At 44.4% G+C, this 108,055-nt stretch overlaps 1 protein-coding gene and 1 pseudogene across 2 annotated transcripts; one reads left to right on the top strand and one right to left on the bottom strand.

Moving 5' to 3' along the window:
• Positions 1-10,815: 10,815 nt before the first annotated feature.
• On the bottom strand, positions 10,816-12,525 carry LOC105738884 (annotated as a pseudogene).
• Positions 12,526-15,458: 2,933 nt separating this feature from the next.
• On the top strand, positions 15,459-99,827 carry SCUBE2 (signal peptide, CUB domain and EGF like domain containing 2). Of its 2 annotated transcripts, XM_030828673.1 has the most exons (23): positions 15,459-15,646; positions 17,195-17,317; positions 27,776-27,901; positions 32,678-32,812; positions 37,787-37,912; positions 40,453-40,569; positions 41,286-41,375; positions 46,716-46,832; positions 47,814-47,936; positions 51,309-51,425; positions 53,673-53,795; positions 54,218-54,334; positions 54,601-54,687; positions 56,694-56,798; positions 59,317-59,472; positions 59,852-60,058; positions 82,451-82,621; positions 85,319-85,486; positions 86,196-86,357; positions 88,697-88,894; positions 90,728-90,880; positions 97,369-97,448; positions 98,128-99,827. In XM_030828673.1, the coding sequence occupies exons 1-23, from the start codon at positions 15,523-15,525 to the stop codon at positions 98,278-98,280; spliced, it is 3,078 nt and encodes a 1,025-aa protein (XP_030684533.1). In that variant the 5' UTR covers positions 15,459-15,522; the 3' UTR covers positions 98,281-99,827. The 2 variants fall into 2 exon arrangements, with proteins under 2 accessions (XP_030684533.1, XP_030684534.1); XM_030828674.1 differs by lacking the exon at positions 54,601-54,687.
• Positions 99,828-108,055: the final 8,228 nt, after the last annotated feature.

Raw genomic sequence — 108,055 nt, 5'->3', positions numbered from 1 at the left:
TGATCTTATATGGCTTCTGGATTGTGGGTGATAGAAGGCTTTCCTTACTACGAGATGAAAGGGATTTTTCCATTTTTCTTTTAGCATTTGTGAGCTTTTTTAAAAAAAGTTAAATTTTTTACACATTTGAAGTTAACCTAGAGAGCCATGAAGAGTGGATTCAACTTTATTTTTGTCTAAGTGGCTGCTTATTTGTCCCAGTACTACTTATTTAGTGGTCCGTAATTTCTCCAGTGACTTGAGATGTCAGCTTTATGATACTGTATCCATATATGATTTTGAGACTATTTCTGAATGTGATGTTCTCCTCCATTAGCCTCTATCTGTCTGCAACTTACAGGCCAGCACTACATTGTTGTGATGACTGAGGCTTCATAACATCCTTTTATATCTAGGAGTGCTGACCCACCTCTCCCTTGCTCCTTACTCTTCTTTACATTTTTTATTGCTACTCTTGCTTCTTTCTTTTTCTATATGAACTTTTAGACTCAAATTTTTTAGCCAAAAAAGCCTATTTGTATGTTTGTTGGATTACATTAAAATTTTTAAATTAACCGATGGAGAATATACAGCTTTATGATGTTGAGGATTTCTATCCAAGAGCGTGTTATATTTCCATTTGTTTAAATTTTTTGAGGGGGGTTATGTTTAGTAGCATGTTATAAATTTTCCTCACACGGGCCTTGACTATTTCTTGCTAAGTTTGTTGCCAGGTATTGAATTTTTGTTTGTTTCTAATAGAAATAAGGTCTTTTCTTGCATCATGTTACTTATACTGATAAAACTTGATGTTTGTAAATTAATTTTGTTCCCGACTAATTTTGTTGTATTTTCTTTTTGTTGTAGTAGATTTTTAGCATATTTCCTTGGGTTTTCAAGATACACAATTATATTTCCTGCAATAATTCCTCTCTTCTAATTTTTATACCATTAGTTTATTTTAATCTAGTTGATTCACCTAACACACCCAGTAAAGTATTAAATAGCATTGACATGACCATCTTTGTTTTGTTGTTTCAGAATTTAATGGAGACACTTCTAGTGTTTCCCCGTTAAGTTTGATGTTGGTACTGGGTCGAGATAATTTTTTTTTTTCATGTTAAGAAGGTATCTTTCTCTACCTTATTGAATGTTTTGATCAAGAATATTGTTTCAAATGCCTTTAGTGTCTATGGAGGTGATCATATGATTTCCCTCTCAAATCTATAATATTCAAATTTATTGTGATTAATTATGTAAGTAGATTTCATAATATTAAACCATACTTGCACCCTGAAATATATCCCACTTGGTTATGATGTTGAAATCTGATTGATAATTCTTATTGAGGGTTTTTAACTGATGGTCATAAGTGATACTGATCTATAGCTTGCTTTTTTGTGTACAGTATTAAGTTTTGGTATCAATAGTATACTTGCTTCATATAAAGAATTTGAAAGCTTTTTGTCAATGCTTTGAACAATTAAAAAAACATTGGAATATTTACATTTTAAAAGTTTGTTCAAATCTCCCTTGTGAAATTGCCTGGGCCTGCTGCTTTTTTCAGGGGTAGGGTAACTCTTTTGACAGTCTTTTCTATCTCTTCCATCTAAATTGGCCTCCATCATTTCTTTGTCTTGAGGTCAGTTTTGTGTACATGGCTCTTCTGCTATTTAGGAATCTGGATTTTTCTTCTTGTAGTTGCCTTTATAATTATAACCTTCTATGATGTCCTTTACTCTCCATTTCTTTTTTTTTTTTTTTTTTTGAGATGGAGTCTTGCTCTTTCACCCAGGCTGGAGTGCAGTGGCACAATCTTGGCTCACTGTAACCTCTGCCTCCTGGGTTCAAGTGATTCTCCTGCCTCAGCCTCCCGAGCAGCTGGGACTACAGGTGTGTGCCACCACGTCCGGCTAATTTTTTTTGTATTTTTAGTAGAGACGGGGTTTCACCGTGTTAGCCAGGATGGTCTTGATCTTCTGACCTCATGATCTGCCTGCCTCTGCCTCCCAAAGTGCTGGGATTATAGGCGTGAGCCACCGTGCCCAGCCTACTGTCCGTTTCTTTAGGTAGTGTCTATGACTTCCCGGTTACGAGAATAATAAAACAAGCTCAAATCCTAATACTTTATTCTTGAGAACCTGTATCTACTCTTTCAACAAACCTTTTCTGAGTGTCTGCTGTGTTCCAGACCTAGCTGAGCCTGGAAAATGCAGAGGTGAATCATAGACACCACATGCCCTTATGGGGCTCGAAGTCCATAACCTGGGAAGGCAGCCATGGACTTTGACGGCTATGACTGTATGTTGGATGCTATGATTAGGATTTGTGCAGCAGACTGCGGGGACACAGAAGAGAAGTGCCCGCCCGAGGCCAGGAGGGGATTTGTTAGGAAAGGCTCTGGGAAGGTGATACTACAGCAAGTCTCAAAGGATGAGCTATGGCCAGGAAGAATGTTCGAGGTAGAGGGGCTGGACAAAGGCTTGGAGTTGTGGAGCAGTTTGGGAGGGCTGGAAATGGGGTGCACTTGTGTGAGAGATGGGGCCTCACAAGGCTTGGATGAAAGACAAAAGGCAGATTATAAGGGCTCTTGATGGCCAGGCGCAGTCACGCCTGTAATCCTGGCACTTTGGGAGGCCGAGGTGGGCAGATCACTTGAGGTCGGGAGTTCGAGACCAGCCTGGCCAACATGGTGAAACCCTGTCTCTACTAAAAATAGAAAAATTAGCCAGGCGTGGTGTAGTCCCAGTTACTCGGAAGGCTGAGGCAGGAGAATTGCTTGAACCTGGGAGGTAGAGGTTGCAGTGAGCCAAGATAGCGCCATTGCACTCCAGTCTGGGCAACAAAAGGGAAACTCCATCTCAAAAAAAAAAAAAAAGGAGGGGGGAGGGTTCTCGAATGCCATATCCATGAGTGTGGCTGGCTTTAAGAGTGTGCAACCTGTACAGCCAGACAGATAGGCCCTGTTCTCAGAAGGGCCCCATGTTTGGTGTTATGCCTTGCTGTTACCATCTTGAAATTTCTAAATTTAATCTTTCAACTTGTGTTTTGTAACTAAAGTCTGGTGGGACAATGGTACATGCACATGAGTAGTGGAGACACACCAGGTGACAGCACTAGCACACACAGGGACAGGCCTGGCTGCTGGCTGCACGTGTGTATGTTTCAGGAGAAGTCCACAGCACTGTAGGGCTCCAAGCCAGCTGAGGTGGGCCCCGGGCCCATCACATCAGCTAAGACCGTGGCAGCAGCCACAGTGGCCACAGAAGAAAGCGGGTCTCTGCATGGGGACAGTGCATGGGAAACTGCTTGCCTGTTCACTCCCAGACTGTGTTCCTTTGATAGCTACACAAATATTAACTCTCTGGCCTGAGCACTGGAACAGGAATTGCTGGTACTCACGCAGTAAACTTAGTCAGTAAATTATTACAAAATAAAAGCAAACACAAGGATATTGCAATAAAGCATAGCAGCATGTATCAGAATTTTTTGAAGAGTTTAGAGTCTCTGGTTTTTATTTATTTTATTTTTTTTAGAGACAAGGTCTCCCTCTGTCACCAAGGCTGGAGTGCAGTGGCTTGAGCTGTCCTCCCGCCTTGGTCTCCCAAGTAGCTGAGACTACAGGCATGCACTACTGTACCCAGCTAATGTTTTTATTCTGTAGAGACAGAGGTCTTGCTATGTTACCCGAGTTAGTCTCAAACTCTTGGGTTCAAGTGATTCTCTTGCCTTGGCTTCCCAAAGTGTTGGGATTACAGGCATGAGCTACCATGCCCAGCCTCTGATTTTTAAAACTGCTGCAACATAACAAAGCAAATATCTGAAGGCTTAGAGACAGAAACCGAATATAAAAATCATTGCATTTGATTGAAAAGAGCCCTATTTTCATAGGAAGTTTCAGATTAAGCAATTAGTAACAAGGAAGACAATTTTAAAATAAATTTTTCCTTGTAATTGAAGATACAGAAATATATACATAAATAGGACTTCTGAATTACATACAAATCATGAAGCCACTTTCAGCTTCTTATTTAACCACCACGTTACAAGAAATGTCAAAGAAAACATTAAAATGACATTGTATAAGTATACATTAAAATTAAATTCAGATTTACACAAAAATGACTTGTATGAAGAGTTAAATCTTTTTAGAAAAATAATTCCACAAGAATTATCAGTTCTAGATGTACTAAAACAGATCCAGTAACAGGTAGATCCAATAAGAGATCCACTAGAAATTACATCCCTAGAAAGATCCTTCTGAAAATTAAAAATTATAAAAAATTGTCACCTTTAATTTGCCAAGAACAATTGATATCCCTTCAATTATACTGACTAAAAGTGAAGATCCTAAAAGTATACATTTTGACGACCTCTTTGATTTTTGCAGAAAATGATTTGTGGAAATGATTTTGTGGAAAAATGAGCCAGAAAAATCTTATGATGAATCAAGATACCACATGAATGGAGCATTTTTTTTTTTTTTTCGAGATAAGCTCTTGCTCTGTCCCCCAGGCTGGAATGCAGTGGTGCAATCATAGCTCACTGTTACCTCGATTTCCCTGGCTCAAGCGATCCTCCTGCCTCAGCCTTCCAAGTAGCTAGGACTACAGGTGGGTACCACCACACCCAGTTAATTTTTTTATCTTTTGGAGAGACAAGGTCTCACTGTATTGCCCAGGCTGGTCTCAGACTCCAGGGCTCAACTATCCTCCTGCCTTGGCCTCCCAAAGTGCTGGGATTACAGGTGTGAGCCACCCCTCTTGGCCTAATGGAGCATTCTTATTTGTTGTATTGCATAACATTATGACACCAAAATACTACCTTTTTGCAGTTTGTAAATTTATGTTTTTACTCATGTTACCCCTATTATGTTTTACAAGTAATGTTTTTAAAGGAAAAAACTATTTTTAGTGCTCTTAATAGCATCTTCCCCCTGCATTTTGGTTAAGGCACCTTGCATTTTAATTTTGCACGGGGCCCTGCAAATTATGCAGCTGCTCCTGCCCCTTAGGTTGGTCTACGATACAGGTAATGTAGGTGAAGGGGCTTTAAGGAGTTTTAAACCGACACTGCCATATTCATATTTTGGAAGAGGTGTGGAAGATGAACACCCATTATGTCTCACCTTTTTTGCTGGACTGTAAGCTCTGAGAGAGCAGAGTTTGCCTCTAATCTTTGTGTCTCCCATAGGGCCTAGCACAATGCCTGGAACACGATGGGCTGTAGAGCGCATTGGTTAGGCAGGGGGATCGGAAGCCACGCTTCTTGGCATTGAGTCCTGGTCTGCCACTTACTAATGAATTACCTAACCTCTCTTCCCTTCACTGTCCATATCCGTAAAATACAGAGTGTGATAGTTCTATTTCGCAGAGTTTTTAGGAAGACTAAATAAATACATGTGAAGTATTTAGAATAGTATCTGATATTTAGTATTCATACAAATGTTAACTATTACCATTTTAAGTAAATATTTATTGGAAGGATTTTTAAACTTCTGTAAGCAAAAGTGAATGTGAGTGCAGTTTTAGAAGCATTGAAGAAATAGAGGGTCCTGGCATGTATGCCGAGATTGCATCAACTTTTGTGACTAAAATAATAATTTATTATTTCAGCCCCTGAGAGGATTCAATCCTACACAATTACCTTTCTCCCACCTTATGGAGAAGATTGCCTGATGTAGGCATGTATGGAACTAAATAGGAATACTTTTTTGGCTAAAACAATAGGAAACTCAATTAAAAAAACTCACAATGAAATACCACTTCATGTCTGTTAGGATGGCTATTATTGGAAAATTGGGAAATTACAAGTGTTGGTAAGGATGTGGAGAAATTGGAATCCTTATGCCCTGCTGGTGGGAATATGAAATGGTGTAGTTGGTAAGGTAAACGTTATGGTAGTTCTCCCCAAAATTAAAAAGAATTACCATCTGATCCAGCAATTCCATTCCTGGGTATATACTGAAAAAAAAAATTGAAAGCAGGGACATGGACAGATATTTGCACACCCATATTCATAGCAGCATTATTTACAATGGCCCAAAGGGAGAAGCAACCCAAGTGTCTGTGGACAGATGAATGGATAAACAAAATGTGATACATACATGCAATCAAATCTTATTTAGCCTTAGAAAGGAAGGATATTCTGACACATGCTCAACACAGGAGAACCTTGAAGCCATTATGCCAAGTTAAGTAAGCCAATCATGAATACTTTGTTATTCCACTCATACGAAATACTTAAAGTAGTCAAATTCATAGGAACAGAAAGTAGAATGGTGGTTGTCAGGTGGAGTGGGATGGGGAGTTATTGTTTAATAGGTAGAGTTTCAGTTTTGCAGGATGAAGGAAGTTCTGGGGATGGCTGGGCACGGTGGCTCACGCCTGTAATCCCAGCACTTTGGTAGGCCAAGGCGAGCGGATCATCTGAGGTCAGGAGTTCGAAACTAGTCTGGCCAAAATAGCAAAACCCCGTCTCTACTGAAAATACCAAAAAAAGAAAAAAAAAATTAGCTGGGCATGGTGGCGGGCGCCTATAATCCCAGCTACTCGGAGGCTGAGGCAGGAACATGGCTTGAACCCAGGAGGCGGAGCTTGCAGTGAGCCGAGATCTCGCCACTGCACTCCAGCCTGGGTGACAGAGCGAGACTCTGTCTCAAAAAAAAAAAAAAGTTCTGGAGATGGATGGCCGCGATGGTTACAAAGCAGTGTGAATGTATTTAATGATAATAAGCTGTGCACTTAAAAATTGTTAAAATGGTAAATTTTATGTTATGTATGTTTTACCACAATTTTAAAAATCAAAATAAACCCACCAATACAAACAATAAGGAAGCATATTGGCACATATAACTGGAGGTCCTGAGGTAGGGAATGTTTCCTGATTGGCTTCTCAGGGTTTCTCTGGACTTAACCTCTTTTGGGGAGGGGAAGGAGGTATCAAGATGGCTGCCACAGTTTCTCATTCACCACAACCACATCCCAAAAAGGAAAAGTCTTTCTATTCCAGCCTTTCAAGCAAAGGGCCTGAGATTCACTCTGATTGGAAAGCTGTCACGTGCTTATCCTTGAACCAATGACTGTTGGAATAATAGGTATTATTGTCTTAAGCCAACTCCAGAGCCTGCAGTTAGAGATGGGACAGCTTCCCTCCTAGGGACACAGGCTGCCTGCGAGAGGGGTGAGTATCTGTTAGGAAGGAGGGAAAGAACAGATGGGGATGGGTAAGCCACCAGAAAGATTCACTACCTCATAGCCAGCTCAGACATATTGAAAAGGTTTTTCCAGGAGATATGCAAGCCATTCATGGGGAGAAATTAATGTGTGTGCAAGAGCAGATAGTTTTCCTTTATTTATTAGTTCTCAGTGCCTGCTAATCTGAAGACTCAATTTTTTTGTTTGTTTTTTTTGTTTGTTTGTTTGAGATGGAGTCTCACTCTGTCACCTGGGCTGGAGTGCAGTGGTGCGATCTTGGCTCACTGCAACCTCCGCCTCCCGAGTTCAAGCGATTCTCCTGCCTCAGCCTCCCGAGTAGCTGGGACTACAAGCGCCCGCCACTAAGCCCGCTAATTTTTTGTATTTTTGTATTTTTAGTAGAGACAGGGTTTCACCATGTTGGCCAGCCTGGTCTTGAACTCCTGCCTGGACCATTCACCTGCCTTGTGATTCACCTGCCTCGGCCTCCCAAAATGCTGGGATTACAGGCGTGAGCCACTGTGCCCAGCCAACTCAAATTTTTTCATGCATGCCTCATTGCTTTTTGGGAGGACATCTCAGCAAATGTATTTTTCCTTGGAGTATAGTGATATTTATTAATCAAGATGTTGTTGCATTATATTTTTTCAAATATTTTTTGAGACCCACTTCCTCATGTCTTTCAGGCAGAGGGAACAGTGTCAGCAAAAGAAGATATGTATAAGGAGAAAAATGACAAACTACTAGTATGTGAAGTTTGATGTCACTGGAGCATAGTCTGCGGGTAAAGGAGTGGTAGGAGAGAAGGCTGGAAGGATAGAATGGGATCAGATCATAAAGGTCTTGAGCTAGGCAGTGCTTGCTTCAACTTACTGATGTAAAACATACATACAGTCAAGAGCATGAAGTGCATTAAGCTCAAGCCAACATTCCAGCAGATTTGTACATATGTATAAACCCATAAAATCACCATGCAGATCAAGATCTAGAACATTTCCAGCACTCCAGAATGTTCCTTCACATTCCTTCCCAGATAAACAAAATGTCAGTATACATCCCTGGAGGGAACAGTAGTAGTAATTCTGTCTTCTGTCACTATTAATTAGTTCTGCCTGTTCTCTTTTTTTTCTCTTTCTTTGAGACAGGGTCTTGCTCTGTTGCCCAGGCTGGAGTGCAGTGATGCAATCTCAGCTCACTGCAACCTCCGCCTCCTGGGCTCAAGTGATCCTCCCACCTCAGCCTCTGGAGTAGCTAAGATTACAGGCATGCATCAGCAAACCTGGCTGATTTTTTATTTTTTATTTTTGGAGACAAGGTCTCGCTCTGTTGCCATGACAGGAGTGTAGTGGCGTGATCTCAGCCCACTGCAACCTCTGCCTCCTGGGTTCAAGCTATCCTTCTGCCTCAGCCTTCCAAGTAGCTGGGACTACAGGCTCATGCCACCATGCCTGGCTAATTTTTTGTGTATTTTTAGTAGAGACGGAGTTTCACCATGTAGGCCAGATGGGTCTCGAACTCCTTACTCAGGTGATCAGCCCGCCTCAGTCTCCCAAAGTGCTGGGATTACAGGTTTGAGCCACACTGCCCGGCCCCTGGCTGATTTTTAAAAACTTTTTGGTAGAGATGAGGTCTCGCTGTGTTGCTCAGGCTTGTCTTGAATTCCTGAGCTCAAGTGATCCACCCACCTTGGCCTCCCAAAGTGCTGGGATTACAGGTGTGAGCCACCACACCCAGCAGAACATCGTGGAAGTGAATAGAATTGTTACGGGCGGGTCTTTGTTCTTAGAGCTCCCAAGATGTGGCAGGCTGCTCCCAAGATGGTAGCAAGGCTTTTGTTCTCTGATCTGAAGTTCTTGGCCTCACGGATTCCAAGGAATGGAACCTTGGGCCATGCTGTGAGTGTTACAGCTCTATTAGAAGCCGGGGGTCATGGAAGAGAACCGTGGAACCCAGCAACTAGTGTTCAGCTCGATTAGGACAAACCCTGAACCCTTAGTCATGCAGGAACAATGGCGTGCCTTTAGCCTGATAGGGATCGGCAGTGGGCGCCTCGCTGGATCAGGAGTGCAGCGAACACCCTGCCGGATCTGGAGGGGTGGAAGTCTGTGGCGAGTCTGCAACGGTGGCAAACAGCAGTGATGGACTGCGAGTGAAAGCTCAGCTCGAGCCATAACAAACATGGACCAGAAGAGTGTGCAGTTGCAAGATTTAATGGGGTGAAAACAGAGCTCCCATACAATGGGAAGGGACCCAAAGGGGGTTGCCACTCCCTGCTGGGATGCCTGGGTTTATATCCCAATCATTGTCCTTCCCCCTGTGCTCTCAAGCGATATATGATTTGACTATTTCTTTACCTCCTGCTTTTGGCCTAATTTGTATTTTAGTGAGCCCTCTTTACTTCCTGATTGGTTGGGTGTGAGCTGAGTTACCAGCCCTGTGTTTAAAGGTGGGTACGGTCACCTTCCCCAGGTAGGCTTAGGAATTCTTAGTTGGCCTAGGAAATCCAGCTAGTCCTGTCTCTCAGAATGATACAACTTACAGCCTTTTTAACCTGGCTTCTTTAACTAGGCCTAATGTTCATAAGATGCCTCTGTGTGGTTGCCTGTATCAGAGTTTGTTCATTTTGTTGCTTGGTGTAGTATTCCATTGAACAAATATCCCACAATATCTAGCTGATGGACATGTGGGTGATTTCCAGTTTGGGGCTAGTGTAAATACAGCCGTTATGAATGTTCTCGTGTATGAATTTGGTGAACATGTACACTCATTTCTCTTGGGTATATTCTGAGAAGTGGGCATGCATGATCCATATTAGTGTATACTGCCCGACAGTTCTCCAGAGTGATTGTACCAAGGGAGCTTGGATGTTAGCCTGAGGAAGACTAGGAGTGATATGATGAAACTTACATTTAACTCTGGCAGCCACTGTGTTGGATGTACTGAATTGGGATGAGATTCTAGACAGAGAGACCTGTAAGAAATTGCAGACTGGGTGTAACCAGAGTGTCTCCTGGTTGGCTTCTCAGGGTTTCTCTGGACTTACCCTCTTTTGGGCAAGGGAAGGAGGTACTAAGATGGCTGCCACAGTTTCTCATTTACCACAGCCACATCCCAAAGAGGAAAAGAGAGCCTTTCCATTCCAGCCTTTCAAGCAAAGGGCCTGAGATTTGCTCCGATTGGAAAGCCATCACGTGCTCATCCCTGAACCAATGACTGTTGCAGGGGGAATGGAATGAATGATATTAACTGTCTTAAGTCAATTCCAGAGCCTGAAGTTAGAGATGGGGCAGCTTCCTTCCTAGGGACCCAGGCTGTCTGCAGGAGGAGTATCTGTTAGGAAGGAGGAAAGGGATAGATACGCAGCCCCCAGGGGTGATGAGGGATGGTGAACCCCTGAGCCCAGGCAATGGGCACGGAGGAAGAGAATGGTTTTAAGAGATAATAAGAAGGCAGAATTTTCGTGATTGTTCAGATGTGGTGGGGAGGGAGAAAATGGAGTCCCAGATGACCGCCAAACCTCTGACTTGGTGTTAACAGAATGGTGGTGCCCTTGTCTAAAGGAGAGAGCACTTGAGAAGGAGCAGGTTTGAGGAAGATGAGCTCCATTTTTTTGTTTGTTTGTTTTGGACGGTTGGCAGAGCTAGCTGAGATTTTATTTTGAAAAAAAAAAAAAAAGCAAAAGTTGAATTGTTTTGTAGCTGGAAGCATGGGCCAACGGGGGTGCCCCAGGTAGTAAACTCCCCCAGCAGGTGGGCTGAGGGCTAGGGCTGAGCCTCAGGTGAGTCTCCTGTTCCTGTGCTCCACTGCACAGCAGCTTCCTCCACAGGCCCTGGGGCAGCCGCAGGAGGGGCAGGCTGTTAGGGGCTGCCATGGCCATTCGCTTGGGCAGGACATCAGAGGACTTGGACACTAGCTTGCCATCTCACATTTCCACCTTCTTCACAACTGTGGCCCTGGAGGAGCTGGCGCGGCTGAAGGAGCTGGAGCCTCCAGCAGAGCCAAAGCTGGAGCCCAGGCTGTAGCTGAGGCCTGTTGTAGAGGGCTTGTGAGGTGCCCGTAGGCCAAGCTCAGCCCACCTGAGTAGCCACTGGTGGTCTTCAGATGGACACTCTTGTTCTGTATCCCAGACCCCAGCTAGCTCTCCTTGCCCTCCAGCAGCTTCCTGTAGGTGGCAATCTTGATGTCCAGGGCCAGCTTGACGTTCATCAGCTCCTGGTGCTCCATGGCACAGCTGCTGCACCGTGTCCTGCTTGGCCCGCTGCAGGGCGGCCTCCAGCTCGACAGCTTCGTGTTGGCATCCTTAACAGCCAGCTCCCCACACTGCTCAGCATCTGCGATGGCAGCCTCCAGGGAAACCCTCTGGCCTTTGAGGCCCTCAATCTCAGCTTGGAGCCGGCTGATATTCCTATTAATCTCAGAGATCTCCACCTTTGCATAATGCAGGTCATTCCCGTGCTTCCCAGCCAGTGTCTGCAGCTCCTCATACTTGATCTGGTGCATGCCCTCAGCCTCAGCCCAGCTGCAGTTGGCGATCTCCTTGTACTGCGCCTTGACCTCAGGGATGATGCTGTCCATGTCCAGGGAGCAGCTGTTGTCCATGGACAGCACCACAGATGTGTCCGAGATCTGGGACTGCAGCTCCCAGCTTTCCTCTTCATACAGCTGCCTGAGGAAGTTGATCTCGTCAGTCAGCCCTTCCAGGAGAGACTCCAGCTCTACCTTGTTCATGTTAGCGTCAGCCACATGTTACCTTCTTGATGAGGGCAAATTCATTCTCCATCTCTATACGCTTATTGATCTCATCCTCATACTTGTTCTTGAAGTCCTCCACCAGCCCCTGCATGTTGCCAAGCTTCAGCTTCTCCTGGCCCAGAGTGTCCAGCTGCCACCGAAGTTTGTTGATGTGGCTCTCGAACATGCTGTCTATGTTTCTCCGAGCTGTCTTCTGCTGCTGCAGGAGGCTCCACTTGGTCTCCAGCATCTTGTTCTGCTGCTCCAGGGACCGCACCTTCTTGATGAAGGAGGCAAACTTGTAGAGGGTCTTGATCTGCTCCTTCTCCTGGGTGCGCACAGCCTGGATGTTGGGGTTCACCTCCAGCTTAAGGGGGCTCAGCAGGTTCTGGCTGACCATGATGGCTGTGATGACCCCCATACCACTGGTCCCACCATAGCCTCCACCCAGACCCATGCGGGTGACCAGGCCACCCCGGAAGCTGCTACTGCCGCCCACTCAAGAGAAGCTCCAGGAGCTGATATGGGCACCAGGCCCGCTGGTGTAGGAGCGGCTGCTTAAGGCCTAGGGGCCAGAGGTGGACACCCTGTAGGACTTCTGGGTTACCCTGATGGACATGGTGGAGGCAGTAGTGGAGGTGGGTGGGCTGAACCAGGAAGAGATTCAAGAAAGCAGAGAAGCTTCTTCTAGGTCATGAGCTTCGTTTTTGAACGATTCGTCTGAGCTGGATAGCCATGTTGAACGTTTCAGAGGGATCTAGGGAAGATCAAGTAAGGTGGGATCTAGGGAAGATCAAGGTGGTATCTAGTAGGCAACTGGATACATGGGATTGAACCAAGGGGATGAATCCAGGCTGGAGATTGACATTATGGAATCAAGGGAATGAGCGAACCATCCAGGGAGAGGGTGTAGAAAGAGGACTCCTAGAAGGTGGTGGAGAAGGCATTTCCTGAGAGGTAGGAAGAAAACCAGGAGTTTGCCACGATGACAACCAAGGGTAGGGAGAGTTTCCACCAGGGAGAAGTAGTCCATGTGTCAGAGGCTGCTGGGGGGGAAGAGGGTCAAGAAAGGTGGGCACTGAATGGTGTCCCGTGAGTGCAGAGTGGCACCTACTTATGTGTAGTTCAGGGGCACGCATGGCCGGCCACTACCAGGCTTTCTTCAGCCTCCTCAAAGGCCCACACTAGTGTGACTGGGCTGGCTGGACTGCCTCTCCGTACCCCTGAGGCCTGGTTTATGGCCTCTCTGCCTGTGGAGAGGAGACAGGGAGAGGAAGAGGGAGCTTTAGCCTCAGTCCAGGGACGGTGTCTGAGGCCTTTCTGAGAAGTTTGTGGGGACCTCAGCTGCACAATAGAGGGCAGCCTGCAGCCAGAGTAGAGCCAACCAAGTTCCTCCTGACACCAAGAACATTGACATTTGGACACAGTTTTCCCCTGGAGCCTTCCCCCTGTGGAAATTCCCGGTTGTAAGCCATATTGACTTTAATCTCAAGTGTCAAAAAGGTTGCCCAGGAGTCTGGGAGCTAACAGCTGAAAGCACGTTTGTAAGGATGTCAGGGCAAACAAAATAGGATACAGAACATTTTTTGAGATCTGTGCCAGTGGTGGACTTTTCTGGGAAACATAGCAAAAGCTGACTGTCTTAGGCAAAAAGGCGCTGATTCTTATCATGATTAATTTGTGTCCTTACTGAAAGATCAAGTTAGGGAAAGGTAAAGGGGAAGAACCGCCCATGTGTGATTTCTTTGCCAGGCACAAGGGCGCTGCAGGAGGCTCCCCCTAGAGTTTAATGGGCAGCTTTATGTATTTATATGCTTTGACTGGAGCTAAAGAGGTCTGTGCCACACAATGGGCAGTTTCTAGTTGGATTTTAAAAGAAATAACTTTGATCATTTCAAAAGCAATGAAGCCTGATGCAGCGGAGAGAAAAGAAGGCAGTAATTTATGGCTACCATTAAGGACACAAAGACAAAGGTGGAGAGAACGTTTCACTAACTGAAGATTTACAAATGTGTAAAAACCACCCTTATGACCAGAAATAGCTGAGTGTCTCTCTCAGCACCAAACAAAAGGGAGTGGGAGGGAGGCGCAGACAGAAAGAGGGACGCAACCTGCCTGCCTTCACTGAAAGGGTCAAAAGAAAAACAACTACAGAAAAGTTATTTTCTCAGATAGCTCCATCAAGCAGCTGCACTAGCCACAGCCCAAAGAGGCAGGCCCCCATGGGCATGTTCGGGGGCTGGGGTGGCAGACAATGGGTACTGAGGATGCAGAGGCTGGGAGCTCTGGGCTGTGGATAGGCCCCAAGAAGACATAAGTGTTTTTGTGCATGAGCTAGGTGGGGATTTTTTGGTGACATCTATTTTTTTCTGATCTCCAAAGGAATGGTGTGTGTGTGTGCACGTGCGTGTGCCTGCATATATGCATATGTGTATGTATATATTCGCAGGAGAAAATTGAATAACTACGGAGAAGCTCAGTGAAGAACATTACTGTTCTTCAGTAACGGAGAAGCTCAGTGAAGAACATTAGTGTGATGTTTGGTTGCGTCTGGAAATTGTTACTATATTTGTTCCTGGAGTGATGGTGGGTGTACTGGGCTCCAGCCATCCGTGTCAAGGGTGATATGCAAAGACCCTGTGTACCTGTTCCCTTGCAAGGGCTGTCTTGCATGGAGGGCCAGGTGCTAGGCACTGCCTGTGTTTGAAGCTAGCCAGACCTGATGTTTATGAGTTCAGGTGATCATAAATGCCACCTGTACTCCGGGCAAAGTCGGGGCTGCTGTCTGTTGTCTCTGGTGGCTCACCTTTGACCTCTAGCCCCCTTCCCCTTAGGCTCCCCTGAGATATACATAAGTAGCTTGCAGAGATTCTAGGCCCAGCGTGCCCCACAGTGGGACAAGTGGACCAGTGCCCTCAGGGCTGTGGGATGGAGGATCCGAGAGGGCCTGGGGTGGGCAGTGTGGAGAAGGGTGCAGAGGGTGTGCTGGGGTGGGCAGAGAAGCCAGGGTCACCTTCTCCATTCAAATAGCTGTTTTCCCGAATTGGAAGTCACCCCCACTCACTTCCACTTCCACCTCCCACCTCCCACGTGGAAAGCCCCAAGATAGCTTTGGGGTTTGGGGACTATAGGGAACACTTTCTGGGCGCCATGCCCCCAAATATTTCAATCTAGAAGGGCTGTTTGTCCTCACAAGAGGGCCCAGGTCGAGTTGTAGGACACTGGAACAGGCGCGGCACCGAGGGCTCCGAGCGCTGGAGCGGAGCGGGGCTGCGGGGGGGCAGCGGGCTGGGTGCCTGGGCTGCACGGGGCGCGAGGCACAGTGCTGCCGCCCCGCCAGGCTGACAGCCGCGCTCCGGCCACCGCGGCCGCGCCCCCTCCACCCGGGGCCAGGGAGGGGACGGGAGGAGGCCGGGCGGGGCGGCACTGCCCCCGCCTGCGCCTCCCGCCCCGGCCCGGGAGGGACCGTGTGAAAATGAGGCCGGGGCTCGAGGGGCGGGCGGGGCCGGGCCCGGGGTGGCGGCGGCAGCGGGCAGGGCGTCCGCACACACCTCCCCGCGCCGCCGCCGCCACCGCCCGCATTCCGCCGCCTCTGCCCGCAACCGCTGAGCCATCCATGGGGGTCGCGGGCCGCAACCGTCCCGGGGCGGCCCGGGCGGTGCTGCTGTTGCTGCTGCCACCGCTGCTGCTGGCGGGGGCCGTGCCGCCGGGTCGGGGCCGTGCCGCGGGGCCGCCGGAGGGTGAGTGTCCAGCCGTGGGGGCGCACCTGGCACAGTGGGCAGGGCCGAGAAGGGTGTTTAGGTCCCCGACGGGGTCCAGAGCCGGGCGCGCGGGGCTCGGGGCTGGCGGCTGCAGCTCCGCGGGGGCTTCCGCTCCCTCCGGGACCTCACCCGCCGGCCGGGCCAAGGCGCCACGACCGCTGGGGCCCTGAGTCCTGCGGCCCGGCCTCGGACCCGGAGCTGCTGACAGTTCCCGCCCTGGTCCGGATGCCTCCAGAGCGCCTGCTAGTCAGACCGACGCCGGCGAGCAGGCAGGAGGGTGCTGACCCCGGCCTCGGGGTCCCGCGCCTCGGTGTAGGCGGGGAAACTGAGGGCCGGGCCGGGCACATCCGCGAGGCCGTGGCAGCTTTGCCCTTTCTTTCTTTGGGGACCAGCAAGTTCTGCTGATGGCTTCGGGGTGGGCTCCAGAGAGTTTTCTGTCAGCGGAACAGCGCCTGTTCTGATCTGGGAATTACCCTGAAGCAGCAACAAGCCTAGGTTTTCAGCAGAGAACTTTGGTTTCCAGAGAGGACTCTGGATGTGCTGTGCTTACTGGACTTGCAATACTTTCAAAATGCTTTTGTTTTTAATTAATATCCTGGAGTAGTGTCAACCCAGGAAATACTTCTGCCAAGGCGGGTTTCCAGGTTGAGAGGATGGGCAGGGGTGGGAGTGCAGGGGGCCGGCCATGGGGACACTATGCCCGCTTCGCAGCATCTGAGAGCCCTGGATGACATCTGCTCCGATCCCGGGGCAGGCTTCCCATAAATACTCTAAACCAGCGGGGTGCAATCTTTTGGCTTCCCCGGGCCACAATGGAAGAAGAAGAATTGGGCCACACATAAAATATACTAACACAAACGATAGCTGATGAGCAAAAAAAAAAAAAAAATCTCATAATGTTTTAAGCAAGTTTATGAATTTGCATTAGGCCGCATTCGAAGCTGTCCTGGGCTGCATGTAGCCCACGGGCTGTGTTGGACAAGCTTGCTCTAAGCCCCGAGAAAGCTGACAGACAGCTGCTTGGTGTTCAGGGCTTTTCTGTCCGTTTGGTCCTTTCCTCCTTTAGCGGGCATGTAGGTACTATTGCCTACTCACATGCCAGGTACTGCGCTGGCTTGGCATGAGGGACACAGACGCAGTCTGTTGTCAAGACATTGTCTAGTGGAGAGAGAGGAAGGAAAACAGTAACAACCCTGCCTGATGTGTGCCATGCAAAGCCATACATACGCGGACACTTGGTGAGGGCGACTACACTGGGGGTCATGGCAGGCTTCCTGGAGGAGGTGGATTTGAGCTAAGTCCTGAAGGCCAGTAGGTGATAGTGGGGGTAATTTCACGTAGAGCGCACAGGCTGTTCCTGGGAACAGGGGCCCAGAAACAGTTTGGTTTATCCCAGGGATCCCAAGCAGCTGTAACTTGTGAGGAGAGAAGCGGGGTGGGCTGGTGGGGATGATGCCAGACAGGGCCGAGGCCAGATCACACATGGCCTGGGAACCTGTACCAGGTGTCAGCTGTGCTCTTTTGCAGATGTGGATGAGTGTGCCCAAGGGCTAGATGACTGCCATGCCGACGCCCTGTGTCAGAACACACCCACCTCCTACAAGTGCTCCTGCAAGCCTGGCTACCAAGGGGAAGGCAGGCAGTGTGAGGGTAAGTGCCTTGGGGACCATGTGGGGGGACTGTAGGGAAGCTCCTACCTCCTTAGCTCTTGCAGTGGCCACTTATGTTGGTAAAAGTGCTGCCCCTCCTCTCCCTTTCCCCCAGCCCCTGAATCACATCACCTGCTCTCTGAAATACATTTCAGATCTTGGACTGGAAACATTAGGTCTTCCCTAGAGCTGCTCACACAGTTTTATCTGGCTCTGAAATGTCCTTTTGTCTAGCTTCTGGAAAAGAAAAGAGATGTGTTAGTATCTTTGGGTCCCACTCAGTTTTGGGGCAGAAAGTAAACATGCATGCTGATCAGGAGAGCCATACCTGCCAGAGCAGGGCTGATCCTGCACCTCCCTGGGGCTGTTTGTACCTTTGCCCTGAAGTCTGAGTGCTAGAGTCCTACCCTCCCCTACCAGCTCAGGAGGCTCTATCCTGTCTATGGCTTTGGCCACAATGTTTGGCATTGTGACGTGCCAAGAAGTACACCAAGGACCTTCCTCGTTTGGAGTTACAGGTTCACTCTGGAGAGATGTGTGCAGAGGGGCATTTTAGCCCATAGAGCTGCAGGTCTGAGAACCTGTAGTTTGGACTCTGCCATTTTATAATCTGGACTAGAGTCATGAACTGTGAAGTTCAGAACTGGCCAGAGACTGGACACTCAAGGCTGTTCCTGGAGATGGAAATCATGACACATTGGAGCTGACTGGGCTATTCAGGTAGCTCTGGGCCAATCCTATTACTCATTTTACAGATGGGGACACTGAGGGCCAGAGGACTTGTGGCCATGATCACACAATTCGTCTGCAAGTGAAAGAAAGTCAGGTCTCCACCCCTAGCTCTGTCCCCAACCCCACGTTTCTCATATTTACTCAGCCTGCTGCTGTCCTTCTTTGGATGAGTGAGAAATCCCACTCTCTATAGTCATCCCGTGCAGGAAGAAGTTAGATGAGGAGCACTGAACTCATCTCTGAGTATCCCTCCTTGCTCCTGGACCCAACCTTGACAAGTATGTTGGTGGCCCCTTCCTCTTTGAGAGGTTTTAAACCCTTTAGAACTTGGGCTTAACTCCCATGGGAATTGATCGTCTGAATACTTGCAGGATCTAAAGCTACACAGTGAGTAAGAAAGTCCCTTCCAAGTCTCTTTCCATTTTGAAAAACATATTAACTTCTTTAGATGAGGAGGAAAACTTTTTTGAGACAGAGCTTTGCTCTTGTCGCCCAGGCTGGAGTGCAATGGTGCAATCTCGGCTCACTGAAGCCTCCTCATCCCCGGCCAGGAGTGTGAGACCAAGCGATTCTCCTGCCTCAGCCTCCCAAGTAGCTGGGATTACAGGCGCCTGCCACCACGTCCAGCTAATTTTTGTATTTTTAGGACAGATGGGATTTCACCATGTTGGCCAGGCTGGTCTCAAACTCCTGACCTCAGGTGATCCACTGGCCTCGGCCTCCCAAAGTGCTGGGATTACAGGCATGAGCCACTATGCCCACCCAGAGGAGGAAAACTTTTAATGAGTGTCTATTCTGGTGCCATTTAATGGCCTAGTGTTCAGACCCTGATGTTTCAAACCAATCTGTTTCATACTGTGGCCTCTGAGTAATAAAGATTCTAAATATTGGAACAGTATATAATGCTCAGCAGTGCCTGGTACGTGATAGACACTCAGTAGACATCCTTATTTTTGAATAAGTGATTGTGTAAGATGGGCTCAGTCTACTAGCACCTTGACACAAAATCTTTTCCAACAAATAGACAAATCCGCAAATGAAATATCTAGATACAGAATATACAGATGACCAAGTAGGTAAGTGATTGTCAGATGCTTTTGCAGTGTTGTAGCAATGACCTGATCCTCCCTATCCACCCATCTCCTTGTCTTAGCATAGCTGAGACAAGAAATGGGATCTTTAAAATGAACTTTGTTACAAAGGAAGGGAAGATCAAAAGAAAATATAGATAGCAAATATGAATAACAGATGGGATTATGACGGGCAAGTTTGGATCTGGTGACACCCCTTGGGAAATCATTCAGGGAGCTCCCCTTTGTGCACGTGGAGTGAGGCTCCCACTGCTCCCATTGGAGAAGGTGTGCTCCTGGTCAGGTGCATAGCAAGTGGGGTTGGTGATCCACCCATGACGTAGCTCGCTCTCTCTCTTTCTCTCTTTCTTTCTCTCTCTCTTCCCCCCTCCCCCCACCATGTCATGGAAGGCCAAAAGGCTATCTCTCCCCAAAACATTTATCTGCTGATTCCTCCATACCACACACTTTCGGTATTAAATATTCTATTTGCTGTACTGGAATTCACACATGTTGGTACCCTGCTTTGGAAAAAAATGTTCACTTCTTTACTATGTGGATAACTCACGTCCTCTAGTTGCTGTGTGCTCTCTGGTGGCACAAAACCATTCCACTGACTTTATTTAGATAAAGTACACTTTTAGTAAATAATGTTAAATGACAATTGGCAAGAGTTTCCTTATTCTTGGCTTTTGCATTTGGTATATTTCAAATGAAATTGAATTGCTAACAGTTTATAGTTGATTGTTAAAAGTCTATTATTTAGTTTAAAATAACTAATGATTGGCATTGTGCCGTATATATAGATATATAAATTTATTTTAAAATGATATGTGATTGTTATAAAAAGTCAAATAATACAAAATGTGTAAAATCAAAAATTAAAGACCCTCCCATCCATTTATCCACAGATAGTCATTGTTAACAGTGAGCATACATCCTTTGTACTGTCATTTTGAACTCAAACCCTAGAAGAATTTGATCTTTTGAATATTTGTAGTATTTACAATACTAGTAAGTAAGGATGTCCCTCTTTTCTTTTTTTTTTTTTGAGATGGAGTCTTGCTCTGTCACCCAGGCTGGAGTGCAGTGGTGCAATCTTGGCTCACTGCAATGTCCGCCTCCCGGGTTCAAGCAATTCTCCTGCTTCAACCTCCCTAGTAGCTGGAATTATAGGTGTGCACCACCACGCCCGGTTAATTTTTGTATTTTTAGTAGAGATGGGGTTTCACCATGTTGGCCAGGCTGGTCTCGAACTCCTGACCTCAGATGATCCACCCACCTCGGCCTACCAAAGTGCTGGGATTACAGGCGTGAGCCACCATGCCTGGCCAGGATGTCCCTCTTAGTTTGGATTTCTTGGTGTAGGAGTACAGAAATGGAAATTTTCTCCCAAAAAGGAAAAGAAGAGGAAATGAGGATTGTAAGGATTCAAAGATGTAGATATACAAAGATATAACTCCTTTATCCATTTCTTGGCCTATTAATTTTTAAGCCTCTTGGGACTAACCTGTGGTATCATTTGGGTTGTGATTATTGCCAGCTTCACTACTTATATTTAAGTTCAGGGATGAGGACCAGGTTTACTCAGAGTAACTACAATTTTATCCTCCATAAAGTTTTCTTCTGCCAAAATGTTGGAGAAATGGGTGAGCCCTGAATAAGTGGGTTTAAAAATAATGTGATTCAGATGTTGCTTTAGATAATCTTTTATTCTAAATGATCTTTGCTTATTTGCTTATTTATTGTATGGTTCTTACTTCTCAGTTTGAGGAATTGAATTGGCTCACGCCTGTAATCCTAGCACTTTGGGCAGCTGAGGCAGGAGGATACCTTGAGCTCAAGAGTTTGAGACCAGCCTGGGCAACATAGTGAGACCTTCTCTCTACTAAAGGTCAAAATAATTAGCTGGATGTAGTGGTGCGTGCCTGTAGTACCAGCTACTCCAGAGGCTGAGGTGGGAGGATCACTTGAGCCCAGGAGGTGGAGGTTGCAGTGAGCTGTGATTGCGCCACTGCACTCCAGCCTGGTCAACAGAGCAAGACACTCTGTCTTAAAAAAAAAAAAAAAAAAACTAAAGAGATTGAATCAAGTTTAACAGGGATGAATCTAAAGTTGGCCTTTGTACAAGATGCTATATTTTTCTTTTCTTTTCTTTTTTAATTTTTTTATTTTTGAGACAGAGTCTCGCTTTGTCACCCAGGCTGGAGTGCAGTGGCGTGATCTTGGCTCACTGCAACCTCTGCCTCCCAGGTTCAAGTTGTTCTCCTGCCTCAGCCTCCCAAGTAGCTGGGACTACAGGTGTGTGCCACCACGCCGGGCTAATTTTTTGTATTTTTAGTAAAGACGGGGTTTCACCATGTTAGCTAGTATGGTCTCTATCTCCTGACCTCGTGATCCGCCTGCCTTGGCCTCCCAAAGTGCTGGGATTACAGACATGAGCCACTGCGCCCAGCCTATATTTTTCTTTTTAAAAAACTTTTTATTTGGACATAATTTTAGATTTCAGAAAAGTTGCAAAAATAGTGCAGAGTTCATCTGTGTATATATATGCCCTTCATTCATTTTACCCTAATCTTAGCAACTTACATAACTATAGTACAATTATCAAAACCAGGAAATCAACACTGGCACAATGCTATTAAGTAAACTACAAACTTTATTCAAATTTCACCATTTTTCCCTACCATTCTTTTTTTGTTCCAGAATCCAAGTAAAGTCCCGCATTAGATTTAGCAGTTGTGTCTCTTGTCTCCTCCAGTCTGTGACAGTTCCTCAGTCTTTCCTGACATTGAAACTTTTGATGAGTACTGCTCACTTCATTTGTCTTAATGTCATTATAAGAATTGATATGAGGCCAGGTGCAGTGGCTCATGCTTGTAATCTTAATACTTTGAGATGCCAAGGAGGGAGGCTTACATGAGGCCAGGAGTGTGAGACAAGCCTGGGCAACATAGTGAGTTGCCTGTCTCTAAAACAAAACAAAACAAAACAAACAAACAAAAAATTGCTGGTGTGGTGGTGTGTGCCTGTAGTCCCTGCTACTCAGGAGGCTGAGGCAGGAGGATCACTTGAGCCCAGGAGTTTTCAGTGAGCTATGATGGCACCACTGCACTCCAGCCTGGGTGACAAAATGAGACACTGTCTCAAAAAACAATAATTGATATAAGAGAATGTCTTGTGTTTTTTTCATGATAAAATTGAGGTTTGAGTTTTTGGCCAGGCTGCTACAGAGGTGCTGTTGTATCCTTTTCAGTGTAGCACATCATGGGCACATGATGTCAACATGTCCCATTCTTGATGATGTTAACCTTGATTGCCTGAGCAAGATGGGATTTACTGGGTTTCTCTGCTACAAAATTACTATTTTTTTTTTTTTTTTTGCCCTTTGCAATAGATACATTTCTTAGGGGAGATACTTTGAGGCCAATATCCTGTTTCTCCTCAAATCTTCATCCACCGATGTTAGCATCCAATTGTGGATCTTGCCTGCAATAATTATTACTGTGATGTGTGTCTCCTGGTAATTTTGCATTTCTCTAATTCCTTAAACATCTATTAATTGAAGTTTTTCTGTAAGGAAGATCTCTCCCTCTTCCCCACTTATTTATTAATTTATACCACTATGTACTGATGCATATTTACTTTATTACATCTATATTTATTTTTGGCTCAAATTGTTTGCTTTAGCCATTGGAAGCTCCCCACACATTGTCTACTGTGTCATTTTGATGTCACTTTTTTGAGGACTTCCTAACTTTCTGGTACCACAATATGCTCTAGAATCATCTTATAGCTTCTCCTCCCTAGGCCTGGAATGAACTACTTCTCCAAGGAGTTCTGCTTCCTTTTATTGGGAAGTGGTCTATAGAAACCAAGATCTGGATGCTTGGTGTTGTCATTGCTACTAGGGTGTCATCATTCCTACCTGGGAAATACATGTATGCATACTCACCCACACATACACACGTATCTATATTTATTCCTTTTATTTATTCATCTGTATATATATTAAAAACAATTAGTTACACTGATACTTTGAATTCCAAACCAATACCACAAGATTCATTCTAGGCCGGATGCAGTGGCTCACGCCTGTAATCCCAGCACTTTGGGAGGCTGAGGCGGGTGGATCACAAGGTCAGGAGTTCAAGACCAGCCTGGCCAAGATAGTGAAACCCCATCTCTACTAAAAGTACAAAAATTACAGCGCGCCTGTAATCCCAGCTACTCGGGAGGCTGAGGCAGGAGAATCGCTTGAACCTGGGGGGCAGAGGTTGCAGTGAGCCAAGATCGCGCCACTTCACTCCAGCCTGGGTGACAGAGTAAGACTCCATCTCAAAAAAAAAAAAAAAAAAAAGATTCATTCTATTCTCTCTTTGCTTATTCTAACTTTCTCCAACAGTGAGAAATCTGGCGCTCATTATCTGTAATGTGTTTACCTCTTTGTTCAGTCCTAATACACAGGAGAGATATTTACAGAATTACGAGTCCATAACCCTGTGAGTAAAGCAGATTTACTAACTAGAGTACAATATTTACTAGAGTATAGCATACAGCTGTTTTGTTTTTAGCCTTAAAGCATCCAAGCAAGGTGTTGTTTTTCACAGTGTTATTTAGGTCAATATTTTTCTTCCCCATCCCCTTCAGTATGGTTATACTATTAGTTTATAATACGTTAGGTTCATTTGTTTCTTTTTGTATTCCAATTTTATTCACTTCCGTCCCCTCCTTCTATGCATTTCCCTTATTCCTTAAACATGTATTAATTGTATGTATACAATTAATTATATTCATTCTTTCCACCCTTTCCCTGTGCCCTGTGGGTCACCAATCTCTGTAGTTTCTGGTTTTACCTTTCTGTATTTATTTTGCACTAATAAGCAGATAAATGTATGCTTCCTTTTTAACAACTTTACTGAGGTGTAATTAACATACTATAATATTCACCAATTTTAATTTTGCAAGTCAGTGATTTTTAGTTAATCAGCTGAATTGTGCAACCATCACCATAATACAAACATTTTCCTCATCTCAGTAAGATTCCTCATGTTCTTGTACAGCTAATCCTCATTCCCAGTCCCAGCCTCAAGCAACCAGTAATCTACTTTCTGTATCTGTATATTTGCCTTTTCTGGACATTTCACGTAAGTGGAATATGCGGTCTTTTGTGTTAAATTCTTTCACCTAGCAAAATGCTATTGAGGTTTGTCCATGTGGTAGCTTATATCAGCATTTCATTCATTTGTATCACTTAATAGTATTCCATTGTATGAATATACCATGTTTTTTTTGCCCATTTATCAGTTAATAGGCATTTTGATTGTTTCTACTTTGGGGCTATTATAAATAATATTGCTGTGAACACTTGCATGAAAGTCTTTTTTTTTTTTTTTTTTTTTGAGACGGAGTCTCGCTCTGTCACCCAGGCTGGAGTGCAGTGGCGCGATCTTGGCTCATTGCAAGCTCCGCCTCCCGGGTTCACGCCATTCTCCTGCCTCAGCCTCTCCTAGTAGCTGGGACTACAGGCGCCAGCCATCACGTCCGGCTAATTTTTTGTATTTTTAGTAGAGACAGGGTTTCACCATGGTCTCTATCTCCTGACCTCGTGATCCGCCCGCCTCGGCCTCCCAAAGTGCTGGGATTACAAGTGTGAGCCACCGCGCCTGGCCGAAAGTCTTTGTATAGACATAAATTTTCATTTCTTCTGGGTATATACCTAGGAGTGGGATTGCTGGGTCATATGGTGTATTTGTGTTTAACTTTTTAAGAAACTGCCAAGGAGATAATTTCTTGGATATCACACCAAAACCACATACAACAAAAGAAAAAATAGACAAATTGGACTTAATGAAAATTTTAAAATTTTGTACATCAAAAGATAATATCAACAGAATATAAAGGCAACTCACAGAATAGATGAAAATATTTGCAAATCGTATATCTTATAAGGGATTAATATCAAGAATATGTAGAGAACTGTTAATATTCAACACTAAAAATCAAATAACCCAATTAAAAAGTGGGCAAAATATTTGAATAGACATTTCAGCTAAGATGATATGCAAATGGACAATAAGCCCATGAAAAGATGTTCGACATCTCTAATGATTAGGGAAATGCAAATCAAAACTACAAATGGGAGATGCTATTCATATCCATTAGGATGGCTACTATCAAAAAAATAGAAAATAATAAATGTTTGTGAGGATGTGGAAAAATTGGAAGCTTTGTGCACTGTTGGTGGGAATTTAAAATGGTATAGCCACTATGGAAAACAGTGTGGAAGTTCCTCAAAAATTAAAAAAAAAAAATTACCATAGGACCCAGCAATTCCACTTCTGGGTATATACCCAGAAGAGTGGAAAGCAGGGTCTGGAGGAGATATTTGTATGCCCATGCTCATAGCATTATTCACAGTAGCCAAAAGGTGGAAGCAACCCAAGTGTCCATTGACAGATGAGTGGATAAGCAATATGTGTTATGTACAAAATAATATTTTTGTTTTTTTTTTTTTGAGATGGGATCTTGCTATGTTGCTCAGGCTTGTCTCAAATTCCTGGGCTCAAGTGAGCCTCTCACCTCGGCCTCCCAAGTGGCTGAGATTACTGGCATGATATAATGGAATATTAGCCTTAAAAAAGGAAATCCTGTCACATGCTATACAGCATGGTGGAATCTTGAGAACATTATGCTAAGTGAAACAAGCCAGTCACAAAAAGACAAATACTGTTTGGTTCTAAATATATGAGATACTTAGAGTAGTCAAAATCATAGAGTCAGAAAGTAGAATTGTGGTTACCAGGGCTTGAGGGAAGAGAGGGAAGAGGAAATGAGGAGTTACTGTTAAATGGGCATAGAGTTTCAGTTTTACAAGATAAAAAGAGTTAGGGAGATGAATAGTGGTGATGGTTTCACAACATTATGATTGTTTTAATTATATCCAACTGTACATTTACAGAAAGTAAAGAAAAGACACTGCCAAACTCTTGTCCAAAGTGGCTATGCCATTTTACATACCCATCAACATCCTGTCAACAATGCATGTGTTCCCATTTCTCCACATCCTTGTCAACATTTGTTATTGTCTGTCTTTTTAATTATTACCATTCTAGTGAATGTGAAATGGTATCTCATTGTGGTTTTAATTTGCATATCCCTAATAACTAATGGCGTTGAGCATTTTTTCATGTGCTTATTGGTCATTTGCATATCATTGTAGCTGAAATGTCTATTCGAATATTTTGCCCATTTTAAAATTAGGCTGTTTGTCTTCTTACTGAGTTGTAAGAGTTCTTTTTCAGTTCTTTATAAGGTGTGTGATTTGCAAATATTTTCTACCAATCTGTGGCTTGTCTTCATTTTCTTGATACCGTTTGAAGAGCAAAAGTTTTTAATTTTGATAAACTCCAGTTTATTAATTTTAAAAATTGTGATTGTGTATTTGGTATTATATCAAAGAAATTTTAACCTCATCCAATGTCTTAAAGATTTTTCTCTTTTTCTCCTTTTTTTTTTTTTGAGATAGGGTCTTGCTCTGTCACCCAGGCTGGAATGCAGTGGTGCAATCTTGGCTCACTGCGGTCTCAGTGTCCGGCTCAGGCAATCCTCCTGCCTCAGCCTCCCAAGCAGCAGGGACTACAGACGTGCACCACCACACCTGGCTAATTTTGTTTATTTTTTGTAGAGATGGGGGTCTCTCTATGTTGCCCAGGCCAGCGACTCCTGGGCTCAATTGATCCTCCTGGCTTAGGCTCCCAAAGTGCACCCAAAGATCATGCCTAGCCATCCCAATATCTTAAAGATTTTTATCACATATTTTTTCTGAAAAGCTTTATATTGTTAATGCTTACATTTGGATCCCTGATCCATTTTGAGTTGATTTTTGTTATGGGATAAGGGTCTAAAGTCATCTTTTTGAATATGGATATCCAATTAAACCAGTGCCATTTGTTGAAAAGAGAAGCATTTCTCCCAATAGATTACCTTAGCACTTTTGTTTAAAATCAAGTGGCCATAAGTAGAAGGATTTATTTCTGGACTCTCAATTCTGTTCCATTGATCTATACATCTGTCTTTATGCCTGTACCATGCTGTCTTGATAACTGTAGGTTTATAATAAGTTAAAGTCCCCAAAATTTGCTCTCCTTTTTCAAAATTGTTTTTGCTCTTCTGAGTCTTTTGCATTTCCATGTAAATTTTACGATAAGCTTGTCAGTTCTGCAAAAACGTATCCTGAAATTTTGTGTGTGTTTTTATATCTTCTTATTTCTTACATGAAGATAACATATTACAGATACTCTTTTAATTTTGATTTTTTCATTTAATAGTATATCCTAGAAATTACTCCAAATCAGTTCATAGAGATCTTCCTCATTCTCTCTCTTTTTTTAATAGCTGCGTAGTAGTCCATGGAGTAGAGGTACCATAATTTATTAAACTATTTTTCTATGTATGGAAACTTAGGTTGTTTACAGTATTTTGTCATTAGAAACAACACTGCAGTGAGTAACCTTGTGCATATTTGTTTTCCTATTGTTAGAGATGTATTTTCAGGTAGATTCCTAGAAGTGGAATGGCTGGTTAAAAGGTAAGTGCATATGTTTTCACATTAAAGAAATAGCACCTGTCTGGTTTACTTCTGTTTTATTCCTCAGACATCGATGAATGTGGAAATGAGCTCAATGGAGGCTGTGTCCATGACTGTTTGAATATTCCAGGCAATTACCGTTGCACTTGTTTTGATGGCTTCATGTTGGCTCATGACGGTCATAATTGTCTTGGTAAGGAAGGCATTTGGAAATGGCAGTTCTCCTTCACTCTCCCACCCCTTTCTTTCCCTTGGTGAAGACCTCCTCATGAAGACAAAAACAGGCTCAGAGCCTTGTGTTTTCTGCTCCCTTGGAAGTCAGACTCCGTGATAGAAAATGAGGTAAAATGTTTTAGTTTTATGTGATCATTCATAACATAAATCTTCTGTTAGTCCAAGGAGATGGGTGACATCGTCATTACTATTTATTGACTTTCTAGCATTGACTTGTCACCTTTTAAGATCTTTGGTCTTGTGTTGAGAGTCCTGACTTATAACCATTTTTTTTCAATGCTGCAAGTGTTTCTGTTTTAGAATTTAGAAAAACTCCTTGTCCTGAAGACTCCAAATGTGTGCTGGGGTTACAGCCAGCTAGACCCCCCTTTTTTTCTTGAAAAAGAGAGAAACTAAAACAGAAATCTTCCATGAACATCTTCCTAGTATTCCACAAAACAGAAACATCTGTTGGAGTTTTAGTCCCTGAGTTAGAGACTACAAAGAGTGTTGTTTACATTCATTCCTTATGCCAGGAATAAAACAGAACTTAGAAGCAGCTAGCAACTTCATGGGGTTGAGCGTTGGATAGTCTTAGAGGATGCAGCACTCCTGGCAGATAGGTATTTGTGGTTTGCTTTTTAAGGCTGATATTAGTTGTACAGGAGAACATCATGGGAAAATATGGCATCAGCCATATTTGAAAATATGACACTCACGACCCTTCATATGGATAACTTGCCGAGGTCTACTTGGCCAACTAAGGAGCAGCGGAGCCAGGCCCTGGCTCTGTGGGGACAGCCATTCAGACTCCCCCTTATGGTGTGGTAGGAATGGCCCTTTGATTAAATGCTTTGAGATCTGCATAAAAGGAACTAGAAAAAGTCCAGACAGAACTTGTGTGTTGTGTGTTGGGGCTCTGGAGTGGAGGAGAGGTTATTTCCATTTGGGACTTAACCCTCGTATGACCTATATCTCACTTCAGTGTCTCCTGGAGCTCCATCCTGATGGACTCTGTTATTTCCTGTTGGTGCCCTGTGTGAGAGATCAGGCTTTGGGTGACACATCACATGGCTTTCCAAGCCTGCAACTGTCAGTAAGACTTGATTGCAGGTGAGGGAACCAGTAATCTTCTAGGCAGTCAGTACCACAAAAAGGCATATTTGAGAGACAATCCTGAGAGCAGGAATCAACATTAATTAAAAACTCAGACAAATGAAATCATTTTCAGTGTGTGATTTGTTGGGAGGCATACCACATGGGTTGCTCTTTTTTTTTTTTTCCATTTTCAGGGGGAAATTTCCCTTTGACTTGCCAATGAGGGCATTTGGAGGATGCGTATCTGATGGCAGACTTCATCGTTACTGTTGTGCTGTAATCCACAGCCTGGGGTGGCGGGGGGTAGTATAAGGTTCCTAAGAGCAAGAACCATCCAGGGGCTAGGAACCTGGGCCAGGGCTGGTGGGCGGCTCTGAGTATCGGCCTGCTTGGAAACCCTGAAGGCAGAGTCTTTTCTTGCCTTTGCCAATAACGCAGATATTATCAACACAGAGTATCTCCATTTCCCCTCTGTGGGATCTCTTTGTGGACTCAGTAGCAAGGATCTGCCTTGCAGAGAGACCTTGAGCATCTACGGAGTATTTCTGAATGGGGTAAGGACTCTTTAAAAGGAAGGCACAAGAAAATGAAGTACATTTAGAAGAGTAGGACCGGCACACATAGACACTTCCCCAACATTCAGATTTGAAAGGGCTGACCCAGTTTGTGGCAAGAAAGAAGCTCAGAGCCCTGACTTCTCCTGAGTTCTCTGGGATGACCCCTTCAATCTCCTCAGCCTCCTAACCACACATTAGCCACAAATATATTAGCTAGAAGACACAAGGTACAAACACCACTTAGCTTTGGCACTAAACACAGAGCACTTCAAGATCCTGAATGCCTGCAAGTCTGAAAAACGAAAGGCAGCTCTTCTATACAGCTCACCCCATCTGCCTTCGGTTTCTATTTTTGGAGTGTCTGGGAGCTCGTCATAGCTGTTTGGCTTTGTAGCAGTTGTTCTCAACCCTGGCCGCACACTGGAATCACCTGAGAAGCTTAAAAAACACCATCACCTAGACTTCATCCAAGACTGGCTCTGTCAGTATCTCTGGAGGTGGCATCCAGGCTTCAGGGTTCTGACACATAGCCAGGGTTGAGAAACACTGTTTTATGGTCTGGAGAAGCTCACCAGCTTAGTGATAGATATTTGCGTACGTGGATACACACTTTTGTATTTATCCAACCAGACAGCATCAGCTAGCTGAATGACACATTTCTGATTGCCTTGGAGAAAAGAAATTGGGGGTTAAAGGTGGGGTGGGGGTGTGGCAGCTCAGAGGGGAGCACACCTTTACTCGCAGCCAATCCAGGAGTTGGTGTTCAGGGAGACAGACCTCTCCTGCTCACCTTGAGTCTTGCTGTGGAACACCTAGGCCAGGTGTGTTTCAGCACGGCTCATCCTCTGGAATGTGCTTCTTTCACCCTTTGGCATAGACAAGGGCAAGTTTGTTAGGCTTCGGGGGATGGCTTGAGTCCCATCAGTTTAGTCAGGCATCTGCTCAGTAGTGTGGGAGGATAGAGGACTATAAGATCTGAAGCTTGAAACCAGATAACAGATATTTAAATGTGAGGTTTTATTTATTATGATTATTATGGATATGCCCAGGAGCTAGTGATTGGCACATGAGAAATTAGACTGGAGAAAATAAATTGATTTTATATCAGCCTTCTCTTTGAGCCTTTGTTGTCTGAAACTTTTCTGGAAGTTTTTCTTCTTTGGCTCGGGTGAGGCCATCCTCTCCTGCTTGTTTGTTCATGCATTGAATAGTTAATCAGCACCTGCTGTATTCCAGGGCTGTGCTAATTAAAACAAAAATCTCTGTCCTCAAGGAGTTTGCAATCTAGTAGAGGTAGATGAGTAAAGGATTTTGAGGATGCAAGTCAGTAAGTGTAGCAATACAGCTGTGCACAAAGTATCATAGGCAGAGTGGGAGGAAGGTCCCCTAAGGCCGCCCTGACAGTGTGTGGCAGAAGGCTTCCTCCCTCCCTATCTCTCTGCTGGCTCCTTCCCTGGAGGCTCTTGGGACTCCTGCCATCTCCTCTGCCTCCTGCCTGCCCCTGGCAGGGTCTAGGATTCTACCTCTGACTGTCTCCTTTCTGCTCCCTTCCCACACTCCTGCCTTTGGCTCTCTCATTAGCCTCCACCACTTTATCAGGCAACTACAAATAAATGATTTCCAAAGCTGTGCTTACACCAGCAGATTCTCTTCCAAGCTCCCCACTAAGGTTTGCCACTTCCTACTGGACCTAGCCCTACATTTCAGCATTTCAGGCAGATCACCTCCCTGCCTTGGGGGTCAGGGGCAACCATATCTCCATTCCCATTTCTGCACCCAGCACTGGCCTTCCATGTTTCCCTTCCGGAAGGCCTTGGTGTCGACTTTCCATCCTCTAATGATGCCCACCTCATAGCCCACAAGGCTCCCAGCCCTGCAGGCACCTTGTCCACCCAGTCTTCTTCTCTGGCTTGGTTCCCAGCATCCCCGGCAGCCGCAGTGCTGTCCCCACTAGTGCTAGCTGTGGCTGTTGCAGATGCATGTGTGAAGCTGGACTCCCAGACTGCCCATTCTTCCCCTCCCTCTGTCCTGCCCTCAGCTGCTGCCTTGTATTTCTCAAAGTGAAGGGCCAGACTCTCTCCCCTACTCTAGTGGTTCCCAGCTGCTTCCCAAATTAAGTAGGCACTTCATTGCCTGGTATTCAGGATCCTGCAGTGTGACCCCAGTCTGTCCTCCCAGCTGTATCTCCTGTAACCTCCCTCATGTGCCCTATGCTCCAACCAAATGGGCTGACCCACTGGTATCTGAATGTTCTCCATGCCTCCCAGCCTTTGTGCTACTGCTTACGCTCTCTTCCACCTATAATCCCTTCTTTCCTGATTTATAATTGGACAATCCTAAGGGCCCATCTTTTATTAGCTTGTCCTTAATTCATCCTGATATCCTATGACCAGATGTGATTTCTTTCCTTTGTACCACCTTTTATGCCTTATATCAGAATCATTTGTGTATTTGTCTCTTGCTAAAGGGTATGCTCCTAGAGAGAAGGATTTTTTTTTTTTTTTTTTTTAGATAGAGTCTCGCTCTGAGGCCCACGCTGGAGTGCAGTGGCATGATCTCGGCTCACTGCAGCCTCCACCTCCCGAGTTCAAGTGATTTTCCTGCCTCGGTAGCTGGGATTACAGGCATGTGCCACCATGTCTATCTAATTTTTGTGTTTTTAATAGAGGCGGGGTTTCACCATGTCGGCCAGGCTGGTCTTGAATTCCTGACCTCAGGTGATCCGCCTGCCTCAGCCTCCCAAAGTGCTGGGATTACAGGCGTGAGCCACCACACCTGGCCAAGGGAAGGAATTTTATCTTCCTTATCTATATTTTGCTGTCTCCTCTAGCACCATGCTTTGGAAAGAGAAGGTGTTCAACAAATATTTACTGAGCTGATGATCTTGTGTCCATATGGCGATCCTGGCCAAGTGAGCCCCAGACCCATAAGGACTGGGTAATTGTCTGTGGACCTCACTGACTTTGATTCTGAAAGCTTCTGTGGTGCAGGGACATGAAGAGGAACCTCATCTTTGCTTAGCAGGGCCCCTGAGCTGCTGGGTGAGGTGGGGCATTTTGAAACAGTCACCAAAGCAATGGCTAATCCCTCTCTCCTTCCAGATGTGGACGAGTGCCTGGAGAACAACGGCGGCTGCCAGCACACCTGTGTCAACATCATGGGGAGCTATGAGTGCTGCTGCAAGGAGGGGTTTTTCCTGAGTGACAATCAGCACACCTGCATTCACCGCTCGGAAGGTACCTCTGCCCAGCTGTGGATGAGGGCAGAGTCACATCTGAGACCCCCTCCCTTGTGCACGCACACACACACTGACCCTAGAGGGGAAGCACAGGGCACAGAAAGTCTGGAGGCCTGAGGACGAGTCCAGACTCCACTGCCGGGTAACCGTGGGCAAGTTATTTGAACTTCAACTTCCTCACCTGGCAAAATAGGTGCACTGGACTGGGTGAGCTCTGAGGTCCTTTCAAACTCTCACATTCTCTGATTCTAATCTTTACATAGAATACATTTCAAACATGACTAGATGTCTCAGGAGCAATATAGTGGATGATCTGCCAAGTTTTTCAAAAAGGTGCTGAAAACCACAGCACCAGTATGAGCCTGCTCCCTGCTCTGGGTGGGTAGGGAGGAGGCTGGATCCTTCCCATGCAGACTTTCAATGAAGTGCCCTGTTTTCAGCCCCAAGCTAGATCTGGCCCTTCCATGTTTTGCGTTTTTGAGCTCCGAGGGGCAGAAGGGCTCCCTCCCTGGACTCTCCGTGCTGTGGTTTCCTTCACCTATGTCACCATTTATCATTCCTCTGTAAATTTGCCGGAAACTCTTCTCTTCTGATGTCCTTCTTTTCATTCTCTTTGCTTTGAGTTTATACCTTTTTTCATTCCTCTGTTACTTAGTAGATTCTTGAGAGGAAGAGGCATTAAGTACATGTGGCCAATCAGTTATTTTTAACTGAATGTCATACTTTTAACTCTTCCCTGCTCTTTCTTAAGCTAAAGAGTCACATTTTGGTGGCTGTGTTTCTCTTGGAGTTGCATCTGCCTATTTTTAGGGGAAGTGACCTAAATACTAGCCTATTAACCCCTTTGGCCATGTGCTGCTTATTCTTTCCCATTACTTAAGAACGAGGTCATTTTAAGTTCTTCTACTATTTAATCACAAATTTATAGATTGTTTTAATCCTGGTCTTGGTAACTTTTCAAGGGTTTCTTCATGGAAGATGATTTTTGTCTCATTTTCCAAGGATGGCGGCTCACACCTTATACCTAACTAGAATACCTGTTTGGGTACTAAGAAAAATTGTCAGAGGAACCCCCAGGGGCCAATGGGTTTGATGGTTATCATCACTCAGAGCCTGCTCATTCTCAGCGTTGGGGGCGGGGAAGTCACACGCACTGGCTTTGATCAGGCAGATTTCCTATCTTGTGCCAGGTGTGGCCCTTGATAAAGTAGCAGTTGGGTTTCATTTTCCTGCCAGGTTCTCTGGGGTCATTGGTGTGCCCTGCACTCTTGTCCGATGCAGGCCAAATTCGAGGTGGGAATGAATTAGGAGGCCAGTGGCACAGAGTGATCTGAATCTCAGGGCATCTCTCCTTTTGATTGCTCAAAGCTGCTTCCTGGTTAGTCACTTTGGCTTCCTCTGCAGGTGGCTGGGGAGGGATGTGGGAACTGCAGGTTAAAGCCATCGCTTGAGCCCTCCCAGTCTGGGTCCCACCCAGTCACAAAGCAGCTGGTAGCGATTAAGATCACCTCTTCTCCTTGCACTTCCAGAGCCCTGGCTCAGCCCCGCTCTCCCCTCCTGCAAGCCCCCAGACTGATGAGAGACACAGGCTCCTCATAACAGAAGCAAATACAAATGCAGTTCCTTTCTGCAAACTGTGTTTTCTAAATTTTCTACAATTCAGACATTCTTGGATCCCCTAAAGAGTATTTAAAGTGAACATTTTTGTCTGGAACTAAAACCAAAATCCAAGAATTTGAGTTGTGGTCTGGAAGTGCTCTCTGTGATTTTCTGTTGTGTTTCAACCTGATTGCTTGGCAAATTCATGGGAGTGTCAGCCAACAGATTATAGGAATTGGTAACGGAGAACCTTTGCATCCTAGGGTTTTGATTAGAACAGTCTGTAAAAAGTTTTCTTCTAGGATTTCCTCTCTGATGTGCACATTAAACTCTATGAAACTGTAGGCTTAAAAAGTCACAGTGGTGCCAGGTGTGGTGGCTCATGCCTGTAATCTCAGCACTTTGGGAGGCTGAGGCAGGCGGATCACGAGGTCAGGAGATTGAGATCATCCTGGCTAACACGGTGAAACCCCGTCTCTACTAAAAATACAAAAAATTATCCGGGCGTGGTGGCGGGTGCCTGTAGTCCCAGCTACTCAGGAGGCTGAGGCAGGAGAATGGCGTGAACCCAGGAGGTGGAGCTTGCAGTGAGCCGAGATTGCGCCACTGCACTCCAGCCTGGGCGACAGAGCAAGACTCCACCTCAAAAAAAAAACAAAACAAACAAAACAAACCAAAACAAAACGAAACCCACAGCGGATACCTTAAAAGTGATTAAAAGAAGGTAACACAGGAAGCTAGTATTTTCTATTGCTGTTGTTTTTAATAATTATTTACAAAACGTTCTTTAATATAGGGCATCATAATCATTGACTCTGAGGGAAAGCTCAAGATACTGATTTTTTATTTTTTATTTTTTATCCTTATAGACTCCAAAGCTGTGATAAAGAGACTGTGTGTTTTCACCCATATAATGAGGGTAGGCTGGAGAGAAACATATCACCCCCGGCCCGCCTTTGTTCCTATTCATGGGTGCTCAGGCTCTCAGAATGAGCACTCCTCTTTTGTTTTGTGTGTTCTGAGAATATTTAGATGGTGTACTGATGCCTTTTCAGGGCAACGGGGAAGGTGTCAGGGTGGCAAAGTGGAGGCTGTGCTTTCAGCAGGACCTGTTACCCGTTTTATGTCATGTTTTCCTCCCAATTCACAAGGCATATTTTTATTTGGTTTCCAGAAATAATCTTCAGTGGAGCCCTGATCTTGGGGTGCACCAGAGTGGGGGATTTCCAATGTTTCTGAGCTGTTTCCCTTCTGGTGGACAAACCATCCCGGACGTGACAACCAGACCAATTTTGGAAAGAGCTAGGGCCATTTGCTGGGCTGCCTAGTTTGGAACAGATTAATCTGCTCACCCCAGCAGTGGTCTTGCATTAAGTCAGGGTGCTATGAAAGGCTTTGAGGTCACTTCTTGAAAAGCTGTCAGCATTTCCAGAGCAATTTAAGTCTCTATTATGTCTTGGTAACTTCAGGTGTAGCTTGATATGGTAGGACATTAGGTGGTAGGTTCTCTGTGTATCACAATGGCATCTGGCATACAGGCATTCTTACGAAATATTTCCTGTGTAGGTGAATTACTCTGAGGCAGTAAAGGTCACTTTGCAAATGTCTTAACAGTCTTGTAAACAGAGTGAAAAAGTAGCAGTAGCTGGCCTGTTTGGGAGTGTACTTTCCAGGTGTTCCTGCCCCCATTTCTTGGGCACTATTATATTTACCCCCGAGAACTACTTACTTCCCATGCTCTGCTGACCCAAGGACAAACACAACCCTTTCTGGGCCTTCTCAGAAAGACAGGACACTGTTTCTAGAGGCAGCTGTCACCTCCCGTGCCATCTCAGTACTGGGGTGCAAATCACATCTTTGGAATTACCAGCCAGAGCAAGAGAAAGCTTTCCACCAATCCAGTGCAAGTCTCTTTCTGTGTTAATTGACAGCCACCCTTGGCATGGATGAATGAATCCCAGCAACCAGCAGACTGAGTGCTGGAGTGCAGACAGCTCATAACTGTCAGGCAAAAGAGCAAGAGGGTTTTAAGAGAGACTCTGGAAAGTATGGGATATATTAACCCTTGCACTGTCTTTTGGAAGTAATGACATCTGTTTGTGTTAAAACAATTGTTCCAGTTAAGCACAGTTTGACAGCTCTGGAGTGGGAGCTGGAGAGAGAACTTTGACTTCACTAGAACCTGTTGGTTAAGGTTTTAGGGGCACAATATAGAAGGGTGTTGGATTCTAGAGAAGTGAAAGCAACCTTTTTGTACGCGTGTTGAAAACAGTGCCCTACTAGTATTAGAGTGTCTCGTTGGTAGAGAGCCAATGACAACCAAGTCCCTACTCTCAGAGATGTTTTAGAGTTACATTGCACGAATGCAAAGAAGCAACATAGGAACAGGTAATTAATAATAAAGTATAAACTGAGCAGATGTCTTGAAAATATTCTAGGGTATGAAAAGAATTCCTTCAGGATGCTGGCAGGCAGCAGGATCTCAAAGAATTAGTTTTGAGATGAGGCAGAATGCTGGTAAACCACACGGGCAGTTACCTTGCTAGTGCCGCCTCATTTAGATGTGTGCCGAGCCCTGCAGGAGCAGAAGCAGCTGTTCCCCTTCCCACCATCGTACTACAAGGTTGAGCCTAATCAGAATTTACTGTGTACCTCAAAAGAATTGTACAGCAGCTACCACACATGAGCACACTCCCTCCTTCTCTCTCTCTGTCTGTCTCCTCTCTCCCTCGCTCTGTTCTTGTTGCTGTTGCTGTGTGATGCTGTCTGTCAGAGGCTTATGCCCTGAGGGAGGTATCAAGGGAGTGGCTGAAGGTGGTCACAGAAGACAGATCCCTGGGCATGTGGCCCATATGAGGATGCCAAAATGCCACAGTCACACTTACCTCAGAAGGGTGGGATTGGTGGGGGTAGACAGGGGCGTTGAAATGTTTTGAAAATTATCTTCAAGAGTATGTGAAAAAATTGAGAATCTTGATCATTCTATCTACACATTTTCTTAGGAGGATTCTCCTTTTCTCTTTACATTCTTGATCAGCTCTTGGGTAAAGACATGGCAGAGATAAGAGCATGAGTACCAGTTCCTGGGGTCAGCAGGCTCTGATCCTGCATGCAGTAGAGAGCTCCAGTGTATTGGGAAGGCTCCCAACTCGTTAGGAGAGTGGAGACATCATATCTCTTGGGTGACAGAAGAAATTTTTCATGTCTATTAATTGGCCTAGGTTGACTTTAATGACATATACTTTTCAAATGTGGGGCTGATGGAGACCTAGGCAGACAGATCTGTGGGCCACCCCTTAGCCCTTTGCCGCTCTCCCAGGGCTCAGGATTCTGACCATAGCCTAGTCACCTGTTGCACACTGCTGTTTTTCAGAGGGCCTGAGCTGCATGAATAAGGATCACGGCTGTAGTCACATCTGCAAGGAGGCCCCAAGGGGCAGCGTCGCCTGTGAGTGCAGGCCTGGTTTTGAGCTGGCCAAGAACCAGAGAGACTGCATCTGTAAGTATGGGCTAGTGCACACCTGCCATGGGAACTGTCGTATTCCAGAGGCTGCCTTCTGTGGCCCAGCTCAGAAGCACCACCTCATGGCACGGCTGCAGCAGCAGGGAAGGCAGTTAGCATGGGATACCGACCTCTACCAAGTACTTGTTCACTGCAGAAGGGCGGTCTCCCTTAGGGAAGGGAAATGATATTTTAAAAAGGAACTCATCAGGAGAAAATGAAATTCAGGAGTAAGGAGTATGAATGTTGGGGGGCAGTTCTCCGTGTTCCCACAGAATAAAACCAAGTTTCCTCATCTGGCAATCACAGCTCTTTGCCACCAGGCCCTGCTTCCCTTATAAACCTCATCTGCCTCCTTTCCGCAGACACTACTCCCCTTGCCTTTGGAGAACAGCCCAAATTCTTTGATGCCTCCAGGCCTTTCCCAAGCCCTCCTTCCTTCCTGGTGTGGTGGACTCTCACTCAACCTTCAGTATTCTGTTTAACTTCTAATAAGGATAAGTATAATAGCTACCTTTTGGTGGGGAATTTATTTTGTGCAAAGGCTTGTCTCAAGATGTGCCATATCCCATTTAATTCTTACAAGCACCGCCCTGTGAGCTCAGTATTGTTACACTCATTTTCAGTTGTCAAAGTTGTGCAGAAAGTGAAGCAACAAGGTCACACGGAGTGAGTGGCAAATGAGTGTTCAAACCCTGGTCTGTTTAGCGCTAAAGCTGTGCTCTTAATCCCATGCTACCATCCTCTGCTATCAGAAGCCTCCTGGGTGCTTCAGACAGGGCAGCCATTTTGTAGTTTGGCTCCCACAGCACTCTCCTCAGCTGTATAGCTCTGGGTTGACTTGCGTGTTGATGTGTCTGTCTCCCCGGCTATGAACCTCTCCAAGTCAGGGACCTTGTCTCATTTTTCCTCTCAGTCCTCCCCTGGTGCCTGCTATGGGATGTTCTCAGTACACTTGTGTTTAATGAGTGGGTAAATGAGTGGTCTACACCATCGGGCCGCAGCTCCCGCACCACGACTGTAGTAACAAAACTCCACCTGGGAACAGGAAACCACTGGCAAATCATGGTGTTCCTAAACCACGATTTATGCCAGGGGAAGCACTGAGGGGTTCCCTTTAGGAGCCTGCCCAAAGCCATGGACAGAAGACCCCTGCCATTTGGTGGGGATAGTGGTTTATGGTGAGTAGGAGATGAGGGGACAGCTTCACTGGTGAGGGACTTCTCTCCATTGTCTCCCTCACAAAGCAGACTGCCACCCCAAAGCTGTCCAAGCCAAGGCTGTGCCACTATCACACTCAAGCAACAGGTTCTGACATGCTCTTAGGGCCCCTCAAAGTCAGGCTGTCCCTGAGGGCTTCCAGTGAGCTAGCAGAGGGGAGGCCATTTTCCCACCTCCAGATCTTCAAAAGGAAGACCCAGGCCCTCCAAGACTCACCTGTGGGGCGAGACCCTCAACATTCAAAGTCTTTCAGGGGACAGTTGCTGAAGGGGGCGGGGGAGGCACCTGTAAACTTGTTTTTAAAGATTTTAAATGTCTTTAAGATATCACTGCTCAAATAATATTGTTATATATTAACATTTTTTAATTTTAACATTAACATATTTTAACATTAACATTATTAACATTTTTAACATTATAACATTTTTAACATTAACATATATTATTTGAGGAATTAACAAAGAAAAACTACGATCTAGAATCTCACCACATAACCAGCTGTTTCAATTTTTTCATATTCCTATTTAGTTGTTGTTCATATGCATACACAATTTTTACATAGCTATAATCACAGGACACCACAAATATGTAATTAGTTCTTTTGAATTAGAAAAATTACAAAGGGCCTATGTAAAATGCAAACACTCCAAAGCATATAAAGAAAACATGCAGTTCCCCCCTCCCGTTTCCCTTACCAGAGGTAACCACAGTTAACAGTTTGATGAATAGATAGTTTTGTAGTTGGCTTTTTTTTTTTGGCCTATCATCAATACATTCATATATAGTCTTGATAATTACCAGTTAATATCACATTAATTGTGTGCAGAATCATCCTGTGATTATCCTTCCTTCTAACTAATCTAGATTGAATCTGATGAGAGAAATTCTGACATATATGTACAAATTAAATATTGCCTGTTTTATTCCAGCATAAAGTGCTATAGCATTTCCCAAAGCCCCAGTACAGCTGTATTAATAGGTAAACTTCTCTAGATAGAACAAAGCAGTAGTCTAGAATCTCTTGGTATAATTTTGCTTACATAATAAAAATCTCTCCCCCAACTCTCCCATCTCCCTCTTCCTGTATGACTTTGTTTAAACCCATGTTTCAGCATTTCTACAATCTGTATTGTAACTATCTGCCTACACAGACACCACAGGGTCTGACTTCGAGTTATGTCTTTCGTGCACCATGCCTGGCATGCACTAGGTGCTCAAATACTTGCAGAATGAGAATCAGAGTTTCTCTGGAGCAAACACAGCCCCGTGTTTGTGGAAATATCAGTGCTTTATGTATTGATTCATTTTGCTGTCAGTGACCTGTAACCATGGGAACGGTGGGTGCCAGCACTCCTGTGAAGATACAGCTAACGGCCCAGAGTGCAGCTGCCATCCACAGTACAAGATGCACACAGATGGGAGGAGCTGCCTTGGTGAGTGGTAACCCCAACACTGAGTGAGGGTCTGCCCCAGGCTGCCTGTCCCTACCCCTACCCCTTAATGGTGTTTAGCACAGATGCAGGCTGTTTCCCGTGCATTTGCCCCCCTACAGGCCCTGTGCTACTTTGCATGCTGCAGTGGGAGTGGTCTAGGCCTGTGGGGAAGGCCCTTCTCTCCCTGTGTGACCTTGGGAAGCCCTTCCTCCTCTCCTGGACTAGGCTGCTCCTAATGCTAGTATTTCAGAGACTGGCACAACACCTCCCAGGAGGCCAGGGCAGCACGAAGTTAGAGCTGTTTGTAATGATGCGGCACTTCTGACCAGCAGGAGCCAGGGCCGTATATTTCTGGCGGGATGCCTGCCTTGCCCTTCACGGTGTGTCCTTCACTAGCTCCATTTTAGAGGTTTCCAGGCCCAAGACTCTTTGTGTCCTCGACTCAGGGGACTGAAGCTTGCATTCCCTAGTGTCTCTTTGGTCAGTGCAATATACCTCCAAAATCGTTTCCATGTTTAATGTTTGCTAAGGATCTGTGGCCATTTAACGTGCTATGTCTCCCACAGGGCCTCATTACAACACATTTTTATTGCGTGAACAGAGTCACATATCTTTCATTGCTCTTATGTCTGGGATTTCAGCAAACACAGTTGTATAGGGGATGAGCAATCTAACTCATTCAGTCTGAGAACTGTGCTCTTTTGCTTCTCTTGTAGAGCGAGAGGACACTGCCCTGGAGGTGACAGAGAGCAATGCCACATCAGTGGTGGATGGGGATAAACGGGTGAAACGGCGGCTGCTCATGGGTAGGCACCTTCACTCCCTTTCCTTGGCCACTGCAATTGTCCTTTTCCCTCCCCAACTTATTGCATCAGACCTGAACTTGGGAGCCACATGCCCTCAGACCAGCTGGACTGGGGTGAGCAGCTCCTGTGAACCAGGGTGTGTGTCTGTTCTTCACCAGTGCTGTTGCTTAATCACCAACCAAGCAAGACCCCTGGTCTCGTGGCCATCAGAATAATCAGGTTAACGTCCCAATGCAGCCCCCACCTAGCTGTAAGACTTGGCAAACTGCCCTGAGGCTCTGTCTCTTGGTCTTTCTTTGAAATGGATGTAATAAAGTCTACCTCTTAGGGCCAGGGTTTTCGCCCATTTTCATACTGCTATAAAGAACTACCTGAGACTGGGTAATTGATAAAGAAAAGAGGCTTAATTGACTCACAGTTCCACATGGCTGGGGAGGCCTCAGGAAACTTATAATCATGGTGGATGGCAAAGGGAAAGCAAGGTACCTTCTTCACAAGGTGGTAGGATAAATGCAGGAGGAACTACCAAACACTTGTAAAACCACAAGATCTCATGATCTCACTCTATCATGAGAACAGCATGGGAACCGCCCCCAAAATCCAGTCACCTCCACCTGGTCTCTCCCTTGACACGAGGGGATTATGGGGATTATAATTCAGGATGAGATTTGAGTGGGGACATAAAGCCTGACCATATCAGTTGGGATGCTCAATTAAAATAATAATATGGAAAGGTGTCCAGAGTCTAGTGCCTGGGACTGAGTGGGTGGTCATTGAGGTCAGCTCTCTTCCTCTGAAGCAGCCTCTAGCTCAGAATGGTGGCTAGTCTTTTTTTGTGTCCACTGAGTCTTCTATTTCTGACTCAGCTGATGATAATGGTAGAAGAGATGAATGGAGAGGGGCAGCACTTGGCTGTGGGACAAGGGAAGGCCTGCCTGAAGGTCCAGCAGTCAAGCTGGAGATGAGCAGAAATAGAGGTGGTGGCTGTGGGGGTGGGAGTCAGACAGATCCTTTGGCGCGTTACTCCTTCTGGAGAAAGTCTGGCTCAACCTAAACAAAACCCATCTTTTGACAGTTTCTGGATTTAACAGTCAGGCAACATATCATACAGCCATTGGTTACCAAGCAGGTAACCTTTCTGAGCTCTTTTCTGCTCTTTAGAAATTATAATTTTTCATTGTCTTAAGTGAAAATAGTACAAATAAATAACACAGAAACTTAATTACTTCTAGGCTTGTAATGAAACTCATCATTTCCTTGTCTCATAACTTCCCATTTCCTCATCCCTTTTGCCAGAGGCAACAATAGTCAATTCTTCGAGCTGTTTCTTCTTCTGGCTCCTCCTCCCCCATATTTCTGAAAAAATGAAGGGTATGCAGTTATTTTTCTTCTTCTTTCCTTTCTTTTTTCTTTTTTTTTTTTTTTAAGACAGAGTCTCACTCTGTTGCCCCCAGGCTGGGGTGCTGTGGTGTGATCACATCTCACTGCAACCTCCGCCTCCCAGGCTCAAGCGATTCTCTCACCTCAGCTTCCTGAGTAGCTGGACTATAGGCATGTGCCACTGCGCCTGGCTAATATTTGTATTTTTTGTAGAGACAGGGTTTTGCCCTGTTGCCCAGGCTGGTCTCGAACTCCTGGGCTCTAGCCATCTGCCTACCTTGGCCTCCCAAAGTGTTTGTATTACAGGTGTGAGCCTTCATGCCTGGCCCTACAGTTATTTCTTGATGTGTCTGTTTTAGATGGTAGCTTTTAACTTCCTATTATAAAAGACTAGGATTTAGCTCTCACTGCTTCCCCCCCGCCAATACACACACACACACATCTGACCTCTCCCTATACCCTTAATATAGTTTTCTCGCAATTTAAATCAATATTATGTGCTTACATTATTCTGACTTTGAATATCTAAATACGATTCACCTGAGTCATGTAATGTGCTATGATTATATTTTCTTTGTTTGCTTAGTTTTCTAAGTACCTCTTACCAATTCTTCTGCAAATTTCTGACAAAGCTGTAAAACACTTTTCAATGTGTTCAAATACAGTGTAGGTAACTAATCAAATCAATTTTCTTGGTGAAAAAGTTTCCTCGGAGGCTTCCAGCCTGCCCTAGCAGGGCCTGGCTGTCTTGGCTGAGTGCATGTCTCTCATCTGGGCATTCACCATTAGCCTACAATTCCCTTTGCCGCTCTCCTGTTTGGTGGATCCTATGTCTTGTCTCTCATTAGTTTATCCGGTGAATGAGATAGAGGTATTTAAAAATTTGCATGCCTGAAAATGCCTTCATATTCTACCTGCACCCTTTATTGAGAATTTGGCTCAGTGTAGAATTCAGAGTTGGAAAGAATTTTCCATCACTGTTTTGAAGTTAGTGCTCCATTGTTTTCAAGAACGCAGAGTTGTTTTGAGAAGTCTAAAATCATTTTTATTCTTGATCCTTTGTGTGAGACCTGTGAAAGCTTCTCTCTGAAAGCTTCCAGGATCTTCTCCTCCTCCCCAGTGATCTGAAGTTTTACAATAATGTTCTTTATTGTGGGATTTTGCCCACCTATTTTTAGTACTTTTCAATATGAACATTCAAGTGCCTTGGTTCTGAGAAATTTCCTTACATTTTTTTCTTTGATAAATTTCTTTTTCTTTCTTTTTTTTGAGACAGAGTCTTGTTCTGTCGCCCAGGCTGGAGTCCAGTGGTGCAATCTTGGCTCACTGCAACCTCCACCTCCCAGGTTCAAGTGACTTTCCTGCCTCAGCCTCCCCAGTAGCTGAGACTACAGGCACATGCCACCATGCCTGGCTAATTATTTTTTGTATTTTTAGTAGAAAAGGGATTTTGTCATGTTGGCCAGTCTAGTCTCGAACTCCTGGCCTCAGGTGATTCACCTGTCTCGTCCTCCCAAAGTGCTGGGATTACAGGCGTGAGCCACTGCACCTGTCTTCTTTGATAAATTTCTTCACTCCATTTTCTCTGTTCTTTCCCTCCGGAACTCCTGTTAGCTGGCTGTTGTAACTCCTGGATTGACCCTCTAATTTTTTTTTTTTTTCTCCCTTGTATTTTTATTCTTTTTCTTTTCTCTCCTTTGTATTTTTGTTCTACTTTCTAGGAGAGTTTTCATTTTTTTCTTCTAATCTTTCCACAGGATAAAGTTTTTGTTTTCATATTTTAATTTTTCAAGAATTTTACTTTGGCCTTTTGCTTTAGGAACCTGTTCTTATTTCATGGATGCTTTTCTTGTCTCCCTGAGGAAATTTATTATGAGATTTTAACTGCTCTTCTCTTCTCTAAATTATCTTTGTTTCCTCCAGGTTTCTTTTTCCCTGTTGGTTTCATCTGATGTATTTATTCCGTATTAGAGGCTTTCCAGAAATGTCTAGTGATTCTTGACCAATTTTTCATATTTAATAGTAAAATACTAAAAAGCCAATTGTATATTCTATTGATTTGTGGGCTTCATGTTTGGGTGACGAGGCAGTGACTTAGCCATTTCATCTGGAGATCGTCGAATGCTAATATCGTTAGGTCTTTCTGCTTGCGCAGGTCAATTTAGCTGGAGAGGAGTCCTTCAACCACCTGCCTGTAGGCTTGGCTGCTAGCATCCTGGGTTGCAGTGTTGTTTCAACATAGCTTTTTGGAACTTTCAATGGCTGTTATTTTAACATAGCTTTTGGAATTTTCAATGGCTTTAAATCTGCCAGTAGGGAGCTGAAGGAGTTGGGGGAAGAGGGATGAGGGTTAGAGATCTCTTTTTCAGGGTATAGACTTTCACCTGACGGTGCCTCCCTCTCCTCCTCTGCTATTCCTGGTGCCCTTGAGCCTGGTACCTCTCTGGTCCAGACTTCTCTGCTATAGCCAGAATAGGAGAAGGTAGTCACATGACTATGTGGAATTAAGGAGGAGCTCTGAGGTTTACCTCTTTCATATGTAGACTTTCCATAATCTTCCTGTTTTTAACTCTGTCCTCATTTCTGCCTGTAGAATAACTTGATACCTCCAATTCCTGAGTCTTTCTGGGATTCTGGGGCTCACATGAGTTTACCAGCTGTTGGCACTTCCTCTGCAGACCGCTAGGATCTAGCTTTCTTCTACGCCAGACACTGCTCTCCTGCTAACATGTCACTTCCAGAATGTTTGACATCTTTCATCTATTGTCTTTTCTTCTATTTTCTTTGTCCTTAAGGATTTATACTTTAAAAAATCAATTTATTCTCATATTCGTGAGGTTTTGAAAGGAACAGAGATAAACATACATGTACTGTCTGCATATTTATTTAGGATTAAGCTTGTCCCCTTCAGGGTTCCTTTTTTTTTCTTTTCTTTTCTTGAGACAGGGTGTCGCTGTGTTGCTCAGGCTGGAGTGCAGTGGCACAAACATGGCTCACTGCAACCTTGACCTCCTGGGCTCAAGTGATCTTACTGCTTCAGCCTCCTGAGTAGCTGGGACCACAGGTGTGCGTCACCAGGCCTCACTAATTTTTTAAAATTTGTGTAGAGATGGGAGTCTCACCGTATGGCCCAGGCTGGTCTTGAACCCCTGGGCTCAGGCGATCCCTCCTGCCTCAGCCTCCCAAAGTGTTGGGATTACAGGGGTAAGCCACCACCCTCGCCACCACCCCCCACCCCCAACCTTTAAAGTGAGGTAGCTATGGTAGAAAAATCGTGTTTCTGGATGCCTAGATGCTAACAATTCAATGAATGTTGAACAGCACTTGTCTATTACTTGGACTAACTGTATGAGATACAGAACTAGAAGGCTGTTTGCTTATTGTTCCTTATCTCCATAGTTGCAATTTAACAATTGTGGCTTATTTTTCATGTGGTTATGACAGGGCTTTCTCCTTTCAGGGAAAGTGAAACTTCAAATTTGAGTAAATTGGCGGTTGCAAGGATGAAGCCAGTAGTTTACAACAAGGCAGTGGTTGGGGCGGCGATGCTTACCCACTCTTGCTTTGCTCATTACTCATATTGAAAGGAGAAGGCTCAAGATGAAGAAAGGACCATCCCCTTTGCCCTGTTCTGCACTCACCTCTAGCCTGCCAGATGTGGTCCTACTTAGGTTGCTGGCTGCAGATCAGCAGGAACTTTCAGTGGCTTTAAATCTGCCAGTAGGGGGAGTGGCTCTGCAGATTGGGAGACATCTTTATCCCTCTGGTCACCCTGACAATCTTCCTTAGGAACTAGAACTCATTTACATGGGTGGGAGGAGCTGCACCTGCTCTCCCTCTAGCCCATCTGCAGGTAGCAGAGACTTGGGGTATAACCATGCTTCTTGGCTTCCGTGACCTTTGTCAGCTGTATCAGCACTTCTTTGGGAAGCTAATTGTCTTTTCTTACCTCCTTGCCAGAAACGTGTGCTGTCAACAATGGAGGCTGTGACCGCACCTGTAAGGATACTTCGACAGGTGTCCACTGCAGTTGTCCTGTTGGATTCACTCTCCAGTTGGATGGGAAGACGTGTAAAGGTAGCCTTCACCTCCCCAGGGAGGCTGGGTGCCCTGTTATGGAGGGAAGACCCATGCTGCTAACATATGGGGATAAAGGCAACAATACCCTCTATAGCCCACGTGACTCCAGATTTGCTTATGATTCATATCAATGGGAGCTTTTTCCCCCGGGCTAATGGAAGGTTATAATTGAGTAAGCTTAATTAGAACCAACACTTAATTACACTAATTGTTGAGGAGGTCAGCCTCTACAAGCATCAAATAATTCATTTCAGACAGTGGCCTTATTAGAAAAAGGCAGTTAAAGGAAGCATTCATTTGCAGGAGATAATATCAACATATCATACATAATAGCCTAGAGATTATTATGTAAATAACAGTCAAGATGATTATCCAGAGGACTTAATGAATAACTGTACCATTAACTTTTACTGATGAAGAGCGACCCCAGTGACTTGCTCGTATTTCATGGGCAAGAGTACAAAGGATTAGCCCTTTAGCATGATAAAAAGTAGATAACCAATTGCCAGGCGAAACTGGGAAAAGATAAGATTGAGTAACAGGAATCATTTTAAAACACTGAGGCTATTTGATCATTGTGTAATTTGCCAAAACAAATGCTCTAGTCCTTTATAGCTTTAATCATTAAACTTGAATACATAGTGTACTAAAGGGAGCCATCTTACCGTGAGAGAGCAATACAAAGATGAGAATGTAACAGGACATCATCATTCTTTCCCAGAGTTTGTTTCCTTAATGCCAATTAAGGGCATCATAAGTCAGCGTTCTCAAGACGATGAAACACTTGTCTTTCAAAACTGGTTAAGCCAGATAAGAAAACATGTATAAGGTTAAAAACATCAGCAAAGATCCTTAAATGCTTTGTGAGTCTTTTTCTTAATTTCAGAGACTAATCAACACACACAATGGCCCTTCAGGGAGTTGTGGGAAATGAGGCAAGTATTGCTCTCTGATATGCCCAATGCTTTCCTGTTGCAGATATTGATGAGTGCCAGACCCGCAATGGAGGTTGTGATCATTTCTGCAAAAACACTGTGGGCAGTTTTGACTGCAGCTGCAAGAAAGGATTTAAATTATTAACAGATGAGAAGTCTTGCCAAGGTATGTGCTGAAAACATAGCTGTGCTGCGCAATGGTCCACAGGTTGGAGCAGAGAGAACATAGCGCCCTCCTGGCAGAGAGTGGCTTATCAGGCTTCTTGACAGGGCCACTAATCCAATCTCCATCTTAGGCTTCACTCATTTCATCTATTAGGTAGAATAAAAACACTGATGTAGCTCACAGGTGTATTTGGAAATTAAGCTGTTAATGGTTAGAGAACACCTTAAAGAACCCATTGATGTGATGACAGCAGAGCTCACTGCTAGAAATGGAATGGAAAACAGAATGCAAACAGGGTTCCAGTGGGGTGTTGAGATTATGAATAATTTTCCTTTTCTAAAATTTCCTTTAATGTTACTGAATTTATCACAAAAGTTGGTGGCAAAAGTCTGTAGATTTAGTTAACATACCTCCCTAGCAAAAACTTGGAGTTAACCCACGATCAAGATTATGTACCAATTGGTCTCTTTCTTACAGCATTTTTTAAAAATTATTTATTTATTTTGAGACAGAGTCTTACTCTGTTGCCCAGGCTGGAGTGCAGTGGCACCATCTTGGTTCACTGCAACCTCCACCTCCCTTCCTAGGTGCAAGCAATTCTCCTGCCTCAGCCTCCCTAGTAGCTGGGATTACAGGCATCTGCCACCACGCCCAGCTAATTTCTGAAAAATTTTTTTTTTTTTTTGAGACAGAGTCTTGCTCTGTCACCCACGCTGGAGTGCTGTGGAACTATCTTGGCTCACTGCAACCTCCGCCTCCCAGGTTCAAGCGATTCTCCTGCTTCAACCTCCTGAGTATCTGGGACTACAGGTGTGCACCATCACACCCAGCTAATTTTTGCATTTTTAGTAGAGACAGGGTTTCCCTATGTTGGTCAGGCTTATCTTGAACTCCTGACCTCGTGATCTGCCTGCCTCGGCTTCCCAAAATGCTGGGATTACAGGTATGAGCCACCGCGCCTGGCCAATTTCTGAATTTTTAGTAGAGTCAGGGTTTCACTGTGTTGGCCAGGCTGGTCTCAAATTCCTAACCTCAGGTGATCAGCCCTCCTAGGCCTCCCAAAGTGCTGGGATTACAGGCGTGGGCCACCGCACCTGGCCCAGCACTTGTTTTGAATGATCAGCCTTTGATCTTTGAAGAGAGGGAAGGCAGAGAGGGAGGGGGAGGGCTTGTGGGGAGGAGATGCTTGTTGATCCTTAGGATTTCAGACCCCTTCTCAAACACATCCTTCCCATATAAGGGCTGCAGCAAGGAGACTTATCTAGGTAGCAGTTGTTGTTAGTATTAGTAGCTGTTTTGGGTGGGGGAAAGCTGTTTTCTATTTTTAGATGAGCACCTTCCCTTTGATATGCAGAAGAAGTTCTCAGGAAAGATGTGCTGTAATGTATTCTTGCTCCATTTTTGGGAATAAGGACTAATTTGTTTTGTTAGAAATCTCAGAATTAGGCTGGGTGTGGTGGCTCACACTGTAATCTCAGCACTTCGGGAGGCTGAGGCAGGTCTATCACTTGTGGCCAGGAGTTTGAGACCAGTCTGGCCAACACAGCAAACCCCGTCTCTACTAAAAATACAAAAATTAGGTGGGGGCATGGTGGAGGGTGTGGTGGCGGGCACCTGTAATCCCAGCTACTCAGGAGGCTGAGACACAAGAATCGCTTCAACCCAGGAAGCAGAGGTTGCGGTGAGTTGAGATCACGCCCATGCACTCCAGCCTGGGGGACAGAGCAAGACTCCACCTCAAAAAAAAAAAAAAAAAAAAAAAAAATCTCAGAATTAAATAAAAATCAGAATATCAGATTTCATTTTAGATAACAAAGATGTGGCATTCCCTTTTTAAAAAAATATTATGGTGTGATGTTTGTTTTGTTTTTCTCTTGGTTGTTCTTAATACATAATTTGTCAGGCAGTTCAAGTATATTCCCCTTTAAATTCAGTAAGTTAATTCTAGATAATTATTGTGTGGTTTTCTTCAGTTTGTGTTGGAAAGCAAATTTGCTGTTCCACATAATGTTTCCTAGTGTATAGAGCAGGCAATACTGTTGAAGCTGTGTAAACACATTAAAAAGGAATTAGAAAAGTGATCTCATTATTTTTGGCAAAGTAAAAGCTCATACTGAGCAGCCAAAGTCAGCTACTGAACGAGTCCACTTTCTCGACAACTGGCTGATATTAATAACAGATTTCATAAAATGGCATCAATTCCTAGGGAAAAAATTAGGTTTTTCTCATTTTTCACTGATCAGTCTTGGTAGAACAAATATTTGCACAGAACAAATTTACTGAAGAAATGCCAGGATTTCTGGGAAAAGCTAGGGATGAAGAGGTTTTGCAAGAATTTGCCGTTTTTTTTTTGCTTTTTCATTCTTCCTGTTCCTTCTACATTTTTGCTTTTTATTAACATAGTTTCTCATGGCACACTCGGTGTTGAAAAAAGTGGTCTAGCAGTGGTCTAGTTGGCTTCAACTGAGTGCGGCACTGGTCCTGGTTTATCCATTTGGAGACACAAGTCGTAACTCTGTTAAAATCCTCCAAAGAGTTCAGGGAGTGAAGCACTCAAATTCCAGCCTACAAGAAAGAGGCTGAGGGCCAGACCCAGGGAAAAGAGATGATGAGATGGACAAATGCAGCCTCCTGAGGCTGCTGTGCATGACCCCCGCTGCAGCCAAGGCGGCTTCCACACTGAACCAGGAGGCTAGCAGATGCATGGGACTGGCACATAGGAGAGGAGCAAAACCAAGGCATCGGCCAAAAGTATCCAATGTAGAGCTGAACTACCACATTTCAGGGTCTGCAAAGAGAAAATTACTGAGGATATTAGTATTAATGCATTCTTTCAGTGCAGAGGGCATTAAAACCCAGGATTAACTGGCCTCTTGGGGCCAGAAGACTAACTCTGAGAAGATAAGAAAGGGATGGGAACTAGATTTACCTCCAAACCAAGTGTTTTCTCCTTTCAATTTGCCGTAGTTAATAAATTACTATTGCTGTTTTACTAATAGTTATATGACAATAAAAATGCATAGCTAGCACCTGTAGCTTACAAAACCCTTTTTAGGTATGTTATCTCATTTGGCTTCATTTAAACATTTTAAATTAGCCCTGCAAGTATGCATGGGTGAAAGTGACCAACTGAGCTTTGAGGGAAGTGCAGTTTGCAACAGAATGTGGAAATGAGGGCCGCGGCAGTCAGTATACTTCTTGTGGGCTGCTCCACACTTTCTTTAACACAAGTGAGTGAGGAGAATGGATAATGTTTTTTACCCTGTGTGTATTGTTTTTGGTGTTGGTCAGCAACTGGTATTTATCATAAATCTATTCTTCACTCATCCCTCAGAGTGAGTTTCAGCTCCCCTCTCCCTTTGACCATTACAGATGTGGATGAGTGCTCTTTGGATAGGACCTGTGACCACAGCTGCATCAACCACCCTGGCACATTTGCTTGTGCTTGCAACCGAGGGTACACCCTGTATGGCTTCACCCACTGTGGAGGTGAGCAGACTGCCCCTGTCAAGTTGGGAGAGGAATGAGGCTGGGCCTGGAGGGGAGCAGGGCCTACCCCTGAGGTTTGCTTTCCTACATCGGGGGATGAAAGGTACATTGCAGTCCCTGAGCAATAGCGGTGAGTTCATCAACTTGAGAGAAGGATCTGCTAAAGGAAATCTCCTCACATGTATCCCTTTAACACGCCGAGTGTGAAATGGAGCAGAGAGAACTGAGCTCTTCCAGCTGTGAATTCTCTATCGGCTTGATTGACTTGCGGTTGTATTCAGAGAGTGGAAGGATATCTCAGGAGCTGATACCCTATCTGTTGGAACATCCCAGCAGATAGTAAAGTCACAGTCCTCAGAGAGGCTTGGGGGGCACCCACCAATTCCACTGCCCTGCTGTGCATAGGAACTGGCTGCAAAGCCTTGGTTTGAGTCCCACAACTAGGTCTTTGAGCTGGAAGCAGAACTATGAAGTTTCTCTCTCCACTCTGTGCCCATTTTGCAACATGTTCTCATGTCTCATAACCTCATGGTCAAGCAGGCTATGCCATAAACTGGATTTGTTACCAACTGACTCCCCACTCCACTCCCCCAGCCATCAGATTCACCCAGCAATCTTTGAGAATACAGGTTCAGATTCCAATTCAGAATGTCTAGGGCTTCCAAGGTCATCTTCCTGAGGATGTACAGGATTTGGGAACCACTGGCTTAAATACTTCCTGCCCAGTCTTTGGCTCTTGTGCTTTAGAAGAATGGATACGCTGGGCGTGGTGGCTCATGGCTATAATCCCAGCACTTTGGGAGGCCAAGGCGGGCAGATTATCTGAGGTTGGGAGTTCAAGACCAGCCTAACCAACATGGAGAAACCTGGTCTCTACTAAAAATACAAGATTAGCCAGGCGTGGTGGCGCATGCCTGTAATCCCAGTTACTTGGGAGCTGAGGCAGGAAAATCGCTTGAACCCGGGAGGTGGAGGTTGCAGTGAGCCGAGATTGTGTCATTGCATTCCAGCCTGGGCAATAAGAGTGAAACTCCATCTGGGAAAAAAAAAAAAAAAAAAAAAATATATATATATATATATATATATATATATATATATATATATATAAAATACGTATTATAATACATATTTTATATATATAATTTTTATATATAAATATATAATACGTATATATATATGTGCGTATATATATACGTATTACATATACGTGCGTATATATACGTATTATATATATGTGTGTATATATATGTATACACGTATATATATACGTGTATATATGTGTGTGTGTGTATATATATACGTATATATATACTAGTGATTTGCTACTGACGGTTATCTCCCTTCTCCCTTTCAACACATCCTTGGCATGGCCAAAGACATACTCTTCCCAGTCCATCAGGAAACCTTGACAAAATGTACCCTGAATATGGATGTATGTCTGGGTTTAGGTGGAGCCACCTTTTGACCTGGACTCAGTCTCAGGTTGACGGGAATTAGTGCAGTCACTTCCCTTTCTCTGTGCCTCAACTGTGTAAATGGTTAAACAGGGAGTCCCAGTTCTGTCTGCCTCCCTTGCTAGGCAGCTCAGGAGGATGGTAGAGTTTTAAAGTAGAAGTCTGGGCAGTGTCTGAGTTTGGACATCTGAAAGTAGTGTGTGGATCCTTCTCAGTGTTGCTAATGGAGGAATGGATTGGTCAAGAATGGAGCTTGAGGCCAGGTGTGGTGGCTCACACCTGTAATCCCAGCACTTTGGGAGGCCAAGGCAGGTGGATCACCTGAGGCCAGGAGTTCAAGACCAGCCTGGCCAAGATGGTGAAACCCCATCTCTACTAAAAATGCACAAATTAGCCAGGCGTGTTGGCACATGCCCGTAATCCCAGCTACTTGGGAGGCTGAGGCAGGATAATTGCTTGAACCTGGGAGGTGGAGGTTGCAGTGAGCTGAGATCGTGCCACTGCACTCCAGCCTGAGTGACAAGAGCAAAACTTTGTCTCAAAAAAAAAAAAAAAAAAAAAAGAATGGAGCTTGAGAAGGCCCTATTGAGCCTCCTGCCAGGAAATTCGCTGGGTGGGGAGTGGGGTGTGCAGTCAGCCGGTGCTGAGCACTCATGCTAAAGGCATTCAGCATCTTCCTTTGGTTAGTGAGTTTCAACCCTGTGACTCCCCTGCTGCTCCTTCCTCAAGGGAGGGACCATGTCAGCCCATTCAGTGACAGGCTGCTATGACAGGAGAGTGTTTTGTTCCACAGACACCAATGAGTGCAGCGTCAACAACGGAGGCTGTCAGCAGGTCTGTGTGAACACAGTGGGCAGCTACGAATGCCAGTGCCACCCTGGGTACAAGCTCCACTGGAATAAAAAAGACTGTGTGGGTAAGGGGAACCGAGGCACAGACTCAGATAGTGGGCTGGCCACTGGCCCAGAGGCAGTGCAGCTCTGCGTGCTCCCACGTCCCACCTGACCGTCCCTCCACTGACTTCCCCACCAGCTGCAGCAATCATTCTTTAAATAGTTAAAAAACAGGAGATACTTTGCAGGATCTTTGGTGTTTCCTTCTGTGCTTCTGTGTAGGTTGGAACTCACTTCTGTTTTCCTGGTTGCTTTTCTGCATGAAAAAAATGGCATATCAGGGGCTCCTTTCCCTTGGTGGGAATAAGGCCTAGCATCTATGCTCTGTGCCGGGCATCAGCTCTACCTTCTTTCCTTGGGGCCTTTGGTGCATGGGACTCAACCATCCTTGTCACACTTGGAAATGTCCTTCTCTTTCTGTAAGTGTCTGTTTTGTCCTGTGTAGAAGTGAAGGGGCTCCTGCCAACAAGTGTGTCACCCCGTGTGTCCCTGCACTGCGGTAAGAGTGGTGGAGGAGACGGGTGCTTCCTCAGATGTCACTCTGGCATTCACCTCTCTTCAGGTGAGTGGGGCCCAGTTCCCGGGGCAGGTCCTCACGCTGGGGCCAGGCCTCTCTGGCCTCCAGGTGTTAGGTTCCCTCAAAGGGCTTCCAGGTCCTCCACCAGATGCCCCGACCACCATGCTTTGAGAGGTCCATGCTTTGAGACCCCCTATGCTGGGCATTTTTCTAGTGGCCCATGTGGAGTGGGGTGGGGGGAGAGTTTAGCTGCTACCAGGATAGCCTGTGACCTTGTTTATGCATTTGACAATTCACATTCTGTCTATCAGGACTGCAAGGGGCCTACTCTGTCACCTGCGGCTCTTCCTCTCCTCTCAGGAGCAAACAACAAAAATCAAATGACTCTGCTTTTGGGGGTAATTACCAAATCTGCGTGTTCTCTCTGGGGGATCACTGTATTCAAGGGGCTTCATTCATGGGGTGCTGTTCTTGGATGTTGGCTTTGTTTTTTTTTTCTTAATTTCCTTGATGCTGTGAGCATGTTCCAGGGTGTTGTTGCCTGCAGTCCTGGTGCCCAGAATGTGAGTCTCGCATGTAACAGATACTTACTGCATGGCCACTGTGTGTTAGGAGGCTGTGGTCAGCCCTGGTGGGTCATCATCCTGGGCAGAGGCCCACAGAACTCCAGGACCAGTGGGCTGTACTCCAGAGCACCTCAAAGGCCCAGGGAATGTGCCTGGGGCACACGGTGTGGACAGAAATAGGCAAAGCAGGGGCAGCAGGGATTCTGTGCCGAGAAAGGGGCCCAAACCCTTTCCTGTTTGTCAAAAGATGAAGAATGAAATCCAAGGTTTTTAGGAGGCTGTGTCCTCCCAGATATAGACGCCTTTGTCATTATGTCATCAGAACACCTGAATGAGGTTCATACTACATCCTGATGTTCATATTACATATATGAGCAAAGCTAGAGACTCACAGCAAGACAGTACAGCTTGCATGTGTTGACTGAGCAATTCAAATATGCCAACTACCATAGTACACGTATTAACTGACTTAAGCCATACTACAACCTTCTGGGGAAATTTTACTATTATTCTCATTAACCAGATGAAGAAACTGAGGCTCAGAGAGGTGAAATAACTTACTCAAAGTGGTTTAGATAAGAAATAGGGGAGCTAGGATTTGAACCCAGGCAGTCTGGGTCCAGAGTCTCAAGCACTATCCTTCACTGCCCCTTTCAATACACGTTTGGACTCAGCCAGGGCATACATCATGGTCTGTTTCACCAAATCCCTCAGTGACAGTTCCTTGGTGATTTCGGCCACCCCAAGGGTGGGCAAGCAAATAGCTAATAGCTATTCAGTTATTACTATGTACCAGGCAAGGAGCTAAACATTTTCCTTTTTTTAAATGCATTATCTCATTTTATCCTTACAATAGCCTGGTAATATAGGTACTATAATTATGCCTAGTTTACAGATGAGGACACTGAAGCTTAGGGAGATTAAGTAACTTGCTGAAGTTCTCACCACAGCTTAAAAGAGCTATAGGGCATTGACTCTAGAACCTACTGTATGGTTAAGACTGACTGACCCTGGGAGGAGAACAGAATTTTGCACATCAGGCCCTCAAAGTGGGACCCTCACTCCCTCTCAGACCTCAGAGCCTAGCCATGTTTAGTGAGTGCCATCTGTGTCTGGAACGACAGCTCCCTCAGCCCTGTCCTCCCACGACAGGCTTGTTTAGGAAAATCTGCCCTTCACCATTTCGCCAAACGGGCTTATCCAGATTTAAACTGGGGGATTCTGGCCTTCTTTCTCAGGAAGGCACAAAAATGACTTCATGTTTTATTTCACCGTGGAGGCTATTTTTGACCCTCAGTTTTAGTTAGATAGATAGATAGATAGATAGATAGATAGATAGATAGATAGATACATAGATAGATAGATATAAATTTTTTTTTTTTGAAATGGAGTCTCATTCACTCTGTTGCCTAGGCTAAAGTGCAGTAGTGCAATCTCAGCTCACTGCAACCTCCGCCTCCCGGGTTCAAGCAATTCTCCTGCCTCAGCCTCCTGAGTAGCTGGGATTACAGGCTTGTGCCACCATGCTCGGCTAATTTTTGTATTTTTAGTAGAGATGGGATTTCATCATGTTGGCCAGGCTGGCCTCTGTTATATTTGAACACTGGATTTGCCTCTCACATGAGGGGGTAACTGCAATTTCAGGAGGCTCCTGGTGGCCCCAGTCCAGGGCAATGGGCACTCCATGATCCAAGCCACTCTTGGCCTCAGGGTAGGAGAGGGGCTCAGGGTGTGCTGTGTGTGGTGGGAGCCGCCAATGGACAGCTTGCTGCTTCCCATCTGGTGTCTCCATTCCTTTGCCTTTAAAGGTAACATCTCTCACTTGTTTCTTTCTGAAGATGTCGCCAGCATCAGGACAAGTGTAACCTTTAAGCTAAATGAAGGCAAGTGTAGTTTGAAAAAGGCTGAGCTGTTTCCCGAGGGTCTGCGACCAGCACTACCAGGTATGGAATCAGATGGTTGGTGTAGGGAGCTTGCCTGCATGTGGGAAGGGGCCTGCAGCCAGCCAAGCTGGAGGTCCGTGGGGGCCAGGGGCTGTCCAGCCAATCCAAGCACACTGCAGATGGGATTGAACCATCCAGAACCTCCAGGGACTCATCCCAAGAGGAAGAAGAGCATAACCTAGCACGCTTGTGTAGTTCTGGGGTCATACTTCGGGGCTTCCTTTGCATGGTATAGTTGGTGAGGCTCTGGGGAAACCCACGACGAGTTCATAGAAGTCAATAAGGGCTTCAGATGAATTAGCAATTTGTGATCATATTGGGTTAAATTTTCTAGATCTCAGATTTTGCTTGAAATACAAGCCAAAGAAATGAAAAAAAGGTTTGGCTCAGAAAAGATAACTTTGATGAACAAAGATCTAATATCCAGCTTTCCTGCTGGGTCTAGTTTTTGGAAGCGGTGACCCCATTGGCTTCAGCAAAGCAAATACCATCCAAGTAGAACTGGCCTTATTGAGAAGAGCAGAATCTAACATTCCTTTTTCTTTCCCAGCACACATTTCCAGTATTATTTTATAGAATTCTTTTGGAAATTAAAAATAAAAAGCATCAGGATTCATGTATTAGGGAGGCTTCTTTTCCCAATCTACCCTCAAATCACACAGACAAATAAACCTAAAGCTCACTCCAGTCACTTTTGACTGCCTATTTTAAGTAAGTAATTTTAAGTAACTTGGTACCTCCATTTGATGGAATATTATGCAGCTATTAATTCTATGTTTTCAAAGAATGTTTAATGACACAGGAAAATGGTCTTGTTATAATGCTGAGATGTAAAGCAGGAGAGAAACATTTTGTATATCTAATACAATCCAAATTGTGTAAGAAAAACTGTGGTAGAAGAAACAAAAAGAAAACTCACCATATCATTAGTAGTGGTTACATCTGGGTGGGAGGATGATGGGTAATTTTAATATTTTTTCTGCATTTTCCAAATTAACCATAGTGAGCATTTATACTTTTAAATCTCAGGGGTGGAGGGAGGGGCCATTGCTTAAAAATAGATCTGAACCAGTCGTGGTGCCTCATACCTGTAATCTCAGCACTTTGGGAGGCCAAGGCAGGCAGATCGCTTGAGTTCAGGAGTTCGGGAGCAGCCTGGGCAACATGACAAAACCCCATCTCTACAAAAACTATAACAAAATTAGCGGGGCCTAGTGGTTCATGCCTGTAGTCCCAGCTACTCAGGAGGCCAAGGCAGGCGGATCACTTGAGCCCAGGAGGTTGAGACTGCAGTGAGCTGTGTTGACACCACCGCATTCCCGCCTGGGTGACAGAGTGAGACCCTATCTCAATAAAATGAAATAAAATAAATACAATGATAAAAATAGACTTGGCCTATAGTTTACTTAATGGGATTGTACTAGCGTTAATGTCTTAGTTTTGATAAATGTATGATGTTAACATTAGGGGAGACTGAGTGAAGGTTATGTAGGAACTCTATACTATCTTAGCAACTTTTCTATAAATCTACTTATTTCAAAATGAAAAGTTAAAAAAATACATATGGAAACATCGAAAGGGAAAAAGATTTAAAATGAGAATCTGTTCAGTTTAAGATTTGAAGTTACCCCTTTGAAAAAGTAAGATAAATCTTCAGGGGAAAAATGTAGAGAAGAAATAAATTTGCCTCCTTCCTGTGGCCCCTGTTGACCTATGGCTTGAATGTACTTACAATGTTAAAGAAGAATCTGATACAGGTAATAATTCATTTCAATAAAGATTTTGAAATAGAGACAAATTCACGGAGTGGATGATATGTGGACCTGCTCCTTGGTGAGGGTTAACAGATTCACTGGAAACCATGGTGAGAGGCGAGACAGCCAAGTCAGGAAGAAGGATGTGCAAAGCCCTGTCATGCAACACTTCCACTCTCAACCTAGATGCCTTCATGATATTGTTTGGTTCTGTTGATGCTTTGTGCCATTTATTGCTCCTGGTTATTTAAAAATGAGACATCACTGCTGACGGGTGTTCCAGCTTTCCCTTCAGGTTAGAATGACTCCAAGGTCAGTTTGCCTGAAAGCAGTAGTTGGTTTCCTTTCCACTCTTGTGCTCATTCCTTATTTGAAGCCTCAGCCCCTGCTCGGCACATCCAGCTTTACACAAACCAACTGTGAGAATGTAAGCACACATTAGCAAACCGCCAGTAAGGAATGCAAGACAACCCCTGGTTCTTGTCTTCCACATATATGGCTAGTCAGTCGGAAACGTCTACCATTTATTCGTGAAAAGAATTTTCAAGAGCTAAATTGTAAAGTTATATAGGAGGCAATGCTAGCTCTTCAAAATTAAAATATTGTTGTGCTCCCAGTTAAGGGCTTGCAGTGTCTTGGCATCTGGAGATAATCACTTAGTCCCTTGAGAGTTGTTTTAATGAAATGTTTACTGAGCTCTAGCAAATGTTCAGCTGAGTGCTTTGCCAGGATTTGGCTTCCGATAATTTTGTTTCTTCATACAGAGAAGCACAGCTCAGTAAAAGAGAGCTTCCGCTACGTAAACCTTACATGCAGCTCTGGCAAGCAAGTCCCAGGAGCCCCTGGCCGACCAAGCGCCCCTAAGGAAATGTTTATCACTGTTGAGTTTGAGCTTGAGACTAACCAAAAGGAGGTGACAGGTTGGTTTGAAAACAGTCTGCATTGCCAGGCTTTTCACAGCTTGCTCCTTATTTCTTTGCCTTTCACTTTTTATCATTCTTGGGGGAAAAATAGTGCAAACACTGAAGTATCTCCTGTTTTTTTCACCCCGAAACTAAACTGAATTGGTTTGGAACCTGATGATTTTTTTTGCTTCATAAAAACCCAAAGCTACCATTTTGATCCACAAATTTCTGTTTGAATCAACTGCTGCCCAGCCTGCTAGGTGCCCCCTCCAGGTTTCTCCCCATTCGGTCCACAGGGAGCTTGGGGTGTTGGTAGGGCCTGCAGTTGATCTGGCCATTGTCACACGCTGCAGCCTGATCTCCTCCCGCACTGCTGTCCCTCTTGTTTCTGTAGCTTCTTGTGACCTGAGCTGCATCGTAAAGCGAACCGAGAAGCGGCTGCGTAAAGCCATCCGCACGCTCAGAAAGGCCGTCCACAGGGAGCAGTTTCACCTCCAGCTCTCAGGCACGAACCTCGACGTGGCTAAAAAGCCTCCCAGAACATCTGAACGCCAGGCAGAGTCCTGTGGAGTGGGCCAGGGTCATGTAGAAAACCAATGTGGTGAGTGGCCTGGGACATTCTTGCTAACAGAACAGCCTTGGGCTCCATAAACACTCAGGGTAACCAAAAGCAAGTCTGGCCCATCCTCCCTTCTCAGGGCTCACTTTAGAGAACACTCCGGGCAGCGCTTCTGTTTCAGTAACTGTTGCGTTTGTGTCTGTCATCCCTGCTAGGCCCAGAGCTCCCTGGAGTGAGACTGATCTCATTCACCTCCCTGTCCTCAGCACCTAGCATAGTATCTGGCTTATGGTGGGCACTAAAATGTTGGTTGACTTGAGGAACAGGAAAGAAGTGGCAAGGTTGATGAGAAGAGGGGATGTTGCCCTTTACAGGTCTGAGGGACGGCGGTCTCCCCTGGCTGGGGCAGGACTGCAGGGGTAAGGCACCCTCGAGCCTTCTCCACACTCTGTCATCAAAGCTACTCTTATGATCTCCCTCTGGCTTGACCAACTATGGCAATGAATAAGCTCCTGTCCATAGTTCTGTGCAGAGGCAAAGCTAGGGGGCTGCTTGGCTGCCTTATGAGACCCAGAGCTTCAGCCCAGGGCTCCTAATAGTGTCAGTTCCATTGTATGGGTTGTGTTGGTGGTGGTGTTTCAGAATTAAATTTGGGACCTGGCACTTGAGCAATATCAGTTCTGTCTCTCTGGTAAAGCTAGCAAGAGCGTCCAGGACACGAGGTTCTAGGATGGTCAGTTTAGAGATTTGCCACAAGGGACTCTTCTGGGCAATTATAGGAGATTTTATCTGAAAAGTCTTAGATGGGAAAAATTGGGGTCTCACTTTATAGTAATAATGATAATGATTTATTGAGTTCTTATCTGTCACAAGCATGACAGTAAGTCTCATGTCTGCATTATCTCAATTAATCCTAACAGTAACCTTCCCAGGTAGGTTTTATTACCTATATTTAACAGCTGAAGCTTAGAGTGTTAAGTGCTCTTGCTCAAGATCACACTGATGTTCTGATTCCAAAGCCTGTTCTCTGGTCCCAAGCAGGGTGAATTTCAGTAATTAGATTTCTCCAGGATAAACTGATGTCCTTTTCTTAAGTATCAGTAGAATCACGAGGCCCAAGCAATAAAGCTTAGCTAAGGAGTAAGAATTTGTATTTCTAAATAAGCAAAGCTGAATCCAGGGGCACTTGTTCCAGAGAATTGTCAGCCTTAGGCCCACAGCTCAAATTTGTTGCTTTGCCAAAACTTAGTGAAAATCAAGTATAACTGTCTACAAGGGGCTGGTTTCCAGATAGGCTTGACTTTCATGCCAGCTGATTCTCTTAAAAAGAAACAAAGGGGAAAAAAGTAAAAACAGCCCAGCTGGTTGATCTGTTCTCATTTAAAATTCTAAGAGTTCCAGTTTCCGTACTAAAATAGTGGTGAGAGTTGGCTGTGGCTGCCCTACTTTCCAGGATGAGTTGCAGAAACTGTCAGGGCCCTCCTGGCCTCTCAGGGTTACACTGCACCCCTGCCCCGTCTGCTATCCTGTTGGGGTGAGGCCTCACGGACTGGCCAGGGAGTCTTTGTGGCCAATTAAAAAGTCAAGAAAACCTAGTGTCAAGGGCCCCATGGACTGGCTCCCAGTGAGGGTATCACTGATACTACCACAGGTATGTTCCTGGGGAGTAAAGGCCCAAGGATAAGGAGCAGGAGTTACTTAACAGGGGCTTCATGACCACAACAGCCTACGAAAGACACTCGGGGCCAGGCACGATGGCTAACACCTGTAATCCCAGCACTTTGGGAGGCCAAGGTGGGCAGATCACGAGGTCAGGAGATCGAGACCATCCTGGCCAACATGGTGAAACCCTGCCTCTACTAAAAAACACAAAAAATTAGCTGGCCGTGGTGGCGCGTGCCTATACTCCCAGCTACTCGGGAGGCTGAGGCAGGAGAATCCCTTGAACCAGGGAGTTGGAGGCTGCAGTGAGCCGAGATCGTGCCACTGCACTCCAGCCTGGGCGACAGAGCGAGACTCCGTCTCAAAAAAAAAAAAAAAAAGAAAGAAAGACACTCGGTAGAGGGTTTGTGTAGCTGTGGTGGTGTGTGAACGTGTCCCTGAGATGCTTGTCATGCTAAATTAGGTTTGATTTGTTTCTAGGGGAGCCAGTGTGTCTTGTCTCAGGAGCTCCCTCAAACACTGGATGAATTTTGTAGCCCTCACGGCATCAAATCAGGTCCAGGTCTGACAGCAAAGTTGAAGATTTTACTGTGCAGAGAAAATGGCTCAAGGAGTTACCAGTGACATTCCTTCTTGCTGCTGAGGGAGGAAGTGGGTATAAAGAAGTGTCAGGTGTGTTCATTAGAAAGGCTTTTTATCCAGCAGGCAGCATGTGGCATAGGCAAGGCTGTGTGTGTGTGTGTGCGCGTGTGTATGTGTGTCTGTCTTCTAGTCCTGGTCTTTTTGGTGGTGTTAGGACTTCATAAAGACCAGGCTTGCTGATGTTTTCTGAGCTCTGGATGGTACAGACAGTGGAGACAAGCTTAGGATAGTTCCTTTTAGAAATGATTTTCAGTATCTGCAGAAAAAAGCTCCAAAAAAAAAAAAAAAATTGAGTCACTTCCATCTCTCCTGGGGGGAAGAGATGGAACCATTATGTTTATCTTTTTAAATATTTTAAATTTAGTTTTCAATTATGAAAGTAGTGCCTGTTTCAAATGGCACAGAAATGTATACAGTAAAGATGAAAGTTCTCTCCACAGCTCCCTAATCCAACTCCCCAGCAGTAATCACTGTTATAGTTTACTGTGTTATTTTTCCACAACTGTTTTTATGCACATATAAAAAGGAAATTTTATATATTTATTCAATAAATATTTATTGAGCACCAACTGTGTGCCAGGTACCATTCTAGATATCAGGAATCCAGCAATAAAGAAACAAGCAAACATCTCAGCCCTCACAGAGTTTACAATTTTAGAGGAAGAAGGTAGACAACCAACCAATAAACGAGGAAAGATACTGCTATCATGTAGCAGAGGGCAACAGGGATATGGAGAGCAGGGCTGCAGGAAAGTGGAGTGGAAAGTACCAGGCCAAGGTGAGGGCTGAGGGATGAGGAGCATACTCCCCCAAAGTGTAGACTGTGGTCAGGGAAGGCCTCACTGCAAAGTGTCATTTGGGCAGAGACGCAAAGGACAGCAAGAAGCAAGACATGGAGATATCTGGGGGAAGAGAGTTTCAGGCAAAGAGAACAACAAACAGGAAAACCCTAAGGTACTGTAAGGAAGGCCAGAAGGATGAGAGCTGAGAGAGGCAGAGAGGGAGAGTAAGGGCAGAGCAGTAGCAGAGGGAACTCGAAACCAGGGAGGACCGTGATCCCCAATCTGATGAGAAAGGAAGCCAGTGGAGGGCTTTGAACAGAGGAGTAACTGACATGTTTTCAAAAGATAAGTTTGGCTACTGTGTTGAAAATAGACTGTAGGTTTACGTATGAATAAATATATATATTTTTAAAAATAGGCTGGGTGCAGTAGCTCACATCTGTAATCCCAGCACTTTGGGAGGCTGAGGTGGGAGGATCACTTCAGGCCAGGAGTTCAATACTAGTTTGGGCAACATAGTGAGACGCTGTTTCACTGTGTTGGTTGGTAGCACCTGTAGTCCCAGCTACTCGGAAGTCTAAGGCGGGAGGATCATCTGAGTCCAGGAGTTCGAGGCTGCAGTGGGCTATGATTGTGTCACTGCACTGCAGCCTGGGTGGCAGACCAAGAGCCTATCTTAACAAAATAAAAAACAAATATCAATACAATTTGAATAGTTCTATGTGTTGTTTTTATCTGTAGTTAGATCAAGAACATCTCTTTAACATGATAGTGGAGCGACCTTATTTCTTTTACAGCTTCCCAGGCTGTATTTGTTTGAAGACACCAGTATTGATTAGCCCTACCCCTATTGGTGAACATAGAAGTTATTGCTAATTTTTCTATTGCAAATAGTGCTCAGTGAGTATCATTCTTTGTACACATGGCCGATATTTCTGAAGGATAGACTTGTAAAAGTACAATGGCCAACTCAAAGAACTTGCATATTTAAAACTTTAATAGATACTGCCAGATTACTTTCCCAAAAGACCATACCTATGCATGTTGCTTCCAACATTGGAAGCATCCTACATCTTTGCTAACATGGATTATTTATCATTGATCCTTTTCATTTTTGCAAATCTGGTAAGCAAAAAAAAAAAAAAATAGTCATTTTAACTTGGTTTTCTTTATTAGTAAGACTAAGCATGCTGTCTTATGCCTGTGGTCATTTGGATTCCTTCTTCTGAGAACATCTATATTCTTTGCCTATTTTTGCATTGAACTGTTTGTCCTTTGTATAGCATTAAAAAATAAATTTTAAAGTCCCATTTTATACCAGAGAAAATAATCACTTCTGACCAATTGTATATTTTCTTTCTTATTGTTATTTTATATAGTAAAGTTTCATTAATTTGGCATTTGGGGACTTTGGGGACAGCCTGCTCTCCAAGTGACCTTTGTACCATCTGTGATCAATTTTAGCAAGATGGCAAAAAAAAATGATTATAGTCTCCAAGGAACAAATTTCTTAAGCTCTATAGTACTTCATAAAGTTCTTCATGTCTAGAGAAAATTAACTATATGACATGGATGTCTAGCTATTGTACTTTCATAATACCAGCTAAAAGATAAATTAAGAAATACACTGGATAATATATATGTGTGTGTATGCATGTGTGTGTATATATGTATGTATGTATTATATATACTGTATTTGGTTGTTTTTAAAACTTGCTGAGATTTTTAGAAGAAACAATCCAGACAGCTGGCAAACTGGGAAGTATTTTAGTGCCTGGGTTCTTGAGAGACAAGGAACATTTAATTCCTTTTGTAACAGCTTACTGCTGTTCCTCTGCAGCAACTGAGAAAAATTAATTCAACTAGTATTAATTGAGTACCATTCTGCCCACTCTGTGTGCTTGGGATGAAGCAATAAGAACATAATAATCAAAGGGCCTATTCTCATGAAGTTCACATTGTAACAGAGGAAAACAGAAATTAAAAAGTTCTTTCATAATACCAGCTAAAAGATAAATTAAGAAATACACTAGATAATATATATGTGCGTGTATGCATGTGTGTGTATATATGTATGTATGTATTATATATACTGTATTTGGTTGTTTTTAAAACTTGCTGAGATATTCCTTTCTTGTTTAAACTGAGGAAAATATAAAATCTGTATTAGCACTATAGACCAGTATTAGACCAATATGTAACACACAGACTGAATAGGAAATTCTTTTAATTAAAAAAGTTTTAAAGGCATAATTTAGTAAAGTGTTGACATGTATTGAACACCTACCACTGTGTTCAGCCCTGTGCTAAGTACTTTACCTATATCATCTCATTTAATCCTCATCCCAAGTCTATTTTAACTCATCCCTTTTTACACATAAAGAAACTGAGACACAGGATGACAAGCATTTTCTACAATGTCACGCAGCAAGTAAGTGTTGCAGAGCCAGGATTGAAATCCAGATCTGACTTGAGTCTATTCTTTTTTTTTTCTGAAGACAGTCTTGCTCTTGTCTCCTAGGCTGGAGTTCGGTGGCGTGATCTCAGCTCACTGCAACCTCTGCCTCCCAGGTTCAAGCGATTCTCCTGCCTCAGCCTCCTGAGTAGCTGAGATTACAGGTGCCTGGCACCACGCCTGGCTAATTTTTGTATTTTTAGTAGAAACGGATTTCACCATGTTGGCCAGGCTGGTCTCAAATGCCTGACCTCAAGTGATCCACCTGCCTCAGCCTACAAAAGTACTGGGATTACAGTTGTGAGCTACTGTACCCAGCCATGAGTCTATATTCTTCTCAATTGGGATGCCCTCACCTCTCCTGGATATAGCCTGTGCCCTGGGACCATCTTACTTATGCTGCACTCATATGCATAGCCCTCCATGTACCAACTCTGTGGGGAGTACTGAGGAGGCCTAGGTAAATAAGACATCATCCACTGGGTCACACTTAACCCTCCAGGGAAGGGGCAGAGATGCCTTCCCCAAAGAGAGAAAGCCCACGCTGAGTTTTGTTGTTTTTTTTTTTAATTTTGATCACTTATTTATTTATTTTTTGGATGGAGTTTCACTCTTTTTTTTTATTTATTTATTTATTTATTTTTTTTTAATTATACTTTAGGGTTTTAGGGTACATGTGCACAATGTGCAGGTTTGTTACATATGTATCCATGTGCCATGTTGATTTCCTGCACCCATTAACTCGTCATTTAGCATTAGGTATATCTCCTAATGCTGTCCCTCCCCCCTCCCGCGACCCCACAACAGTCCCCGGAGTGTGATGTTCCCCTTCCTGTGTCCATGAGTTCTCATTGTTCAATTCCCACCTATAAGTGAGAACATGCGGTGTTTGGTTTTTTGTCCTTGCGATAGTTTACTGAGAATGATGTTTTCCAGTTTCATCCATGTCCCTACAAAGGACACGAACTCATCATTTTTTATGGCTGCATAGTATTCCATGGTGTATATGTGCCACATTTTCTTAATCCAGTCTATTGTTGTTGGACATTTGGGTTGGTTCCAACTCTTTGCTATTGTGAATAGTGCCGCAATAAACATACGTGTGCATGTGTCTTTATAGCAGCATGATTTATAGTCCTTTGGGTATATACCCAGTAATGGGATGGCTGGGTCAAATGGTATTTCTAGTTCGAGATCCCTAGGAATCGCCACACTGACTTCCACAATGGTTGAACTAGTTTACAGTCCCACCAACAGTGTAAAAGTGTTCCTATTTCTCCACATCCTCTCCAGCACCTGTTGTTTCCTGATTTTTTAATGATGGCCATTCTAACTGGTGTGAGATGGTATCTCACTGTGGTTTTGATTTGCATTTCTCTGATGGCCAGTGATGATGAGCATTTCTTCATGTGTTTTTTGGCTGCATAAATGTCTTCTTTTGAGAAGTGTCTGTTCATGTCCTTCGCCCACTTTTTGATGGGGTTGTTTGTTTTTTTCTTGTAAATTTGTTTGAGTTCATTGTAGATTCTGGATATTAGCCCTTTGTCAGATGAGTAGGTTGCAAAAATTTTCTCCCATTCTGTAGGTTGCCTGTTCACTCTGATGGTAGTTTCTTTTGCTGTGCAGAAGCTCTTTAGTTTAATGAGATCCCATTTGTCAATTTTGCCTTTTGTTGCCATTGCTTTTGGTGTTTTAGACATGAAGTCCTTGCCCACCCTGTGTCCTGAATGGTATTGCCTAGGTTTTCTTGTAGGATTTTAATGGTTTTAGGTCTAACATATAAGTCTTTAATCCATCTTGAATTAATTTTTGTATAAGGTGTAAGGAAGGGATCCAGTTTCAGCTTTCTACATATGGCTAGCCAGTTTTCCCAGCACCATTTATTAAATAGGGAATCCTTTCCCCATTTCTTGTTTTTGTCAGGTTTGTCAAAGATCAGATAGTTGTAGATATGCGGCATCATTTCTGAGGGCTCTGTTCTGTTCCATTGATCTATGTCTCTGTTGTGGTACCAGTACCATGCTGTTTTGGTTACTGTAGGCTTGTAGTATAGTTTAAAGTCAGGTAGCGTGATGCCTCCAGCTTTGTTCTTTTGGCTTAGGATTGACTTGGCGATGCGGGCTCTTTTTTGGTTCCATATGAACTTTAAAGTAGTTTTTTCCAATTCTGTGAAGAAAGTCATTGGTAGCTTGATGGGGATGGCATTGAATCTATAAATTACCTTGGGCAGTATGGCCATTTTCACGATATTGATTCTTCCAACCCATGAGCATGGAATGTTCTTCCATTTGTTTGTATCCTCTTTTATTTCATTGAGCAGTGGTTTGTAGTTCTCCTTGAAGAGGTCCTTCACATCCCTTGTAAGTTGGATTCCTAGGTATTTTATTCTCTTTGAAGCAATTGTGAATGGGAGTTCACTCATGATTTGGCTCTCTGTTTGTCTGTGATTGGTGTACAAGAATGCTTGTGATTTTTGTACATTAATTTTGTATCCTGAGACTTTGCTGAAGTTGCTAATCAGCTTAAGGAGGTTTTGGGCTGAGACAATGGGGTTTTCTAGATATACAATCATGTCATCTGCAAACAGGGACAATTTGACTTCCTCTTTTCCTAATTGAATACCCTTTATTTCCTTCTCCTGCCTGATTGCTCTGGCCAGAACTTCCAGCACTATGTTGAATAGGAGCAGTGAGAGAGGGCATCCCTGTCTTGTGCCAGTTTTCAGAGGGAATGCTTCCAGTTTTTGCCCATTCAGTATGATATTGGCTGTGGGTTTGTCATAGATAGCTCTTATTATTTTGAGATACGTCCCATCAATACCTAATTTATTGAGAGTTTTTAGCATGAAGAGTTGTTGAATTTTGTCAAAGGCCTTTTCTGCATCTATTGAGATAATCATGTGGTTTTTGTCTTTGGTTCTGTTTATATGCTGGATTACATTTATTGATTTGCATATGTTGAACCAGCCTTGCATCCCAGGGATGAAGCCCACTTGATTATGGTGGATAAGCTTTTTGATGTGCTGCTGGATTCGGTTTGCCAGTATTTTATTGAGGATTTTTGCATCAATGTTCATCAAGGATATTGGTCTGAAATTCTCTTTTTTGGTTATGTCTCTGCCAGGCTTTGGTATCAGGACGATGCTGGCTTCGTAAAATGTGTTAGGGAGGATTCCCTCTTTTTCTATCGATTGGAATAGTTTCAGAAGGAATGGTACCAGTTCCTCCTTGTACCTCTGGTAGAATTCAGCTGTGAATCCATCAGGTCCTGGACTCTTTTTGGTTGGTAAGCTATTGATTGTTGCCACAATTTCAGAACCTGTTATTGGTCTATTCAGAGATTCAACTTCTTCCTGGTTTAGTCTTGGGAGGGTGTATTTGTCGAGGAATTTATCCATTTCTTCTAGATTTTCTAGTTTATTTGCATAGAGGTGTTTGTAGTATTCTCTGATGGTAGATTGTATTTCTGTGGGATCGGTGGTGATATCCCCTTTTTCGTTTTTTATTGCATCTATTTGATTCTTCTCTCTTTTCTTCTTTATTAGTCTTGCTAACGGTCCATCAATTTTGTTGATCTTTTCAAAAAACCAGCTCCGGGATTCATTAATTTTTTGAAGGGTTTTTTGTGTCTCTATTTCCTTCAGTTCTGCTCTGATTTTAGTTATTTCTAGCCTTCTGCTAGCTTTTGAATGTGTTTGCTCTTGCTTTTCTAGTTCTTTTAATTGTGATGTTAGGGTGTCAATTTTGGATCTTTCCTGCTTTCTCTTGTGGGCATTTAGTGCTATAAATTTCCCTCTACACACTGCTTTGAATGTGTCCCAGAGGTTCTGGTATGTTGTGTCTTTGTTCTCGTTGGTTTCAAAGAACATCTTTATTTCTGCCTTCATTTCATTATGTACCCAATAGTCATTCAGGAGCAGGTTGTTCAGTTTCCATGTAGTTGAGCGGTTTTGAGTGAGTTTCTTAATCCTGAGTTCTAGTTTGATTGCACTGTGGTCTGAAAGACAGTTTGTTCTAATTTCTGTTCTTTTCCATTTGCTGAGGAGAGCTTTACTTCCAACTATGTGGTCAATTTTGGAATAGGTGTGGTGTGGTGCTGAAAAAAATGTATATTCTGTTGACCTGGGGTGGAGAGTTCTGTAGATGTCTATTAGGTCCACTTTATGTAGAGCTGAGTTCAATTCCTGGATATCCTTGTTAACTTTCTGTCTCGTTGATCTGTCTAATGTTGACAGTGGGGTGTTAAAATCTCCCATTATTATTGTGTGGGAGTTTAAGTCCCTTTGTAGGTCACTGAGGACTTGCTTTATGAATCTGGGTGCTCCTGTGTTGGGTGCATATATATTTAGGATAGTTAGCTCTTCTTGTTGAATTGATCCCTTTACCATTATGTAATGGCCTTCTTTGTCTCTTTTGATCTTTGTTGGTTTAAAGTCTATTTTATCAGAGACTAGGATTGCAACCCTTGCCTTTTTTTGTTTTCCAGTTGCTTGATAGATCTTCCTCCATCCCTTTATTTTGAGTCTATGTGTGTCTCTGCACGTGAGATGGGTTTCCTGAATACAGCACACTGATGGGTCCTGACTCCTTATCCAGTTTGCCAGTCTGTGTCTTTTGATTGGAGCATTTAGCCCATTTACATTAAACGTTAATATTGTTATGTGTGAATCTGATCCTGTCATTATGATGTTAGTTGGTTATTTTGCTCGTTAGTTGCTATAGTTTCTTCCTAGCCTCGATGGTCTTTACAATTTGGCGTGTTTTTGCAGTGGCTGGTATCGGTTGTTCCTTTCCATGTTTAGTGCTTCCTTCAGGAGCTCTTTTAGGGCAGGCCTGGTGGTGACAAAATCACTCAGCATTTGCTTGTCTGTAAAGTATTTTATTTCTCCTTCACTTATGAAGCTTAGTTTGGCGGGATAGGAAATTCTGGGTTGAAAATTCTTTTCTTTAAGAATGTTGAATATCGGCCCCCACTCTCTTCTGGCTTGTAGAGTTTCTGCTGAGAGATCAGCTGTTAGTCTGATGGGCTTCCCTTTGTGGGTAACCCGACCTTTCTCTCTGGCTGCCCTTAACATTTTTTCCTTCATTTCAACTTTGGTGAATCTGACAATTATGTGTCTTGGAGTTGCCCTTCTCGAGGAGTATCTTTGTGGCGTTCTCTGTATTTCCTGAATCTGAATGCTGGCCTGCTTTGCTAGATTGGGGAAGTTCTCCTGGATAATATCTTGCAGAGTGTTTTCCAACTTGGTTCCATTCTCCCCATCATTTTCAGGTACACCAATGAGACGTAGGTTTGGTCTTTTCACATAGTCCCAAATTTCTTGGAGGCTTTGTTCATTTCTTTTTATTCTTTTTTCTCTAAACTTCCCTTCTCTCTTCATTTCATTCATTTCATCTTCCATCAGCGATACCCTTTCTTCCAGTTGATCGCATCTGCTACTGAGGCTTCTGCAATCTTCGCGTAGTTCTCGAAACTTGGCTTTCAGCTCCATCAGCTCCTTTAAGCCCTTCTCTCCATTGGTTATTCTAGTTATCCATTCTTCTAATTTTTTTTCAAAGTTTTTAACTTCTTTGCTATTGTTTTGAATTTCCTCCCGTAGCTCAGAGTAGTTTGATCGTCTGAAGCCTTCTTCTCTCAACTCGTCAAAGTCATCCTCCATCCAGCTTTGTTCCGTTGCTGGTGAGGAACTGCGTTCCTTTGGAGGAGGAGAGGTGCTCTGTTTTTTAGAGTTTCCAGTTTTTGTGTTCTGTTTTTTCCCCATCTTTGTGGTTTTATCTACTTTTTGTCTTTGATGATGGTGATGTACAGATGGGTTTTTGGTGTGGATGTCCTTTCTGTTTGTTAGTTTTCCTTCTACCAGACAGGACCCTCAGCTGCAGGTCTGTTGGAGTTTACTAGAGGTCCACTCCAGACCCTGTTTGGCTGGGTGTCAGCAGTGGTGGCTGCAGAACAGCGGATTTTCGTGAGACCACAAATTCAGCTGTCTGATAGTTCCTCTGAAAGTTTTGTCTCAGAGGAGTACCCGGCTGAATGAGGTGTCAGTCTGTCCCTACTGGGGTGGTGCCTCCCAGTTAGGCTGCTCAGGGGTGAGGGACCCACTTTAGGAGGCAGTCTGTCCATTCTCAGATCTCCAGCTGCGTGCTGGGAGAACCACTACTCTCTTCAAAGCTGTCAGTCAGACAGGGACATTTAAGTCTGTGGAGTTTCTTGCTGAGTTTTTGTTTGTCTGTGCCCTGCCCCCAGAGGTGGAGCCTACAGAGGCAGGCAGGCCTCCTTGAGCTGTGGTGGGCTCCACCCAGTTCGAGCTTCCTGGCTGCTTTGTTTACCTAAGCAAGCCTGGGCAATGGCGGGCGCCCCTCCCCCAGCCTCGCTGCCGCCTTGCAGCTTGATCTCAGACTGCTGTGCTAGCAATTAGCGAGACTCCGTGGGCATAGGACCCTCCGAGCCAGGTGCGGGACACAATCTCCTAGTGTGCCGTTTTCCAGGCCCGTTGGAAAAGCACAGTATTAGGATGGGACTGACCCAATATTCCAGGTGCCGTCTGTTTCCCCTTTCTTTGACTGGGAAAGGGAACTCCCTGACCCCTTGCGCTTCCCGAGTGAGTCAATGCCTCGCCCTGCTTCGGCTCGCGCACAGTGCGCTTCACCGACTGTCCTGTACCCACTGTTAGGCACTCCCTAGTGAGATGAAACCGGTACCTCAAGCAGAAATGCAGAAATCATCCGTCTTCTGTGTCGCTGGGGCTGGGAGCTGGAGACCGGAGCTGTTCCTATTCGGCCATCTTGGCTCCACCCTCCGGATCCACGCTGAGTTTTGAAGGATGCACAGATAATGGCTAAGTGGGGAGGAGTATTCAGCCCAAGGAACAGCCTTGGGAAATGAGGAAGAGCAAGGTGTGCACAGGCGATTATTGACATGTCAGTGTCACTAAACCTGTAGTGCCAAGTAGGATATGGTGGACAACTAGGCTAATGGGAGGGCACGGCCAACTCATGGAGACCTTGGATATGTTGCTAAGGAGCCTCAACTTTATCTCAAGGTGACATGCTGCCATTGGAGGATTTACTCGGGAAGTGTTCAGGTCATATGTGTATTCTAGAAAGATCTCTCTGACTGTACTGGAGGGAGCAGAATTAGAGGCAGAAAGACCAATCTGGGGGCTTTTGAATGTGTTGCTTATGAGATATTGAGAACATGCAGGTCCTAGATAGAGAAACAGCAATGGGTTAGAGAAATATTTAAGAGGAAAAATGAGCAGCATTTGGGGATGACATGGATTGGGGACTGAGAAGAGGAAAGAGGTGGGCTGAGCTCAGAGGATTCTGATGTGGCCTGTGATCCTGGCACTTGCTTCCCATACATCCCTAATCTCACCATGCCCTGTTTTATATGCAGGAGGCACTGAGAAAAAGCCAGGGGGTTGGTTGAATGATGAAATGAATGTGATCACTGGGGAAGAAATAATCAGAAGAGATTTATACGAGAAGCCTGAAAAAAACAGGCTCTTGAGAGAGCATGAGAAAGGATGAAAAAGATACATAAAAGGAGGCTAAAGCCTGAATATTGAGTCAGAGAAACGGAGAGGAGTGCAGGAAGGCAAGGCAAGGAGGTTTTTGAGCCAGGGAGTGAAGCAATCAGAAAAAGAGTTTAGAAAGGTGCATCTGATGGTAGAATGGAAAGAGTGAAGGTAGGGAGGGACAGAAAGTCAGGGGACTCTTGGAAGGTTACTGCAGCAATCCAAATAAGAGACGGTGAGGATCTAAGGGACATTCGTGCCATGGGGACGAAGAATAGGGGATAGAGAGAAGGGACACAGCTGTAAGATGCTGCTGCTGAGTGACAGGGCAGTGAGGAGAGAAGCCAGGGAGAGCTGTGATTTGGAGCCTTGGTGACTGGGAAAATAGACATGCTTCTGTAAGAGGAGTAAAGCCAGAGGCCAGGGAGAGAAGTGCTCCTTGGGCAACACGATTTCTAGGCAGAGGTGTCCATGGGTGTCTGGGAGTCTAGCAAAACAACTGCTTCTCTTCATGTCCAGCCTAACTTGCCTAATCCCAAGTCTGTCCACACAGGCTCAGACCTGCCTCCTAAAATGGATGGACAGCCCATGCCTCTAAGGCCCCCCTCTATCTTCCACTCAAGCTGGAGCCTGTCCTCTCTCAGCTTCTTAAGAATGTTGCCCCTGCTGTTGTCCCCATCGACCCCTCCCATCTCAGAATTCTTCTCCTCTGCTAGATCATTTCCAACATCACACAAACCCATCTCCTGTCTTAAAAACCAAACAAACCCTCCATTGACTTCACACATCTCTATAGCTACTGCCTCATTTCTGTGTCCCCCATTCTGTGTAGAATGAAACTCTTTGAAGGAGCCGTAGTCATACTGTCTTTGCCTCCTTACCTCCCATTTCTCTTCAGTTTGATTTTCATGCCTAACCTCTCCACAGAAACGTTTTCCAAGGTTTCTAACCACCTCTGTGATGCCGAATCCAGTTACCTTTCCTCACTCCTCATGAGGCATCCTCTCCGCTGATCACTCCCTCTCCTGGAAACACTTTCTTCCTATGGGTTTCAGACACAATACACTTCTGCTTCTCCACACCTCACTGGCTGCTCCCTTTTCATTTTCAATGCTGGTTCCAGTCCCTCCCCTACTTTCTGATTATCCTAGGGCTGAATCCTTCGTCCCCTCCTCTGTCTTCACACTCTCCTCGGTGACCTTACCCAGTGCCATAGCTTTAAATACCATCACATGCTGGCTATTCTGAAACTGCCCTCTCCAGCTCCTTTGTCCCAGAGAAGTTGAACATTTAAGAATGCACACACACACATTCTCTCTCCCTCTAAGTAAAATATATATGAATGTTTACTTATTTATAAACTATATACTTACAGTATTGGCTAGTACACTATGTTCATCACAAAAGACAGAACAAGATAAAGATTAAATAAACAAATTTAAAAATAACTGGCTAGCATCTTAAGGTAGAATCTTTACAATTGGGCGAGGTTCATTATTGATAGTGGTGGTCGCAAATCCATTTGTCATATAGTCTTTTTGATTATTGCTAGTGCTTTAGGTGAACTCTTGACAGACCGGATTAAATCGCAACTGTTTCTGTCTCATGATATAGTTTGACAAAGAGCTAATACACTAGTGCCCCCTTATAGGCAGTTTTGCTTTCTGTGGTGTCAGTTACCTGGGTCAACCATGGTCCAAGAATATCAAATGGAAAATTCCGGAAATAAACAATTTGTAAGTTTTAAATTGCCCACTCTTCAGAGTGGCGTGATGAAATCTCGTGTTGTCCTGCTCCATCCTGCCTGGGATATGAATCCTCCCTTTATCCCGCGTACCCATGGTGTATACCCTCCCCATCCTGCCTGGGATATGAATCCTCCCTTTATCCCGCGTACCCATGGTGTATACCCTCCCCATCCTGCCTGCGATATGAATCCTCCCTTTATCCCGCGTACCCATGGTGTATACCCTCCCCATCCTGCCTGGGATATGAATCCTCCCTTTATCCCGCATACCCATGGTGTATACCCTCCCCATCCTGCCTGGGATATGAATCCTCCCTTTATTCCGCGTACCCATGGTGTGTACCCTCCCCATCCTGCCTGCGATATGAATCCTCCCTTTATCCCGCGTACCCATGGTGTGTACCCTCCCCATCCTGCCTGGGATATGAATCCTCCCTTTATCCCGCATACCCATGGTGTATACCCTCCCCATCCTGCCTGGGATATGAATCCTCCCTTTATTCCGCGTACCCATGCTGTGTACCCTCCCCTGTGTTAGTCACATAGTAGTCATCTCAGTTATCAGATTGACAGATCACAAGAAGGGTGAGTATGGTACTATACGATACTTTGAGAGAGAGAGACCACATTCACATAACTTTTTATTATAGTATGTTGTGATAATTGTTTTATTTTATTATTGTTAATCTCTTGCTGTGCCTAATTTATAAATGAAACTTTATCATGAATAAGCACGCATAGGAAAACCCCTAGTGTATATAGGGTGTGGTACTCTCCAAGGATCCAGGCACCCACTGGAGGTCTTGGATGGGAAACCTCCGCTCCACTGTGGACATGGGTGGCTGCTGTGCTAGGAGCAGAAGATGCCCCACGGGCCCTCTCCTGTGGTGTGGACGCGGGTGGCTGCTGTGCTAGGAGCAGAAGATGCGCCCACGGACACTCCTGTGGTGCGCATGGGCTCGCGTCACGTTTATGCCCTTCAGTCGGGTGTTCTTTCCAGGAATCCATCAAAGCTGCTTTCTATTTTGTGATGGTTAGTTTAGTTAAAAACATGATAATATAGGTCAGGACATCTCATTACCCAGGCATAGCTAAGCTGTAACTGTTCTCTATGTATTGAGAGGTGAGAGTCAGTCAGTGCCTTGCGCCCGAGTTGTGGGTGCCAGTGCTTCCCTTTTCTTGGTGACCCTGGCTCCTCACATGTGTTTTGTGCTTCACAGAGATGGAGACTGGCTGGGAGGTTGCTCTTACACCGTATTCTAAACCAGAGGAGCTTCGTTTGTTTCTTATTTTAGGTGAAAATTCGTAGGCATGGGTGCAGAAATGTGCTCCCACCCGGTGGATCATCTTGTCAACCCGAGGTGTAGTATTCCGCCTCAGAGACCACCAGTAGAACCCGTGCCTTCTTAGTATCCGCACTTGGATGGCCAACTGGCATCTCAAACTCAGTGTTTCCAAACAAAGCTTCTTATCCTCCCAAGCATCAAATCAAATCAAACCAGCATCCTCCCTCCCAAATCAAACCAGCATCTCTGTAAGGGGCACCTCGCCTCACCCAGTTGCCCAAGTCGAAAGCCTGAGTCATCTTGACCTCTCCTTTTTTGTGGTGTTCCTCATCCAGTCCGTGTGCAAATCCTGTCAGCTCTGCCTTCAGGTAATTTCCTTTATCTGACCAGTTTTCTCCTCCTCCGTTATTATTACTGTTCTGTTTCAAGCCACCATCATCTCTAGCTCAGTCTGTTGTATAAGGCTCTGAATTGTTCTCCTCAGCCTTGCCTGGCCTCCGTCTGTTCTCCACACAGCAGCCAGGATATCTCTTAAAAACACAGATCAGGTTGGGTACAGTGGCTCACTTTGGGATGCCGAGACAGAGGACCGCTTGAGCCCAGGAGACCCTATCTCTACAAAAAGTTAGAAAATTAGCTGGGCATGGTGGTGCAAGCCTGTAATTCCAGCTACTTAGGAGGCTGAGGTGGGAGGATCACTTGAGCCCAGGAGGTCGAGGCTGCAGTGAGCCATGATCACTCCAGCCTGGGTGACAGAGTGCAACCCTGTCTCCTAAACAAAAAAGAAATGAAAAGAAAAACATAAATCAGATTGTGTCACTCCCCCATTTCAAACCTCCAACATACTTTGAGTAAGGTCTAATTTCCTTACCACGGCCTTCAAGCACTCACACGATCTGGCCCTTGCTTGCTTTTTAAAGTTCATCTCTTATTGCCCTACCCCCTTATGCTGTGTTCCTACTACACTGCACTTCTTGCTGTTAGGCAGTCTCATTGCAAGGCTATTTCCTGTTTTTGTTGTTGTTGTTGTGTGTTTTTTTGTTTTTTGTTTGTTTGTTTTTTAGACAAGGTCTTGCTCTGTCACCCAGGCTGGAGTGCAGTGGTGTGATTTTGGCTCACTGCAACCTCCGCCTCCTGGGCTCAAGCTATCCTCCCACTGGCGTGCACTACCACGCTCAGCTAACTTTTTAAGGTGATTTTGGAAAGATGCGGTCTCACTATATTTCCCAAGCTTGTCTTGAACTCTGGGCTCAAGCAGTCCTCCTGCCTCAGCCTCCCAGTGTGCTGGGATTACAGGTGTGAGCCACAGCACCCAGCCTATTTCCCACATTTTATTCTGGTCTCTGTTCAGAAAGGCCTTTCTTGGCCACACTTCTAAAATAGCATACATACAAACTCCATCCCTACCCCCTCTTTGTCCTCTTACCCTGTTTTCCTTTTCTTCATCATACCACTACTTGCATTCTATTACATATTTATTTGCTTGCTCATTGAGACTTATTGTTCATTTATTTACTGCCCTGAGAACCCCATTAGAACAGGGTCATGTCTGTCTTCTCTGCTGTGTCTCCAGCTCCTAGAATGGTACTCAGCACATAATGAGTGCTCAATAAGTACTTATTGAATGAATGAGTAAATGAATCTTCACAGGGACAACAGATGAAATCCCAAGGATAGTAGATAACATTAAGAGAAAAGAGGGCAAAGGGCAAATCTTTGGAGAAATATTTAAATTGAGGGCAAAAGAGGCACTCTAAAGGAAGTGAAATTTCAGCTCCAGTTAATTAGGCATGAAAAGAACATAGTGTGCATTTGGGAACCCAATAAGGAAGAAGGCGTCAAGCTGGGCTCATTTCTCTGCCTCAACTATAGGAATGTTTTTAAAGAGCAAACCTGAGCACAGGTCAAAAACCTGGACAATGAAAAATCAATCTCTCAGCCCAAGATGGCACTGTCCCCTGTTATCCTGGGGGCAGTCATTTAAAGAGAGCTCAAACCAGGATCCTAAGGCCAGCTCTGCCTGGGACACCGGCGCCTCTGAACTGGGACAAAGCAGCAGCAGCCCTGGGGCACCCTGGGAATCCGAGTGGGCTGGTTGTGGCTCTTCTTCAGAAGTCAAGGCGTGATTCTTAAGAAAGCAGTCAAATGCTAGAGGGTGACCCCTTTTATTAGCTTCATCATCTTAGCCACAGAGAGACCATAGTGTTTGTCCATAGCCTGAAATACTCAAAAGGCCACAGTGCTGAGAAGAGGCCGAGGCTTGAGGCCTCTTTGTCGCCATTAATCCTCATCCTGCTGGTCTGTCCCTTTTGCATCAGAAAAGCTTTCTCATATCTTTTTTAAAGAAGGAGAAAAAACAGCTGTGTGGGATTTGAGAATGAGATTTTAATGGTCACTGAAGGCACACAAAAGCTTTGCTGTGATAGTGAAGTGTTCTGGGGGCAATTGACCCCTTTGTCCTGGGCAGCAAAACAAGCTGGCTGCTGAAGAAGAGAGAAGCCACTGGAACGTGTGATTGAGGTCTCTGCAGGCCAGATTCTCAGCACATTTGCAAAGAGCGGTTTTCAGGCATCCCTTCATGATATTTCAGAGTTGCCTTTTAGTGTTTAGCTCATTTTTACCTTGTGAAAGAGTCACATATATTTGGGAGGTGCTTGACATGAATTATTTCTGCAGGTCTTTCTCTCTGGAAGGAAAATGGAAATTGTGACTGACAAAATGAGTTTGTTTATGTGAAGCAGACCTTTCATTGTGAGGAAAAAGAACTGGTGCCGTCTTTTCCACAGGGCAGCCTGAAGGGTTTCTCAGCCCTTCGAGCAGTTAAGAAATGGCACAGAGGTGGGATATTGTGAGGTCTCTCTAAAGGTCACCTTGCAAAGGCTGTGGAGGTTGAAAGATTTCTCAGGAGCAGGGGACAGCAGAGCAGCAGGAGCCCGTCCTGGCCCCTGGCTCAGTGAGAACCAGGCCTGGTGTTGTCCACCTGCTGAGGACATCTGTTTTCTGCCAGAGGAACCATGATGGAACAGACCACGGTGATGTGACTCTAAGTTATGATTAATGGGGCTGTTGGAATCATTGTCACCATATCGGCACTTTCCCTTGCATGGATGAGTATTGTAAAAACAGCTCTTCTTCAAATAGAAATGGCTGAGCAGAGGGGCTCTGGACAGCCTTGGTTTTACCTGCTTCATGACAGGTGGGCTCCTTAGAGCCATGAAGGAGTTATTCTCTGATTTACTGGCCTGCTACAGACACTGAAAGAGTCAAGTGGGACACAGGTTAAAACGTGAATTCGTAATACAGAATTCAACCCAGCTTTACATGAGAGATGGGCTGGAACCAGAGTGATATGGAAACCATTATCCAGTAGGGCTGCATTTAGAGAGTAAGTCTGGAATTATACTCTATTTGCCATCAATCTCATTATAATATTGTTTGCCAATAAAACAAGAGTTTGGTTCACTTTTAATTTTTTAAAAATATAAAATTGTGGTCGGGCGTGGTGGCTCATGCCTGTAATCCCAGCACTTTGAGAGGCTGAGGCAGGTGGATCACCTGAAGTCAGGAGTTCGAGACCAGCCAGGCTGGCATGGTGAAACCCTGTTTCTATTAAAAATACAAAAATTTAGCCCGGCATGGTGGTGCATGCCTGTAATCCCAGCTACTTGGGAAGCTGGGGTAGGAGAATCGCTTGAACCCGGGAGGCGGAGGTTGTGATGAGCCGAGATCGTGCCATTGCACTCCAGCTTGGGCAACAAGAGCGAAACTCCATCTCAGAAAATCTATATATATAAAATTGTATTTAAATGATACATGAATGTTGTAAAAGAAAATCCAAGAAATATGAGTATTAAGATTTAGATATTTGGATAGACTTTATTAATTGGTTACATTGAATTGTAGAAATAATATTTAAAATGTGGCATATTTTCGCTTACCATGATCCAAAAGCCTGATTTTTTTTAAGATTATGGAATGAATAATGAAAAGACATTTTTATTTCTTATAACAGAGAACTTTCCCACGTTTAACCCAAAAGAGTATATATGCAAATTGCATTTGTAGAATAGGATGAAAATCAATCTCCCTTGTTACAGACACTGGAGAGCTATAATAGTTAACTTTATCATGTAATTTTTTTTTTATTCTTGGCAGCTTACATATAGAGAATGTTTGTTCCGGTCAAACTCTCCTAGCCCCATAGAGAATCCTTGATAAAGTCTTCAACTGCACTTAAATCTGCCCATTTGTTAAATAACTTTTTTCCCTTTTAAACTCAAAGCTCTTGATCTTACAGTACCATAGGAGTATTTCACAAATTAGCTGTGGGACTTTGGCCAAATTATTAACCTCTCTAAGTCTCTGTTTCTGTAAAATGGTGCTAATAATAGCACCTAGATCCTTAGGGCTGTGTTGAGGAATAAATGAGATACTATACGTAGAGCTTTTGGCATGGTGTCTAGTATAAGTACTCAACAAATGTTAGTCATTAGAAATGCAATGACTCTGATGATGATGTTTGAATAGTAGGGAGCCAAATTTGGTACGTTTGCTTCATATTCATAGCCTAAAATAAGGTACAAATCTACATTTAACAGTACTAGAAATAGAATCAGAAGCAACACTTATGAATTTCCTTATTTACCAGCATTTACACTTTGTTGTATTGATTTTTTTTTCTTTGAGACAGAGCCTTACTCTGTCACCCAGGCTGGAGTGCAGTGGCACCATCTTGGCCCATTGCAACCTCCGCGATTGCAGAGCTCAAGCAGTTCTCTTGCCTTGCCTCCCAAGTAGCTGGGATTACAGGTGTGCACCACCACACCCAGCTAATTTTTCTGTTTTGTTTGTTTGTTTTTTTAGTAGAGACGGGGTTTCTCCATGTTGGCCAGGCTGGTCTGGAACTCCTGACCTCAGGTGATCCACCCACCTTGGCCTTCTAAAGTGCTGGGATCATAGGTGTGAGCCACTGCGCAAAGCCTGTTGTATTATTTATTATTAATCTGAAGTGTGCTATTTTGTAAGAGTCTTGAGATCACCACCCATCCCAGCCGGCCATCAGAGAATGAGCTTTTCAAAACACAGCTTCTGGACATCTTCCTCTTCTTTCTTTTCTTTTTTCTTTTTTAGAGAAGGGGTCTCATTTTCACTATGTTGCCAAGGCTAGACTCCAATTCCTAGGCTCAGGTGATTCCATCTTAGCCTCCCCAGTAGCTAGGACTACAGACGCACACCACCATGCCTGGCTCCTGTCCTTTCAATGATTCCTTTACCTGTGACAATAAAATCCAAATGCCTGGCACTCAAGAACTTTTGCAGTCTATTCCCAACCTTTTCTTTCCTCTCCTCCTGATTTAATGCATGAACTTTTAGAACCTGCCCCCTTTCCCAACTGCGAAGATCCTATTCATTCCCTTTCAAGGGCCTGGACCACAAATGTGATCCCTTCCTCTAGGACACTTTTTCAGGGATGCCCACCAGACCAGTTTCATCCATGTCCCTACAAAGACACGAACTCATCATTTTTATGGCTGCATAGTATTCCATGTGTATATGTGCCACATTTTCTTAATCCAGTCTATCGTTGTTGGACATTTGGTTGTTCCAACTCTTTGCTATTGTGATAGTGCCGCAATAAATACGTGTGCATGTGTCTTTATAGCAGCATGAATTATAGTGCTTTGGTATATACCAGTAATGGGATGGCTGGGTCAAATGGTATTTCTAGTTCGAGATCCCTGAGGAATCGCCACACTGACTTCCACAATGGTTGAACTAGTTTACAGTCCACCACAGTGTAAAGTGTTCCTATTTCTCCACATCCTCTCCAGCACCTGTTGTTTCCTGATTTTTTAATGATGGCCATTCTAACTGGTGTGAGATGGTATCTCACTGTGGTTTTGATTTGCATTTCTCTGATGGCCCAGACAGAATTATTAACAGTCTGTTCTTCCAGCACTAGACCTATGTTCAATGAATGATTTTCACCTCTATAATTGTTCCAACAGCCCTGCGAAGTAGGGAGATCCAGGATTTTTTTTAAATCTCTCTTCAACCATCAAGTGCTTGTGCTACAAAAATAATTAGAACCCCTGTGATCCCTGTTCTCAAGGAGCTCACGGTCTAGGGAGAGACAGAGCTGTAAACACCTCTAACGGGGCAATAAGGATCATGCTGTGCAGAGGTGTGCAGAGAGAACCAAGGCAGGGCACACTGCGTATTCAGGGAGTTTGCATGGGGGGGTGGTGTGGTCAGTGCCATCTATTCGCCTTCATCTCTAAAACTCACATCCTCCTTCCTTGGCCTTTGTGTCCACACTGACCAGATTGTTTCCCTTTGGCTAGTCAGTTGCAGGGCTGGGACCTATTATGATGGAGCACAAGAACGCTGCATTTTGTGTCCAAATGGAATCTTCCAAAATGAAGAAGGACAAATTACTTGTGAACCATGCTCAAGACCAGGAAATTCTGGGGCCCTGAAGACCCCAGAAGCTTGGAATGTGTCTGAATGTGGAGGTAAGGATGCTGTCCGTTCCTTCCTACTCCTCCCATCTCTGATGTCATTGTTTAGACAGAAGGCATCTCAAGGACTCCAGACAACGCACACTCACCTGGGGCTTCCTACAAGCAGGGACCATGTTGGCTCGATTCATCTTTGGCTCACCAGTGCCTAGGTCAGTGCCTGACACATGCTGGGCAGATAGATACTCATTTGAGCAAATAAATGAAGATGGGGTAGAATACACTAGCAGAAGAGCGTAGGTGTTGCAACTGCGTGCTTTCTTCACTGGAAATATATACACCTGAAACCTGAGTGATTTCCCTATCTATAGGTACTATTTTGAAAGTGTTAAAATGAAGAGAGGAGGTCTGGGTTTTCCTCCAGCTTTGGTCTCAAATTCATAGCTTTTTTATTTAAAACAAATATATCCATTTATTTTGTTAAAACTGGGACCTCTCTGTGAAGAGCTTTTAATGATCTCTTATAAAATGTTAACTTTGAAGTCAATTTCAAGCTCTGTGGGCTTTCCTATTTATTTTATTATTAAATGTCTTCCTTTTATTAAATGGGAGAAGGGCTGGCTGTATTGACACTCTGTGGGCTCCAATGGCAGGTGTGATCTGAGTGGTGATTTATATCTGATGGCCACAGCAGAGTGAAGACCCCTTGTGCTGCTCCCACGGCTGTCCTTGGAGTGACTCCAAGCCTCAGCTTTATTTCCCACCTAAATAACTCCAAACTGAACTGCAAGGCTGTTTCTGGCTTAAAAATCAAATCCTCATATTGACTGTGTGACTCCTGTCATATCTTTGGTCTGTTATAAAACTGCAAAACTAACTGCAAGGTTGATAAGGGGTGACATTTTGGCATGAATTTACCCTTGTATGTGACATTATTATTATTATATTTTCTTGAGACAGAGTCTCACTCTGTCACCAAGGCTGGAGTGCTGTGGCACAATCTTGGCTCACTGCAACCTCCACCTCCTGGGTTCAAGTGATTCTCGTGCCTCAGCCTCCAGAGAAGCTGGGATTACAGGTGCATGCCATCATGCCCTGCTAAATTTTGTATTTTAGCAGAGACAGGGTTTCGCCATGTTGGCCAGGCTGGTCTCAAACTCTTGACCTCAGGTGATCCGCCTGCCTCGGCCTCCCAAAGTGTTGGTATTACAGGCGTGAGCCACTGCCCCTGGCCTATGTGACCTTATTAAGAAAAATTTAGGCCAGGCATGGTGGCTCATACCTGTAACCCTAGCACTTTGGGTTCAGGATCACTTGAGCTCAGGTGGCTAACCCTAACCCTAAGACCAGCCTGGGCAACATAGTGAGACCTCGTTTGTAGGAAAAATTAAAAAAAAAAAAATTAGCTGAGCATGGTGGCACATGGTAATCCCAGCTACTTAGGTGGCTGAGGTGCAGGGATAGCTTAAGCCCAGGAGGTCAAGCTATAGTAAGCTGTGATTGTGCCACTACACTCCAGCCTAGGCAACAGAGACCCTGTCTCAAAAAAAAAAAAAAAAATGACAGCAATAAGAATATTAGTATAATGGTTATTATAGCTACCATGTATTGAATATTTACCTGTGCCAGGCATTATGCTAAATATATTATATGAATTATTCACAATTCATATAATCATTACAACTCCACGAGGCTAAAGTGACTCTTTTAAGGTCACACAGCCAAGTGGAGGATGTGGAATCAGAACCCACGTCTGACAGGCTCCAGGCTCCTCCCAAGGGTGTGTGTTCTTGAAACGCCATCATATCTATAACTTATGGGGGAAAATGAGGCCACTATGATTAACAGAGGAGAGATGATTAAGAATATAAGAGATAGCAGATTTTGATAGCATCTTGCCAATGACTAATTCCTGAGGAATATGTGCTTTTAGAAATCCTTTTATGACTTGTGTTTCTTGTCCCAGGTGTAACATGTGTAAGATCTAACTTAGTAAATATTATTGTTAAAACAGAGGAGACTCTTTGGGTCACTCTTTTTTTTTTTTTTAGAGACAAGGTCTTGCTGGATCACCCAGGCTGGAGTGCTGTGGTGCAAATATGGCTCACTGCAGCCTGGAATTCCTGGGTTCAAGTGATCCTCCTGCCTCAGTCCCAGAGTAGCTGGGACTACAGACATGTGCCGCTATGTCTGGCTAATTTTTAAATTTTTTGTAGAGATTTTGCCATGTTGCCTAGGCTGGTCTTGAGCTCCTAGGCTCAAGTGATTCTCCTGCATCAGCCTCCCAAAGTGTTGAGATTACAGGCGTGAGCCATCAAGCCCAGCCTGGATCACTCTTTATATCAATAGGCTATAATCAGCTGGGTAAAGGGGTACTTCTGGGTCTAATTACCAAATTGGTTCCAGGGCAGAGAACTCTCTCTCCTGCATTGCGGGGGATGCCTAGGCAGTGTGTAGGCCTAAGCCTGAGAACCACCCAGGCCTTCCCATACTTTGGAAGCAGTTGACACTTGACTTCTTGGTTTCCATCTTTGCACTGTGCTGTGTAGCCCTGTGTGTAAACAGCAGGCACTCATGTGCCATTGACTCAAGGTCAGAAGTCCCGCAGTGCTGACTGCGTGCTCTCTGACTGAGGTGGAAACTGCAGTCAGCACGGGGTAACAGGTTGGACTGAAGTTGATCTCATCTGGAGAGTCGGGAGCAAGGGTCTGCCTGGGGGCCTTGCTCACGTAAGGCTATTGGTCCTTCCAGGTCTGTGTCAACCTGGTGAATATTCTGCAGATGGCTTCGCACCTTGCCAGCTCTGTGCCCTGGGCACGTTCCAGCCTGAAGCTGGTCGAACTTCCTGCTTCCCCTGTGGAGGAGGCCTTCCCACCAAACATCAGGGAGCTACTTCCTTTCAGGACTGTGAAACCAGAGGTGAGTACTTGGCAGCTTGCCTTTTTCTAGGACTGGATTTCCCTTCTAAGTATCATGGGAGTCTGGTGAGGCTCCAATCAAGCCCAGCCTGATGCGGTGCCCCAGTGGCTGGGTGTTCAGGTCCCAGCTCCACTCGCCCCAGCAGGATGTGCAGGGGGCACTGGAACTCACTGAACAAGCTGTCCTCCAGCCACCTTAGCCCCTTTGGACAGGCTGACAAGGGATGATCAGGCACTGATGAGCCAGTTGGTACACAGGTTCCCCTGGTTCCTTCCTCTAGCCCTCCTCCATCTCAGTGCCCTGACCTAGAGCTTCCCCCAATACCCCTTCTCCAGAACCCCACTCCAGCTGTCTTTCCAGGGAGCCCAACTCTAAACCCAACCTCAGTTCTGCAACTGCCTGCCCCCTATACTCACAGACGTGCTCTGCATGAAGACTGGAGTTGTGATCATTGATGCTTGACTCTGCATGAACCATAAACTCTTCAGAGATACACACATATCTTGTTCCTCTATATTTCTCTGTTTCATGAGCCCCATCCACACTGCCTATTTAGGGAATTAAGTGTTGATTAGCCCCAGATTGGTAGGAAAGCCCTACTTCATTTGCACATAAACATTTCTTTCACAAACTTTAAAATCTTTGTGCTGCATTTGATTAAAAATAGTCTTTCTTTCTTTCATTCTTCTCACCCTCCCTTGCCCCACAGTTCAATGTTCACCTGGACATTTCTACAACACCACCACTCACCGATGTATTCGTTGCCCAGTGGGAACATACCAGCCTGAATTTGGAAAAAATAATTGTGTTTCTTGCCCAGGAAATACTACGACTGACTTTGATGGCTCTACAAACATAACCCAGTGTAAAAGTAGGTCTCTCTCTAAGGCTTTTCACAGTTCTGGCTAGGAAGATATGTGTCTGGGTCCAACTCAGAGCAGGGGGCACGGGGCAGAGGTCCCAGGTTCACTCAGAACCACGTAGATGTTATGAGCCCAGCTCACAGCCATGCAGACCAGCGTGGAGAGAGAGCAGGGCCTGACAGTGCAGAGCGACTCATCTTTATTGATCTTGGCTACTTCCTCAGGCACACTTACAACCTGTACTTGCCTTAATTTCCTCCCTGGGGCATAATTTCAGTCCAGACTTGATCAGCATGCATTGCTTGAGGACCTGTTACATACATGCCCAGCATTCTGCCGGGACTTGGTTGATATTAGGCAGAATAAGTCAGCATCGCTGACCCTGCAAGGAGCTCAGGCAGTGAGGCTGCAGAGGAAGAAGCGATTGATTCTGTCTCAAGAGATGAGGAAAGGCTTGTGGAGGGTGTGAGAAGGTTTTGATGGAGAGGATGGGGAAAGAGTAGGAGAAAGAGCCTTATGTTTGAGAGAGCAGCTGGGGGAAGCACAGATCGAGGAAAGCAAAGGCCTTTTGGGAGGAGACCCCTGGACCTCAGGCTAGAATGTGCCAAAGGGAGTCTCAGGCAGACCAGGAGGCAAAGCCTCAGATGGATGCTGAGGAGACCGGTTTGTGTTTTTTAGGAAGGGGGAAGCAAATCATTTAAGGACTTGCTGTCTAGGCTTTTTTTTTTTAAAGCCATTATTTATAACCAAAATTACAACAAAAGCTCTGTAGTAAAGGCCAAAAGTAAACCCCAGCTAATCTTTAAGACAGCGATCAGAGGAGCAAAGAGGCCCCCCTAAACTGGAGGAGCTTGGGACTGAGGGGGGCAGTACATCATTAGAACTTTATGATTGAAAGGTCATCTGGTTTTCTCTCTATTGCAAGGAAGTCCTTTTAACAACATCTTTATAAGTAGCCTTCCATCTAGTCTCTTCTTGAATACCTGCTATGACAGGAAGCTGGCTACCTCATGATAACCTAGCTTGTTGGTGGATTGGACTTTAGAAAGCTCACAGTGTTAGAACAAAATGAATGTTCCCTTGTCTTCCACCACCTGGCCCTTTGTTGGCCCCATGGGAGCCTTATGGCACAGTTCCTAGGGCAGCCCTTCAGGACTGAAGGCAATTCTCCGCCCCATGGCTCCCCCTTCCTCCTCTTTTCTTCCAAGAAGAAAAGCCTATTTATTTTTTTCTAGTAATAATAAATCCCAGTTGTAACTAGAGAGGGAAAAAGTAATCCCTTCAACATCTTCTCTTGCACAGATTTACCTGACAGTATTAAATAATGAGCTCCTTGAGAGCAAAGACTGTGTCTCTCTCATTTCTGAGCTCTCAGAGCTTTGGGTGACATTTCTGGGATAAGTGAGATTAGATGAATGAAGATGCAGCTGGGTGCTGTGGGTGAGGGAGGGGTCTGTGCAAGCATGTGCACGTGTGTGAAGCCTCTGCCTTTGGTGCCAGACGTAGGTATCCAGCATGCCCCGTACCTACTGATAGCTAATTAGAATTTTCTTCTTTCCTTAAAAATAAAATGTGGGTTGGGTGCAGTGGCTCATGCCTGTAGTCCTAGCACTTTGGGAGGACAAGGCCGGGATAGCTTGAGCCTATGAGTTCCAGACCAGCCTGGGCAACATAGACCTTGTCTCTACAAAAAAATGAAGAAAAAAATTAGCCAGGCCTGATGGCACTTGCATACGGTCCCAGCTTCTTGGGAGGCTTGAGCCCAGGAGGTCAAGGGCGCAGTGAGCCATGATCGCAGCACTGCACTCCAGCCTGGGCAACAGAGAGAGAGACCTCATCTCAAAAAAAAATAATTTTTTTAAAGATGAATAACAAATAAAATATGGTCTTAACCAGAGAGAAAAGTGAAAAATATATGTCTGTCTTCATCAAAGTTCTCTGAAAAAGGGTCAGATAGTCTCTGCAGAGCAATGAGCTCTGTTCCCCCTATTTTGAGAGACCTAGAAGTTCTGTCTCATGGGTTCCTCTGGCACTTGGACTTGGTAAACAAAACACTGAAAGCTAAATTTATCCTTTTGTTCACAAATACCTGCCCTGACCATGAACACTTTCAGGCTAATGAGAAAACGGTGCCTCAGGAACTCAGACAGGTAGACTCCTTGTGGGGAGTTAATGGTTTGGCTCCCACAGGGGGCCCTCTGGGAATGACAGACTCATTCCCAGATGGTGTCATTTTCATGCCCCATTCCTGGGTGGCAACAGGGATGCTGCGGGGCTCAGCAAGCTAGCGGTGGTCAGGACAGAGACGACAGTGTCGTGCCATAACTCAGGGCATCTCCTTTTTCAGACAGAAGATGTGGAGGGGAGCTGGGAGATTTCACTGGATACATTGAATCCCCAAACTACCCAGGCAATTACCCAGCCAACACTGAGTGTACGTGGACCATCAACCCACCCCCCAAGCGCCGCATCCTGATCGTGGTCCCTGAGATCTTCCTGCCCATAGAGGACGACTGTGGAGACTATCTGGTGATGCGGAAAACCTGTGCGTCTCACTCCCTCCCTCCCTTTCTCAGGCCAGCTGGGAAGCCTGATGACCTGCTCCTCAGGCTTTCAATATGAGGAGCAGGCCTAGAACATCACCTCCATATTAGATCAGAGGTGAACATGAGTTTATAGAGTTGGTGAGAAACAAAATTTAAATGAAAGCCACACACTGAAGCGTCTTGCTGGGCCCCAGAGATAGTAACCCTGCAGGTCAGTCTTCCCCTCTGTGCTCACTGGGGTGTTTTGGACCCTCTTCCACAAGGACCCAGAGAGCCAGTGAGGATCATGCAGTGTTGGCCCCAGACAAGGCCTCATACTGAGTTGCAACTGATGGCTTGGAGACTGACCGGGCCTGGCCAGGTGGGGACCTGTCCTCCTATCCTGATTCATGGTCCAGTGTCCATAAAGGAAGACTGCTGTTAACGCAGCTTATGGGCAGTGTAATGAGGGGCTCTGCAGCCAGACTGCCTGGATCTCTGTCCCAGTTCCACCTCTTACTAGTTCTATGATCTTGGGCACACATTCTGAATCTTTCTGCACTTCAGTCTTCTCATCTGTTAAAATGGGGCTAACAACAGTTGCTACCTTATAAGGTTATAAGGACTAAAGGAGTTCATAGTTGTGAAACACTCAGAATAATAGGCCAGGCACAGTGGCTCACACCTGTAATCCCAGGCTGAGGGAGGAGGCTGAAGCAGGAGAATCGCTTGAGCCCAGGATTTTGTGACCAGGCTGGGTGAGACCCTGTCTCTACATAGCGAGACCCTGTCTCTAGAATTTTTTTTTTTAATTAGCTGGGCATGATGGTGCATGCCTGTGGTTCCGGCTACTCGGGAGGCTGAGGTGGGTGAATCGCTTAAGCCTGGGAGGTGGAGGATGCAGTGAGCCGTGATCATGCCACTGCACTCCAGCCTGGTTGACAGAGCCAGACCTTGTCTCAAAAAACAAACAAACAAACAAACAAAAAAAGAATGATGATGACACATGGAGCCACTATACAAATGTTTGCTCTTCTTATTAGTGGTTAAAATGTCTGAAGTCAAGTATAGGTTTAAATCCTTGTTTTACCACATACTGGCTATATGACCCTGGGCAAGTATTTAATCTATTAAAAAGGTAACAGTTGCACCAACTTTCTGTGATTTTCAGAAGATTAAATGAGACAAAGTCCATAAATTGCCTAGCACGCTGCCTGGTCTTAGGCAGCAAATGGTGGTGATGATGATTAGATGACAGCAGGTCAGTTCTGGAATGGGAGGCCCTCACCCAGCTCCTACAGTGAACGGTACAGCCTGGGCTGCTGCTGCTTGCCAAGCCCCAGGTCTTTCAGGCGTAGCCTCCCCTGGGGGTCCACAATTACCAGCTGAATCTACTCTGTTTCCAGGACCTTTGACTTATGATGGCTCAGCTGGGCCTGAAGAGCTCTTGAGCATAACTTATTGTATGGTTTGAGTGTTTAGGGCCGGGCATGGTGGCTCAAGCCTGTAATCCCAGCACTTTGGGAGGCTGAGGTGGGCGGATCACGAGGTCAGGAGATCGAGACCATCCTGGTTAACACGGTGAAACCCCGTCTCTACTGAAAATACAAAAAATTAGCCGGGCGTGGTGGCGGGCGCCTGTAGTCCCAGCTACTCGGGAGGCTGAGGCAGGAGAATGGCGTGAACCCGGGAGGCGGAGCTTGCAGTGAGCCGAGATTGTGCCACTGCACTCCAGCCTGGGCGACACAGCGAGACTCCGTCTCAAAAAAAAAAAAAAAGAAAGATGAGCATCTACTGTATGCCTGATCAGTGATGAGTCTTGAACCCCACCCCTCTCCAACTTCCTTTGGCAGCTTCATCCAATTCTGTGACAACGTATGAAACCTGCCAGACCTACGAACGCCCCATCGCCTTCACCTCCAGGTCAAAGAAGCTGTGGATTCAGTTTAAGTCCAATGAAGGGAACAGCGCTAGAGGGTTCCACGTCCCATACGTGACATATGATGGTAAGCACAGACTGCAGCACATGGAAAGAGCCTCTCTGCTTTGAACAGAGCCAACTTCGGAGCCAGCTGGCAAACTGCTGACAAGCACACATGCTCAGAAAGGCAGGCAGGATGAAGGGAAAAGACATTGCTGACTCACAAGTGCCAAATTTTAACAGGCATTTGGGGACACTGACAATAGGAGGAAAAGATGTTTTAGAAAATATATTAAAAGTGAGCATAGCTTGGTGAGTAAGAACATGGGCACGAGTCAGACTGATTAGCCTGGCTATGATCTCTTCTGTGACTGTGTATGTCACCATCTCTAAACCTCATGTTCTTAATGTGTGAATGAGGATAATCATTAGACTTATTTGAGAGTTCAGTGAGAGTTCCTAAAGGACTTGAGGCAGTGCCTGGCACATAGCAATTGTTCAGTAAATATTAACTTCTGATGATTGTGGCTTTTATTAGCAGAATCCTGAGGCAGGGAAGGACCTGAGTTCTGGTCCTGGCTTTTTCACTGACTTGCTGTGGGATCTTAGGCAAGTCACATGACTTCTGGTTTAATTTTCTTCATGTTAGATGAAGAGGTGGCCCATCTGAGCCCTGGGGCTCTACCTAGCTCTGAGACTTCATTGGAAAACATTGACTAGGAGCATAAAATGAACTGGACCTTTGTCCTGGAGGACTACACAGTCCTATAGGAGAGGAGTCATCTGTTTCTTCATGAGCTTATTTGTTCACCTAGCCAACAAATATTTAATGAGCATCTACTATGTCAGGCATTGGGCTAAGTGCTGGAAACGACATGGTTAGTGACAGAAACACTAAATATATATATTGTTATAGATGCTGTAACAGCCCAAAGCCCTATGTGAGCATGGAAGAAGCAGCAGCAGTTAATTTTACATGAGGTTTTAGAAGGAATAGAGCAAAGTCTTGAGAGATATGGGTCTTGAAAGAACATATACATTTTGAGCATAAATGGGGGAGAAGAACATTCAGAAAGACGGAAGGACATAAGTCAAAGGATGAAGTACCCTGGTGTATGTGTGGACCGATGAATGGTCTTATTTGGTCAGTGGGTTGGGTGTGTGGGGCTTGGCAGTGAGAGAGGAGACTAGAAGGGAATGGGGTTCAGCTGGGAAGAGCCTTCAGGGCCAAGCTCTGGAGGATAGACTTAATCTTAGAGGAAGCCACTGAAGGATTTTAGGATGACAAGTGCCAAAATTGTTTGGGAAGACAATATTCTATGGCTTTCCTAAAAAGTAACAAAAGCACGGATCATCATCTTTGTCCTACAGTTGCCAGAAATAATGTCAAACACCCAAGACAAGGAGTTTTAGTATCTCTTGGGGTGGACACAAATGCCTCCCACATGGCTCTGCTGAGAGAGACAGAGAGCCTCATCTACCCAAAAGCAACCAACTGGCAACCTCTCCTATCTGGAATCAGGAAAAAAGCAAAAAGACACTGAGACTTCAAAATAAATATGGCTGTTCTCAACTCTGCCTTTGTGACACATGAAAATGTCTTGTTTTTTTTTAAATTAAAAAAGAGTTGTAGCTCCAACTGGGGAAAATTATGCATAATGCAGTGTATGCCCACGAGAGGGTCTTGCATGTGTCACAGTAGAGAATAGTTGGAAACTGCTATTTTTCCCACAGAGAAGCTCCCAAGGCCTTCACTCACAGTGTTTTTTTCAAACATATATTTCCAAAAAGTTTGATATCTTCTTTTCAAACCCAGAAGAATAGAAATCACATTTAGAAGGTGCACATGAGGCTGCTACAGACGGGCCCTCTGAGCGCTGGAGAATGGTGAGAACTGTAGCTGGGGCTAACACGCATTGAGCATTGCTGACTGCCAGGTACATGCTGAAGTGCCTTTTACGATGTGCTTTCCTCACAATCACTCCATAAAGTAGACATGATTATTTCCTGATTTTATAGATGAGGCCACTCAGGCTTAGAGATTTAAGGAACTGACCTAAGGTCCCAGCATGGCAAGGTTGCAAAGCAGGGTTTGAACCAGGACTTTGGGACTCCAGAGCCTGGATTCTTACCTGTAACTTTGCTGCATTTCTAATGAGTTGGAGCAAGTAAGGAAACACAGTAGTTCTTAAAAGCAGATGAAATATTTTTTTTAAACAATAGCAGTTGGGAAGCATTTGGTGGAGTGGCAAACAGCTGTCTAGTTTTCTATTACACCAGAACGCAGCACAGCAACCGACATTCTTAATGGTAAGTCCCATCATCAAAAAGAGGAGAGACACTGCCGCAGAGGAATTCAAAATGAAAAGAAAATGTATTCTCATATTATATATTCACTAAAAGAAAGACACCACACTAATGGAGTACCAATGCTACTGTAAACATATCAAATTAGTAATTGTGACTATTATACCATTACTTTCCATTTACCATCCCTTAACTGAGAGAAACTTTTCAAGAGTTCCTCTCACACAATTTCAATGATGTTCTTATAATATGTTTGGCTTTGTCGCACACGATATGCATACAAAGAGGCATTTTTTCTGTGTCTGGAATTTGGAAAAGATTGTGCTTTGCATATGCTTGATTTGAATGATGACTATAGGAAATAAGCTAGACTTCAAAGGGGGAAGATTGGCATTTGGAGAAGTACAGCGTGCACTGCATTTAATGTGTACATCAGACCAGGAAGAAGTTGAATCTCTGAATAGACCAATAACAGGTTCTGAAATTGTGGCAACAATCAATAGCTTATCAACCAAAAAGAGTCCAGGACCTGATGGATTCACAGCTGAATTCTACCAGAGGTACAAGGAGGAACTGGTACCATTCCTTCTGAAACTATTCCAATCGATAGAAAAAGAGGGAATCCTCCCTAACACATTTTACGAAGCCAGCATCGTCCTGATACCAAAGCCTGGCAGAGACATAACCAAAAAAGAGAATTTCAGACCAATATCCTTGATGAACATTGATGCAAAAATCCTCAATAAAATACTGGCAAACTGAATCCAGCAGCACATCAAAGAGCTTATCCACCATAATCAAGTGGGCTTCATCCCTGGGATGCAAGGCTGGTTCAACATATGCAAATCAATAAATGTAATCCAGCATATAAACAGAACCAAAGACAAAAACCACATGATTATCTCAATAGATGCAGAAAAGGCCTTTGACAAAATTCAACAACCCTTCATGCTAAAAACTCTCAATAAATTAGGTATTGATGGGACGTATCTCAAAATAATAAGAGCTATCTATGACAAACCCACAGCCAATATCATACTGAATGGGCAAAAACTGGAAGCATTCCCTCTGAAAACTGGCACAAGACAGGGATGCCCTCTCTCACTGCTCCTATTCAACATAGTGCTGGAAGTTCTGGCCAGAGCAATCAGGCAGGAGAAGGAAATAAAGGGTATTCAATTAGGAAAAGAGGAAGTCAAATTGTCCCTGTTTGCAGATGACATGATTGTATATCTAGAAAACCCCATTGTCTCAGCCCAAAACCTCCTTAAGCTGATTAGCAACTTCAGCAAAGTCTCAGGATACAAAATTAATGTACAAAAATCACAAGCATTCTTGTACACCAATCACAGACAAACAGAGAGCCAAATCATGAGTGAACTCCCATTCACAATTGCTTCAAAGAGAATAAAATACCTAGGAATCCAACTTACAAGGGATGTGAAGGACCTCTTCAAGGAGAACTACAAACCACTGCTCAATGAAATAAAAGAGGATACAAACAAATGGAAGAACATTCCATGCTCATGGGTTGGAAGAATCAATATCATGAAAATGGCCATACTGCCCAAGGTAATTTATAGATTCAATGCCATCCCCATCAAGCTACCGATGACTTTCTTCACAGAATTGGAAAAAACTACTTTAAAGTTCATATGGAACCAAAAAAGAGCCCGCATCGCCAAGTCAATCCTAAGCCAAAAGAACAAAGCTGGAGGCATCACGCTACCTGACTTTAAACTATACTACAAGGCTACAGTAACCAAAACAGCATGGTACTGGTACCACAACAGAGACATAGATCAATGGAACAGAACAGAGCCCTCAGAAATGATGCCGCATATCTACAACTATCTGATCTTTGACAAACCTGACAAAAACAAGAAATGGGGAAAGGATTCCCTATTTAATAAATGGTGCTGGGAAAACTGGCTAGCCATATGTAGAAAGCTGCAACTGGATCCCTTCCTTACACCTTATACAAAAATTAATTCAAGATGGATTAAAGACTTATATGTTAGACCTAAAACCATTAAAATCCTACAAGAAAACCTAGGCAATACCATTCAGGACATAGGCGTGGGCAAGGACTTCATGTCTAAAACACCAAAAGCAATGGCAACAAAAGGCAAAATTGACAAATGGGATCTCATTAAACTAAAGAGCTTCTGCACAGCAAAAGAAACTACCATCAGAGTGAACAGGCAACCTACAGAATGGGAGAAAATTTTTGCAACCTACTCATCTGACAAAGGGCTAATATCCAGAATCTACAATGAACTCAAACAAATTTACAAGAAAAAAACAAACAACCCCATCAAAAAGTGGGCAGAGGACACGAACAGACACTTCTCAAAAGAAGACATTTATGCAGCCAAAAAACACATGAAGAAATGCTCATCATCACTGGCCATCAGAGAAATGCAAATCAAAACCACAGTGAGATACCATCTCACACCAGTTAGAATGGCCATCATTAAAAAATCAGGAAACAACAGGTGCTGGAGAGGATGTGGAGAAATAGGAACACTTTTACACTGTTGGTGGGACTGTAAACTAGTTCAACCATTGTGGAAGTCAGTGTGGCGATTCCTCAGGGATCTAGAACTAGAAATACCATTTGACCCAGCCATCCCATTACTGGGTATATACCCAAAGGACTATAAATCATGCTGCTATAAAGACACATGAACACGTATGTTTATTGCGGCACTATTCACAATAGCAAAGAGTTGGAACCAACCCAAATGTCCAACAACGATAGACTGGATTAAGAAAATGTGGCACATATACACCATGGAATACTATGCAGCCATAAAAAATGATGAGTTCGTGTCCTTTGTAGGGACATGGATGAAACTGGAAAACATCATTCTCAGTAAACTATCGCAAGGACAAAAAACCAAACACCGCATGTTCTCACTTATAGGTGGGAATTGAACAATGAGAACTCATGGACACAGGAAGGGGAACATCACACTCCGGGGACTGTTGTGGGGTCGGGGGAGGGGGGAGGGACAGCATTAGGAGATACACCTAATGCTAAATGACGAGTTAATGGGTGCAGGAAATCAACATGGCACATGGATACATATGTAACAAACCTGCACATTGTGCACATGTACCCTAAAACCCTAAAGTATAATTTAAAAAAAAATTAAAAAAAAAAAATAAATAGTGTGTACATCAGGACAAAAAATATTAATGAGAGAGCACACATAGTTTTTTTCCTCCCCGACCAGCCAAATTCTCCACCCTCCAGCCCCATTCAAATAAAGGAGAGAAGACTCTTTCTTGGTGGATAAGAAGCTTGATTGTCTTACATAATACAAGGATAGAGAAAAAAGTGGGAGGCAGGGAGGTGGAGAGGGAAAGGAGAGCCTGATGAGCTCAACAGGAAGTGAGTATAGACAGAGAAGAGAATACCAAGGACTAAGCCCTGGGACCTTCCTTCAGTAATTAATAGGTCAGAGAGAAGAAGAAAAGCAAAGAAGCCTCAGAGAAGTAACCGGTAAGGTAGGAGGAAAACCAAAGAGCATGGTGTCCTGGAAGCTCAGTGAAGAACTGGATCAAGGAGGGGGAGTGACCAGCCAGGTCAAAAGCTACTGACGCATCAAGGAGGATGAAGACCAAGAGCTGGCTGTTGGGATTTAGCAACATGAAGGTCATTGCTGGTCTCATCAAGCAGTTTCGGAGGAGTGATGGGGGCCAAAGCTGATTGGATTGGGTTTAAGAGAGAAAGAAAGGAAAAGAATCAGAGACAGTGGGTGCTGACAATATTTTTAAGGATTTTTGCTGCAAAAGGGAGCAGATAAGTGAGATGGAAGCTGGAGGGAGAAATGAGGTCAAGGGAGAGATTTTAAAACTCAGAGACATACAGCATTTTTGCATGCTGGTGGGAGAGACCAATAGAGAGAAAAATGTATCATGTAGGAAAGAAAGAGCAGAATTACTAGAACAATGCTGTTGATTTGGGGAGAGAAGATGGACCTGGCATGCTAAGTGGAGGGATGAGCCTGGACTGGATGCACAGAGGCTCATTTGAGGGAAGAGGGGACGGGGAAGATGGGTGCAGATGCTGGTAGGTGAAGAGAGATGGTGGTGGGAGTCTGTGGAAGTTTCCTTCTGACTGTCTTCTCAGTAGCAGAATGGTAAGTGATAGCAGCCACAGAAGGGGCATTTCTCAGAACCTTATCAAAAAGTGAAAGAGCGAGTTTGGAAGCAACTAAATCACAAGAATGCAAAACATGTTCTTTATTCCAACAGAGGACTACCAGGAACTAATTGAAGACATAGTTCGAGATGGCAGGCTCTATGCATCTGAGAACCATCAGGAAATACTTAAGGTGAGTGCATGGCTCAGGTAGACATGGCAGTTATCCACAGAGCTTCCCAAGTACTGTTGGAGAAGGCTTCTCCTCCTGCTCCTTGTTGCCACCTTTCAGACATGGTGCCTGTCCTGGGCCAAGGTCAGTTTTATACCTTCACCAGACTTAATTTTTAAAAAAATCAGGTTGCTGTCTTTAGTGTTGTCAAGTGAAGTTGTATTTTTTAATTTGGAAACTTGTGGAGGGGCAGGGAGAAATTTGCTTATAAATCCAAACCAGCAGCAAATAATGTTTTTCTATTAATTCCAAATAGTTGAGGATCCTTGGCTCTTTATGTATACTTCAAGCCTAAAATTCACCAAAGTTTAAATACTTATAAATAATTAGCAATAAACACTTGTGGTATCACTAATCCTACAAGTACTCCCAAATCCCAGTGTTGCATTCATCTGGTTGGGAAAAAGAAAACAGGTTTTTTACATATTAAAGTTTTATTTATAAAAGTAATTCATACTTCTTATAACTAATTAGGAAAAATAAAAACTGGAAAGAAGATAAAAATCAGAGGAAACAATTTTTGCAAGTGTTTTTCTGCTAAGCAAGCTACAGCCTAATACTGGGTCATCATAGTTCCATGGGCAACATGTCAGCATATTTAAATATTTTGGCCCAGTAACAAAAATTTTGTTCTTTTTAGGATAAGAAACTTATCAAGGCTCTGTTTGATGTCCTGGCCCATCCCCAGAACTATTTCAAGTACACAGCCCAGGAGTCCCGAGAGATGTTTCCAAGATCTTTCATCCGATTGCTACGTTCCAAAGTGTCCAGGTTTTTGAGGCCTTACAAATGACTCAGCCCACGTGCCACTCAGTACAAATGTTCTGCTATAGGGTTGGTGGGACAGAGCTGCCTTCCTTCTGCATGTCAGCACAGTCGGATATTGCTGCCTCCAGTATCAGTGACTCATTAGAGTTCAATTTTTATAGATAATCTAGATATTTTGGTAAATTGAACTTGGTTTTTCTTTCCCAGCATCGTGGATGTAGACTGAGAATGGCTTTGAGTGGCATCAGCTTCTCACTGCTGTGGGCGGATGTCTTGGATACATCAAGGGCTGGCTGAGCTGGACTTTGGTCAGCCTAGGTGAGACTCACCTGTCCTTCTGGGGTCTTACTCCTCCTCAAGGAGTCTGTAGTGGAAAGGAGGCCACAGAATAGGCTGCTTATTCTGAAACTTCAGCTTCCTCTAGCCCGGCCCTCTCTAAGGGAGCCCTCTGCACTCGTGTGCAGGCTCTGACCAGGCAGAACAGGCAAGAGAGGAGGGAAGGAGACCCCTGCAGGCTCCCTCCATCCACCTTGAGACCTGGGAGGACTTGGTTTCTCCACAGCCTTCTCCAGCCTGTGTGATACAAGTTTGATCCCAGGAGTTTGAGTTCTAAGCAGTGCTCATGAAAAAAATACTTAAAGCAGAAAGAATTAGAAATAAATAAAAACTAAGCACTTCTGGAGACATAAAAATGTACATTTATTGCCAGCCTTCCTCGTTGCCAGCTTCCACCCTGCAGCAAATGCACAGTGCTGACTCTCACACCTTCAGCTGTGCCCTCCGACACTCTGCTGGCCATTGCCTGAGGGACTGGGGAGTTCAGGTGAAATGTAATTTCCTCAGTGGATGAGAATCATCAATTGTCATGAAAAGAAGATTTCACCAACCCTGAGTCAGTATTGCCAAGGGTTCTACTCCCCAAGTGGACTTCCCATCACAAGGGATCTGAGGTCCAGGTGGGTGTGGTGAGGCCCAGCCTGTCATGTATGCCTTCCTTCCCCACTCTCAAATGTGAGAGACGGACTCTGCTCCGTGGACATGAGCAGCCCCTTGAAGGTGGTCTCATTCTCTAACAGTAACAGCACTGCCAGAAACACCCTCTAAATGCCACACGGTCATCTCACTTTAGGTCAGCCCAGCAGGGCCTCACGATCATTTCTTGAACTTGAATTTTCAGTGTTATTGAATCTTTAAACATTTAAATCCCCAAGCAAAAATCTCATTACAGTGAATAAAAAGGAATCCAATCAAACAAGCCACCATTTCCCTAATGGATGGACTACCTACAACTATAGTATTTTGTTATTTCAATAACAATTCTATGCACAGCCAATTCTCCATACCAAAGTACTAAAAAAATGTTTAACAAGCATTTTTGAAGAAAACAAAGAGAACTTCATTATGGTTAAACTTGCTTTTCATCTCAGTGTTGCTTTTTTTAACCTGTTAATAACATTGTTCTTAAAAAGTCCTAATCAAACTTCTTTATTTGGATGGGCCCTAAATATTCATTTTCAGATTTCTCTTCAAAAGTTTGAACATCATCATTAAAAAAAAATAGCATTAAAACAAGCACTTGGACTTTGTTTTACTGGAGCTTGGCCTATATTTCTGAGTCTGACCATAAGATGAAAATTCGAATGTCACATAACCCAAGTTAGTGACCGTACTGATGTGAAGGTGAGATGAGCTGAGCTGCACCATTCTGTCCAGGCATGTTAGCAACTTTGTGCTCATGACTGTGTGATCCTGTCTTGCTGATTTCACAAGAAGACTAGGGACGGGAATACTCTGGGGGTTGGAAGGAGGCTGCATAAACCCGGTCACTATGGAGCATCCTCCACGGGGCAGCCCCATGCACCAGAGCTGTGTTGCTGGTACACACACAAGCCACTGACGCCCAGGAGGTATAGAGAGGAGCTTCCTCTCTATACCCTCAACTACCTTAAGAGATGCTGTGATCCTGTTGGGGGCTGGCTGTCTGGAGATACTATTTCTACCTGCAACATCAATATTTATCAAACTTCTGCCAGGTACTCTTCTAGGCTCTGGGGATGCAGTGATAAGACAGACAAGGTCCCTGCCCTCATGAAGCTTACATTTTAGAGGGAAGAGACAAAGAACAGATAAATCAACATGAAAAGTAGCAGCTAGTGGTAAGAGCTATGTTGAAAATTAAAATAGGTTACTGTAACAGATGACTGTGTGGCTACTTTAGGATTGGGGATTATAGATGGCCTCTATGCGGAAATTACATTTCAATTGAAAACTAAATGGCAAGAAGAAACCAGCCTTGGGAAAATTAGGGGGAAGAGCTTTCCAGAGAGAGGAAAACCAAGTGCAAATGCTGTCAGACAGGAGCAACCATTTGTGTATATCGTAGTCTAGTGAGAAGGCAGGTCATACCAGATGAGGCCAGAGAACCAGACAGGCCAGATCACATCAGGCTTTGGAATCTAGAATGAGGGGTTTGAGTTATTTCTAAATATGTTGCAAACTTTCGAATGGATTTAAGCAGAGGAGTGAGATAATCTGATTTATGTTTTAAAAGGGTAGCTGTGGCTACTGTGTGAATAGGAAGCCAGCACGGAGGCAGAGAGAGTTATTCACAGACTGCTGCAACAGACCAAGCAGCCATCCAGTTGGCAGATGAAGGTATTGTCTGGATTAGGGTGTTGTAGTGGAGATGAGAGAAGTGGAAGGATTCTGGACACGTTTTGGGGCACAGTCAACAGAATTTGCTGATGGGGATTGTATGGAAGGGCTGAGGGAAAGAAGGAAGTCAAAGATGACTCCTAGTTGCCTAAGAAACTGGTGGATGGAGAACACTAGGAGGAGCAGGTTTGGGATATGCAGCAGTTTTAAAACATGTTTGCAAATTCTTTGAGGCTCCTTTCATGGACAGCTGGGGTTTATGTCACCTCCCGTTGACTCTGGGCTCTGTGACTGCTTGACCAATATTAACATGGCAGAAGTAATGGTTTACGAGGCCCAGGGCTTAAGACACTAGCAGCTTCCACTTCCTCTCCTTAGGACACTCACACTTGAAACTCAGTCACCACGTCATGAGGAAGCAAGCCATAGCAGCCTGTGGAGAGGCCATGTGGAGAGGAACCACAGTCCCTCCACCCACCGGCCAGGCTGAGCTTCCAGGCGACAGCCAGCAAAACTTGCCAGCTGCGTGAGTAAGCCATCTTGGAAAGGGATTCTCCAGCTGCTCCAGCTGACACTTCATGGAGCAGTCCTCATTGAACCATAGAAAAATTAGAGATTTGTGTGCAAAATTAATGATTATTATCTTAAATGATAGGTTTTGAAGTGACTTCTTATGCAGTAATATAACAGTGAAAAGGGGAGATAGTTAAGAGTTCCATTTCGGCCATTCTAGGTTCTAGGTGCCTATCATATGTCCAACTGGAGGGTTCAAATAGGCAAGTGGTTATACAAAGCCCCAGGAGAGGTCAAGGCTGGAATATAAGTTTTAATGTCACACAGTAAAGGCATGAGACTTTGACCAGGTTAAGGTCACCTGGGAAACATGTAAATAAAAGAAGACCAGGGAGCTCTTAATTCTGGGATTTCCTGTGTGGGCACAGGAACCAGGACTTTGAGGAGCTGCGTATTAAGTAAACAGGAAGAGGTCAGAGCTGAGTTTCCATCTTCCTTCCAAGAGAGCTAGTTCTATGGGTGAACCCTGAATGGGCGTGGATCTGTACAGTCCTTCCTTCTAGCTGTAGATATTGTTCTTTAGCCATTTACTGAAGTGCTGCATCTATGGATTTAACAACATCTCCCTTGAATTTCCAATGCTAATAAAAAAGCATTTGCCTTTTCACACTAACAGACAATTATCTTCACTTTGGAAAATTGCTTCCTCTGAATCATGCCCTGAGCTGTTAAGTGTGTCGTCTGTAGGCACTCACTGGATTTAGGTTTGCAGGTGATATTAAAATGTCATGTGGCAACTTGGAAAAGGCAGTGGCTGCACAGCACAGTGCAAGGACTTGCTTACCCTCCGGCAAATCTTTGCAGGAAGATGCACCGGAGCTGTTGCCTGCAGCTGACCACCACAGCTGGTGGGCCTATGTGCTGGAAAACCCAAGGGTCATTCCAGGCCCAGCTGTAATCTTCTTAGCCCTGAAGAGATGCCTCTTACTGTCAGCATCTCTGCTTCTTTTCACACAGCAGGATACGTCTTGAGAGCCTTACCCAAGTCTACACTACTTCTAGCCAGCATTTGGGAGGCAAATGGACTAGCTGAGGCTGGAGTAAAGCAGTTCCTCATCAAGTTGAGGGAAATATGGCCCTCTAGCTAGGCAAGCCATCAGCTGCCTACGATTTAAGGTCCTGGGAGTGGCCAGTAGGGGCCCATCCACAGAAACTTAGAGGCCTTGGTGAGGCTTCATTTCTGTGACCGTCTTCCACTCCAGGGGCTTGTGAGCCCAGCTCAGAGGTGTCCTAATATTTGTAGTACCCTGCCTCCTTCTCCCTTCAGGCAGTCTCGATCAGCCTGCAGGAGACAATCCTTAGGGGCCTGTTAACACAGCAAGGCTGCTCCTGTGATCCATGTCAGTGATATAGCTATGAAGATATCACTACTCAGCAGGGAGCACTTTCCAGAGAACACAGTAGCATCAAAATAGATCTAGAAAATGAAACCACTCTAATACAGGCAGTTTGCCTTAGTTGAATAAAAGGGATACAAATTAAACCTACCTACTGCAAACAATGACAGTAACTCAGTAGTGCTTGGTTTTCAGAGAATCTCATAAAGGGGATGCAACTACAGACCTTAGTTACTAATAATTTCTTATTATGTTTTTGGTCATTCATTCATTTATGCAACATATATTTATGGAGAGCCTATTAAGTGCTAGACATTGTAGGAGCCAGGGATACTGCAGGGAGCAAAAGAAGCTCCCTGCTCTTGTGGAACTTAGGTTCCAGTCTGGGGAAACAGACAATAAACAAATGAACATATACTGTAAAGTCAAGTAGTGATGAGTGGTATAAATAAGGAAGGGCTAAAGGACAGAGAATGAGGAGGTGGTGGGAGGGAGCTGCTGTCTTAGATAGGATGAGCTCATCATTAGAGTCATGAATCCAGTCCCCTCCTAGAGCACTGGCTCCTCAAACCAAGCCCTGGCAAGCTCCTTTATCCGCCCAGCAAGACCTTGGCATTTCATGTGAAGCCAAGCTGACCAATGCTCCAAGCTGTGAAGAAGCCATTTGGCAGTTCCTCGAACAGGTGCCACCTAGTGGTTGCAATATGGAGTCGACCTGTGTTTCTGTCTCCCGTCCCACTGCCTCAGACCTTACATGCCCATAATTCAAGACAAGATCTTACCCAAGGGGCCCTGGGGATTAGGGCTGTGATTTGACAACTGATTGGTCGAATGTTGTTGGACACAGCCCTCGGAGTTTATTTGTTTAGATATTTTCCTTTTTTCTCTGCTTGGCAGAGAAAAACTAGTGACCAAGTCCAAACTCATTGATCTAGGTCATTTCAAACTATCAACAACGCTCTGAATCTCACATAAAAGCACAGCATATTCATGCATTCACTGTTACGGTCTAGGCACCAGGGTAGGCTGGATATATAGTCCTGAGTCAGAAGGGAAAAGGAGTTGAAGGAATGATGAGGAAAAAACCTACTCCTCGATTACAATCTTGTATGTTTTACCATTTTGTAGTTCCAGGAGCTCCCTACCACACTCCCCTGCCTTGGATTGTTCTCTGATCCTACACAGTATCCTAGGACTGAAGGATAACTTTGGGCCACAGTTTGAAGTTTTCTGTCTTTTTCCTACAAAACGCAAAAAGTAGAAATAGAAGCCTACCTCAAATGTGAGCTTCGGTGCTGGCTTTGCCTTATTACATGTGTGGCAGTTGAAAAAAATTAATAGCTGCTAAGCAGGAACTGGAACCAATGCCCCAGAGAAGACAGAGCCCAGTAATGTCTGAAGCAGCATGCACAGCAGAACAGCATGGAGGTACAGAGTGTGAGCTTGTGGTGAACCCTGGCCAAGCCTGCTAAGTGCAGCCCTCTGCAGCCTTGTGGGTAACCTATCCTGTGTGACCACAAATTGGTCATCAGCACACACTGTCAATGCAGCTGTGTGTGTGATGCCTGATCACGCTATAGAACTGTGGACAGTGTAGCACATTGGAACCCCAATGTTACTTCCAGGTGACTTGGCTTGAAGAAGGCAGCTTTTAGCAGCCACATCAGGTACCTAAACTGGAGTTTTAAGTAATGCAGGTGCCAAGTATAAGAGGGTCGATAGGGCCAGGCACGGTGGCTCATGCCTGTAATCCCAGCACTTTGGGATGTCAAGGCGGTGGATCATTTGAGGTCAAGAGTTCAAGACCAGCCTGGCCAACATGGTGAAACCCTGTCTCTACTAGAAATACAAAAATTAGCCGGGCGGTAGTGGCGCATGCCTGTAATCCCAGCTACTCGAGAGGCTGAGGCAGGAGAATTGCTTGAGCCCGGGAAGCGGAGGTTGCAGTGAGCCGAGATCGTGCCACTGCACTCCAGCCTGGGCAACAGAGTGAGATGCTGCCTCAAAAACAAAAAACAAAAAAATTAAAAAAGAGGCTTGATAAACTATCACTTAAGGAGGCTCCCCATGAGGAACTGGGATCACTCAAACAACATCACTCACCCAGTACCCCCCGGGCCCAGTATTCCTAATGTACTTCTCTGAAAATGCATTCTCTACATTTATCACACTGATAGGTGCCTTCTCTAAGACTTATGATTCATAATGCTCATATTCTCCAAGACTCCCATTATGTCCTTTACGGTACCTGGATTTGTATCCCAGTTCTGCCACTTATTAGCTATGTGACCTTGTGGAAGTTATTTAACTTCTCTGTGCCTCAGTTTCTTCATGTGGTAAATAAAGATAATGATACTACCTACAAGATAGAGCTGTTTTGAGAATTAAATGAGTTAATACCTGGAAAACTCTTGAAACATTGCCTGGCATATAGTAAGGGCCCAATAAATGTTAACTGTCATCCTCATCGTTACCTTTTACTTCTTGAGACTTTAGAAGTTAAACCCAAGAAACGTTCTTTAAAGGGGTTCATTCTCTGCTGGGTTTCCCCATTTCACTGAGATGGAAAGTTCTTTAGTCACAGTTTTTCTAGTGGGGTATGTCCTAGCAACAGAAAAGTTAAAGCTTGAAGTAGGAATGAAAGGCTATGACGCCTGATTTGGGTTCTCACACAAGGCCTTCCAAACACCCGTGTCCTCCTGAGCTGGGAAGGTAAAATGAGCTCTTCCAATCTCCTGAGCTTCTCTTAGGTCAGGGATGGCACAGAAACAAGTGCACATACACAGTGCGGCCTCTCAATCCTTCATCTTTTTCTGAGTTCCAATCCTCAGCCCCTGGTATGTGAGGATCACAGTACATCTCCTTGCTGAGCCCAGAATCACATGTTTTCCAGAACTGCCTATTTCCATTTGATGTTTCCAGCATGGCAACATCCAACTTCAGAGTCCAAGAAGGCAGTACTCAGGTCTCTAGGCAGGCAAGGTCAATGAAGACACTCACTGTGGCAGGGTGTGAATAATTTGCATGAAACCTGTGGTCAGTGGAACAAAGCCCCTTTCTGAGACATGAGGACACAGGCCTGGCCAAGGTGGGTCTGACCACTGTGCAGCATGTGCCAGGGAGAGTACAGAACTCAAAGTGCAATGTGCTAATGGAGTGTAGACAGACTGAAAAGAGTGAATTTCATCTTTTTAAACATCATGAATGGGATAGGAAAAAAGCCAGTAATTATACAGCAGAGAAATCAGGCAATACCTTGACCAGATGATCAAAATTAGCATGTCCAATAAAGGACAGATGGATATCATGTGCCTACAGATGTGATATCCTGAGAAGAACATACCATCACCTATACTGTACTCGGGCCAAAAATGCATCACCTCAATCTCAATACAAGGAAAATACAGACAAACACAAAATGAAGAATGCTCTATTTTAAAAAGGGGAGGGAAGTTGAAAAACAACTTGCACATCAGTGAAATTTTAAAACTTGTGTGCTTCAAAAGACACTATTAAGAAGTGAAAAGGTAGCCCATGGAATGGTAGAAAATGTTTGTAAATCATATATCTGACAAGAGACTAATGGCTACAATATGTAAAGAGTTCTTACAAGTCAATAATAATGAGACAAATCACTCAATTAAAAATGGACAGAGGAGGCCGGGTGTGGTGGCTCACGCCTGTAATCCCAGCACTTTGGGAGGCCGAGGCAGGTGGATCATGAGATCAGGAGACTGAGACCATCCTGGCTAACACATTGAAACGCTGTCTCTACTAAAAATACAAAAAATTAGCCGGGCATGGTGGTGGACACCTGTGGTCCCAGCTACTCGGGAGGCTGAGGCAGGAGAATGCTGTGAACCCGGGAGGCGGAGCTTGCAGTGAGCTGAGGTCGCGCCACTGCACTCCAGCTTGGGTGACACAGCGAGACTCCGTCTCAAAAAAAAAAAAAAAAAGATGGACAGAGGATTTTAATAGACATATTTCCAAAGAAGACAAACAAATGACCAATAAGCACCTGAAAAGATGCTTAACATCATTAGTCATCAGGGAACCACAAATCAGAACCACAATGAGATACCATCTCAACCTCACTAGGATGGCTATAATAAAAAAGACAGATGGTAAAAAGTGTTGAAGAGGATGTGAAGAAATTGGAACCCTCATACACTGCTGGTGGAGATGCAGAATGGTGCAGCTGCTTTGGAGAGCAGTCTGTTAATTCCTCAAAGGTCACACGGGCTACCATGTGACTCAGCAGTTCTGCTCCAGGAGATGAATAAAAGGCACAAAAAGATTTCTACATGAGATTTCATAGCAACATTAGTCATAATAGCTTAAAAGTGGAAACAGCTTACATATCTATCAACTAATGTACAGCTAGACAAAATGTGGTATATCCATACAATGGAATATTATTTGGCCATAGTTAAATACTGATACATGCTACAGTATGGATGAACTTTGAAAACATTGTGCTACGTGAAAGAAGCCAGTCACAAAAGACCATGCATTGTGTGATTCCAGTTACATGAAATGTCCAGAATAGGCAAATTCATAGAGATACGAAGTGGATTACAAGTTAGTTGTCTAGGGCTGGAGAAATTGATAGGCAATGGGGAATGATTAATGGGTACCAAGTTTCTCTTGGGATGATGAAATGTTCTAGAAGTCATTGTGGTGATGGTTGCACAGCTCTCCAAATTTATTTAAAACTATTGAATTGTACACATTAAGTACAATTGTATGAATTGGGTGAATTTTATGGTATGTGAATTATATCACACACAGAAACCAGTAACTAAAAAGGGTTAACTGGTTTTTGTGTGAACCAGTTAACCCTTTTTAATGACACTGACATTTTTGAATTTTGACATTTTGAATGTCAAAAATATCAGTGTCATGGAGGACAAAGAAGGCTGTGGAAATGTTCCAGATTAAAGGAGGCTAAAGAGACATGACAACCAAATACAATACCTGCTCCTAGCCTGGATCCTGTACTGGAGGAATGTGTTATAAATGGTCAACTGACAAAATTGGAACATGAATAGTAGCTTAGATAAAAATATTGTTATCAATGTAAATTTATCAAGCTTCTATCTGTATTGTGGTTACGTAAGAGAAAAATCCCTATTTTTAGGAAATATACAATGAAGTATTAGTGGTAAAGGGTCATAATGTATATGTAATCTATCCTAAAATGGTTCAGAAAAAAGTGTGTGTGTGTGTGTGTGT

This window comes from Nomascus leucogenys, chromosome 15 (genome assembly GCF_006542625.1).
Source record: "Nomascus leucogenys isolate Asia chromosome 15, Asia_NLE_v1, whole genome shotgun sequence".
Classification (NCBI taxonomy): domain Eukaryota; kingdom Metazoa; phylum Chordata; class Mammalia; order Primates; family Hylobatidae; genus Nomascus; species Nomascus leucogenys.
Note: the sequence above shows the minus strand (reverse complement) of the source record. Positions and strands in the feature narration are given on the sequence as shown.

Bases quoted from the DNA above. Each gene is read 5' to 3' on its own strand.
- SCUBE2 (XM_030828673.1), top strand. From the start codon at position 15,523: ATGGGGGTCGCGGGCCGCAACCGTCCCGGGGCGGCCCGGGCGGTGCTG. The intron at 27,902-32,677 runs GTAAGGAAGGCA...CTCTCCTTCCAG, and splicing joins TGACGGTCATAATTGTCTTG to ATGTGGACGAGTGCCTGGAG. The intron at 60,059-82,450 runs GTGAGTGGCCTG...CCCTTTGGCTAG, and splicing joins TCATGTAGAAAACCAATGTG to TCAGTTGCAGGGCTGGGACC.